The sequence below is a fragment of the Salmo salar genome, chromosome 14 (genome assembly GCF_965601325.2).
Source record: "Salmo salar chromosome 14, fSalSal1, whole genome shotgun sequence".
Lineage (NCBI taxonomy): Eukaryota > Metazoa > Chordata > Actinopteri > Salmoniformes > Salmonidae > Salmo > Salmo salar.
The window spans coordinates 86,486,734-86,608,629 of record NC_138304.1 but is presented as its reverse complement, the minus strand read 5'-3'; the positions used below and the strand labels follow the sequence as shown (position 1 = coordinate 86,608,629).

Sequence of the window (121,896 nt, the reverse complement as noted above, 5' to 3'; positions counted from 1 at the left end):
GCAAGGAGTCATCATGCCAGGTAGTCCTGAGGCATGGTCCTAGGGCTCAGGTCCTCCAAGAGAGAGAAAGAAAGAAAGAGAGAAAGAGAGAGAGAATTAGAGAGAGCATACTTAAATTCACACAGGACACCGGATAAGACAGGAGAAATACTCCAGATATAACAGACTGACCCTAGCCCCTGACACATAAACTACTGCAGCATAAATACTGGAGGCTGAGACAGGAGGGGTCAGGAGACACTGTGGCCCCATCCGATGATACCCCCGGACAGGGCCAAACAGGCAGGATATAACCCCACCCACTTTGCCAAAGCACAGCCCACACACCACAAGAGGGATATCTTCAACCACCAACTTACCATCCTGAGACAAGGCCGAGTATAGCCCACAAAGATCTCCGCCATGGCACAACCCAAGGGGGGCGCCAACCCACACAGGAAGACCACGTCAGTGACTCAACCCACTCAAGTGACGCACCCCTCCTAGGGACGGCATGGAAGAACACCAAGTAAGCCAGTGACTCAGCCCCTGTAATAGGGTTAGAGGCAGAGAATCCCAGTGGAGAGAGGGGAACCGGCCAGGCAGAGACAGCAAGGGAAGTTCGTTGCTCCAGAGCCTTTCCGTTCACCTTCACACTCCTGGGCCAGACTACACTCAATCATAGGACCTACTGAAGAGATGAGTCTTCAGTAAAGACTTAAAGGTTGAGACCGAGTCTGCGTCTCTCACATGGGTAGGCAGACCATTCCATAAAAATGGAGCTCTATAGGAGAAAGCCCTGCCTCCAGCTGTTTGCTTAGAAATTCTAGGGACAATTAGGAGGCCTGCGTCTTGTGACCGTAGCGTACGTGTAGGTATGTACGGCAGGACCAAATCGGAAAGATAGGTATGGGCAAGCCCGTGTAATGCTTTGTAGGTTAGCAGTAAAACCTTGAAATCAGCCCTTGCCTTCACAGGATTCCAGTGTAGGGAGGCTAGCACTGGAGTAATATGATCAAATTTTTTAGTTCTAGTCAGGATTCTAGCAGCCGTATTTAACACTAACTGAAGTTTATTTAGTGCTTTATCCGGGTAGCCGGAAGGTAGAGCATTGCAGTAGTCCAACCTAGAAGTAACAAAAGCATGGATTAATTTTTCTGCATAATTTTTGGACAGAAGGTTTCTGATTTTTGCAATGTTACGTAGATGGAAAAAAGCTGTCCTTGAAACAGTCTTGATATGTTCTTCAAAAGAGAGATCAGGGTCCAGAGTAACACCGAGGTCCTTCACAGTTTTATTTGAGACGACTGTACAACCATCAAGATTAATTGTCAGATTCAACAGAAGATCTCTTTGTTTCTTGGGACCTAGAACAAGCATCTCTGTTTTGTCCGAGTTTAAAAGTAGAAAGTTTGCAGCCATCCACTTCCTTATGTCTGAAACACAGGCTTCTAGCGAGGGCAATTTTGGGGCTTCACCATGTTTCATTGAAATGTACAGCTGTGTGTCACAGCAGTGAAATTTAACATTATATTTTCGAATGACATCCCCAAGAGGTAAAATATATAGTGAAAACAATAGTGGTCCTAAAACGGAACCTTGAGGAACACCGAAATTTACAGTTGATTTGTCAGAGGACAAAACATTCACAGAGACAAACTGATATCTTTCCAACAGATAAGATCTAAACCAGGCCAGAACTTGTCCGTGTAGACCAATTTAGGTTTCCAATCTCTCCAAAAGAATGTGGTGATCGATGGTATCAAAAGCAGCACTAAGATCTAGGAGCACGAGGTCAGATGCAGAGCCTCGGTCTGATGCCATTAAAAGGTAATTTACCACCTTCACAAGTGCAGTCTCAGTGCTATGATGGGGTCTAAAACCAGACTGAAGCGTTTCGTATACATTGTTTGTCTAGGAAGGCAGTGAGTTGCTGCGCAACAGCTTTTTCAATTTTTTTTGAGAGGAATGGAAGATTCGATATAGGCCGATAGTTTTTTATATTTTCTGGGTCACGATTTGGCTTTTTCAAGAGAGGCTTTATTAGTGCCACTTTTAGTGAGTTTGGTACACATCCGGTGGATACAGAGCCGTTTATTATGTTCAACATAGGAGGGCCAAGCACAGGAAGCAGCTCTTTCAGTAGTTTAGTTGGAATAGGGTCCAGTATGCAGCTTGAAGGTTTAGAGGCCATGATTATTTTCATCATTGTGTCAAGAGATATAGTACTAACACTTTAGTGTCTCCCTTGATCCTAGGTCCTGGCAGAGTTGTGCAGACTCAGGACAATGGAGCTTTGGAGGAATACGCAGGAAGAATACTGTGCTTAGTTAAACAGTAATCCTAATGGTATGAACTGTTGTCTTTACTGTCGTTGGGTTGGGGCAGGGCAGGGCAGACAGATAACAGATAAGGATGACGCGGGGTGACCGGGATAAACAGACAGGAGCCAGGACTGCATTGGGGGACACAACACTACACCTTCCTGCACTGTCCTCATTATGCATCACTGGACTAACTGCTTTGGAGGAATACGCAGGAAGAATACTGTGCTTAGTTAAACAGTAATCCTAATGGTATGAACTGTTGTCTTTACTGTCGTTGGGGCAGGGGCAGGGCAGACAGATAACAGATAAGGATGACGTGGGGTGACCGGGATAAACAGACAGGAGCCAGGACTGCATTGGGGGACACAACACTACACCTTCCTGCACTGTCCTCATTATGCATCACTGGACTAACTGCTACTTAACATTCCTCTGAGGAACTCAGCAGTGCAGAGACTGCAGTGGTAGACAAGGGAGTTGCAGTTGGTTTGGCAGAATCATATAAAGTGTTATGCTTTTTCATTCCTTTAGGCTTCACACTGCCTTCTCCTATCTGGGAAAGAGGTGAAAGATACCTAAATGAAAAATCACAAATGTGAACATGAATAAAATAGAGAGAGAGAGACATTGTGTGTGTGTGTGTGTGTGTGTGTGGTGTGTGTGTGTGTGTGTGTGTGTGTGTGTGTGTGTGTGTGTGTGTGTGTGTGTGTGTGTGTGTGTGTGTGTGTGTGTATATGTCGGGGGGCTGGGGGTGGGTGGAAGGCCAAAGCTTTCCTACGCAGCTCACATTGGGTGCCCGCTGCAGCTGATGGGATCTCCCACACAGAGCCTCTGTTTCCTGGTGTCTTCCTCTTTGCCTTTCATTGGGTTCATCCAGCCTTCAATGTGGTTGGTATAGTAGTCTGTCTGTTTGGTATGGCCGTGGCCGCCCAGTTGTTATCAGGGTTGGGTAGGTTGCTTTCTATATGTAATCTGTTACAGTTACTAGTTGCCTGTCCAAAACTGTAATCAGTAACATAACTTTTGGATTACCCAAACTCAGTAACATAACCTGATTACTTTCATTTACTTTTGGATTGCTTTCCTGTTAAGAGGCATTAGAAGAAGACTAAATGGATCCATAAAACGCATTTGGTTTGTCATCTTAGACGTCTCTGACTTGTGGTTGGACTCGCTCAGGTGGAACAAACTTAAACTTGCGCCTTTCTTCCAATGCTGAATTGAATGTCATTGAGAAAATATGTATTATTTTCTGAAAACATCCTTTCTGAATTTAAAAGTAATCCAAGAAGTAATCATCAAGTTTTTCAAAAGTATCTGTAATCTGATTACAATATTTTTGCTGGTAACATAACTGATTCCGTGGCGTCCACATCACCAACAAACTAACATGGTCCAAGCACAGGTCGTGAAGAGGGCATGGCAAAACCTATTCCCCTCAGGAGACTGAAAAGATTTGGCATGGGTCCTCAGATCCTCAAAAGGTTTTACAGCTGCACCATTGAAAGCATCCTGACGGGTTGCATCAGTGCCTGGTATGGCAACTGCTCGGCCTCCAACCGCAAGGCACTACAGAGGGTAGTTGGTGCGGCCCAGTACATCACCGGGGCCAAGCTTCCTGACCTCTATACCAGGCGGTGTCAGAGGAAGGCCCGAAAAATTGTCAAAGACTCCAGCCACCCTAGTCATAGACTGTTCTCTCTGTTACCGCACGGCAAGCGGTACCGGAGCGCCAAGTCTAGGTCCAAGAGGCTTCTAAACAGCTTCTACCCCCAAGCCATAAAACTCCTGAACAGCTAATCAAATGTCTATCCAGACTATTTGCATTGCCCCCCACCCCTACACTGCTTCTATTCTCTGTTATTATCTATGCATAGCCACTTAAATAACTCTACCTACATGTACATAATTACCTCAATTACCTCGACACCGGTGCCCCTGCACATTGACACATTGACTCTGTACCGGTACCCCCTGTATATAGCCCCGCTATTGTTATTTACAGCTGCTCTTTAACTATTCATTATTCTCTTACTTTTTGTATTTTCTTAAAACAGCATTGTTGGTTAAGAGCTTGAAAGTAAGCATTTCACTGTTGTATTCGGCGCATGTGACAAATAACACTTGATTTGATTTGAAATGAAAAACAAAAGTGTTATGTACTGGGAATGGTGGTGACCACTGCTCGAACCTGCTGGTGGTAGAGGCGGATGATATTTATAGTATACCAGAGCCATTATGCATCGATAGAAGTTCAAGTAATGGTACTGTAGTGTAATGCTGCTGTAGTGATTGAGGGAGAGGAGTGGGACCAGGGCTGCTTGCCCTGGAACAGTTTAGTTTAAGCACACTTGCCAATAGCTATATCACCAGTATCTTTGTGTAGACCTATCCTATTCTTTCTGTGCCATATAGGTCCAGACCTCTTGGTAGATGTCAAGCAAGCATACAGGGATGCTACTGCGGGTTACTACTGTATGGGTCTCTGACATACATCCAGTGTCTCATTCCTGCCATTGAACAATAAATAGCTAGCTGGGTTAGCACACTAATTAGCTAACATTGTAGCTGGCATGAACAAGATAGCAAAGTGAGTTTCAGTAACGATGATGCCATGCATTTCTATCACAAGTTGCTGGGCTGACAGTTTGCATGAAATTACAAATGACATCTTTACTATGGCAGGGTGGGTATAATTTGTGGAACGTTCCAACAGGAATCTGGTCCAAAAACTTTGTAAATAACAAGGTTGCCAACAAACAACACATACAAAGTTGTATAGCGGCAGAATAAGATAGGGAGTGGGCTATTTAATTACGTTTTTCACTCACCACGTTTATTCTGAAAAATGTCTGCCCTCACTCTGGTAGCCTATGGACAAACATTAAGAATAAGCTATGTGTTGAGTTGATGCCTATTCGGCAGCTAGTTAGCTAGGTGAATTGATCATGCTACTTTGAATGCATTGTTCGTTGGCAACCTTCAGTGGTGGAAAAAGTACTCAATTGTCGTACTTGATCAAAAGTAAAGACACCTTAATAGAAAATGACTCGAGTAAAAGTCACCCAGTAAAATACTACTTGAGTAAAAGTCTAGAAGTATTTGGTTTTAAATGTACAGTCGTGGCCAAAAGTTTTGAGAATGACACAAATATTAATTTTCACAAAGTCTGCTGCCTCAGTTTGTATAATGGCAATTTGCATATACTCCAGAATGTTATGAAGAGTGATCAGATGAATTGCAATTAATTGCAAAGTCCCTCTTTGCCATGCAAATGAATTGAATCCCAAAAAAACATTTCCACTGCATTTCAGCCCTGCCACAAAAGGACCAGCTGACATCATGTCAGTGATTCTCTCGTTAACACAGGTGTGAATGTTGACGAGAACAAGGCTGGAGATCACTCTGTCATGCTGATTGAGTTCGAATAACAGACTGGGAGCTTCAAAAGGAGGGTGGTGCTTGGAATCATTCTTCTTCCTCTGTCAACCATGGTAACCTGCAAGGAAACGCGTGCCGTCATCATTGCTTTGCACAAAAAGGGCTTCACAGGCAAGGATATTGCTGCCAGTAAGATTGCACCTAAATCAACCATTTATCGGATCATCAAGAACTTCAAGGAGAGCGGTTCAATTGTTGTGAAGAAGGCTTCAGGGCGCCCAAGAAAGTCCAGCAAGCGCCAGGACCGTCTCCTAAAGTTGATTCAGCTGTGGGATCGGTGCACCACCAGTACAGAGCTTGCTCAGGAATGGCAAAAGGCACTGTTTCCCTCCCTAGTGTAATTGGGATGGACGGGGAAGACCACATTACAACCCTTAAAGAACTACGGTAGTATGATGGCCTGGATGAAGAGGAAAATATTCTCCTTAAGGAACCATTCATGTTCCAGTTACAGAGAGATTATGTGATGTTCTATGTGGAGGCAGTTGACAACAAGAAAAGTCTTTGCCTCTTTTGAGGAGCAGGAGTGAAGCCGTTTTTGAGGAGTGGTCAAACCTGGTTTTTGTCTGCTGTGTTAATTATTTCAGTTGTTAATTGTGTTGTTTAGTGAAGATGACGTAGAAGTCACCCGAGTCTCTGATCTCTTTACTGGAGCTGGTATAACTTAATGTACAAAGGACATTCAGCTTGTCAGTATGTCTATATGGTGTATTCTGCCTCTATTATCATCAGGAAAGTAAATAGCATTATAAATCAGGATAGGTAGTAACTGTATATATATGCTCAATGAAATAATATAATAACGTTATAACATTTATCAACACAATTTTAACAGTACATGACATGTTCACTGCAACAATATCAGTAGCTTGTCTCAAATATAGCATGAAGCAAAAAGTGTTAACACATCTGCTGGTACCACTTTATATAATATTTCTTATGATCTTCAAAAATGAAATACGTTTGTATTCAACATGTGCCTTGCGCAAACGTGTGTTGGTATTCAGTGTATGGGACAAAAAAGTGGATGGGGTCAAACGTTTGACTCCGCCCACATTGAGCCCAGCCCCGAATTGCACACTGCAGTCAGGGGTATTTGGTCCTGTGTGCATTTACAGGTGATTTGAACCTATGTGCAATTACAGGTGATTTTAACACTTGTTATGATCATTTTTCACTTGCTTTATTCAAGTGTCAAACATAATTTTTTGTACACGTGATTTTTTTTGCCTGTCCAGTGTGCATTTACAGGGGATGAGAACACTTGTAATGGTAACTTTTACACGTGTTCATTACACCTGTCCAGTGTGCATTTATAGGTGATGTTAACGCTCTAACCCAGAGACTCTGTCTAGAGTTTCGCTCCAGTTACTGGGAGGGCCGACCTCTGGGGACAGGGGCTGACACCTTAAAGGGGCGGCGACCCCCCCACCGCTCGCCAAGGCCACTAGGGGGCGCAACTACAGCGAGCCAGCTCACTTCCCCATTGATATGGAAGAGAAGGCCAGAGAGGGCTGAGGCTGACCCAGGGAGGGGGGCCCGACCCCCTGAAAAGGGGTGCCTAACCCCACCCATGGCCACCAGGGGGCGCCAATATATCCACCCAGCTCCCTTCACCAGGAAGGTTGCCTGACCCCCGCCAGCGGCCACCAGGGGGCACCACTACATCCAGCCATCTCCCTGCCCCAGGGATATCTGGGGTGAGGGCCAGAGAGAGCTGAGGCCAACCCAGGGAGGGGGGCCGACCCACACCCAGGGCCACTGGGGGCGCCACTACATCCACCTAGCTTCCTGCACTAGGGAGATCGGGAGAGGGGGCCATCACCGGGAGTTAGATATTAAACTATTGTTTCTTTGACGTGGTCTGCAACTGGGTCTTACCTTCATACCTGAAACATTTAGCTATTTGATTTAGAATTTTAAGACCCCTTAAGTTTCAAAAAATATATAAAGAGTTATTGGATGATACATAACATTTGGCATTAACTGCTATTAGCCAATAGAAATGCATTGAATAACAGATTCACTACGTGGAACAACAGATAGTCCCCCCAAAAAAATCTAAAGGAAGTTGGTTCTGAAGTGTCTGTCCTATATCTGAGAGATATAAGAATGATCAGGCAACTATTATTATTTATTTTTGTACATGTATTTATCCCCTTATTTTAGGCACAAAACTATTTCCATATATACTTCCATTCATTTTTTAAACTGAAACCCGGGACCTTCAGATGAGTCATGTGAGGCTTGTGGGCATTCTAGGGCAAAACGGAGAACATCGGGTTTGTGAGAGTCTCGGCTTTCCACAGAGGAGTCATATTAATGTGTAGCACAAACTGTTCAGACGCTACAGACAGAAGTTGGCAGAAGAGGCTGTACCAGCTTCAGACAAGTCTTGGGAACATCCTACAGTGGGTATAATAGTTTGTTTGCGCAAACCGTTCGGATGCTACAGACATTTTCGTGAGAAGACCGAATTTCAGGATTCCTCATGGTCTGACAAACACCGCTCTAGCTCTGCCAGTGTGATATCGACGGATGTGGTGGATTGAGATGCAGCCCATGCAAAAAACACATACAATTGAAGTCGGAAGTTTACATACACTTTGGTTGGAGTCATTAAAACTCGTTTTTCAACCACTCCACACATTTCTTGTTAACAAACTACAGCTTTGTGCATGACACAAGTAATTTTTCCAACAATTTTACACAGACAGATTATTTCACTTATAATTCACCGTATCACAATTCCAGTGGGTCAGAAGCTTACATACACTAAGTTGACTGTGCCTTTAAACAGCTTGGGAAATTCCAGAAAATGATGTCATGGCTTTAGAAGATTTTGATAGGCTAATTGACATAATTTGAGTCAATTGGAGGTGTGCCTATGGATTTATTTCAAGGCCTACCTTCAAACTCAGTGCCTCTTTGCTTGACATCATGGGAAAATCAAAAAGAAATCAGCCAAGACCTCATAAAATAATGTGTAGACCTCCACAAGTCTGGTTCATCCTTGGGAGCAATTTCCAAACGCCTGAAGGTACCACGTTCATCTATACAAACAATCGTATGCAAATATAAACACCATGAAACCATGCAGCCGTCATAATGCTCAAGAAGGAGATGCGTTCTGTGTCCTAAAGATTAACGTATTTTAGTGTGAAATGTGCAAATCAATCCCAGAACAACAGCCAAGGACCTTGTGAAGATGCTGGAGGAAACAGGTACAAAATGATCTATATCCACAGTAAAACGAGTCCTATATCGACATAACCTTGAAAGGCTGCTCAGCAAGGAAGAAGCCACTGCTCCAAAACTTCCATAAAAAGCCTGACTACGGTTTGCAACTGCACATGGGGACGAAGATTGTACTTTTTGGAGAAATGTCCTCTGAATAGAACTGTTTGGCCATAATGAACATGGTTATGTTTGGAGGACAAAGGGGGAGGCTTGCAAGCCGAAGAACTCCATCCCAACCCTGAAGCATGGGGTGGCAGCATCATGCTGTGGGGGTGCTTTGCTGCAGGAGGGACTGGTACACTTCACAAAATAGATGGCATCATGAGGAAAGAAAATGATGTGGATATATTGAAGCAACATCTCAAGACATCAGTCAGGAAGTTAAAGCTTGGTCGCAAATGGGTCTTCCAAATGGACAATGACCCCAAGCATACTTCCAAAGTTGTGGCAAAATGGCTTAAGGACAACAAAGTCAAGGTATTGGAGTGGTCATCACAAAGCCCTGACCTAAATCCTGTAGAAAATTTGTGGGCAGAACTGAAAAAGAGTGTGCGAGCAAGGAGGCCTACAAACCTGACTCAGTTACACCAGCTCTGTCAGGAGGAATGAGCCAAAATTCACCCACCTTATTGTGGGAAGCTTGTGGAAGGGTACCCGAAAATGTTTGACCTAATTTAAAGGCAATGCTACCAAATTCTTATTGAGTGTATGTAAACTTCTGACCCACTGGAAATGTGATGAAAGAAATAAAAGCTGAAATTAATCATTCTCTACTATTATTCTGACATTTCACATTTTTAAAATAAAGTGGTGATCCTAACTGACCTTCGACAGGGACTTTTTACTAGGATTAAATGTCAGGAATTGTGAAAAACTGAGTTTAAATGTACTTGGCTAAGGTGTATGTAAACTTCCGACTTCAACTGTATCTCTAGCCGAAACAGACGGATTTTGATGGGGATTTTTTTCTTATGTTAATTAGATTTCTGCGGTGCACGACCATTGTAGGCCAAGGGTTAATTGGGATTGATGTGTCTTTCTGTCGACACGTGTCTCTGTCAAATAAATTATGAATATTTAAATATTTTATTTGGATGGGCAAGGAGGTGTGGTAGGTCCCCTAAGGCCCGCCCATAACGCCGGACTTGCATTGCCATGGTTATGAAGTGTACTACACAAATGGAACTTAAATCACAGAAAATAGATGTTCTGGTGGAAGCTCCAGAGAAGTACTTGGGGTTACAAGATTTTACTGCAGAAGAGTAGCAATTCTTCCATCTTTTTGTATCACAAATTGTAATGGACTCACACTCCACTCCAGTTGGTGGCGGTAAACCACATTTTTGGTTGCCAACCACAGAAGTAGAAAATAACCGAATTGGGCTGGTTGTATGAAACATTGAGGTGTGATTACAGCCAATGTAACCCAAATAGAGGGATGAGGCACAAACGGGAGTTGATATTCCGCCTGATACATAACAGCTGCGCCTTTCACATTAGTGAACACTTCAACGCTTGACTACACTGCGCAAACATTTAAAGAGGAATACAATCATCATCAACGCCGGCGTTAACTCTCATTCATCAGGGAGCTTTTTACAGGTGTTTTTTTACATTTACCCGTGATATTCTATGCATGATGTCCGTACATTCACTGCGTAAAAGTGCAAGCTCCATCTGCAGTAACATGGCACCAGCATCACTTCCCGTTACATCTTCATTTCTGCCTGCATCTCCGACGCATTGATGGAGGATGACGATTTGGAGTAGCTAGCGGGATAAATCATTAACATATTTGAAATGCCGGCATTCTCTTGTGCCTTTCCGGGCTGTCGCAGGGATCTCCTGGTAATAGTTTTGGTTGTGTTCGTGGGCATTGGATTACCTATTGAAGCCTCTGCCCCTGCATATCAATCGCATGGGACTGAAGGCTCACATTTAACTAATATAACAAATACTAAAAAGGCATTTCCTGTACTTGCTGTAAATTACGAACACGTACGAAAGCCTTTTGAGATCGCGCTATGGATCCTCCTCGCCTTATTGATGAAACTTGGTGAGTATCTGCCTTTGCTTTTGTCACGATTGGGAATGCCCCTTACTGCATTAATTGATATGGATTAATATGACACAGTATAAACCCCTCAACGTCACATTGCGTCATCCATCATGACACTGCAGCTGTCTGCTCAGGGGGTATGATAACTTGATTGAAAGCTTCAGACCCGTTCAGACAGGGACATTATTGCAATACTCTACAACTCGTCAATTCAGACAGGAATGTAATGTTATAAACATACTACAGTTCCTGCCAAGAAGTTTGGACACAGGAGTTAGTAGACCTGCCCGCTCTGTTCCTAATCGCTAAATTGGTGGCAGAAGTGGGATGATACCATAAACGTACTATGGGCACAACGTTCTCTGGTTCTTTATGGCACAGGATTGGGCTTGGAAGCCATACTATTACTATATTATAAGTAAAAGTTGCTGCAGCCATACCCATTGTTCCAGCCCTACGTTTGATCATGAGACACTGCATCTTACCATGGACTTTATAAGCAATTGTCCCTCTCACCAGTCACCACTAGAAATAGATGTACAAGTTCCATAAGATTAGTGTAATGGAAGACTTGAGGATTAAACACTGCACAACTTGGCAAACATTTGAGTTGGAAATTCTGAGAGTGATGAGTGCAGTTGTTATCATGACCTGCCAGAGTTAGAGGGATGTAGGGGGTAGCTAGGGGTGTAGCTAGTTTTTCCTGTGACTGTCCATTCACTTTTAAAATAGGCTATTGTTCATCTCAGAAAAAGACATACAATATGAAATATTTGTGTAGTGTGTATTTCGTATGCACATAACTCTGTGTCCCAAATGGCACCATATTCTCTATATAAGGAATAGGATGCCATTTGGGACACACCCTTTTAAGGGATCTTCCGTGTACATGTTGTCATTTCGGAGTCAGCTTGGCCGTGGGGCTTTCCCCTCCCTGTCTATCATTGGCCCAGCCGAATGTGAAGCTGATTTGGACTTATCTGCTGCAGCAGCAGCAGCTCTCTCCTCAAGGCCAGCCTGCTCTTCTGTACTCTGTGATAACAGAAAGAGGAAAAGAGCTGATGGGGGCTGATGCATACAGTGGCACATACAGCAGTATACCAATTTCAAACAGTGTCCTAGTCCTGAAATATTTATACTGTAGTCATTGAGACTGACTGTCTCCCAATAGCCTTATCCTTCAGTTATTGTTATAATGAATGGTGTGTCTCTTGGGGGATACATACTGTTGATGAGTTTCAAGTTTTAATGTCACACGCACAAGTACAGTGAAATACCTTTCTTGCAAGAACTTCTTGTGAGTTATGTAGGGTTTTTGTGCTTCACGCCCTTGGCCCATCCCAGATGTAATAAATTATAACATTCCAGGACTCAGACATACATTAGGGGGAGACCCTTGAGGTACTGGAGTGGTACTAGGGTTTGCCTGTTTGTATCCACTTGCCCTAAGAAATGTATATCTGGGTTTCAGTTATCTGCAGTTGCAGCACCAGCATGGTTGACCTATGTCTAGCAACTTGTGCAGTAGCATCCTGTGTGTTGCCTGAAATAGAGGTCTAAAAAAAGGCCTTTTTAATTTTTTATGAGAGCTTAGAATGTCAGACAGTGATGCACAACTAACTGATTAGAGCATTTCATTCATCCAATAATTTAGTGGTTATATGTGTACAAGGGCACAACTTTGGTTTTAGAAGTGGGGGGGACGTAAATGTATTTATATATATTACACACACTCATATTTTATCCAGTCGGGTAAACACTACAAACAGCCTACCCAACCGCTAGAGGGTGCAATTTCAGAATGTGGGGGGGAGTTAAGTTGCACCCCTGTATGTGTATACTGTAAACCTAAAATAACTATATCCACTTCTACAGGCACAGTTTGTTTTATACAATGTATTGCACATCTGAAGACAATTGCAACAGAGGCTATATCAACATAGGGAGGAAATTGCACACATTCTTGCCTGGATATAGCAATGTCATAGTAATGAACCCACTGCCTTCTACTGACCTAGACCTGTATTCATAAAGAAAAAGCTAAAAGATCTAGGATCAGCTTTGCCTTTTAGATCATAATGAATAGGATTACATAAACAGGGGGGACCTGACCCTAGATAAGCACTCCTACTCTGACACTTTATGAATACGGTCCCTGGTGTACGGCAGACAGATATGTCTCTATAATAACATTAACTACCTCATCTCCCCATTTAGGTTTCCATCTGATCCCGCGTCTGTCTGGCGTGGTCCCAGAGAGCTGCCTGCTGATCGTGGTGGGGCTGCTAGTGGGGGGGCTCATCAAGGTGATCGGAGAAGAGCCCCCAGTACTGGACTCCCAGCTCTTCTTCCTGTGCCTCCTCCCTCCCATCATCCTTGATGCTGGCTACTTCCTGCCGATCCGGCCCTTCACAGAGAATGTGGGCACCATCTTGGTGTTTGCGGTGATAGGTAACTAAGCACTGACTGCTAAGCACTTTATCCCTCCAGTGCAATTTGTATACCGATGTATTTGCTATTATCATATTTATAGCATATAGTTAAACTGCCACAAACACATTTCCTAGCCTGGTCCCAGATCTGTTTGTGCTATAATGTCAAACTCCATGTCATGCCATGGTTAGTGAACTACTACTACTACCCTAGTGAAAATTGTAATTTGTATAAAATAATTTAGTCTTTGCTGGTATTGATACCATGTAATGTCGCCTTATTGAAATAAACCATTGTCCGTGTCCGAAATCTAGCTTGCCTACTACTTACTTAAACTGCATTCTGTGTATACTAATCGTACTACATACTGTTTAGAAAGTACTGTTTAAAAACGAATGCAGTCAGCAATAAATATCAGCATACTAGGCTCCTCCTACTGAGAATGCCTCATCTGATGCGCAATTGCGTTGATTCCCGCCATTCATTGATTTTGGTACGGCGCGTCCCCTCAGCTGATTATCAGCTGTTGTCAAACACACGTGGGTCTCGAAAGACCATTCTCTTCCTCAATATTGTGCAGCGAATTCTACTAGATGAAAAGCCGAAATGAGCTGGCATTTAAAGTATACTAAATGTTCAAAATTTCACATACTATAAAAGTATGTTTTTCCTTCATACCCAAAATGCCTGCTATTTAGAACACAAGTACAGGTATTAGGACACAGCCATTCTTTCTATCTCTTTCTAGGTACCCTGTGGAACACCTTCTTTATGGGGGGCTTGCTGTACGCCTTGTGCCAGATCGAGAGCGTCGGTCTGAGCAGAGTTGACCTGCTGGCCTGCCTGCTTTTCGGCTCCATCGTGTCGGCCGTGGACCCCGTGGCCGTGCTGGCTGTGTTTGAGGAGATCCATATCAACGAGTTGGTTCACATCCTGGTGTTTGGAGAGTCCCTTCTCAATGATGCTGTCACAGTGGTGAGTGTTAAAGGCTTTCCAACCAAAGTGCATGAATTGAGTAGCAAACTGTGCTTCCAAGAGGAAATTCGGCAACTATTTATGGGCAGTGGATCGATAAAACCAGCGTGCTTAGGCCCTTCGCCTTCATCAGGGTCATTTGTCACAGTGGGGACGAATCAAACCAGAGGCCAAATTTGATTTGGGGTGATACTGTTAGTTCACTCAGTTGCTGCATTTCTCTTTCTGTGTACAATGTTGGCTTGTTTCCATCAACTCAAGTTAACATGACGGGAGCTGTTTTGTTACTTTATTCCAATGCCAGCTGTGTAAATGTAGTGTTCATTTCCAGACCCGTGGCTTACGCCACCAGCCACCCCACTTAACAGGCAGCCAGTGTTCTCACAGCTGAGGAGAATGAGCATAATCCATTTTCTATTAACCATGACGGAGCACTTTCCTGTCTGCTAGCGGCTAACTGTAAGGTACACTATATATACAAAAGTATGTGGACACCCCTTCAAATTTTGGGATTCGGCTATTTCAGCCACACCCGTTGTTGACAGGTATATAATATCGAGCACACCGCCATGCAATCTCCATAGTAAAACATTGGCAGTAGAATGATCTTACTGGTGAGCTCAGTGACTTTCAACGTGGCACCATCATACGATGCTACCTTTCCAACAAGTCAGTTCGTCAAATTTCTGCCCTGCTAGAGCTTCCCTGGTCAATTTTAAGTGCTGTTATTGTGAAGTGAAAACGTCTAGGAGCAACAACGGCTCAGCCGCAAAGTGGTAGACCACACAAGCTCACAGAATGGGAACGGCGAGTGCTGAAGCGCGTAGCGCATAAAAATCATCTGTCCTCGGTTGCTACACTCGCTACGAGTTCCAAACTGCCTCTGGAAACAATGTCAGCACAAGAACTGTTCATCGGCAGCTTCATGAAATGGGTTTCCATGGCCGAGCAGCTGCACACTAAGATCACCATGTGCAATGCCAAGCATCGGCTGGAGGGGTGTAAAGCTCGACGCCATTGGACTCTGGAGCAGTGGAAACACGTTCTCTGGAGTGATGAATCATGCTTCACCATCTGGCAGTCCGACGAACGAATCTGGGTTTGGTGGATGCCAGGAGAACGCTATCTGCCCAAATGCATAGTGCTAACTGTAAAGTGCTTCCAACTTTGTGGCAACAGTTTGGGGAAGGCCCTTTCCTGTTTCAGCATGACAATGCCCCCATGCACAAAGCGAGGTCCACACAGAAAATGGTTTGTTGAGATTGTTGTGGAAGAACTGGCCTGCACAGAGCCCTGACCTCAACCCCATCAAACACCTTTGGGATGAATTAGAACACCAACTGCGAGCCAGGCCTAATCGCCCAACCTCACTAATGCTCTTGTAGCTGAATGGAAGCAAGTCCTCGCAGAAATGTTCCAACATCTAGTGGAAAGCCTTCCCAGAAGAGTGGAGGCTGTTATAGCAGCAAAGTGGGGGGACCAACTCCATATTAATGTCAATGATTTTGGAATGAGATGTTCGACAAGCAGGTGTCCACATACTTTTGGTCATATAGTGTAGATGGCATTTGACTGTGGCTCACTCACCGGCTCACTGTATGCGTAAACATCTATTAATAGCAGTTTAGGTGCTTTTGGCAGGTGTAGATATTACTCAGCCAAATAGCTCTGACTATGCCAACCCGGACCACTGATTCAGCTATCACCCAAACAGGGGATGTTGGTTTAATGGAGCAGTAAAGCAATGGGAGGGTATTTACTGCCTGGCGGGGATAATGGCCTCAGTGTTCCAAAAGACTGAAGAGCTGAGAGGGGCTGATGCCAGCTAGGGTGCATGCCAAATGGCACCCTATTCCCTACATAGTGCAACCACTACTGGTCAAAAGTAGTTCACTATATACTACGAATAGGGTACCATTTGGGACTCGACCCTAGTATCTTGTGCTTGTCTGAAGGATACCATTTAGATAGTCCACATGTTGTTTACATACCATGTATAATCATGTTACCATTCAACCAATAGGTCAAGTGAAGCAAATGGATAATGTGTCTCAGCATATAACACGGGTGTTGGGATATAGTGGTTAGAGGACCCTTGGCTTGAAATCAAGTCTGATCAAGGATAACGTGAAGCAGAATCAAATCGACAGCTATAGCTAAATCTAGTTGATTGAATATTGCTATTTCCTGGACATATAGACTGTGTCCCAAATGGCACGCTATCCCCAATGTAGGGTGCCATTTGGGACTCACACACAGATCTCTGCGAATTTCCACTGACCCCTCCTTCGTCCCTGCATGCAGGTTCTGTACAACTTGTTTGAGGAGTTCTCCAAAGTGGGGACGGTCACCGTATTGGATGTGTTCCTAGGCGTGGTGTGTTTCTTCGTGGTGTCCCTAGGAGGGGTCCTGGTGGGTGCCATCTACGGCTTCTTGGCAGCCTTCACCTCTCGTTTCACCTCTCACACCCGCGTCATCGAACCCCTTTTCGTCTTCCTATACAGCTACATGGCCTACCTTTCCTCCGAGATGTTCCATCTCTCTGGTATCATGGCGTAAGTAGCTATTTGACAGAGAACAGATGTGTATTGATAAGGAGATGGCTTCAGTATGTTACCTGGAGCATTATGGTTACTGTAGTACATCATGCTACAAGTTGAACTGACAAATGAACATGAAGTTACAATGAAAATCGTCTTGTACTACCTTCCGTAGTTTGATAGCATGTGGGGTTGTGATGCGGCCCTATGTGGAGGCCAACATATCCCACAAGTCCTACACCACCATCAAGTACTTCCTGAAGATGTGGAGCAGCGTGAGCGAGACGCTCATCTTCATCTTCCTGGGCGTGTCCACGGTGGCAGGGCCGCATGCCTGGAACTGGACCTTCGTCATCACCACCGTCATCCTCTGTCTGGTGTCACGAGTACTGGGTCAGTATTATGCAAATTCTTTAAAGATTTCCATAAAAGTTACAGTAAAACAGATGCAATAAAAATGTGGAATAAAATGTTCAAAACCAAAATGTAAATACACTAACATTAAAGTATAACCTTTTTCATCTGTTCATTTATACTTGGGGAAAAACATATTTATTTTATCTGTCTGTGTATTACAGGTGTGATTGGCCTTACATTCATCATAAACAAATTCCGTATTGTCAAGTTGACCAAAAAGGACCAATTCATTGTGGCCTACGGTGGCCTGCGAGGGGCCATAGCTTTCTCCCTGGGATACCTGCTGTCAAATAGTCACCAAATGAGGCACTTGTTCCTGACAGCAATCATCACTGTCATTTTCTTTACTGTGTTTGTGCAGGTGAGGCAGACAATCTGAATGATGCTCTAAAGCAGTGCTTCCCAACACCTCCAGTAACCCCAACAGTACACTTTTTTGTGAAAGTCACCCAGTAAAATACTACTTGAGTAAAAGTCTAAAAGTATTTGGGTCTAAATGTACTTATGTATGGAAGGTACATGTAATTTCTAAAATATACTTAAGTATCAAAAGTATGTGTAAATAATATACAATTCCTTATATTAAGCAAACCAGACGGCACAATTTTCTCCCATTTTTATTTATTTATGGATAGCCAGGGGCATACGCCAAAGCATTTGTGTTTAGTGAGTCTGCCAGATCAGAGGCAGCAAGTATGACCAGGGATGATCTCCAGATAAGTGTGTGAATTGGGCAATTTTCCTGTCCTGCTAAGCATTTCAAATTGTAACGAGTACTTTTGGGTGTCAGGGAAAACATATGGAGTAAAAAGTACATTATTTTCTTTAGGAATGTAATGAAGTAAAAGTTTTCAAAAATAGAAATTGTGAAGTACAGATACCCCCAAAAATGACTTTAGTAGTACTTTTCCTTAGGTACTTTACACCACTGCTGTTGGAGGTACTGGAGTTGGGAAACACTGCCCTAAAGCATAGGTGTCAAACTCATTCCATGTGGAGTCGAGCATCTGGAGGTTTTTGACCATCCATTGTTCTTGATTGAGCAATTAAGGTTACTGATAAGTTAGGAACTTCCCACACCTGGTTGTCTGGGTGTTGAAATTCAAGGAAATAACAAAAATCAACAATGTTTGCCCCTCCATGGAATGAGTTTTGACACCCCTGCTCTAAAGTTCAAACATTCCTTGACTCTGCTCCAAAATGTTACTGTAAATCTCTGAAAAAGTGAAACGGAACACTTTGACCTGCTTGTAAAGACAAGGTTCACTTTACAACTACTGCTTTTCTGGGTGTTTTCAGGGTATGACAATCAGGCCCTTGGTTGAGCTACTTGCTGTGAAGAAGAAGAAGGAGAGCAAGCCTTCCATCAACGAGGAGATTCACACAGAGGTAATCTCAGAAACCCAGAACCAAAATCTTGCGTAACAGCATCACCTGTTTATGTTACGTACAGTTGAAGTCGGAAGTTTACATACACCTTTGCCAAATACATTTAAACTCAGTTTTAAAAAAAATCCTAACATTTAATTATTGTAAAAATTCCCTGTCTTAGGTCAGTTAGGATCACCACTTTATTTTAGAATGTGAAATGTCAAAATAACAGAATTATTTCTTTCAGCTTTTATTTCTTTCATCACATTCCCAGTGGGTCAGAAGTTTACATACACTCAATTAGTTTTGGGTAGCATTGACTTTAAATTGTTTAACTTGGGTCAAATGTTTCGGGTAGCCTTCCACAAGCTTCCCACAATAAGTTGGGTGAATTTTGGTCCATTCCTCCTGACAGAGCTGGTGTAACTGAGTCAGGTTTGTAGGCCTCCTTGCTCGCACACACTATTTCAGTTCTGCCCACATATTTTCTATAGGATTGAGGTCAGGGCTTTGTGATAGCCACTCCAATACCTTGACTTTGTTGTCCTTAAGCCATTTTGCCACAACTTTGGAAGTATGCTTGGGGTCATTGTCCAGTTGGAAGACCCATTTGCGACCAAGCTTTAACTTCCTGACTGATGTCTTGAGATGTTGCTTCAATATATCCACATAATTTTCTTTCCTCATGATGCCATCTATTTTGTGAAGTGCACCAGTCCCTCCTGCAGCAAAGCACCCCCACAACATGATGCTGCCACCCCCATGCTTCAGGGTTGGGATGGAGTTCTTAGGCTTGCAAGCCTCCCCCACTTTCCTCCAAACATAACGATGTTCATTATGGCCAAACAGTTCTATTTTTGTTTCATCAGACCAGAGGATATTTCTCCAAAAAGTACAATCTTTGTCCGCATGTGCAGTTGCAAACCATAGTCTGGCTTTGTAGAAAAAGCCCATGTAGTTGGTGGAATAATCCTTTAATTCATTGCCACTTACTCAGCTGGGCCAGGGGCGCTTTAATTAGGTCAGGTGGAAATGTCCGACAGATCTCCACTCCATAAAAGGAGGAAATCACCATCACCTGATCGCGCTGCTTTCTCTTCCTTCACTCTGTCAAATGCAGAAGTTCTGTGCGTCCATGAATCCACGTAAGTCCACCGACTCTGTTACCTTTCATGTTACCTTTCATCTGAACTATCTGTTGCGATCGGGAGAGTGGGCCATCAGTTGTTTGAAGTTATTATCGCGTGGCTTGGAGCGCACGCTTCAAACATTTAGTCTAATGTGAATGGTCAATGATTCCGGCCCTACGGATCATAATAGGACAATTATGCAATTGGTATAGTTAATATGTAATGAAATTCCGTGTACACATGAAGACACTTGAAAGGGTGAAATAAGAAAGTAATTGTTTGTTGAACTGATCGGCTCTGATATCCAACTAATGGCGATTATAGATTGAATAACCGATCACTGTTTGTATTATTCTTTCATGATTTATGATAAATAGTTACGAGCCTAAATTACTCACCGATGATTCCTATTGACTTATTAATTAACTGGTTTGTTGAATTCCCTAAATGATGTTAACAATGAATGATTGTTATGATTAGATCTTTGTGATGATGGATTTGATTGGATACACGTTATTCTGTTTCCTTTGTTATGCAGCACAGACTACTCAGTAAATATACCACTTTATGGTTAAAGGAATTCCTGCCTCAGTCTCATCCATTCCTCTGTCACCTGACCCGTGACCACCTGTTCACCCTCACTGTCAGTCATCCTACCTGTCCAGCTACCCACACAGATTCCACTAATCTTTCAGGCTTTTTTATGGTGGTTTTGGTGCAGTGGCTTCTTCCTTGCTGAGCAGCCTTTCAGGTTATGTCGATATAGGACTCATTTTACTGTGGATATAGATACTTTTGTACCTGTTTCCTCCAGCATCTTCACGGGGTCTTTGGCTGTTGTTCTGGGATTGATTTGCATTTCTCGCACCAAAGTACATTCATCTCTAGGAGACAGAACGCGTCTCCTTCCTGTGAGGTGTGATGGCTGCGTGGTCCCATGGTGTTTATATTTGCGTACTATTGTTTGTACAGATGAACGTGGTACTGTCAGGCGTTTGGAAATTGCTCCCAAGGATGAACCAGATTTGTGCAGGTCTACAAATTTTTTCTGAGGTCTTGGCTGATTTTTTTTGTTGTTGTTGATTTTCCCACGACGTCAAGCAAAAAGGCTCTGAGTTTGAAGGTAGGCCTTGAAATATATCCACAGGTACACCTCCAATTGACTCAAATGATGTCAATTAGCCTATCAGAAGCTTCTAAAGCCATGACATCTTTTTCTGGAATTTTCCAAGCTGTTTAAAGGCACAGTCAACTTAGTGTATGTAAACTTCTGACCCACTGGAATTGAGATACTGTGAAATAATCTGTCTGTAAACAATTGTTGGAAAAATTACTTGACATGCACAAAGTAGATGTCCTAACCGACTTGCCAAAACTATAGTTTGTTAACAAGAAATTTGTGGAGTGGATGAAAAATGAGTTTTAATGACTCCAACCTAAGTGGATGTAAACTTCCGACTTCAACTGTACATCTGTCCACTAGATATTACACAGGGGTGACAAGCAGTATTATTATACTGTAATATGGGTCCTTACATAGTACACTAAAGTTACTGCATGGTTAATCAGACTTTGTAAACACTCCTCATTTTCTCTCTTAGTTCCTGGACCATCTCCTCACAGGCGTTGAGGGTGTCTGTGGCCATTATGGGCATTATCACTGGAAGGAGAAGTATGGATCCCATGCAATTGTGAAATAAACATATTAAAAGGATTGATATCGTTTTGGGGGCTGGAATAAAGCAGCCATTTTATTCTTCACACATCATGAACTCTTTCTCCATATTTCTGTCTCTCAAATCAAATTTTATTTGTCACATACACATGGTTAGCAGATGTTAATGCGAGTGTAGTGAAATACTTGTGCTTCTAGTTCCGACAATGCAGTAACCAACGAGTAATCTAACCTCTCTCTCTCCATCCATCTCCCATTCTTTGTGTTTTTCCCTCTTTCCATTCCTCTACTCTCCTCATATCAGGCTTAACCGCTTCAACAAGACCTACGTGAAGAGGTGGCTTATAGCGGGCGAGAACTTTAAGGAGCCTGAGTTGATCGCCTTCTACCGCAAGATGGAGCTGAAGCAGGCTATTATGATGGTGGAGAGTGGCCAGCTGCCCTCAGCTCTGCCCTCCACCGTCTCCATGCAGTAAGTATTGCCTCCTATTTCTGTTTAAGATATACTTATTTTTTTCCCCTGGAGTGCAACCTGTCCTTAGTACTTATCATCCGTGCAGTAAGAGTAAGGGCCTATTACTGTCCACATCCACTCATCTCCACCAGAGGCCACTGTTGGCTTAAGCTTAAATCATAGTCCACAGATGCTAGGACGCGATAGTCCGGCGTCCCATTGTGACATAGCTACGCAGCTTTCAGACCATCATCTGCGGTGGACGCACAGCCTGAATGCGCACCTCCCCACAATTCCCAACCAACGTGTCTCTGGTACACATCCTCTATTCATTTGTGTTGACAGTTGAAGAAATAGCTTGAGCTGCACTGAGAATTTGAAAAGTATTAAAGCCAACAGTCCAATGTTCTAGAACACTGCTGTGTGTGTACACGTACACATGTGGTACTCTGTTAGACCCTTAACCTAGTCCCAGATCTGTCATGCGGTGTGACAATGACCAGGAGTTGGCAAGACCATACAAACCGACCTGGAACTAGGCTATACTAACAAGTGGCCTGTCTGTTCCTGACGGTGGTGTGATGGCAATTTTGGTCATATCTTTAATCTGTGTCTCCGAAGGAACATCCAGCCCAGAGTGATTCCACGGGTCTCTAAGAAACGGGAGGAAGAGATCAGAAGGATCCTGAGGTCCAACCTGCAGAACAACAAGCAAAAAGTATGTTACAATGAATGAATTTGGTTGAAATTGAATGTCTGAAGGGAAATTAGGTTTGCCAACTGAGGAAAACAGAATATGCACACAGGCATACCCTCTGTGCCTCCTACACTGAGTTACATTTTTTTAGTGTAAAGTATGATGTCTCTGAGATATTTCTCTGAGATATTATCCCCGGGCACCAAGCAACACCATTTTCACATCCAGTTCCTTGTTTCCCCAGATGCGCAGCAGATCCTACAGCAGACACACTCTGTTTGACGCCGATGAGGAAGACAACGTGAGCGAGGTGCGCCTACGGAAGACTAAGATGGAGATGGAGAGGAGGGTCAGTGTGATGGAGAGGAGGGTAAGTGTGATGTAGAGGGAGGGGTCAGTGTGATGGAGAGGGAGGGGTCAGTGTGATGGAGAGGGAGGGGTCAGTGTGATGGAGAGGGAGGGGTCAGTGTGATGGAGAGGGAGGGTCAGTGTTCGGAATAGACCCCAGTCCAGTGTTCTTTCTTGACCACGGCTATGTCTCCAACCTTGCAGAGATTTTGCCTCATTGCAATACTGAAGCATATTTGTGACGTTGTAACAATACTGTTTCTGCAGATGAGCCACTACCTCACTGTTCCAGCCAACCGGGAGTCACCTAGGCCTGGAATCAGGCGAGTCAGGTTTGAATCAGGTCTGTCAGTCTAACACACCTGGGTCGTATTCATCAGGGCACACCGCAGCACAATATTGTAGAATGAAAACAAGCATTTCTTATTGGACTGAGTTCAGATAGTACCTCCCTGTTTCGGACCATTTTCTTCTGTTTTGTGCCTTGTTGCTTCTGTCCATCACTGAAACGGTTATAATTCCAAAAAAATGTGCCCCTGTATATATTCAATATGAATATAAATATGCAGTAAAAAGAGTTCAAATTTGTCACGTAAGTGTTGATAACAGACCTGGGATAACTAGTTGTAACTATGCTGTGTGGAAAGTAACTATTTTTTTGAGGGAAACAAATAGTTACTTCAAATATACAGATCCCCAAAAATGACTACTTTTCTAAATGTACTTTAATACAGATCTGAGAAAGCAACTACTTTTTTGAAACTATAGAGCACACACAATCTCACCAGATGGCAATTTTGGGATATTTGTTTCCTTTGACACTGAATAGCCATATTTTGTTACTGTTAGTGTAACCGATGTGAAATGGCTGGTTAGTTAGCGGTGGTGCGCGCTAACAGCGTCTCAATCAGTGACGTCACTCGCTCTGAGACCTGAAGTAGGGTTTCCCCTTGCGTTGCAAGGGCCGCGGCTTTTGTGGCGCGACGGGTAACGATGCTTCGTGGGTGTCAGTTGTTGATGTGTGCAAGGGTCCCTGGTTCGAGCCCAGGTTGGGGCGAAGGGAGGGACGGAACCTACACTGTTACATTAGCATTCTCAGTAACATTTAACATTAAACTGTTCTTGTGTAATAAAACTGTAATTACTTTTGTAGCAACATGTATTACCATGTTACATAATACTTTGGCAATTGCATTTTATTTGCATGGCAATGAGCTGAGTTTTTGTAACTACTGTACACAAGGAATACTGATTTACTTATTCCACTTATGTAATAACTCCATTATTGTGCAATTATAAAGCAATTTCCAACGTTCTATGTATCAACAATGTTGCTATTGTAATAATCAAAGTTACTACACATGTATAAGAAGTTGATGTCAAGTGTTACTCTACCTTATGTCTCACTCATTATGAACATATATTTGTTCATTTTGAAGCTGAAAAATTGGTCTACTGTAATGTTGAGATGATTCGATGTCCCTCGTATTTAACTCTAGGCTATAGGCAATATTAAGATTCATATTTAAGAGCCATCCAAACCATGTGTTATTGATCATATATTTAGACTATTTCAACTAACTGTTGTAGTTTTTTGGTTCTTAATCAAATATTTGGAAGCCACCTAATAATAAAGATTTTTAAATAATGTGCATATATTCAAATACCTTTTTATTATTTGGTTTTCTGAGATGTATTCAAAATACTTTCAGATATTATTTGTTTTTCTGAAACCTGTATTTGAATATCAAAGAAACTAGTTGCCTTTTAGTTGACTATATTCGACTACCTTGAGTATTTGAAAAGTAGTTTTAAAACATTTTAAATACAACTATTTTCTGCCCAGCTCCGGTTGATAATACTTTCTTTCTTCAAGACAACCAGGTTTTCAGTGCTGACAGTGTCCCTACTGTCCACTTTGAGCAGCCTTCCCCTCCCAGCACACCTGACGCTGTCAGCCTAGAGGAGGAGGTACCCAAGAGGCCGAGCCTGAAAGCAGACATGGAAGGACCCAGGGGTAATGCGTCAGACAACCACCAGGGCGAGCTGGACTACCAGAGACTAGCACGCTGTCTAAGCGACCCCGGTCCCAATAAAGACAAGGAGGAGGACGATCCATTCATGTCCTGTTAAAGAACATCTTTTAAACTATAGCGCTTCAAATGAGGAGAATAATAGGATTCCACTATTTCAGAAGCTCCTTAATTCTCATTTACATTACATTTAAGTCATTTAGCAGACGCTCTTATCCAGAGCGACTTACGACTTATTACGACTTATTCTCCTCTGGCACGAGATGGAGATTTTTCTATGGCAACATCTCAAAGTATCTCATGTATTGAAGGACATTTCTAATTTATCTCAGTGCCGTTATTGTTGTATTTCTCATGTTTGGGTCCTTGTTCTTTGGTATTTTTGATGTAAGATAATGTGAATAATTTGCCAAAGGTTCACGTGCCAATTTTTCAATATCATGAAATCATGTGTAAAGATTTGTTTGGTTTTCAGAGATTTTTAAAATGTTTTTTGTTATGTAAAATCACAGCTTCCTTTTAGAGAGGAATGTAGGTTTTTGTCAGCACTTCTGTCTTAATGGTTTTCACATGATAGTGCTTCTCATTCACTTTGTTTGCATGAATAATAAATATGTTTTATCAGGGACTGCATCACATGGTAGCTGGCCAACTACCCTTAGCAGCCAGAAAACACACTCCTGGTAACTATATAAATACAAATGCAATTTCCAGTATGTCTTTTGACTGGATAAAAGCCTTTTCATTGGAAGCAAGTAGCAAAATAGATTCCATATCCCACGAAGTAATCCCACTCATGCCTTGTCTCCACTGTATTTGGGTCTGAAGCTGTCAAAATCAATTTAGACTTGAAAGTGATTGTTTAAAAAAAGGAAGTTGCCAAGTTGAATAATTTTTATAAGAATGACAATGCAGGCCTATTTGAAATGGGTTGAATTGTTAGCAGTTTGTACTGAGAGGGAAAATAAGCTTTACAGATAATATGCATCAGAAATTAAGATGACTTTCATGACTGAGTTTAACAATAAAGTGCTTATAAAATAAAAATATTTTGTTGGACATTTTAATAGTGAGATTTGTGGTAAAATAATTAAGATATACTGCCATCAGGGGTCAGTATGTAGCCGAAGCCTGAAATTGATGAGAGAGAGGAGCGGGTGAGAGAGAAAGGGCCAGTTGCCAGGACCACAAATACAAATTCCATCTAGACACCGTTGCCCTAGAGCACACAAAAAACTATACCTCGGCCTAAACATCAGCGCCACAAGTAACTTCCACAAAGCTGTGAACATGTGCCATCAAAAAGAACATACAATTTGACATATCAATTAGGATCTGGCTAAAAATACTTGGATCAGTTATAGAACTCATTGCCCTTCATGGTTCGGCAGTCTGGGGTCTCACCAACCAAGAATTCACAAAATGGGACAAACACCAAATTGAGACTAAAATATCCTGTGTGTACAACGTAAAACACCAAATAAATGCATGCAGAGCAGGCTGATACCCGCTAATTATCAAAATCCAGAAAATAACCTTTAAATTCTACAACCACCTAAAAGGAAGCGATTCCCAATCCTTCCACAACAAAGCCATCACCTACAGAGAGATGAACCTGGAGAAGAGCCCCCTAAGCAAGATGGACCTGGGGCTCCGTTCACAAACACAAACACACCCCACAGAGCCCCAGGACAGCAACACAATTAGACCCAACCAAATCATGAGAAAACAAAAAGATAATTACTTGACACATTGGAAAGAATTGACCAAAAAACAGAGCAAACTAGAATGTTATTTGGCCCTAAACAGAGAGTACACAGTGGCAGAATACCTGACCACTGTGACTGACCCAAAATTAAGGAAAGCTTTGCCTATGTACAGATTCAGTGAGCATAGCCTTGCTGTTGAGAAAGGCTGCCATAGGCAGACCTGGCTCTCAAGAGAAGACAGGCTATGTGCACACTGCCCACAAAATGAGGTGGAAACTGAGCTGCACTTCCTAACCTCCTGCCAAATATATGACCATACTAGACACATATTTCCCTCATAAAAAAATAAAAAAAGACTACACATAGCCACAAAGAATTTGAAAACAAACCCAATTTTGATAAACTCCCATATCTATTGGGTGAAATAACACAGTGTGCCATCACAGCAGCAAGATATGTGACCTGTTGCCAGAAGAAAAGGGCAACCAGTGAAGAACAAACACCATTGTAAATACAACCCATGTTTATGTTTATTGATTTTCCCTTTTGTACTTTAGCTATTTGCACATATGACATTTGAAATGTCTTTATTCTTATGGAACTTTGGTGAGTGTAATGTTTATTGTTTATTTCACTTTTGTTTATTATCTACTTCACTTGCTTTGGCAATGTTAACATATGTTTCCCATGCCAATAAAGACCTTAAATTGAAGTGAAATTAAGAGTGGGTTAGTGAGAGAAAGACAGAGACTGAGTGACATTTTATTGGAGGGCCCCACCCTCCCACCTTGCTAGCAAAACATTTGTGCAGCCCTCCTCTTGACAGCAGAGAGAAGTTTAAGAGTTCATTTCCTGTAATTCTACATATTTTCCCATAGGCATTAGAGAAAATGTTGCAGTTTTAAAGCAAGTTTGCTGCAATTCTACACTTTTTGCCATCGGGCAAAGAAGATTTTGCAAATGTATTACTATACTGAACAAAAATATAAATGCACCATGCAAAATTAATTGATTTTACTGAGTTACAATTCATATGAGGAAATCAGTCAATTGAAATAAATTCATTAGGCCCTAATCTATTGACTTCCCATGATTGGGAATACAGATATGCATCTGTTGGTCACAGATACCTTAAAAAAATGGGTCTCACAATGGGACCTCAGGATCTCGTCACGTTTTTTTTTTGTGCATTCAAATTGCCATTGCTAAAATGCAATTGTGTTCATTGTCCATAGCTTATGCCTGCCATTACCATATCCCCACTGTCACCATGGGGGCACTCTGTTCACAAAGTTGATGTCAGCAAACTGCTCACCCATATGACGCCATACATGTGGTCTGCGGTTGTGAGGCCAGTTGGACGTACTGCCAATTTCTCCAAAACTATGTTGGAGGCGGCTTATGGTAGAGAAATTAACATTACATTCTCTGGCAACAGCTCTGGTGGACATTCCTGCAGTCAGCATGCCAATTGCACGCTTCCTCAAAACTTGAAACATCTGTGGCATTGTGTTGTATGACAAAACTGCACATTTTAGAGTGACCTTTTATTGTCCCCAGCACAAGCTGCACCTGTGTAATGATCATGCTTTTTAATCAGGTCCTTGATATGCCACACCTGTCAGCTGGATGGATCATCTTGGCAAAGGAGAAATGCTCACTAAAAGAAATGTAAACAAATTTGTGCACAAAATGTGAGAGAAATAAGCTTTTTGTGCATACAGAACATTTCTGGGATCTTTTATTTCAACTCATGAAACATGGGACCAACTCTTCACATGTGTTTATATTGTTGTTCACTGTAACTTAATGCAATTCTACTCGTTTTGCCATGGGGTGGAGAGAAAGACTCATAGCTGTCATCGCTGCTAAAGGTGCTAGTACAAAGTATTGACTTAGGGGTGTGAATACTTATGTAAATGAGATATTTCTCTATTTCATTTTCAATACATTTGCAAAAATGTCAAAAACATGTTTTCACTTTGTCATTATGGGGTAGTGTGTGTAGATGTGTGAGAAAAATCTATATATTTGAATTCAGGCTGTAACAACAAAATGTGGAATAAGTCAAGGGGTTTGAATACTTTATGAACGCACTGTATGCCCCCAATGCAATTATGCACTCTAATACAACCACAGTGGGATTTGAACTGTTTTTATACTGTTTCTCAAATTAATTGTGTATATTTTAAAGTTATATAACAACATTCCATTGTTATTTAGCATTCTCTAGTCCTAATATGGAGCCCAGCTGGGCTCCCTGCTTGTGCCATCAAATCCCTGCAACTTATCCAGAACGCTGCAGCCACCCTGGTCTTCAACCTTCCCAAGTTCTCCAATGTCAGCCCGCTCCCCTGCACACTCCACTGGCTTCCAGTCGAAGCTTGCTTCCACTACAAGACCTTGGTGCTTGAGAGTCCCTGCCCATCTTCTCAAAGCACGTGAAACCCTACCTCTTTAGAGTATCTTAAATCCCCCCCCCCCCCCATCTAGCTCAGACTTTGCTGATAGCTACTTTATTGACAAGTTTACTTACTATGCCCGTGATATGTGCTTGTCCCACCTAGTTATCCTAAGATGAATGCACTAACTTTAAGTCGCTCTGGATAAGAGCGTCTGCTAACTAAAATGTAAAATTATTACACTATTCGTATCCGTTCATCAGTTTCAATTGGGGACTTTCATTTTGAAGCCGAACCGCAAATTCCAGTATTGTGGCCCATCCTTATTGTGGCTAGCTTCACACAGGTACTGTACAGTATCAGAATTCTGAACATGCTTGAGTGAACGAGACCTGATTAAGAATGCTCGTGCGTTCATAAAATCGCTATGACAGACGAGTGGATATCGCCATACTCTGGGAAGATTTAACGTTGGAATTCTACTCAAACTAAATAAGTTCAATTATTTTCTTTATGTTGTAACGGCCACGAGGGAAAATGTAAGGACACAACAATTGACTTTATCAACAATGTAGCTGTTGTATTGGCAAACTGAGACGAGATGATTTTCAAAACGCTCGCAGGTAAAACTTCATTCGTGGGGCATCGTTTACCGCAGACATTTCTATTCTTACTGTTTCTCGGAAGTCTGGGATTTGGAGCTTTGTTCTTTTTGCCTGAAACATCTCGTTTGAAACGTATTTTTCAACATAATTCGGACAACTCGGCGGTTATCACCGACTCTATGAATGGACAAAGTGCACAGCCCAGCTCACCCATTGGAGCCGCTCAGTTCGATATTGGAGTGCTACGTATACAATCACAACTCTCATCTTCAAATGGAAAACAGACAAATAATAACAAGGAAAGTAGTCAAGGAACAGTTTCAATGGAACATACGTCTGAAGGTGACGCTGCAGACAACAAGGTGCATACAAGGGGCGTGGTGGTATCAAGTCGCGCGCGCTCACCTGTGAGAGTGAAGTTGAGGAATTGTATGCTGAAACCGCCATATGGGGCAAATTATGGGAAACCTAGTGATCCTGAATCTCTGCAGCGTCGGGAGAAAGTCAAAGAGGTAAGTGGTGGTGATAGGCCTATGCATTGCCATATGGTATCATAATAGGATAGGATAACGCGTTGCTACAGACAGGTTTATGTGGAGAAGGCAGGAGGACAATAATAGCTTGAGCAATCAATGTCCTTGAGCAAATAACTGTTAATGGCAACAACATGCTTGAGGCTGTAGGTCTACTCAATGATTAACACTTTTAAATTAATTAGGATTTATTGTGAATTTTATACTAAATAGCCTGGATTCAGGCACAGCCCCAGACTGAAAGATAAGGTTTCTCCTCACTGTTGCCCATGAGGGAATGCAGTTGGCATCTTTTTAAAAGCCAGACAAATTCATCAGCAGGCTGCATATCTCCAGGTCAATAATGGAGCTGCATGGTAAGTGTGTGGGTTGGCAGAGGTGGGGTGCAGGGGTCATAAAGCCTACTGTACAGATCTCTTGAGGTAATGCTGTTTGATTGGCAGGGCTGCTCCAGTCGTCCAGACACTGGGTTTCTGTCCCAAATGGTAACCTGTTCCCTACATAGTTCACTACTTTTGACCAGAGCCCTATGAGTAGTAGTGCACTATATAGGGGATAGGGTGCGATTTAGGACGCACAGTGCACCTCATTGTTCTGGGGCACAGGCTCCTGACTGTCGAACATGATGATTCTCCTGACTCCCAACAGTCATATCCGCTATTCACCTTTACCTGACACTACTTATTACAAACGTCTCCAAAGCCACACACACACACACACACACACACACACACACACACACAGCAACTAGGGGGGTGAATATTCCCACACACAACGTACAGTAGCTTCTTTCATTCAAACAGAGAATAGAGATATATTATTTACCAGGCAAGCTATTTGCAAAGCCCATGACTGTAGAGCAGCTGTAGACTGTGAGTGATCTATGTTGCTATTCAGCCACGATTCTCCAGAATGAAACAGAAGCTTTTATTCTTTTGATCTGTTTTTCATAACTGGGCTACTTACAGTCAAACAGAAGCTTTCTTTCATAGAAATAGAGGCTCAAAACTTCAGAAAGCTATTACAGTATCATATCAGTTAAGAATTGTACTGCCAGAGATTGGTCTAACTTGGGTTCTTGTTCATTTCTTGGCAAGGAGAATGTGACTTATCTTTGGCCTCATTTGGATATTCATTGTGCGGAAGTATAAAATGACATTGACACGGCTGCAACAAAGCCAAGCAAGCTTGAATGTCAAACTAAAACCCCTTCAATTTTTATACAAGATCTTTCTTTCTTCCTAAAGTTCTGATCAATGGACGCTCCGTGTCATTTCAAAACCTCTGGAGGGGAAATAGGGCCATCTGATACTTTATTGAAGGCAGATGATTCAGAGGTGCCAAAGATCCCATCCAGAATAGGTCATCTTGATTACAATGGTCAACCCCAAGGCTTTTCCTGGTGAAAGACCATGAATAGGCCTACCTGTCTTCCTCACTGGTACTGCTGTTTTGATGAATAAAGCAACACATAATCTCCAAAGTTCATCTCTCCCTGTTCTCTCCACCTGTCTCACACATTGCACTGGCTCTGTCCTATCACCACAAAAGCCAGAGCCAGTGCAACAGAACTACAGCCTTTTTCTTTTTTTTGTTCTCTTTTTCTTTCCCTAACACAGTTACCGACAGTTACCTCAAGATAACTGCTAATCTATGCCAAGAGGTAATAAGAAACAAACTGATATACAGTTACTGCTTATTGCGACTCACTGTTGGTAGATTGTTGACAAGGACTGCAGGCAGAGGAGTTGTTTAATGGAGTAGGTTATTAGCTCTTGAGATATAAACAGACCCCATGGTGAGAGAAGTTAATTTGGCAAAATTAGATGCATATTACGATAATATAACGTGTAAGCCATTATATGCATTAGCCTAAGCCATGTGAATAAGTAGGCTGAGGAGATGAATGGATGTTGGTTGTTACTAATGTTACTGGTGGTTCCAGAGGGAGCCCTTGGATCACAGAAATGTGATGCTTGAATGACCTCATCCTATTGCAATGATATCATTTCATGGAGATTATGAAACGACTGCAATGAGCTGTTCAATTTTGATATTAAAACTAATTAAAGGTTTTCATCTGTTTGTCTATCACTAAAACTAGTATACTTATTTCACTGAGATTCTACCACATGTATTTTTATTTCAGATGATGAAGTTTGCTTGGGACAACTATAAGCGCTACGCATGGGGGGAGAATGAGCTGCGACCACTCTCCAGGAATGGCAATGATGGCAGGACATTTGGTGAGTAAATGGCTCCCTGGACGTACTATATGGCATACCAGTACCCTGCTTCTGAACATACTCTATCTACATGGAAGTTTATAAACTAATGTCTGCAGTTAATGGCTCTGCAGTGCAGTCCATAGCAGTTAATGTTTCTAGTCTGCAGTACAGTCCATTGTGTGTTGGTGTGTTGGTGTCACAGGTGGGTTAAGAGGTGCCTCTATCGTGGACTCTCTGGATACCCTCTACATTATGGGGCTTGGTGAAGAGTACCAGGAGGCCAAGGAGTGGGTGGAGAACAATCTGAACCTCAATGTAGTAAGTGGGTCATTTTTCCCTTATTACAAATAATTCATGCTGTCAGTGGGGCTATACATAGGCCACTTTAAATCTAATCCAGAACAGCGTGCAGACAGGTTAGAGTTGGATAGGGACGTCACTCTGAGAATGGTGGACCTGCATATCAATCATGGTTCAGGCAGGGAGATTATGCCCGCTGTGAAAAAAAATGAAAAACATCCTTAAATAACCCTGGAGCCAAACCTCCGACAGCTCGTCAGACACAATAGAAAGTATCCCTCGTCTGTAATGAAAAGCAATCTCGCTCTCTCTCTCTCTCTCTCTCTCTCTCTCTCTCTCTCTCTCTCTCTCTCTCTCTCTCTCTCTCTCTCTCTCTCTCTCTCTCCTCTCTCTCTCTCTCTCTCTCTCTCTCTCTCTCTCTCTCTCTCTCCACACAGGGTGGAGAGGCCTCTCTGTTTGAAGTGAATATCCGCTACGTGGGTGGCCTGCTGTCTGCCTACTACCTAACAGGAGAGGAGGTGAGATCCATCATAGTTTATTCCTCACATTTCTACATTGCTTAACAGCGGTATTACTCAGGTATAATGTCTCCCACCGTTATATGAGGCCTAAAGATATCTGTCTTCCGGAAAACAGCTCTACATCCTCTTGCCTGATAATGCGGCCGTTCAAATGAATGACCTAGAATCAAAGAGAACCACCATCACATCCTTGGTTGTTGTGTGCAGTTGTCAAAACTTATATATCCTATAATTCATCGATCACGGACAGATTAGAGAATTCCATTAATACCACACACACTGAAATGATGTAGGTTGATTGAGTTCTGGAATTTATCCACAATCAAGGCATTCTTTTTCGGAACTAAGCAGGCTCTGTCGTAGAATGATTCCATTGCAGTTGATCCATTGTGGGGATGGTCAGTTATCACAGCTGGGAACAGGATCAAGGACCAGACTATGAAGTAATTGTCACGTCCTGACCAGTATAGGGGTTATTTGTATTTGTAGGTTGGTCAGGACGTGGCAGAGGGTATTTGTTTTATGTGGTTTGGGTTGTGTGTGTTGTATTTAAAGGGGGTTTGATTTGTTAGTTCCGGGTTTTTGGGCACTGTTCTATGTTAGTGTATTTCTATGTTCTGTCTAGTCTTTTGTATTTCTATGTTTTGTTTATTGGTGTTGGACTCTCAATTGGAGGCAGGTGTTTTCTAGTTGCCTCTGAGAGTCCTATATATAGGTATGTGTTTTGTTTTGTAGTTTGTGGGAGATTGTTCTGTGTATAGCCTTGCGCCTTACCAGCCTGTATATAGTCGTTGTGTTTCCTTTGTGTACGTGTTTATTTTGGTTCTCCTTCTTCACCAAATAAAAGAAGATGAGTGCACATATTCCTGCTGCGTTTTGGTCCACTTTATCCGACGACAACTGTTACAGTAATTAAGAATACCGTTTTAGGGCTCAGTTGTGCCTTGTCTAATTAAACAGTCTTAAAATCTGGGGCTGTATGTATCAAGTGTCTCAGAGTAGGAGTGCTGATTTAGGATCAGTTTAGCCTTTTAGATCACAATGATTACGATAACATGGACGGGAGGAACCAGATCCTAGATCAGCACTCCTGCTCTGAGACATTTAACACATACAGCTCCAGGTATGAGAGTTGGGAGGACATTCGGCACCATGGACAGCTCCCAACAGCCTGTTTTTCTCCTTGTATGGTGATCAATTACACTGGGTGAGATTACAGTATATTTTCAGATTACCATGGCAACATGACTACCAGTATTACCTTCCTCTGCCAGAGCACATTTCTTCACAAGGTTGTGCTCTCAGTTCTTGATGTGATTACAGGCTGTGCAATTTCAAGGACACTTGTTCAAGCCTTAAATAATTGTAAAGAGAAAGCTGGATTATTATCTTGATACAGTCGTTTCAGAAATGAAAGAAAACATAACATACTCATCACAGTACCAGTTTCATTATATCCTGCAGAGTGTTTTCTCAGACTTTTATATTGAGGGTTAACCAAGACTGCTTGTTTGTGGTTGCTGGCTGCTTTGTTCACAAACAGAGGCAGTAATTGGTTTTAAACGAATGCAGCATTTCAGATAGACAGAACACTGCTACAGGCACAATGTGTCCCAAGCTCTTCTTTGACTCCAACTTTGGCTTTACTTTGGTGAAATTCTTTCTTTTAGCTGCATGTCATACTTTGTAAGTTTGTCAAGCTGTGCCTGTGGATTTATACAGGTTGTGTATCATTAGATAATACTTATGTGGTCCACCTGGATACTAGGGCTGGGATGATACCAGTATTGAGATATTTGTTAGTATTGTGGTATGGAAACAAAACACGAAGAGGGATTTAATGTTAAAAACAAACATCATTATGTTGTCATCCAGAGTCACTTGTATTTATTTTCTAAGCTATAGAACACAACATTTTACATAAAGCAGGTTTTAAAGGACCAAAGACTTTGGTCTTCTTTGTGTTTTTATTTTTGCTATGGAAAAAATAGTGTAATACTGGTATTGTCACAGCCCTACTGGATACAAGGAGAGTCATTAGGCACATTTCCTTTGGGGACATGCAGGACAGGAAACAATAAATGGGACACCAACTTTGCCACAGCTGTTATTAACACTCCCTGAAAAGTGATACACTGACAATGTGATTTCAGCATAGAAGTGCTTGAACTAGATGCAGTCTACAAAAGGTGAACTACAACGAAGACTACAACACTCCTCCCCTTTCCTTGTCCCTTGCCAAACCCCACCCGCCACCAGACAGACACTGAGGAGAGGGATAGAAGAGGGCACGAAGCCCTGAGCTGTCCCATAAAGTCACACATCTACTACTTTAGATGAACTGAGCTGTCTCAACTGAGCTGTCTCAACTGAGCTGTCTCAACTGAGCTGTCTCAACTGAGCTGTCTCAACTGAGCTGTCTCCACCGAACTGAACTGACTTAACTGAACTGACTTAACTGAACTGACTTAACTGGACTGATTTAACTGGACTGAACTGAACAGCTATCTTGTCTCTCCAGGTGTTTAAAAGGAAAGTGGTGGAGCTGGGGAGAAATCTGTTACCTGCCTTCAACACTCCCACAGGCATACCACATGGAGTTGTCATCCTGGCCGGGTGGGTAGCATTTCCTAGTTGGGTGTTTAATACCTCTTCTGCTGGAGCAGGGTAGTCTTCACTGAAACAATGTACGTAAACTGACACATTGTAGCTATGCTGTTGTAGGTAGCGTAATTCTTGGACTGTAAATAGATTGCAGGACTATATATCGTGATCTAATTAGTTGCAGCGTGTCATCATGCGTTACACTTGATGAACTCTGGATTTATCTAATCCCGGTAATACTATTAAAACCACAGTGGAAAAGACATTTGGAGAGAGAGAGGGAATCCATCCTGTTCATTTTTACTCAAAATGCATTTTCACTGCAGAAGTGAGAGTCATTATATTCAGTTTTGCCTGAAGGCCCAGCTCTCCTTCCTAGTCCCTAGGGAAAGTAAGTGTGAAGTGAATGAGAAGTGTGAAGCAATCTGCCATGGCCATTAGAGGGAGGGTAAACTAAGCTGGTGCTCCTGGCAGCCTGTCAGCTTCCCTCTCCCCAGCTGTCAATCAATGGCTTATCTGGGATCGATGTGTCAGGTGTCTGGGAATGACAGAGGCTCAGAGTGGGGGAAGATCAACATCCCCCTCCTCCATATCTAAATATAGAATATTATGGAAGTGAATGAGGAACAGGTCTGGGTAGAAGAGAAAGACTAACAGGTCAGGATCTGCTCATAATCTATAGCAGAATAGACTCTTGTCATCAGGATTATTCTCCAGGTTCTTTTATCAGAAAGACAAAATAATATTTCAGACATGAACCGTGCTGTCTGCTGACAACTGGACAAAAAGAAGGATATCCAAGACACAACTATAGATTGTCTCAGCCTATAATGGTAATTTTATCCAATCAATGCTTTTCTGTCACATCAAGTACTTATCCGCCTAGCCAATCAAGGCTTGTCACAGTTAGGAATGATTATTCTGTGTGATCAAAGCTGGTTAGAGCTTACCGCATATCCATCTGTCTGACTACAGCTATCTCCAATAACACTGTGAAATAATAAGCCTGTGAAATTACTCATTTTAGGGCAACACACTGATATTTCCGCCATGTGCATTAGAGAGCATGACAGCCAGCACCTTTGCAGAAGAGCAGAGGAAATGATACATTACTACATAAATATTACATAGCCAATTTGAGTTGAATGTAAGTTATTCAGCTAACCATGGTGCGAATTACGGGGGAGTCGGGGGCTCAGCTCCCCTGAATGAGACGTTAACTCCCCTAAATGCAACAAAAGTCCAACTTTGGGGAGGGTCTTGAAATAATGTCAATTTAACACGTTTCCTATTTGTTTAGAATGCAGTGGTAAATATGTTTTACATTGGAATATTTTATTTTCATATTTACCAATGAAACGAATACCCCCCACCGATCTGTCATGGTTTAAAAAATGTATTTCTATGTGGCGGTGCTGTCCATCCAGTAGTGCTGAATTTCGGCCTCAGCTGACCTCCTTTATGTGTAGATGTTCCTTTGTACTTCCTCATTTTCGGCATTTGTTTGCCATGCGACTTTCTTAAAAATAGCCTTTATTCCAATGCATTTGATTTATCCGTTGATTTATCATTGTTTGCGTTTGTCGGTCAGCTGTTTGGAGCTCTCGTTGTTTTGTTTTTCAGATGCGCGAGGGTACTGGTGATCTCTGCATCAGAAGTAACAGACCATTTTATTTAGCTTCATTATATTCTATCAATATTTGTTTTCATTCCTCGATTAGATGATGATGATGGTCAACAATATCACATAGGCTTACATTATTTTGGATTTGTGTGCTCATGAGAACTGTTTTCACAGCGAAACATCATGAAATGTTACGTAGGCGTAGTTACACTTACAGTGCATTTTCAGAGATCTCCAAGATCAATGATTCGTACAGGTTTTAGGTTCAATGTTCTAATTCAATTGTTAAATGCTTAACAATGATAAATAACACTGTTATAAATGTCATTAATGTAAGGAAAGAAAGGTAGTGTTTTATGTCACATAATCTTTGAAGTCTCCCAAGCATTAACTCATGAATTATGGACAACTCATGAACTATGGTGTAAAACATGTTTAGATTCAAGTAACTTATTATTATGAATGTAGGCTATTCTGCGTGTGTTGATGTCTTTAAAATTGCCTTGGCTGAGAGGGTAGGCTATCTGCATTGGTGTAGGCCTCCTAGTGGAGAGTAAATGCCGTTTACCCACCTTTAAAAAAAAAAATAATAATAATGCATTGAAAGTTTAGGGAGAGTTACTTTTTTTTTTTACCGCGACCAGCAATCAGAGTTTACCCACCAATTTTATTTTTTACCGCTACATCACTGGCTACCAGTAGGCCTACATATATTTGAGGTTCATGGTAATACACATTGTAGCCTAGTCTAGTAAAAGTTGACAGTGTGTGTTAAGGTGACCATCCTGTTTTTCCCAGGACAGTTTCAGCCCCATTTCAGGTGTCCCAACTACAAAAAAATATAAATTTGTCAGCAAGACGCATCAATTAATGTAGGCCTAATCAATGGCCATCACTGAATGACATTAGACACACTTTTTGGTGTTTTGTAACAGATGTCTATTTCCATTCATCAAATGCCATGCAGTTTGAATGCTGTAATTATTTTGGAGTGGACGAACATGCCTACCTTTTTGAAGTGATTTGTTTGACAATCAGATTAAAATATCATGACAGGTTGTGTTCATGCCACATTAAAAGGAAATTCATTTTTACCGTTTAAATGACCTCTTTATTATTAGGCCTATATTTAATTTTAAAAATACAGAGACCCTGGGATGTCATGGTGTAATTCAGCTAACCGAACAGTATTAGCAACTTAACCCTCACATTTGAACAAATGTAGAATTTGCAAATTGGGAGGATCATTGTGTTCATAAAATTCTGAATGTGCCCAATGCATAATGTATGTGTTATTGCTGGTACAACTTCTACAGTACAGCAGGCAGGTTTCAAATGTTACATTTCTCTTGCCTGGCTACCCAGACTCCTTGCACCGGCCAAACGCTACGCCGCGCCCACGGACTTTTCCGGAATGGTTCTGGATCTGAGTACCTCCCCGACCCTTCACCGAATGTGAACAAGTTCGGGGTCTGATTGGTCCAGAAACAGAATGGGTTGGGCTAGAGCCAGAACACACGGGGGCGGTTTGAATAATCGTAATTGGTTTTGATATTCTGATTGGTTAGAGGCGATCCAATCGCTCCTCGTCACCACAAATGACTTCAATGATGGCTGTCTCAGACTAAAGTATGTAGCAAACGACAAAGCAGCGGAAGAATTTAGTGTGAGTCATCAGGCTAGCATTTCTCTCTCATGTCTGTTCCTGTGTTAGTGATTCCAGGAGGTCGTCCGGAGGGGATTTAGGGAGGAGCAGTGTTCTAGCAGAGTTTGGAACCCTGCATCTGGAGTTTGTTCATCTGTCAGAACTCACCAATGATCCCATTTATACCGAGAAGGTGAGTGCTGTAACTCCACAAGCTTCACATATAATGCTTTTGTTTTCAAGTCTTTAAAATCAGATGTAATGTGAAAATAACACGTGCTTAGAAAGAATAACCCATATTGAGCTCAACTGTTAAATAAATGAACTTGTTTTTTGTCTCTCTCGCTCTCTTACTTCTCTACACCCTCAGGTTATGAATATTAGGAAACACCTGAACCAACTGGACAAGCCACGTGGCCTCTACCCAAACGCTCTCAACCCAGTCAGTGGGAATTGGGAACAGCGTAAGTCACCATCTGACTATTGAGTAATTGCAGTCCTTCATTAAACTAAGAGGGATTACATTGTTCTTTGATGTTATTGTCCTGTCTGAAAACAGCCACTTGTGTTATATGGCATGGCAGATCATGCGTTATTGCTTATCTTTTTCAGATTATGTCTCCATTGGGGCCCTTGGTGACAGCTTCTACGAGTATCTAATAAAATCCTACCTGATGTCAGACAGGACAGATGAAGTTGCTAAAAGAATGTACTATGCTGCACTGGAGGTACACATACAGTCTATGGTTGCATGCTATAACCACATTATGCTATAACAGCAGAATAGCAATAGGTGAAGCGTGAGAACAAGAACAGAACCATAGAACAGAGCACGAAAAGGGAAAGAGAGATTGCGAAAAGAGGCAAAGACATTTGATGAAAAATATATATATATTTTTTTTTATTAATATCAATTTACCAACATTTCTGAAAATGGACATATCGCGTTTTGGAATGAAACTCTTCACATGTTGTTTACTAATGATACCCATCTACTGTACCCTGCTTTAGGCCATAGAGAATAACCTAGTCCAGAGGTCTCCTGGGGGGCTGATCTACGTGGCTGAGTGGAGAGGGGGTATCCTGGACCACAGGATGAGTCACCTGGCCTGCTTCTCTGGAGGGATGATCGGGATCGGGGCTGAACACGGCAGTCCAGAGACCAGGCAGCACCAACTGGACCTGGCTGCTAACATCACCCATACCTGCCACGAGTCCTACAGACGTACACGTAGGAACACACACACATATATATATATATATATATATATCTGATTGGGCTTTGAACTGGGTTTTGAGTATGTGTGTGTATAGATAGATAGATAGATAGATAGATAGATAGTGTAACGATCGTCGTCGGGTGACGAGGAAGCGGACCAAAACGCAGCTGGGAGCGAACACATGTTTATTCTTTACACTTGAAATAAACACGTACACAAAATCAAGAAAATGCCGATACGTTAACTGCTCAAACCAAGAGACATCACCCCACAAACAGCGTGGGGAAAAAAGGAACTTAAATGTGATCCCAATCAGAGACAACTAGCGACAGCTGTCTCTGATTGGGAATCGACAGAACCCAACATAGAAATAAACCCCATAGAGCTAACACAAGGCTCTAACGCAAACATAGAAAACCAACCAAGGAAAAATACCCAACATGACACACCCTGACCCAAAATACCCGAGTTCACCTGGTCAGGGCGTGACAGATAGATAGATACTCAAAGCCCAATCAGATGCCTTACAGGGTGTGTAATTGACATGCTGTCATGGCATATTCACAATTCATTAATTAAAGTCTGAACCATTTTTACTCTAGGGCCCCATAAAGAGGATGGATTCAAAATGAATCGCCATTAGTTAATGCTTTTTTAATCAAGGTGTTTTTATTTGGCTTTTCAGTATTTTACAGGCGAAGGGCGAAAACAAACAACGAATCCTCTACCACTCTCAATCCTATGCTCCAACAAAGCCCCACCCCCAACCAGATATGGCATTACATCATTAGTTATTGCTTGACAGGTTTAATAGTTAGTCACCTGTAAAGGTGTTAACAGTAAAAATCCACTAAAAGGATGGACTAATGATGAATTACCATTAGTTAATACTTAACAAGCTTTCCTAAATAGCATGATCAATAACAAAACAATAACAATGTCACATCTCTTACATAACATTAACTAGCATTACACATTTTATTCAATTTCATTGCCTTAGATATTTACATGACACAATTAAGTAATATGGGAACTTATGTACAAAGTTAGAGATTTGAGAAAATGTTTGAGGGACATTCATATTGCCATTGTATGTGAAAAGGTGTCACCCTGATCTCTCTGAAGGCCTGTGTAGTTGTCACCCTGATCTCTCTGAAGGCCTGTGTAGTTGTCACCCTGATTTCTCTGAAGGCCTGTGTAGTTGTCACCCTGATTTCTCTGAAGGCCTGTGTAGTTGTCACCCTGATTTCTCTGAAGGCCTGTGTAGTTGTCACCCTGTATGTCATCATACTCATCAGGGTCTGCGAAGATGTTGTCAAGGGTTTCATAAATATAGGCTCTGGTCCTCACACTCACATCTGACAGCACTTTCTCCTCTGACATCACGTCCTATTCTATCACTTCCTTCTCTGACATCACTTCCTGCTTCTCCTCTTCAGTGTACAGTAGATGAGACCTGAAGCTTTAGCAGCCAGGGCAACGCCCACCGAAGCCAGTACAGAAAGCAAAACAGACACTGCGAAGACACACCTATGTTAAGGTCCAAGAGGGTAGAGTTCTGAGCTCCTATCTTGTTCTCAGCCATACAGTAGTACTGGATCATGTCTCCCAGACTGACACTTATGTACTGTTCTCTTCCTTCTCCTGTGTGGTCGACTCTCACTTCAGTCCCATTGCTCATGTACCACGTTTAAGACGTCACTGGTGGGTTGGCATCACTGCTGCAGCTCAGAGTCACGGACTGCCCTCCTCTATTTCACCACTGACTGACACTGAAGTGTTCTTGGGGCCATATTTCACAATAAGTGTACCTCCAATGGGAGATTCTCAAGGCCTCTTACAATAGAGAAGTAGCTGCCTGAACGCCCTTTTCTGACTGCCTGTAGAAACATGACCTTGGACTTGGACTAATGGTATCCCAGCAGTTACCAAGGAGACATGCAGGAGAGTGAAGATCCTCACATCCTTTTACAGCACAGGAGTAACTGCCTGCTTCCTCACTGCGGACTGGGTCTTGGTACAGGTTGATGTTCAGGGTTTGGTAAATGTTGCCCATTCTTGTACCAGATGTAGCCCCAAATGTCATGAAGCCACTCAAAACGTCTGTAATACCCTTTCGTCATCTGTGAAGTCTTCGGGAATGGTCTTGTCCTTCCATTTCTTATTGTTGCCATAGTTAAACCTGACTAAGTCACCTGTCCGCAAAAAGTCAGCATCAGGGAAATTGTAGTTCATGTTCACTGACGAACCCTCTTAAGGCACAAACTTTCTTCTCATTGCAAATCACTGCAACTACATTCGACAGACTGGCTATAAAGAGGAACAGTCCTGCAAACATGCTTCTTGCCAAAGTGACGGGCATCAGTTAGAATGTGAAAGGGAGATCCTCCAATACCTACCAACTTACTGGCAGTGCAGTTGAAACAAAGTGTTAGTTTGAGAATGTGTCTTAATACCTAATGGAAGCCAAGCTTCAGTTTCTGATACAGATCTGATTTCCTTTTAAAGTGTGTTTATCAAGATGCATAACTCACAGGGTGGACATTGAGGCTATAATGAGTTATATATTCATAGGTCCACATAAAAATCAATGTACAGTGCATTCAAATCAAATCAAACTTTATTTGCCACATGCGCCGAATACAACAAGTGTAGAATTTACCGTGAAATGCTAACTTACAAGCTCTTAACCAACAGCGCAGTTCAAGAAGAAGAAGAAATATTTACCAAGTAGACTAAAATAAATAGTAATAATAAAAAGAAACACAATAAGAATAACGGCACGAGTCAGTGTGCAGGGGTACAGGCTAGTTGAGGGGGGGGTCAGTGTAAATTGTCCTGTGGTGATTTTTATGAATTGTTCAACATTCTAATGGCTTGGGGGTAGAAGCTGTTGAGGAGCCTTTTGGTCCAAGCGCTCTGGTACCGGAGGTGACTGGAGTCTCTGACAATTTTATGGGCTTTCCTCTGACACCGCCTATTATATAGGTCCTGGATGGCAAGAAGTTTGGCCCCAGTAATGTACTGGGCCATTCGCACTACCCTCTGTAGCGCCTTATGGTCAGATGCCGAGCAGTTGCCATTCCAGGCTTTGATCAGGATGCTCTCGATGGTGCAGCTGTAGAAACTTTTGAGGATCTGGGGGCCCATGCCAAATCTTTTCAGGCTCTTGAGGGGGAAAAGGTTTTGTTGTGCCCTCTTTACGACTGTCTTGGTATGTTTGGACCATGATAGATCGTTGGTGATGTGGACACCAAGGAACTTGAAACTCGACCCGCTCCACTACAGCCTTGTCGATGTTAATGGGGGCCTGTTCGGCCTACCTTTTCCTGTAGTCCACGATCAGCTCCTTTGTCTTGCTCACATTGAGGGAGAGGTTGTTGTCCTGGCACCACACTGCCAGTTTTCTGACCTCTTCCCTATTGGTCTTCTCATCATTGTCGGTGATCAGGCCTACCACTGTTGTGTCGTCAGCAAACTTAATGATGGTGTTGGAGTCGTGTTCGGCCACGCAGTCGTGGGTGAACAGGGAATACAGGAGGGGACTAAGTACACACCCCAAAGGGGCCCCGGTATTAGCCTGTTATGGACAGGAGTTCCGTGAGCGGAACCCCTAGCCAACAGCCAATGTAATAGCAGGGCGCGAAATACAAAACAGCAAAAATCTCATAATTCAATTTTCTCAAACATACAACTATTATACACCATTTTAAAGATAAGAGTGTCCTTAATCTAACCACAGTGTCCGATTTCAAAAAGGCTTTACGGCAAAAGCAAAACATTAGATTATGTTAGGACATCTTCACAAGAAAAACCACACAGCCATTTTCCAAGCAAGGAGAGGCATCACAAAAACCAGAAATACAGCTAAAATTAATCACTAACCTTTGACAATCTTCATCAGATGACACTCCCAGGACTCAATGTTAGACGATACATGTATGTTTTGTTAGATAAAGTTCATATTTATATTAAAAAAAAAACATTTTACATTGGCGCGTGATGTTCAGAAAATGTATTGCCACCCAAAACTTCCATTGAATGAGCACATCAATTTACCAAAATACTTATCATAAACGTTGATAAACTTTAAAACAGTTATTGAAAGAATTATAGATACACTTCTCCTTAATGCAACCGCTGTGTCAGATTTTAAAATAGCTTTACGGCGAAAGCACATTTTTCAATATTCTGAGTACAGAGCTCAGCCATCAAAGCAAGCTATACAGTTACCCGCCAAGTTCTGGCTTCCCTTACCTTTGCTGATCTTCGTCGGAATGGACTCCCACTTCCACAAGAAATTGTATTTTGGTTCGAAATACTCCATATTTATGTCCAAATACCTCCTTTTGTTCGCGCATTCAGATCACTATCCAAAGGCATAACGCGTGAGGGTAAAACAAGAGACAAAAAGTCAAATAGTTCCATTACCATTCTTAGAAACATGTCAAACGATGTTTACAATCAATCCTTAGGGTCTTTTTAACATAAAACGTATTCCAACCGGACAATAGCGTATTCATTACAGAAGAAAAAGAAGGAGCGGCGCGCCAAATGTGCCAGCGCAGTACACAACTCACTGGTCCCAGGCAGTCCACTGATAGACTGAGTTCCTATTCTCTGCCCAGTAACAGTAGACGGATGAAACAAGTTTCTAAAGGCTGTTGACAGCCAATGGAAGCCTTAGGAAGTGCAATGTGACCCCACAGACCCTGTAGTTTCGATAGGGATTAGAAAGAAAACTACAATCGTCAGATTTCCCACTTCCTGGTTGGATTTTTCTCAGGTTTTTGCCTGCCATATGAGTTCTGTTATACTCACAGACATCATTCAAACAGTTTTAGAAACTTCTGAGTGTTTTCTATCCAAATCTACTAATAAAATGCAAATATTTGACTCTGGGCCCGAGTAGCAGGCAGTTTACTCTGGGCATGCTTTTCATCCGAACGTGAAAATACTGCCCCCTATCCCTAACAGGTTTTAAGGATCAGTGTGGCAGATGTGGTGTTGCCTACTCTTACCACCTGGGTGCGACCTGTTAGGAAGTCCAGGATCCAGTTGCAGAGGGAGGTGTTTAGTCCCAGAGTCTTTAGCTTAGTGATGAGCTTCATGGGCACTATGGTGTGAATGCTGAGCTGTACTCAATGAACAGCATTCTCACATAGGTGTTCCTTTTGTCAAGGTGAGAAAGGGCGGTGTGGAGTGCGATTGAGATTGCGTCACCTATGGATCTGTTGGGGCAGTTTGCGAGTTGGAGTGGGTCTAGGGTGTCTGGGAGGATGCTGTTGATGTGAGCCATGACCAGCCTTTCAAAGCACTTCATGGCTACCGACGTGAGTGCCACGGTGCGATAATCATTTAGGCAGTTTACCTTTGCTTCCTTGGGCACAGGGACTATGGTGGTCTGCTTGAAACATGTAGGTATTACAGACTCGGTCAGGGAGAGTTTGAAAATGTCAGTGCAGACACTTGATAGTTGGTCTGCGCATGCTTTGAGTACACGTCCTGGTAATCTGTCTGGCCCAGCGGCTTTGTGAATGTTCACCTGTTTAAAGGTTTTGTTCACATCGGCTACCGAGAGCGTTATCACACAGTCATCCAGAACAGCTAGTGCTCTCGTGCATGCTTCAGTGTTGCTTGCCTCGAAGCGAGCATAAAAGGCATTTAGCTCGTCTGGTAGGCTTGCGTCACTGGGCAGCTCGCGTCTGGGCTTCCCTTTGTAGTCCGTAATAGTTTTCAAGCCCTGCCACATCCGACGAGCGTCAGAGCCAGTGTAGTAGGATTCAATCTTAATCATGTATTGACGTTTTGCTTGTTTGATAATTCGTCTGAGGGCATAACGGGATTTCTTATAAGCGTCCAGATTAGTCTCCCTTTCCTTGAAAGCGACAGCTCTAGCCTTTAGCTCGATGCGGATGTTGCCTGTAATCCATGGCTTCTGGTTGGGATAGTCACTGTTGGGACGACATCATCGATGCACTTATTGATGAAGCCGATGACTGAGGTGGTGTATTCCTCAATGCCATTGGATGAATCCCGGAACATATTCCAGTCGGTGCTAGCAAAACAGTCATGTAGTGTTGCATCCGCGTCATCTGACCACTTCCGTATTGAGTGAGTCAATGGTACTTCCTGCTTTAGTTTTTGCTTGTAAGCAGGAATCAGGAGGATAGAATTGTGGTTAGATTTGCCAAATGAAGCGAGGGGAAGAGCTTTGTATGCATCTCTGTGTGTTGAGTAAAGGAGGGCCAGGATTTTTTCCCCCTGGTTACACATGTGACATGCTGGTAAAAATGTGGTAAAGCTGATTTTAAGTTTGCCTGCATTAAAGTCCCCGGCCACTAAGAGCGCCACTTCTGGGTGAGCATTTTCTTCTTTGCTTATGGCCTGATAGAGTTGGTTGAGAGCTGTCTTAGTGGCGGCTTCGCTTTGTGGTGGTAAATAGACAGCTACGAATAATACAGATGAGAACTCTCTTGGTAGATAGTGTGGTAAGGTACTCTTCCTCAGGCAAGCAATACCTCGAGACTTCTTTAATATTAGACATCGCGCACCAGCTGTTATTGACTAAAAGACGCACACCCCCACCCCTCGTCTTACGAGAGGTAGCGTCTCTGTTTTGCCGGTGCATGGAAAATCCCGCCAGCTCTATATTGTCTGTTTCTTTGTTCAATTACGTCTCGGTGAAACATAAGATGTTACAGTTTTTAATGTCCTCTTGGTAGGATAATCTTAATAGTAGGTCATCAATTTTATTTTCCAATGATTGCATGTTAGCAAGGAGATTGGAAGGCATTGGGAGTTTACTCGCTCGCCTCCGGCTTCTCAGAAAGATCCCCGATCTGCGTCCCCTTTTCCGGCGTCTTTTCTTCACGCAAAAGGCGTGGATCTGGGCCTGTTCGAGTGAAAGCAGGATATCCTTCTCGTCGGACTCGTTAAAGGAAAAAGTTTCTTCCAGTCCGTGGTGAGTAATCGCTTTTCTGATGTCCAGAAGTTATTTTCGGTCATAAGAGACGGTAGCAGCAATATTATGTACACAATAAGTAAAAAAAAATAAGTTACACAAAAGGCAAACAAAATAACAAAATTGCACAATTGGTTGGGAGAACGTAAAACGTCAGCCATGTTCTTCGGCGCCATCTTCGGAAAGTATTCAGACCATTGGCTTTTTCCACATTTTGTTACGTTACAGCCTTATTCTGAAATGGATTAAATAGTTTTTCCCCCTCATAAATCTATACAATACCCTATAATGACAAAGAAAAAACTGTTTTTTCTAAATTTCTGCTAATTTATATAAATAAAAAAAACTGAAGTATCACATTTACATAAGTATTCAGACCCTTTACTCAGTACTTTGTTGAAGCACCTTTGGCAGTGATTACAGCCTCGAGTCTTCTTGGGTATGACTCTAAAAGCTTGGCACACCAGTGTTTGGGGATTTTCTCCCATACTTCTCTGCAAATCCTCTCAAGCTCTTTCAGGTTGGATGGGGAGTGTCACTGCACAGCTATTTTCAGGTCTCTCCGGAGATGTTAGATCAGGTTCGAGTCCGGGCTCTGGCTGGGCCACTTAAGGACATTGAGACTTGTCCCGAAGCCACTCCAGCGTTGTCTTGGCTGTGTGCTTAGGGTTGTTGTCCTGTTGGAAGGTGAACCTTTGCCCAAGTCTGATGTCCTGAGCCCTCTGGAGCAGGTTTTCATCAAGGATCTCTCAGTACTTTGCTCTGTTCATCTTTCCCTCGGTCCTGACTAGTCTCCCAGTCCCTGCCGCTGAAAAACATCCCCACAGCTTGATGCTGCCACCACCATGCTTCACCGTAGGGATGGTATTGGCCAGGTGATGAGCGGTGCCTGATTTCCTCCAGACGTGACGCTTGGCATTCAGGCCAAGAGTTCAATCTTGGTTTCATCGGACCAGAGAATCTTGTTTCTCATGGTCTGTGTCCTTTAGGTGCCTTTTGGCAAACTCCAAGTAGGCTGTCATGTGCCGCTTGGTGGTTCCAAACTTCTTCCAACTTCTTCCATTTAAGAATGATGGAGGCCACTCTGTTCTTGGGGACCTTCAATGCTGCAGACATTTTTTTGGTACCCTTCCCCAGATCTGTGCCTCGACACAATCCTGTCTCGGAGCTTTACGGATAATTCCTTCGTTTTTGCTCTGACATGCGATGTCAACTGTAGGACCTTATATAGACAGGTTTGTGCCTTTCCAAATCATGTCCAATCAATTGATTTTACCACAGGTGGACTCCAATCAAGTTGTAGAAACATCTCAAGGATGATTAATATAAATAGGATGCACCTGAGCTCAATTTCAAGTCTTACAGCAAAGTTGTTTTGTTTTTTTTATCTGAAAAAAGAAATCTAAAACCCTGTTTTCACTTTGTCGTTATGGGGTATTTTGTGTAGATTGATGGGGATTTGAAATGTTTTAAATCCATTTTAGAATATAGATGTACCGTAACAAAATGTGGAAAAGTCAAGGGGTCTAAATACTTTCCGAATGCACTGTATACAGTACCAGTCAAAAGTTTGGACACACCTACTCATTCCAGGGTTTTTCTTTATTTTCCTATTTTCTACATTGTAGAATAATAGTGAAGACATCAAAACTATAAAATAACACATATGGAATCATGTAGTAATTAAAAAGTGTTAAATCCAAATATATTTTATATTTGAGATTCTTCAAAGTAGCTACCCTTTGCCTTGATGACAGTTTTGCACACTCTTGGCATTCTTTCAACCAGCTTCATGAGGTAGTCACCTGGAATGCATTTCAATTAACAGGTGTGCCTTGTTAAAAGATAATTTGTGGAATTGCTTTCCTTCTTAATGCGTTTCAGCCAATCAGTTGTGTTGTGACAAGGTAGGGGTGGTATACAGAAGATAGCCCTATTTGGTAAAAGACCAAGTCCATATTATGGCCAGAACAGTTTAAGTAAGCAAAGAGAAATGACAGTCCATCATTACTTTGTCAATCCGGAAAATGTCAAGAACTTTGAAAGTTTCTTCAAGTGCAGTCGCAAAAACCATCAAGCGCTATGATGAAACTGGATCGCATGAGAACCGCCACAGGAAAAGAAGACCCAGAGTTACCTCTGCTGCAGAGGATAAGTTCATTAGAGTTAACTGCACCTCAGATTGAAGCCCATATAAATGCTTCACAGAGTTCAAGTAACAGACCCATCACAATATCAACTGTTCAGAGGAGACTGCGTGAATCAGGCCTTCATGGTCAAATTTCTGCAAAGAAACCACAACTAAAGGACACCAATAAGAAGAAGAGACTTGCTTGGACCAAGAAACACGAGCAATGGACATTAGACTGGTGAAAATCTGTCCTTTGTTCTGATGAGTCGAAGTGTGAGATTTTTGGTTCCAGCCGCCGTATCTTTGTGAGACGCAGAGTAGGTGAACGGATGATCTCCGCATTTGTGGTTTCCACCGTGAAGCATGGATGAGGAGGTGTGATGGTGTGGGGGTGCTTTGCTGGTGACACTCAGTGATTTATTTAGAATTCAAGGCACACTTAGCCAGCATGGCAACCACAGCATTCTTCAGCGATACGCCATCCCATATGGTTTGCGCTTAGTTCAACTATCATTTGTTTTTCAATGGGACAATGACCCAAAACACACCTCCAGGCTGTGTAAGGGCTATTTGACCAAGGAGAGTGATGGAGTGCTGCATCAGATGACCTGGCCTCCACAATCACCTGAACTCAACCCAATTGTGATGGTTTGGGATGAGTTGGATGAAAAAGCAGCCAACAAGTGCTCAACATATGTGGGAACTCCTTCAAGGCTGTTGGAAAAGCATTCCAAGTGAAGATGGATGAGAGAATGCCAACGGTGTGCAAAGCTGACATCAAGGCAAAGGGTGGATACTTTGAAGAATATACAATATATTTTGATTTGTTTAACACCTTTTTGGTTACTACATGATTCCATATATGTTATTTCATAGCTTTGATGTCTTCTATTATTCTACAATGTAGAAAATAGTCCAAATAAAGAAAAACCCTTTGAGTAGGTGTGTCCAAACTTTTGACTGGTACTGTGTTTACAGATAAGCATATGGGTAGCCTGTAGACATCTAGAGTAGAAGTATATTTATATAAGTATAAAGTATTATAAGAGCATCTGAAAGTAGTTGCAGGGAATAAAGTTAACCTGTAAGATTGTAGGACCTGAGTAGGGTGTGATCTAGCTGTAACGCTCCCTTCTCTAGGTACATACTGCCCAGGGATTGAACCCCGGTCTCAATCCCTGAGTGTAGCACCTTGGCAGAAACAATTGTAATCATACAGCTTTCTCTCTAATATGACTATTCTCCAGCATATTACATAATTATGCACAATAATATCCAGTGCATATCCAGTGTTTTTTTAATCAGGTGCTGGAGATCAAACAATATGTTTAGCATAGTGCATTGTCATTTCTAATCCAACCTAAAATCCAACAGCCACTAAACTGGGCCCAGAGGTGTTCCGGTTTGATGATGGAGCGGAGGCCTCAGCACCCAGAGTAAACGAAAGGCATTACATCCTGAGGCCAGAGGTCGTGGAGAGCTACATGTACATGTGGAGACTGACCCATGACCCCAAGTACAGAGAGTGGGGCTGGGAGGCTCTGGAGGTGAGGCCATATATTTACAGTGCCTTCGGAACGTATTCGGACCCCTTGACTTTTTCCACATTTTGTTACATTCCAGCCTCATTCTAAAATTGATGAAATTGTTTTTTTCCCCTCATCAATCTACACACACTAACCCATAATGACAATGCAATAAACAGTTTTTTTAGAATATTTTGCTAATTTATTAAAAGTAAAAAAAATATATATATTACATTTTACATACACTCCCGTTCAAAAGTTTGGCGTCACTTAGAAATGTCCTTGTTTTTGAAAGAAAAGCAAACAAAATTGTCCATTTAAAAGAACATCAAATTGATCAGAAATACAGTGAAGACATTGTTACTGTTGTACATGACTATTGTAGCTGGAAAAGGCGGAATTTTTATGGAATATCTACATAGGCGTATAGAGGCCCTTTATCAGCATCCATCACTCTTGTGTTCCAACGGCACGTTGTGTTAGCTAATCCAAGTATACCATTTTAAAAGGCTAATTGATCATTAGAAAACCCTTTTGCAATTATGTTAGCACAGCTGAAAACTGTTGTCCTGATTAAAGAAACAATAAAACTGACCTTCTTTAGACAAGTTGAGTATCTGTAGCATCAACATTTGTGGGTTCGATTACAGGCTCAGAATGGCCAGAAACAAAGAACTTTCTTCTGAAACTCGTCAGTTTATTCTTGTTCTGAGAAATGAAGGCTATTCCATGCGAGAAATGGCCAAGAAACGGAATATCTCGTACAACGCTGTGTACTACTGCCTTCACAGAACAGCGCAAACTGGCTCTAACCAGAATAGAAAGAGGAGTGGGAGGCCCCGGTGCACAACTGAGCAAGTGGAACAAGTACGTTAGAGTGTCTAGTTTGAGAAAGACGCCTCACAAGTTCTCAACTGGCAGCTTCATTAAATAGTACCCGCAAAACACCAGTCTCAACGTCAACAGTGTAGAGGCAACTCTGGGATGCTGGCCTTCTGGGCAGAGTTGCAAAGAACAAGCCATATCTCAGACTGGCCAATAAAAATAAAAGATTAAGATTGGCAAAAGAACACAGACACTGGACAGAGATATGGCTTTTTCTTGTTTTGCTACCCTTCTCCAGATCTGTGCCTCGACACAATCCTGTCTCGGCACTCTACAGAGAATTCCTACGACGTCATGGCTTGGTTTTTGCTCTGACATACACTGTCAACTGTGGGACCTTATATAGACAGGTGTGTGCCTTTCCAAATCATGTCCAATCAATTGAATTTCCCACAGGTGGACTCCAATGAAGTTGTAGAAGCATCTCAAGGATAATCAATGGAAACAGGATGCACCTGAGCTCAATTTCGAGTCTCATGGCAAAGGGTCTGAATAGTTATGTAAATAAGGTATTTCTGTTGTTTATTTGTAATACATTTGCAAAAAAAAACAAAAAAACTGTTTTTGCTTTGTCATTATGGGATATTGTGTGTAGATTGTTGAGGGAATTGTATTTTTTATCCATCTTAGAATAAGGCTGTAACATAACAAAATATGGGAAAAGTCAAAGGGTCTGAATACTTTCCGAAGGCACTGTATATCAATGATAAATACATTACAATAAATTGACCTATGATCCTGTGGTACATTACCTATCAGCCCATTTTGATACTGTAGTCCTATGTGTGATTACCCTAAAATAACTTAACCATAAAACCAACTACATGTAAAATGGAAATGTTGGTCTGATTATTGCGGTTAGTTAAAGATGGGATTGTACTTTTATTTTACAGGCTCTGGAGCGACACTGTCGACTTGCCACAGGGTACTCTGGTATCATTGATGTCTACGGCCATATAATTCAACACGACAACCTACAGCAGAGTTTCTTTCTGGCAGAAACACTCAAGTGAGTGAAGGAAAAGATACAAGCATCGTGTGTGTTATCTTTGTCATTTCTCTGTGTTTTTCATTAGCAATAACCATAACATTATTTTACAGAGTTTGTCATCTCTGTCCGTTTTGACTTTGTCTCTGTCTATATATCTCATCTTAATTGTGTTTTCCTGTCCTCCCTTCTCTATCTTCATATTTTCTCTGCGCTTTACACTAGCAATAACCATAAGATAACGCTATTGTACATTTATTGTGTAAAGTTTGTAATATATGTCAGTGTTTGCTTCCTTTTGTACCTAATTTTAATAGTGTTTTCCTCTCCTCCTCTCCGTCCTCTCTCTCTCTGGTGTGTTACAGGTATCTGTACCTGCTGTTCTCTGACGACGATCTCCTGCCTCTGAAGGACTGGGTGTTTAACACAGAAGCACACCCTCTACCTGTCATCCCCAGGAACTGCTCTCAGGAGAGAGGACACAGACCCAATTGGACTCATTGACAGGCTTATAGGGCTCTTTTTGAAATGGACCATATATGGTGTATGTTCATTGTCAGGCTTAGCTCCAGTGTTTAGCCCAAACATTTTGCCTTTAAGTTTCCATCTCTGAGGCCTGGCCCCAAAAAAAGCCCTAAGAAATGATTGGGGGCCCCCTTTCTGGCCCTAGTCACTTTGATTAAACTGCAGGAGATGGATGGTCAGTGAGACACATATCTCTGTGGATACTGTTGAACTGATTTTGTCTCACTGAAAGCTGTTGTTGTTTCTGTGAATCATCAGAAACCAACAATGATTATATATATCTACTTCTTTGCCTCTGTGAGGGAAATTCCCATATCACAGGGAATAAGCTGAACATCAGCTGTCTGAGTGTCAATATTTATTTGTGATACATCCATTGTGCATTAAATCTGTCTGCTATGATAAAAAAAATATAGTTTTTTCAGTGTAGGATTTTCTGTCCATGCCAGTTATTTTTATTATCAGATAATTTCACTAATTGTAAGTCGCTTTGGATAAGAGTGTCTGGTTAAGGACTAAGATATAAATGTAAATATTTCTGATGGATTTCAGCACTTCTCTGACTCACGATGCAAAACACTCCTCATCGATCAATTTTTATCCTGAACGCGATCCATGGCTTGGAAAATGATTTATAGAAAGCTGTAGTCCCAGGAGAAAGAGGGAAATTATTCATAAGGTCCAAAAAGTGAACAGAGAGCTTAGTGAAAATGATTACATGCTCACAACTACCACCTCCCTCTTACTTTCTCTACATGTGCACTATACATTAGCTTACCCTACATTACTTAAAATGACTTGGAAAAAGTAATATTTGATTTCTTCCCTGATGGCTCAGTTGATTACAAATCTGAGACTTTCATAATCAATAGTCATTTATTAATTTCTGTAATATTAAGATAGGCTACTGATTTTTAAATAGTATGTTATATGCTTTATTTGATAGATGGGAAACAGGGAGATATATTAAAGGAAGACAAAATGTGTAGATTCAGGAATTGAACCCTGGTGTCACTGCATATCTGCAAATAGCCATGAATGTTTCCACTCAACTACAGGGGCTGTGTATTTTTAGTAGGACTTTGGATGTTGCATTAAGTAAATATTGCCTGATGAACACAGGGCAATGAGGGCATGGCCCTCCCACAGGTCACTGTGGCATGAGGAAATACCTGAATAACAGGGAGGCAAAATCCCTAACATGGCAACGACCAGTGTGTGTGTGGGGGGAAGGGGGGGGGGGGGGGTGCTTTCTTAATAAAGACACTTGTCACAACCTTTGGACTTATCATTCATTTGCCTTTAGTTTGAACAACTGCCTGCTGCTAATCCCAATACTGAGCTGGACATGGCATTTAATGGAAAATGGAAAATCCACAGTCAGGAGAACCATGAAGAGTTTCTTAAAGCAATGGGTGAGAACTCACATACATTTCTTACAACAATCTCAGAGTGTGTTCAATGGCAGTATTGTGTTCTAGAACTTTGTCAATAATGGTTATGTTTTATGTCGCAATTATGTTCTTCAGCTGTCCCTGAGATGTTGATCAAAATGATCAAGGGTGTCAAGCCAACGACAATAATTGAGCAGAAGGGTGACGACTTCACCATCAGAGTTGAGACTCCCCTCCGTACTGTCACCAACTCATTCACTATAGGGAAGGAGGCAGAAATCACTGCCATGGATGGGAGAAAGTTTAAGGTCATTTATCAATCATGAAATTGTATGTGACGTGCATGGAACTATGGCCATGAGAGTGTGAAGAGCATCACAAAGCTTTGTTTATTTGCATGGTGCTATGTGTCCATCTCCTTTGCTCTAGTTTGATATACACTACCGTTCAAAAGTTTGGGGACACGTAGAAATGTCCTTGATTTTGAAAGAAAAGCAACCATCACTCCTGTGTTCCAATGGCACGTTGTGTTTGCTAATCCAAGTTTATCATTTTAAAAGGCTAATTGATCATTAGAAACAAAACTGGCCTTCTTTAGACTAGTTGAGTATCTGGAGCATCAGCATTTGTGGGTTGGATTACAGGCTCAAAATGGCCAGAAACAAATAACTTTCTTCTGAAACTCGTCAGTCTATTCTTGTTCTGAGAAATGAAGGCTATTCCATGCGAGAAATTGCCAAGAAACTGAAGATCTCGTACAGCGCTGTGTACTACTCCCTTGTACTTGCTGTGTCCCTCGCTGCGTACTACACCGCAAACTGGCTCTAACCAGAATAGAAAGAGGAGTGGGAGGCCCCGGTGCACAACTGAGAAAGAGGAAAAGTACATTAGTGTCTAGTTTGAGAAACAGACACAAGTCTTCAACTGGAAGCTTTATTAAATAGTAGCCTCAAAACACCAGTCTCAACGTCAACAGTGAAGAGGCGACTCCGGGATGCTGGCCTTCTAGGCAGAGTTGCAAAGAACAAGCCACGTCTCACACCGGCCAAAAAAAATTAATGATTACGATGGGCCAAAGAATATAGACACTGGACAGAGGAAGATTGGGAAAAAGTGTTATTGACAGATAAATCTAAGTTTGAGGTGTTTGGATCACAAAGAAGAATATTTGTGAGACACAGAAAAAATGTAAAGATGCAGGAGGAGTGCTTGATGCCATCTGTCAAGCATGGTGGAGGCAATGTGATGGTCTGGGGGTTCTTGGGTGGTGGGAGATTTGTACAGGGTAAAAGGGATCTTGAAGAAGGAAGGCTATCCCTCCATTTTACAACGCCGTGCTATACCCTGTGGATGGTGCTTAATTGGAGCCAATTTCCTCCTACAACAGGACAATGACCCAAAGCACACCTCCAAACTATGCAAGAACTATTTAGGGAAGAAGCAGTCAACTGGTATTCTGTCTATAATGGAGTGGCCAGCACAGTCACCGGATCTCAACCCTATTGAGCTGTTGTAGGAGCAGCTTGACCGTATGGTACGTAAGAAGTGCCCATCAAGCCAATCCAATTTGTGGGAGGTGTTTCAGGAAGCATGGGGTGAAATCTCTTCAGATTGACAACTAGAATGCCAAAGGTCTGCAAGGCTATAATTGCTGCAAATGGAGGATTCTTTGACGAAAGCAAAGTTTGAAGTACACAATTATTATTTCAATTAAAAATCATTATTTATAACCTTGTCAACGTCTTGACTATATTTCCTATTCATTTTGCAACTCATTTCATGTACGTTTTCATGGAAAACAAGGACATTTCTAAGTGACCCCAAACTTTTGAACGGTAGTGTAGACATAGGTGCAGCTGCAGCAGGGTGTGTGAGTGTTTTGTGTTTACTCTCTGACCCATAGTGTACTGCCAGACTGGAGGATGGGAAGCTCATCTGCGATACAGAGAAGTTCTCCCACATCCGAGAAATCCAAGGGGAGAACATGGTTGAGGTAAAGGGCATCCCTCCACTTTTATATTTTAATGCAGTAAAATACACTTAATTGGATGCACTTTGTCCTAATGTCCTAACAGTTGGTCTCCAATTACAGTAGCACTGCCCCTCAAAAAAGAAATTACAATGAATTGCCAGCCTGATTCAATCTGTGGTTGTTCATTCATGTTGTTCTGTGTTAGTGACTGTCCTCTTTCCCATTTTTTTCAGACTATCACTGCGGCCTCTACAACCCTCACCAGGATAAGCAAGAGAGTCTGATCTCTAAAGCCACAGAGACAAGGATTACATTTTCAATTAATTAATTTAAATGACCTTTTATCTCAGGTAATATAATAGCTATAAAATATTACATTAAAATTATAAAAGACTCAACATTGCATCTGCTCATTTTATGTCTAATTTAGACACATGAATTTTAAAAGCCCCAAAGCAAATGTACTTCCCTAACAAAACCAATACAAAACAGATAGCTTTTCCTGCCAGCTTGTGGTTATTGAATAATCTGCAATCATTGTAGTACTCAGAAACAAATGTAAACTTGTGGGATCATATTTTTACTTCATCATTAACTAGCAAATGTAGACAACAATGACCAGTTCAAAATCTCTTGTGTTCATTTCATATTTTGTCTGGATTTTATAATTTAAAAAAAAGAAATAAAATAAAATTCCTCAACAATTTCAAGGAATCCCAATGGGGGAAAGCAAAAACTCATGGTCACATCGTCATCTTCATCCTGTAAAGCAAGAACACAGACAAGAACAATTTAGAGGAGAGGCATTTTACATTATACCAATCAACATTTGTGACTGAATTCACACTAACTGCCTAGCTCAGTGCTTTCTGTGGTGGAGGGGAAGCCAGCGGAAAATACAGAGTGCAGGCTTTGGTAATCTTCTCTAGTTGCGCCGTGATAGGCTCAGTGTTCTGTCACTCATGGGGACACTACGCCGCAGCAAAATATACAGGGCGAGCTAGAAAGTTCGAGCCCCCTTGGGTGCTGCCATACATTTACATTAGAAGTGCCCATCCAAGAAGTCAACGTCATTCGCCACAGATAAGATCACGTCAAATCACGTTATATCTACCATAGCTTTTTTTGGACAGATCATGTCAACATCATACTTTCAAAATCTTAGCTATCTACCTAGACAAGCCGTTATCATCATGAATCACATTGACAATCTACTGGAAAATCCTTGTCATATGAAAATAATTTATAGATAAAACGTATCGGTGCTCATCGGCCATTGGATTTAAACATTACACAACAAGTTGGAAATCAGTGGCCAACTGATTGGGTTTTGGTCACCAAAGCCCCATATACTACCCACCACTGCGACCTGTATGCTCTCGTTGGTGGGACCTCGCTTCATATTCGTCGCCAAACCCACTGGCTCCAGGTCATCTATAAGTCTTTGCTAGGTAAAGCCCCACCTTATCTCAGCTCACTGCTCACCATAGCAGCACCCACCCGTAGCACGCGCTCCAGCAGGTATATTTCACTGGTCACCTCCAAAGCCAATTCCTCCTTTGGCTGCCTTTCCTTCCAGTTCTCTGCTGCCAATGACTGGAACGAATTGCAAAAATCACTTAAGCTGGAGACCCATATCTCCCTCACTAACTTTAAGTGACCAGCTGTCAGAGCAGCTCACAGATCACTGCACCTCTACATAGCCCATCTGTAAATAGCCCATCCAAATACCTCATCCCCATACTGTTATTTATTTTTTTGCTCCTTTGCACCCCAGTATCTCTACTTGCACATTCATCTTCTGCACATCTATCACTCCAGTGTTTAATTGCTAATTGTAATTATTTCACAACTATGGCCTATGTATTGCCTTACCTCCCTTAACTTACCTCATTTGCACACACTGTACATAGACATTTTTTTCTCTATTGTGTTATTGACTGTATGTTTGTTTATTCCAAGTGTAACTCTGTGTTGTTGTTTGTGTCGCACTGCTTTGCTTTATCTTCGCCAGGTCGCAGTTGTAACTGAACTTTTTCTTAACTAGCCTACCTGGTTAAATAAAGGTGAAATAAAAAAGAAAGAAAGAAAAAACTGCAAGCGTTGCAAAGCAATCACTGTTTTTCTTCCCCTGCCTGTTATTCGGTGGCGAGGGTGTGTGGTCCAAGTCTGTGTTTAAGGGCCATGCTTAAAAGGATAAGCATTCACACACAACACCATGGGCCAGAAAAGGTTGAGTACATTGGGCATGCTGTCAATCCAGCATGACTTCTGCCACGTTTAAAACAACTGGGAACTCCAACTCGGAAAATAGGTTTTGAACAGTCATCCAACTTGGAATTCCAAGTCGGGAACTCGGGCGTCTTTCTAGAGCTCCGACCTGAAGCTCACTGATGTCATGATTCAAGTTTTATTTTCCCGTGTTCCCAGTTGTCTTGAAAGCACCATCAATCCAGAGAATGCCAGACTTTGATGACTAAATGTCATGACAAAATAATGCACTAATGGAGAAAAAAATAACAATGGTCAAATGCAACCAGTTCATGTTTCTAGATGTTCAGATCATTTTCAAAGGTTATGTCCAAACTACATGGAGTTTACATCATAATGATAGGTAGCCTATGTAATAGTCGGATTGGTAACAAAACCACCAATTTGTGTTTTGCCTGAGAGTTCCGTTCTTTATACGTCATGCTTCCTCTGCATGGTGTGATAACGCACCATAACAGTAGATGGCGCTACATTTATTTTCGTGCTTTCACGAATCCGCGAAGTAAAGTATGCGCCTGCGCATTCGGTTTTCCACGTAGCTGCATTGCTAGAAATACTTTTCTCTTAAACCCAAAACAGAGAGCGAAAATATTTGATGTAAAGCTGCATTCTTGCTTTATATTTTTAGCATGGCCAGATATTTGAGACCTCCAAATACATCTCTTTTCATCAGAAACATTTCCGATGAATCCAGGTGAGTCCATATTTGAACATATGCCCGGCCCCAGTTCCTTGCAGTCAAATAAGGTCAGAATTCTACACCCCAAGCTTACGTCATTAGGCCAACGCTAGTCTGCTAGCCACGCGCTTCTGCCTGATCAAAGACGATTGTGGCTTGACCTTAGTCGTGCAAGGTAGACCCACAGATGGCTAAACTCAAGTCATAAACCAAGAAAAAAATACTAACCAGCAACATTTGGACAAACTTCTGTTTCAATCGTCCTAATAAGCTAGCTAACGTTAGCTGTAGCTCCCGGTCCACACTTACGTTTAAAAACAGTTGTGAACGTTACCCTACTACATAGTTTAAGAAAATTATAATATAAATGGCAAAAAAAATATGACTAGTATAGGGGGGGATGTTAGTTGGCCTATCCGTAAGGTATTTTGTTTGCAAAGAGAACACTATATAGGCCTACACACGTTGATTGTTCTATTAACGTTATCCATTCATGGATGTAAGGTACATTTCAGAGTGTGTAAGTTATGCATAGACTCAAAGTTTAAATTGTGTCAGTTTTCATGCAAAGAAGTGGCATCATATTGCCCAACAGAAGCCACCAGTCTGTCAATGGCTCCTTTGGTGGTGCTACTTTTCCTCCTGGTCATTGAAGTGACATTTCTATCCTCTACGGTATTCAGGCCTGAGGATTTGCGCCGTGAGTTTGGTCGTTATGGGCCAGTAGTAGACGTCTACATTCCACTTGACTTCTATTCACGCCGACCAAGAGGATTTGCATATATTCAATATCCTTTCCCTTCTAAAGTGAGAATTATGAAATCTGTCTTTTCTCTTATCATTTGCATAATTTTGAATGTTGTAAAATGATAACATGTTTTCTCTCAGAAATTGCTGTGACTTTGCATTCTGTATGTACACACTGAAGTACTTTTTAATATCTAACTTACATTTCTCTGTTGCCCCAGAAAATGTAAAGGCATCCAGTTGTTGTGGAGCCTGGAGAAAGAGTAAGAATGTCCGGTGTAGAGTAGATCTAAAGACAAGCAGCAAAAGACCGCCAGGATGCAAGAAACAGAGAGAGGGAAAGATTGAAAAAGAAAGAGAATTTAAAGCTTGAAGAGGAAAAAGAGGGGACGGAGTCGAGGCTTGGATATGTCGTCAAAAGAAAGAGGAAAAGGGAAGAGGTTAAAGGGCAAAGACAAGCAGGAAACCCAAGTTCTTCTGGGAGGCGATTAAAGAGCATAAAGATCAAGATGAAAGTCAAAGTCAAGCATGTTTAAGGTAACAAACCTGAATTATTTTGTATCCTCCCCAAAAAAATGAATCAACAAATATTACATAAATCAATCAATAAATAGCCAATGTGAAAATTTGATTCTTAATTGAACTAAGAAATTGTTACTCTTATTTTGCATTCGATAATATAATTTGAAACTGAAGCGGTATTGATTCCTCAGTGCCAGCCATCAAATAAGAGACATATTATTGAAACATGTTTGCTCATCTTCAATCTTGAGAAGAACCCAACATTCTCATAACAAATGTGTTCCAGAACCTAAGCTTTGCTTTATGCTGTCAGCCAATATGGCTTCCATTTCGATTAAGTGGCAGAGGATACATTGTATTACAACAGTATTGCTGAAAAGAATGTAGCCACATAAGACCATGGGTAAGAACCTTAACAGCTCAGCAAGTTTGAAGATGTGCGCGATGCTGAAGATGCTCTTCACAACCTGGACAGGAAGTGGGTGTGTGGCCGACAGATTGAAATCCAGTTTGCGCAGGGAGACCGAAAGAGTAAGGCAGTTTCACAAATGTCCTGTGTTTCATGAAGTAACACTGTACAGTATCAAGCAGAATTTCTTGTTCGCGATTTACTGATGTTACTTTCAGCTGTAAATTCAAATACATGTTTTATATCTCACGTGGTACAACTGCAATACCTTTCAAGGAAAGCTAAACCACTACGTACTTTGTTTGCTTGGTGGGTTTCTCTCTTCTCCCAAACCCCCTTTTTTCCATCACAGCACCCAATCAGATGAAAGGAAAGGAGGGGGGATCTTCGCGCAGCTCTTCGCGGCATGATGATCGGGATTATGATCGGGACAGCCGTCGTAGGCGCTCTCGCAGCCGTAGCTACCAAAGACGCAGGTCACGCAGCCCATCCTACGATCGCCGGCCCAGACGCTCTGAGAGTCCCAGAGAGTAAGGGCCTTTCCAGTGTTCTCCAGCTAGCATGCTTCAAATAAGATTGTTACATTTTGTATAAGCTTTGCAGTCTATTGATTACATTCTGATTGACGTTTTGTTACCCAGCTCTCGTGGAAGGATGTACGGCGGTACAGGAAGAAGCAGGAGTCCGGAAAACGACAGGTAGGTTCTTGATACTCTGAGATTATGGCAATGAAGCCATTTATCTACTTCCCCAGAGTCAGATGAACTCAAAGATACAATTTTTATATCTCTGCGTCCAGTATGAAGGAAGTAAGAGGTAGTCTCGCTAGCCAATGTTAACGAGTGTTAGCGCAACGACTGGAAGTCTATAGGAACAGTTAGCATGCTAGCTCTTCCTGTAGACTTCGTCAATTACACTAATGCTAGTTAGCAACTTCCTTCAAACTGCATGCAGAGACATACAAATGGTATCCACAAGTTCATCTGACTCTGAGGAAGTAGATGAAGGGCTTCATTGCCAAAATCCTTAAGTGTCCCATTAACAGCTGAACCCCTGACAATGAAACACATTCTGGGCACTTTCTATACTTACTAATCATTGGATGGCTGTAATCTTCTGTTACTTTTGCTGTCCTCCATCAGTGGAAGGGATTATACACTGGACAAAAATCTAAACGCAACATGTAAAGTGTTAGGTCCCGTGTTACATGTGCTGAAATAAAAGATCCCAGAAGTTTTCCATATGCACAAATTTGTTTACATCCTTGTTAGTGAGCATTTCTCAATTGCCAAGATAATCCATCCACTTGACAGGTGTGGCATATCAAGAAACTGATTAAACAGCATGATCATTACACAGGTGCACCTTGTGCTGGGGACAATAAAAGGCCACTCTAAAATGTGCAGTTTTGTCACACAGCATAATGCAACAGATGTCTCAAGTTTTGAGGAAGCGTGCAATTACCATGCTGACTGCAGGAATGTCCACCGGAGCTGAATCTTAATTTCTCTACCATAAGCCGCCCCAATGTCGTTTTAGAGAATTGGCAGTGGTTCCAACCGGCCTCACAACCGCAGACCACGTGTAACCACGCCAGTCCAGGACCTTCGCATCCGGCTTCTTCACCTGCGGGATCGTCTGAGACCAGCTTCCCAGAGCTGATGAAACTGGGTTTGCACAACCCAAGAATTTCTTTACAAACTGTCAGAAACCGTCTCAGGGAAGCTCATCTGCTCGCTCGTCGTCCTCACCAGGGTCTTGGCCTGACTGCAGTTCGGCGTCGTAACAGACTTCGGTGGGCAAACTCTCAACTTCAATAGCCACTGGCACACTGGTGAAGTGTGCTGTTCACTGATGAACACCAGTTTCAACTGTACTGGGCAGATGGCAGACAGCGTGTATGGCGTCGTGTGGGCGTGCGGTTTGCTGATGTCAATGTTGTGAACGGAGTGAGGTTATGGTATGGGCAGGCATAAGCTAAGGACAATGAACACAATTGCATTTTATCAATGTAATTTTACATAGATACTGTGACTAGATCCTGAGACCCGTTGTTGTACCGTTCATCCGCTGCCATCGCCTCATAATGCACAACCCCATGTGGCAAGGATCTGTATACAATTCCTGAATGTCCCAGTTCTTCCATGGCCTGCATATGTCACCCGTTGAGCATGTTTGGGATGCTCTGGATTGACTTGTATGAACGGGTGTAGAACTTTTCTTAAATGAATTTAAGCAAAATTCCTTGGCTTAACCTGTTGAGGACAGACGTTCCGCTAGCGGAACCCCGTTCCGCCTGCGAAACCCCTAGCCAACAGCCAATGGCATCGCACGGCGCGAAATACAAAACCAACTAAAATACCACAATTCAATTTTCTCAAACAATCAACTATTTTACACCATTTTAAAGATAAGAATCTCGTTAATCTAACCACATTGTCCGATTTCAAAAATGCTTTACAGCGAAAGCAAAACATTAGATTATGTTAGGAGAGTACATAGACACAAATAATCACACAGCCATTTTCCAAGCAAGCATATATGTCACATAAACCCAACCACAGCTAAATGCAGCACTAACCTTTGATGAACTTCATCAGATGACACTCCTAGGACATTATGTTATACAATACATGCATGTTTTGTTCAATCAAGTTCATATTTATATCAAAAAACAGCTTTTTACATTAGCATGTGATGTTCAGAACTAGCATACCCACCGAAAACTTCCGGTGAATTTACTAAATTACTCATGATAAACGTTCACAAAAAAACATAACAATTATAGATATAGAACTCCTTTATGCAAACGCTATGTCAGATTTTAAAATAGCTTTTTGGCGAAAGCACATTTTGCAATATTCTGAGTACATAGCTCGGCCATCACAGGCTAGCTAATTTGACACCCACCAAGTTTGGGGCTCACTAAACTCAGAATTACTATTAGAAAAATTGGATTACCTTTGCTGTTCTTCGTCAGAATGCACTCCCAGGACTTCTACTTCAACAAAAATGTTGTTTTGGTTCCAAATAATCCATAGTTATATCCAAATACCTCCGCTTTGTTTGTGCGTTCAGGTCACTATCCGAAGGGTAACACGCGAGCGCATTTCGTGACAACAAATTTCAAAATATTCCATTACCGTACTTAGAAGCATGTCAAATGCTGTTTTAAAATCTATTTTTATGCTATTTTTCTCGTAGAATAGCGATAATATTCCAACCGGGCAATGTTGTATTCATTCAAAGGCTGAAAGAAAAAAATTAAGTCTCGTGACCGCGCATCTCAGTCTCACTGTCCCCAGGCTGACCACTTACAAACTCTGCTGCTGTACTTTGCCCAGAGACAGCAGACACACCATTCCACTTTCTGGCGGCTTTAGAGAGCCAATGGAAGCCTTAGAAAGTGTCATGTTACAGCACAGATGCTGTAATGTCGATAGAGATGCAACAGAAGGACAACAAATTGTCAGACAGGGCACTTCCTGTATGGAATCTTCTCAGGTTTTGGCCTGCCATATGAGTTCTGTTATACTCACAGACACCATTCAAACAGTTTTAGAAACTTTAGTGTTTTCTATCCAAATCTACTAATTATATGCATATTCTTGTTTCTGGGCAAGAGTAGTAACCAGTTTAAATCGGGTACGTTTTTTATCCGGCCGTGAAAATACTGCCCCCTATCCCAAAGAAGTTAACTTCCCATGGAAAATGTACGTAAATTTACCGGAAAGTTTGACCCTTTGCACCAACAGAATAATATCTGTATTCCCAGTCATGTGAAGTTCATAGATTAGGGCCTAATGAATTACTTTCAATTGTCTGATTTCCTTATATGAACTGTAACTCAGTAAAACCTTAGTTTTATATTTTTGTTCAGTGTAATAATCCAATGGTTTGTTCTTCATACAGGCACCGACCCCACCGACGACCCCCCCCTGGGCATTCCCCTCACAGCCAATCCCGCTCCCCTTCTCACTCCAGATCCAGGGCCCAGAGGGAGTCCAGAGGAAGGTCTCGTTCCCGCTCTAAGTCCCTGAGCCCACGAGATAGCGACTTCCACCCAGCACCCGGTGGCTATGAGCCGCAGGACGTTGCGTCGTCTCGTATGCGCTCCCCATCCCGCTCGCATTCTCGCTCCCTCTCACGGTCCCGTTCTCGCTCCAGGTCCTGGACTGGGCGCAAGTCAGGGGGACACTAAAACATATTTGTTGGATCCTTTTGACTGTAGTTGTGTCCAAAATGGCTTGCTGGATAATTGAATGTTCATGGAACGGTTGTTGGTTGGTTTGGGGAAATGATCTTCCTTTGTAGTTTTTAGCTTTAAAAAAAAAAAATTGAATGGATGACAAAAGAGAAACACGATATCCTGTTTAAATCAGTCCCAGAAATGTCACCTTTTTTATATTTACACACCCTCCATTTCTAGTCATTATATCCAATTCCCTGAGTGTACGAAACATTAGGAATTGCTTCCTAATATTGAATTACACCCCCCTTTTTACCCTCAGAACAGCCTCAATTCATCGGGGCATGGACTTTACAAAGTGTTGCTAGCCCATGTTGACTCCAATGCTTGGAGTTGTCTGGATGTCCTTCGGATGGTGGACCATTCTTGAAACAGTTGTGTGAAAAACCCAGCAACATTGCAGTTCTTGATACATTCAAACCGGTGCGCCTGGCACCTACTACCATACCCCATTCAAAGGCACTTAAATCTTCATCCCTTGAATGGCACACATACTCAATCCATGTCTCAATTATCTTGAGGCTTAAAAATCCTTCTTTAACCTGTCTCCTCCCCTTCATCTACACTGATTTGAAGTGGATTTAACAAGTGACATCAATAAGGGATCATAGCTTTCACCTGGTCAGTCTCGTGGAAAGAGCTGGTATTCCTAATGTTTTGTGCAGTCAGTGTATAAGTGTTATGCCTTTCAGAAGACAGGGCTAGAAGTACTGTATAGGCCAAGATCAAGTCCCGTGATTCAATCCAATCATTGTTTACCGTGAATGCGGGAACATTGCCTTGAAAAGCGGTAATCGGATTGAATCCCTGCCGTTGTCGCTAAAATCCTTACCTTCACTTTCTTGTCAAGTACATTAGGCCCCAGCTTTCAGTTGGTATGCTTGAAGTGTAAGTTACCTGGGGTGTAATCATTAGTCCAAAAAGTTTACTCCAAACGGAAAACGTTTTGCAACGAAAACTTTACTTTGGTTCTGTTTGTTTCCTAGTGAAACGTAGCCCCGGCCTGTGAAAGAGCCACAAGCCACTACGGTAGCACAGTTCATTTTCTACCAACATTTGTTTACGATTTGTTCAGCGATAGACAGGCCCATGTTACATTGGCTTGTCCTATTTGATTTGATAAATTCTGGTAGTTCATAATTCATGTCAGTAGCCTCATATCAACTCTGAAGATTTCTAAATTTGATCAAGTTGGCGATGGTTTGTACATGGCCTTCTGTATGTTTGACATTTCAGGACCTTGATCCTTCACTTTGTTAATACTCCATACTTTGCTAAACGGTTCCCATGATGGCTTGTGATGGCTTCTATTATTCTATATGCTTGTTCTTTCCTAAAACAACTCAAGTGTAGTCTTCCTTCCAAATATGTCAGTTATGCTCTACTGTATATGCAACTGTATTTTCTTGAGTAATAAATGCTTGAAGTCATATTCCAGTCACCTTTTAAGCTCATTTATCACCTGATTTACTAGTTTGTTCATTGTTGCGCCTCTATTGCTGCACTGTTGGCGCTAGGAACATAAGCATTTAGCTACACCCATGATAACATCTGCAAAATGTGTGTACGTGACCAATCATATTTTATTTGATGTTCCCTCCTTGACATTTGCAGTTGTTACTAAAAAAAAATATTTAGCTCAATGTCATTTTTTTTTTTTTTTACCCTTTAGTGTGTGTACTTTACTGTTTATACTTCAGATATCATTTTTCAACAGTATAAGTTTAAAAAAATCACTGGAGGACCTATTTAGAATGAATGGTGTCTAGTGTGGTGGGCATTCAATCAGACATTGTTTCACTAAGTGCTGGCATGTTTGCATGTGGGGATAATGTTTAAAATTCTATACAATGTGCAACCATACACAGACATTCTTAATGAATCAAAGACATTGCAAGACAGGGGGCCACTATACTATGCTTTTAGTTTGTGCCTCAAATCAACATTTTATTTAATTTGAGGCGCATTCTAAAAGCATAGTGGCCACCTTGTCTTGCAAGGGGGCTACTATACACAATACCAATAGAATACTAATACCATTCACACTTGATTAGGGAGGTCATACTAAAGCTTATTTTAGCTTCTCCATTTTAATCAAACAAATTCAATCAAAATCAACACTGAAATTAGATGGGTAAAATGAGAAAGAATAAGAACATTTTTGGTGTGAACCGCAAACTTTGAACTGAGTTGGCACAACTGGAAAACTGAAACAACATGCATCACATTCTCCACTCAATAGCTTACATGTTCCATTTCATTCCAGTTTTTGTACATTTAAATACTCGTAAAAATAAACATTTCACAAAATGAAATGTATAAGGTTAGGTCACCATATCAACTGCAAGTGTGGGTGTTAAAAGTCGTTTAACAATTTTTTGTTCACGTTCTCAAATAGTTCTGACGTTTGAGATCAGATGTTCTATTAAGCGCCAAAACTTGGTATGTGCATTATTCCATAGAACAACAATCAGTAACAATATAGCCTGGGTGTCAATCGGTTTCAGCTCTCTTGTCCACTCATGCCAAACAATGCCAGTGGAGTAGGCAAGAGCACAAATGGATCTGGGACTGAGCTAGTAAGCATATAAGAGGTCAGGGCAGCATGGTCTGCAGACTTGCATCACAACAACAACAAAAAATCACACTTTTGCCACAAGGCTGCAGCTTCATTCGACATTCCAGTTCTGCTCTGACTCCCCAAAAACACAGAAGTATAACCTAGCCTGCTGTGATGTACAGTGGCTTGCGAAAGTATTCACCTCCCTTGGCATTTTTCCTATTTTGTTGCCTTACAACCTGGAATGAAAATTGATTTTTGTGGGGGTTTGTATCATTTGATTCATTTGTGAAGATGTTAAATATTTTTTATTGAGAAACAAACAAGAAATAAGACAAAAAAACTAAAAACTTGAGCGTGCATAACTATTCACCCCCCCTAGGTCGATACTTTGTAGAGCCACATTTTGCAGCAATTACAGCTGCAAGTCTCTTGGGGTATGTCTCTAAAAGCTTGGCACATCTAGCCACTGGGATTTTTGCCCATTCTTCAAGGCAAAACTGCTCCAGCTCCTTCAAGTTGGATGAGTTCTGCTGGTGTAAAGCAATCTTTAAGTCTTTCCACAGATTCTCAATTGGATTGAGGTCTGGGCTTTGACTAGGCCATTCAAAGACATTTAAATGTTTCCCCTTAAACCACTCGAGTGTTGCTTTAGCAGTATGCTTAGGGTCATTGTCCTGCTGGAAGGTGAACCTCTGTCCCAGTCTCAAATCTCTGGAAGACTGAAACAGGTTTCCCTCAAGGATTTCCCAGTATTTAGTACCATCCATCATTCCTTCAATTCTGACCAGTTTTCCAGTCCCTGCCGATGAAAAACATCCCCACAGCATGATGCTGCCACCACCATGCTTCACTGTGGGAATGGTATTCTCAGGGTGATGAGTGGTGTTGGGTTTGCGCCAGACATTTTCCCTGACGGCCAAAAAGCTCAATTTTAGTCTCATCTGACCAGAGTACCTTGTTCCATATGTTTGGGGAGTCTCCCACAATGTGTTTGCTTATTTGTTTCTTTAAGCAATGGCTTTTTTCTGGCCACTCTTCCGTAAAGCCCAGCTCTGTGGAGTGTACGGCTTAAAGTGGTCCTATGGACAGATAGTCCAATCTCCACTGTGGAGCTTTGCAGCTCCTTCAGGGTTATCTTTGGTCTCTTTGTTGCCTCTCTAATTAATTCCCTCCATGCCTGGTCCGTGAGTTTTGGTGGGCGGCCCTCTCTTGGCAGGTTTGTTGTGGTGCCATATTCTTATCATTTTTTAATGATGGATTTAATGGTGCTCCGTAGGATATTCAAAGTTTTGGATATTTTTTTTTTAACCCAACCCTGATCTGTACTTCTCCACAACTTTGTCCCTGACCTGTTTGGAGAGCTCCTTGGTCTTCATGGTGCCACTTGCTTGGTAGTACCCCTTACTTAGTGGTGTTGCAGACTCTGGGACCTTTCAGAACAGGTGACTGTATACTGAGATCATGTGACACTTAGATTGCACACAGGTGGACTTCATTTAACTGATTATGTGACTACTGAAGGTAATTGGTTGCACCAGATCTTATTTAGGGGCTTCATAGTAAAGGGGGTGAATACATATGCACGCACCACTTTTCCGTTTGGAATTGTTTTGAATTTTTTGAAACAAGTCATTTTTTTAATTTCACTTCACCAATTTGGATTATTTTGTGTATGTCTATTACATGAAATCCAAATAAAAATCAGTTTAAATTACAGGTTGTAATGCAACAAAATCGGAAAAATGCAAAGGGGGATGAATACTTTTGCAAGGCACTGTATACACACACACACACACATTGTTACATTACAGCCTTATTCTAAAATGGATTACACTTTCTTTTTAAATACTCATGAGTCTACACACAATACCCCATAATGACGAATAATTTTTTTTACAAATAAATGGAAATATCTAATTTACATAAGTATTCAGACCCTTTACTGAGGACTTTGTTGAAGCACCTTTGGGAGCGATTACAGCCTCAAGTCTTTTTGGTTGTGACGCTACAAGCCTGGCATACCTGTATTTGGGGAGTTTCTCCCATCTTCTCTACAGATCCTCTCAAGCTCTGTCAGGCTGGATGGGGAGCGTTGCTGCACAGCTATTTTCACGTCTCCAGAGATGTTCGATTGGGTTCAAGTCCGAGCTCTGGCTGGGCCACTCAAAGACATTAAGAGACTTGTCCCAAAACCACTCCTGTGTTGTTTTGGCTGTGTGCTTAGGGTCGTCCTGTTGGAAGGTGAACCGTCGCCCCAGTCTGAGATCCTGAGCGCTCTGGACCAGGTTTTCATCAAGGATCTCTCTGTACTTTGCTCTGTTCATCTTTCCCTCGATCCTGACTAATCTCCCAGTCCCTGCCACTGAAAAACATCCCCACAGCATGATGCTGCCACCATCATGCTTCACCGTAGGGAGGTTTCCTCCAGACGTGACGCTTGGCATTCAGGCCAAAGAGTTCAATCTTGGTTTCGTCAGACCAGAGAATTTGTTTTTCATGGTCTGAGAGTCTTTGGTGCCTTTTGGCAAAATCCAAGCGGGCTGTCATGTGCCTTTTACTGAGGAGTGGCTTCCGTCTGGCCACTCTACCATAAAGGACTGATTGGTGGAGTGCTGCAGAGATGGTTGTCCTTCTAGAAGTTTTCCCCATCTCCACAGAGGAACTCTGGAGCTCTGTCAGAGTGACCATCGGATTCTTGGTCACGTCCCTGACCAAGGCCCTTCTCCCCCAATTGCTCAGTTTGGCCAGGAGGCCAGCTATAGGAAAGTCATGGTGGTTCCAAAATGTTCTGCAGGAATGTCCACCATCGTTTAAGAATGATGGAGGCCAGTATGTTCTTGGGGACCTTCAATGCTGCAGAAATGTTTTGGTACCCTTCCCTAGATCTGTGCCTCGACACAATCCTGTCTCGGAGCTCTACAGACAATTTCTTCCACCTCATGGCTTCGTTTTTGCTCTGACATGCACTGTCAACTGTGGGATCTTATATAGACAGGTGTGTGCCTTTTCAAATCATGTCCAATCAATTGAATTTACATCAGGTGGACTCCAATCAAGTTGTAGAAACATCTCAAGGATGATCAATGGAAACAGGATGCACCTGAGCTCAATTTCAAGTCTCATGGCAAAGGGTCTGAATATTTATGTAAATAAGGTATTTCTGTTTTTTGTTTTTAATAAATTACCAGAAAAATCCCCCCCCAAAAAATTGCTTTGTCATTAGGGGGTATTGTGTGTAGACTGATAAGGAAAAATAATAAGGCTGTAAGGTAACATGTGGGAAAAGATCTAGATCAGCACTCCTACTCTGAGATGCACTCCACTCACTTTCCATCCACTTCTAAGTGCACTGAACAAAAATAGAAATGCAACATGTAAAGTGTTGGTCTCATGAGCTGAAATAAAAGATCCAAGAAATGTTCCGTACGCACAAAAAGCTTAATTCTTGCACATTTTTTGAACACATTTCTATACATCCCTGTTAGTGAGCATTTCTCCTTTGCCAAGATAATCCATCCACCTGACAGGTGTGGTGTAGCAAGAATCTGATTAAACAGCATGATCATTACACAGGTGCACCTTGTCCTGGGGACAATAATAGGCCACTCTAAAATGTGCAGTTTTGTCACACAACACAATGCCACAGATGTCTCAAGTTTTGAGGGAGCGTGCAATTGGCATGCTGACTACAGAAATGTCCACCAGAGCTGTTGCCAGAGAATTAAATGTTAATTTCTCTACCATAAATCGCCTCCAACGTTGTTTTAGAGAATTTGGCAGCACGTCCAACCGGCCTCAGAACCGCAGACCACGTGTATGGCGTCGTGTGGGCGAGTGGTTAGCTGATGTCAACATTGTGAACAGAGTGCCCCATGGTGGCGGTGGGGTTATGGTATGGGCAGGCATAAGCTGCAGACAACGAACACAATTGCATTTTATCAATGGAAATTTGAATGCAGAGATACCGTGACGAGATCCTGAGGCCATTGTGCCATTCATCTGCCGCCATCACCTCATGTTTCAGCATGATAATGCTCAAGGATCTGTACACAATTCCTGGAAGCTGAAAATGGCCCAGTTCTTCCATGGCCTGCATACTCACCAGACATGTCACTCATAAATCACATTTGGGATGATCTGTATCGATGTGTACGACAGCATGTTCCAGTTCCCGCCAATATACAGCAACTTCGCACAGCCATTAAAGAGGAGTGGGTCAACATTCCACAGGCCACAATCAACAGCATAATCAACTCTATGCGAATGAGATGTGTCGCGATGCATGACGCAAATGGGGATCCCACCAGATACTGACTGGTTTTCTGATTCACGCCCCTACTTTAAAAAAAAAGGTATCTGTGACCAACAGATGCATATCTGTATTCCCAGTCATGTGAAATCTGTACATTAGGGCCTAATGAATTTATTCCAATTGAATGATTGCCTTATATGAACTGTAACTCTGTAAAATCTTTGAAATATACTGCTCAAAAAAATAAAGGGAACACTAAAATAACACATCCTAGATCTGAATGAATGAAATAATCTTATTAAATACTTTTTTCTTTACATAGTTGAATGTGCTGACAACAAAATCACACAAAAATAATCAATGGAAATCCAATTTATCAACCCATGGAGGTCTGGATTTGGAGTCACACTCAAAATTAAAGTGGAAAACCACACTACAGGCTGATCCAACTTTGATGTAATGTCCTTAAAACAAGTCAAAATGAGGCTCAGTAGTGTGTGTGGCCTCCACGTGCCTGTATGACCTCCCTACAACGCCTGGGCATGCTCCTGATGAGGTGGCGGATGGTCTCCTGAGGGATCTCCTCCCAGACCTGGACTAAAGCATCCGCCAACTCCTGGACAGTCTGTGGTGCAACGTGGCGTTGGTGGATGGAGCGAGACATGATGTCCCAGATGTGCTCAATTGGATTCAGGTCTGGGGAACGGGCGGGCCAGTCCATAGCATCAATGCCTTCCTCTTGCAGGAACTGCTGACACACTCCAGCCACATGAGGTCTAGCATTGTCTTGCATTAGGAGGAACCCAGGGCCAACCGCACCAGCATATGGTCTCACAAGGGGTCTGAGGATCTCATCTCGGAACCTAATGGCAGTCAGGCTACTTCTGGCGAGCACATGGAGGGCTGTGCGGCCCCCCAAAGAAATGCCACCCCACACCATGACTGACCCACCGCCAAACCGGTCATGCTGGAGGATGTTGCAGGCAGCAGAACGTTCTCCACGGCATCTCCAGACTCTGTCACGTCTGTCACGTGCTCAGTGTGAACCTGCTTCATCTGTGAAGAGCACAGGGCGCCAGTGGCGAATTTGACAATCTTGGTGTTCTCTGGCAAATGCCAAACGTCCTGCACGGTGTTGGGCTGTAAGCACAACCCCCACCTGTGGACGTCGGGCCCTCATACCACCCTCATGGAGTCTGTTTCAGACCGTTTGAGCAGACACATGCACATTTGTGGCCTGCTGGAGGTCATTTTGCAGGGCTCTGGCAGTGCTTCTCCTGCTCCTCCTTGCACAAAGGCGGAGGTAGCGGTCCTGCTGCTGGGTTGTTGCCCTCCTACGGCCTCCTCCACGTCTCCTGATGTACTGGCCTGTCTCCTGGTAGCGCCTCCATGCTCTGGACACTACGCTGACAGACACAGCAAACCTTCTTGCCACAGCTCGCATTGATGTGCCATCCTGGATGAGCTGCACTACCTGAGCCAGTTGTGTGGGTTGTAGACTCTGTCTCATGCTACCACTAGAGTGAAAGCACCGCCAGCATTCAAAAGTGACCAAAACATCAGCCAGGAAGCATAGGAACTGAGAAGTGGTCTGTGGTCACCACTGCAGAACCACTCCTTTATTGGGGGTGTCTTGCTAATTGCCTATAATTTCCACCTGTTGTCTATTCCATTTGCACAACAGCATGTGAAATTTATTGTCAATCAGTGTTGCTTCCTAAGTGGACAGTTTGATTTCACAGAAGTGTGATTGACTTGGAGTTACATTGTGTTGTTTAAGTGTTCCCTTTATTTTTTTGAGCAGTGTATATATTTTTATATTTTTGTTCAGTATAACTGATGTGGCGCTTTAGAAAATGATACAGCATATAGATTCTATGAAAGGTTTGTACTGTATGTGCCACACCCATCCTCTTCCTACCAGAAAATAATTAACCATTCATCAATATAGGCATATTGGCAATTTACCTGATTATTCAAATGAGATATACTTTCAGACATCTTGCCAGTTTACTTCCATTGCCAATGTGTTCAGTTGTGAGTCGGTCAACTGAATGTTATAAGTGCATCAACTGAATGTTATAATATTGGTTATAAATAAGTGCATCTCCAGACCAGAATGAATAAAAATGCAAGACTCAATAAGTAGGCTTAATCATCACTGAACCTTAAGCTGAGTTGTATTCACTAGGAACCAAACAGGGAGGAACTACCTGAACTCACCAATAAAAACTGTTTACATTTTCTGTTGCAAAACTTTTTGCTACGATGTTCACTAATGAATACAACCCTGATATCTCAGACTAGGGCTGGACCTTGAGGAGGCTCTTAAGCTGGCATGCAATTGTTTCATGGTGGTCACCAGTGGCCACAGGGTGTGACACCAAGTGACTGGGTGGCTGTGGTAGAACACTAGGATCGGGCGGCTCACTGAACTTGGGTCTTGCATAGTTCTGGTGGCTCTGGGAAGCCAGCAGTGTGTTGAAGTCAGAAGAAACAACACCACAATCACAGTTCTGGACATACAGGAGAAAATAGATATTGTTCTTGGTCTCTGCTTGTGCCATCTTGTTGTGAGCAGAGTTAGGATGATCCCCCATTAACTGACACACTGCTCCTTGATGCTGCATTTCCATTTTGATAACAGACTGGTTCCGTACCCCATTGACATGGTCCTCTGAACATGGTAATAGAACGTTGCTCCTTCCCCCACCTACCATGCTGACTTTACTTTGTCACCTGGTATGAGATTCAAAATATGACAAATAAAAATCATGCTTTGTTACAAATGCATCACTAATAACTAACTAGTTCAGAGCCATATTTTGAAGATACTGGCCTAAATATACTCAACCAGCTGAGTGACCCCCGGTTATGACACATGGCATTGCATTGTAGCTACCTACAACAGTTTGTCGTGCCTTTAATTCTCTAGAAAATAAAGTGCCTTTATTTCTCTAGAAAGTGGTTCCCAAACTTTTTATAGCCCTGTACCCCTTCAAACATTCAACCTCCAGCTGCGTAGCACCAGGGTAGGCACTCTCAAAGGTTGTTTTTTTGCCATCATTGTAAGCCTGCCACACACACACTATGCAATACATTTATTAAACATAACAATGAGTGTGAGTTTTTGTCACAACCCGGCTCGTGGGAAGTGACAAAGAGCTCTTATAGGATAATAATATAATAATAATCAATAATTTTGCTCTTTATTTAACCGTCTTACGGTTAAATAAAGAGCAGGTAACCTAGTGGTTAGAGCATTGGACTAGTAACCGAAAGGTTGCAAGATTGAATCCCCGAGCTGACAAGGTAAAAATCTATCGTTCTGCCCCTGAACAAGGCAGTTAACCCACTGTTCCTAGGCCGTCTTTGAAAAAAAAAAAGTGTTCTTAACTGACTAAATAATAAATAAATAAATAACTGACTAAATAAAGGTTAAAAAAGACTCTTCTCAACCCAGTTCAGTAGGTGGCGGTAAAGGCAAGTAAAGGTGTGACATCGTACATTAAACTCGAGGGAAGAAGACGCCACTTGAACGTTTTTATTTAGCCGAAGCCTGTATTAGCGAATAAGTGATTTCCCAGACACCGGCAAGATATAAGAAAGCACAAGACGGACAAACTGATAACCTTCATTTACTCGTTATTAGCAGCGATCCAGAATTTTTGCCGACCAAAAAACATTGTTTTCTGGACTAAGTTAGCTAGCATGGCGTGCGGAGCTACTTTGAAGCGTTCAATTGAGTTTGAGGCCCTTCACAGCCCTCAATCTCCAAAACGGCGAAGGTGCAACCCTCTGCCAGGGACCCCAGTCACCCCCTCACCAAAGCGGTGTAACCTGCTTTCTGCTACCGGTGACAGTTCGATGTCTCCCCAATCAACTTGTGGAGGAGAACATAGACTTACCCCAGGTTACTTGTTTGCCTAAAGAATGTAAAAACAATTAGCGAACGTTAGATGGTGGCCATTGTAGCTAGCTAGCGCCAGTTCAGTGGCTGAAAGTAGCGAATAGTAAAATATGGGATCATACATTATCATTCAGCAGGCTATCTAGCTAACGTTATCTATCTAATAATGAACCCGATTTACAGGTTTTAGTTAGTAGGCCAAACATTGAAGCAAGACTAACATGTTCTAGTTAGGCATATAGCTAACTAACGTTACTCACTTTCTAGTTGGCCAGAATGAACCCGGTCCTGATTGTAACTAACATGGTTATCCTGTATAACAGTGTAGCTTCAAGTTGATGATAATACCTGGCTAGGAAATCATTCATGCATCCATCCAGGTACCAAGTTGAACATGTGTTTGATAGCCATGCACCCAATCAACCTATGTGACCATGTTTCATGCTTCGTCGCACCCAATATAGATGTGAGGCCTGGGCTGTTACCTGAGGAAACACCCTTTCCAGGGTAAGCCAACCATGTTAAGCTGACTTTAGTTGTTTTTCCATCCACAGAGCAGATCGTCCAGAATCTTAGGCAAGAATATAGCCGTTACCAGCGACGGTGCCAACTTGAGGAGGCCTTCAACCAGAGTGAGTCCCAGACTCCAAGTGATGGCCCAGGACAAAGCTCTGGTTTCATGGCACCAAGCTCCCCATCAGGTCTGTTTTCAAGCAGTTAGCCCTCACCAAGCTGAAGATGCTGTCAGCATCTGATTACAAATACACTTACTATAAGGGTGAATAACAGTCAACTCACTGTGCTGTCTCTTGTTTGTGGTGTTGTGAAGAAGAGCCACAAAATAAAATTCTTTAGAAAAGATGACTCACACTCACCTTTGCATTTGTTGTTTATTCTCAATGTCTCAACACTTGCAGAAGTAAACCAAACCTAATAGGGCTTCTCTTTTTAACCAGATTGTGTATGCAGTTGTCAGACTAAAGCTCATTCCTTGTCATGTTATGGTTTCCCCAGGAGTGTCTATGAAGAGGGACCAGCCCTGCTTCACATTGCGCCAGGTAGGCTCCCTGTGTGAACGAATCCTCAAGGACCACGAGGAGACCATCTGTGAAGAGTATGAACAGATCCTGAACACTAAGCTGGCAGGTATGCTGACTCTGACTTCCTTATTACAGATATGGGCCCGTATTCATAAAGCATCTCAGAGTAGGAGCGCCACGGATCTAGGATCTGTTTTGCCTATTAGATCATAATGAATAATATTACATGGGCATGGGTGACCTGATCCTAGATCGGCACTCCTACTCTGAGACACTTTATGAATACGGGCCATTTCATGGTATGACGACTCATAGATCATTTTATCTTTTTGGTTCCTTCCCAGAACAATATGAATCGTTTGTGAAGTTCACACATGACCAGATCATGCGACAATATAGCGCTAGACCCTCCAGCTGTGAGTTCCAACAATAATCGAAACACGCACACTAACTTTTATCCTCGGTTCCCCCAGTGCCTGTTTTAATCAACATTTTGTTTCTATTTTTCAGATGTCTCATGAACTCTTAATAGTAAGCTACCTGCGCTCACCTCAAGACTGCTGCTTTCAATCTCCCAAGTTTTTCTTCACTACTTCAGTGACATGATTTTCTTTTCCTTTTAAAACGCTCAATATTCTGAGTCTGAGTTGTACTGTACTTGTGTGGATGTGCTCTTTGGGAGATGGATAGTGGACTTGCCTTTTCAAGGTTTGTGGAAAGCTGGGCTGACGTGACTGTTCAATTTAACCTGCCAAAACTCACTGCTGCAGCATTTGACCCTACATGCCTTTTTTTTTTTTTTTTTTTTTTTCACAAAACATACTTGAAAAGGTGTTTTTTTAATTTTATTTTAGAAATGAAAGTTATTTGCGCTTTACGTAAATGGTATTTGATATTATACAGTGGAACTTTGGTGTACTACAGTCAATTGCAGTTTTGCTTTTCTTTATACATCTTTTGTACAGAGTTGTTTTGTGTGATTCCCTTGTTTTACATATTTTAGGGTTCTTGTTAGACATTCTACCAGATTATGCTGCAATTGAGGAGATGCCAACACAGCGTGTGTGTCGGTATACTAAGCTCTTTGTAAAATATGCATGCTATTACTCCCAAGAAAACCAAACATGGATGGAAGGGCTCAATTGTTTACTGGTTATGATCCTTCTTACAGGGATAGACTGGATGAGGGTTTTTGTTATGGGCCAGCAAAAAATGGAGGCTGAAATGTGTGAAACTGCACAGTCACCTCTTGGTTTGGAATAAAACATCTGTATAGACTTGATTCTGTTATTGACATTGTAGCGACCTTAACCCAACACTTAGCAACCTCGTCAAAAGGTTTGGCTCTCTTGGTGTAATGGCTACCCCTCCCCCTGAATTGGCTACAATATACCTGGGCCCTTGATGTTTGTAATGGAACTCCACTCATTGTAGAGGCATGCTCAATGTTTTTATTCTGTAGCTGGCCCTATGTACTCTTTTTGTATATTTGATTTATTGAATGATTACATGTGATTTATATCAACTGAGTGTACTGTCTGATAATTTTATTAAATTACCATTTTTTTGGAGAGTTTAGTTAGGTGACCCTGTAGTACAGGTGGTGTGTTCTGTGATTTGGTGAGGAGGGATTACGTAGTGTTACACATCACACCACTGAATACAGGGAATGTACGCCTTAATGGATGGGTTGAAGTCAAAAGAACAGATTTTCACCATTCAAATGTGAACTAATGTGTGTCTGCATAACCTGCATACATACAATGGCACGCCTATCATTAAGACATGCCATTAGATTTTTTTTTAAATTCTCCAGTTGTGTTGTGGTTTGAGTTGCTCTCTGCTGTAGAAGAAGCTCTTGATATCACCTTTTTACCAAAAAAATACCCTGAACCTTTACAAAAATATTTGTCCTAACTACTGTGTTTTAAGGTCAGTTTTGTTGAACACAATTATAACATTGAATAAATACTTGATTTGAAAGGAATCATTTTTAATGTAATTCTTGTGAGAGTAAATGAAGTAAGCCTTAGGGGTCATGTCACATAGGTGTTACATTGTAGCAAATGGAGCACCAGGGGGCCACACTGACCATTCTGAGTGGTATAAAGCACCTTGTTCATAGTTATGGAGAATATCAGACCATGAAACACAACCATAAATACTTGAAAGATGGATTATATCAAAAGCGTGGAATACATTCAATATACTGTCCAAGTACACAGTTCTGATTGCTAAAAACTTGGTATGAGGGAGAGAAAATTCCTAGTTTTATTCAGGCTAGTTTTCTTTACAATTTACACAACAGCAACAGGAAACTCCAGTCTACCAATCACAATGACATTTGAGCTATGCGCTTATCAATTTCTGTTTTAGACCACTCCAAAGCCGCAATAGTAATGGTGTCTTTTTGTAGGCGCTAACTCTGCCATGACTCATTGGCCAAACCCTATGGGGATATATGTTTCTGTATGGTTTTTGGATTGACACTGAAAAGGTATGTTGTAAACACAAGCTTAGGAGACCTTATTTTCAGCTTTTATCCCAAAACCCCATTCATTTACCCAACAGGAATGGCCAATGAAATGGGTAGAAAATGCTAACTCATTTCTGTTTTTTAGGACTACAAGCTGCGAGCTCTATAAGAGAATGACAATAGTAGAGTAAGCTAAAACAGAGACGGCAACATCCAGGCAGACTTCATGTACAGTAACTTCAAATGTTCATATGGCTTTACCATATTTCAGTAGCAAATTGAGGCAGCCTTTTTTCACACACATAAATTACATAACAGGGTGTTCTTACCTCATTAAAACTCAAAAAGGGCCTGGATTGGCTGGTTCACATAGTATTAGTAGGCCACCGGGCAGTCAACAAAATCAAACCTGCCAACAAGCCATACCCATTAATTTCCTATAAATAGAATAAAAAACATGCAATAGCTGGGGTGACCATCTTAATTTGATTCACAGAGTCATCCATGTATGAAATCGGACATAACATATTGATCCTCAGGATGGAGAAAATGCATTGATCCAAAAGTGTAGTGTGCCATTGAGGAAACACTGTCATATAGTATGACACGCATTCACTTGGACTTGTATATGTGAAGAGCAACTAAGAGACAAAATATAGGCCCCGGACCTGAATCCCTTGAATTGTGAAGTGAACAAAGGGTGACAGTGAGGTTGCAGCAAGAGGTTGTGACAAGCCAGAATTATCTTAGTTTTTATACTGTACATATTAGAATCAGTCTTTTATAGTACATTTGTGATGAAATGCTATTTATAATATATGTATACACTAATAAAGTTGTGTACATCACATATGCATGTTTCCTTTATAATTCCCCACATTTCATCCAATATCCAAGCACTTTAAAAAAAATAAAAAACACAATATTGGTGTGGGATTCAAGTTTTAGTTTCAAGTTTTGATGTCACCTGCACTACAGTGAAATGCCTTTCTTGCCAGCTCTAAACCCAACAATGCAGTAATCAATAACAATCTAATACTAAAAATAACATAATGTAGAATAAAAACACAAGAAATAAAAATAAAAAATACTAATGGGGTCAGTACAGGTGTAGCTTATATTCCTTAAAAGCCAGTGGAATAAATGACTGGGATAGAATACCATTTTGAGGATCAACTATGACTAGAAATATCACTTTAATTGGAGGTGGAAGATAGATAGCCAGCTGCTTGTAAACATATTTAGCAATATTTCACCTTGCAGAACAAGGAACAAGGTAAGATAAATTATATTTGGACAGTTTTGTTAAACAAAATACAATCAATTACAGCCCGTCTTTATGGCAGGTTTGAAACCTGTAGCATTGATATCTCCATGATTAATCGCCAGTATTGTGTTAAATTGTGTTTGGGAAATGTACAAAAAAAAATTGTATACTTTACTGTATGGTTGTAAGTTTCAGCGGTTCATTCCGAAGCTCATTGATTGATGGTGTGTGGTTATCATTGCCTGTGGCAACAAACTGAGAAAATGGTTGACAGGTATTGTGCAATACAGCTACCCCATGGATGAATGAAAGAAAATGAGCTTTCCTGTTCAGTCTGTCTTTTTTACACATTCTGCAATTCTGTTACCAACACAGTAGTTTGTTGAGATTTGAGTTTGACCGAACTATCATTCTCCAAATTGAGTAATTCTGCAACAAAATCCTGACTAATCAACTACTAGATTTGAAATACATTAATTAAGAAGAGTGCACATTCGGGGAGGAGATATTCAAAATACTTTGAATTGAGGATGGGGTTGTTTCTAATTGTTTTCTACTTGTTCCCAAAGTAGGCATCACTTTTAGTAACCACCGGCAGGCTAATTAATCCAATTCAGACACAGTATATTTGACTTTGTAGATGTTTTATGTAACTACAGGAACCCATCTGCCATGCACTCAGAGCTACTGGGGGCAGTGCTCTGGCTCAGTGTCGGTGTACCATACACACCACATCATATTCCACAGGCATCACCGGGCAGAGCGCCACCGAGGGTCACCATGGGTTCGAGGTCCTCTAGGAGCAGCCTCAAATAGAAAAACGATTGAATATTTTTGACCGTCCCCCCCGTCGCCCGATGACGCAGAGGGCTCCCCACCACCCACAGTCCGTGCATACTGCTGCAAGGTAAACGACAACAAATAGTACAATTGATTTATCTTGGCAGCTCATATAGTTCTCACCAACTAAAGCCACAGGCTGGTTTTATTTTGTTTTCATTTCATCAGGGTCCGGCATTGTAGCCCATCGTTAATGAGGGCATATGCATTTTTTCTGATAAATATAAAGAGATTGACAATGAGCACGGGACTGTATCGAACGTACGAATATTTTGGTAAAACGTTTCTGTTTATGTACATTTTATTTCCCAAATGAAAGGTACGTTTATTTATGTTATTTTAGATTGATTTTTAACACATTAATGAATACTATATTTTTTAAAACTCTCAAAGAGAACTACATTTTGGTGATTGTCATTTGCATATATTTTTTTCGGAAGAATTGTTTTTCTCTGTAAATGATGCAATTAACTGGACTGCAAATAGGCTACTTAATATGAACGATGTAACAGCTTAATGTTATTGATGATCATTTTATTAGATATTGTGTTAACTAATTATTATATTATCATTATAATTAGGACAAATGATCATCATGTTTCCATTAACTTGTCCAGTGATTTCTTTTGTCGACATTTAGAAAGTTCGCATAGAAAATCGATGCGGCAATTGCCTGCTAGGGTGTGTTGCCATTTAACTATTGTGTCGACGAAAACAGATGGACGTAATGACGTCATAGTGTTTCCATAGAAGTGTTTCCATCAGCCATTTAGGCAAATTGAGCATTAATAAATTGTCGACAGCCTATCTGTTTCATGTCTCAGCTAGCACGGGAAAGCATGGATAGAATGCAAAAATGTACTTATATTTGCCATATTCTAATAATTTTTGCCCTGTCCCTTTCTCTGCGATTGTCATTCTAATGGAATCCAGAAACAACAAAACCCGGTCCTCAAACATTTACATCAAAAGGTGCAAAATTATGGGCAGACACAAAACATTCACATCAAATTAAATATTTTTTCTTGATCAAATAACATGGAAAACAACCACTTTTTGAGCAGTATTAATTTACCATCCTTACAAACCAATTAATATAAATAGGCTGTTCATCTAGGTTTGTACCTGTAGACTTTCCCTGAGCATGAAGAAAAACAAGTTGTTTTTGATGTGTTGTGGCTCAGTTGGTAGAGCAGAGTACTTGCAATGCTAGGGTTGTGGGTTCAATTCCCATTGGTGACCAGCATGAACATGTATGCACTAACTACTGTAAGTTGCTCTGGATAAGAGCAGTTACTAAAATGGAAAAGGGATGAATAGACCATTTCAGTTTCCACATAGAAATAATTTGCAAAGTAATTCAATAAACTGTAAAACATCTTAATCAAGTAATTTTATATTCCACAAGTATTATCAGATACATTGTTTTGTACAGATAATTATCAGACTCAAGTTACAAATGCTGGTAAACACTCAAATGCATTTAGTTGTAAAAAAAAAATCATCACAAAAGTAATGTCTTCAGCGCAGGCACCCCCACCCCCAAACTACTTCCCGCTGCTATCGTCTCCTATATCCATTACACATGTCCCAATTTTTTTGGGGTCCAATAAACCTGGATCAATGGTAGACTAATTATTAATATTGTATATTTTTTCTCCAATTACCAATCATTGAAATGATCGTCATCATCATCAATACTAATTCATAATCAAATGAAGCCTGGAATTCTTTGAGCATTGTTTACACATTGTGCCATGTATTATTATTGACCTCCCCATACACTTAACTTTGACATTCTATTTCCATATTGTCTCTGCTTTTTAAGTAACAAAGACCTTTTCCCGTCAATAAGCAAAACCCGTATGAAGATGGGAGATTGGAACTTCCTGGGTGGGATCTTGGAAGAAGTGCATATCCACTCTACCATGGTGGGAAAGACCTGGCTGACCATCCTCTTCATCTTCCGGATGCTAGCACTTGGCGTTGCTGCAGAAGGCGTGTGGAACGACGAGCAGGCCGACTTCATCTGCAACACAGAACAGCCAGGGAGCCGCAATGTATACTACGACCGAGCCTTCCCCATCTCTCTCATCCGCTACTGGGTTCTCCAGGTCATCTTCGTCTCCTCGCCCTCTCTGGTTTACATGGGCCACGCCATCTACCAGCTGCGAGCTCTGGAGAAGATGCGTCACACTAAAAAGGCGGCTCTGCGTCAGGAGCTGGAGGCAGTGGACGTGGAGCTGATCGAGGTGCGGAGACGTATCGAAAGGGAGATGAGACAACTGGATCTGGGGAAGCTCAACAAGGCCCCGCTGAGGGGGTCCCTGCTACAGACCTACGTGGCCCACATCATCACTCGGTCTGTGGTGGAGGTGGGCTTCATGCTGTGCCAGTACCTCCATTATGGCCACCATCTGGACCCTTTATTTAAGTGCAAGAGGGAGCCCTGCCCAAATGTGGTGGACTGCTTTGTCTCCAGGCCCACGGAAAAAAACATCTTCATGATATTCATGCAAGGCATCGCCGCCGTGTCCCTCTTCCTCAGCCTCTTGGAGATCATGCACCTGAGCTACAAGAAGCTCAAGAAGGGCATCCTGGCCTACCAACCACATCTCAAGGATGACCTGGATGACTACTATGTTAGCAAGTCCAAAAGAAACTCTGTTGTGCAACAGGTTAACATGGGGGGCACCTCTGTGGGCCGCAAGCCTACTATCCCCACAGCACCGAGTGGGTACACATTCCTGCTGGAGAAGCAGGGTAATGGACCCACGTATCCCCTCATCAATGCCTCCTCTGCCTTTGTTCCCATTCAGGGGGACCCTGGACTCAAGCCAGGTACTGACAGCTACAGACAGTAAGGAGGGAGTGTTGCCAAGTCCTACTGAGCACAACAGCAACTCAAACACCAGCAGTGAGACGACACGGTCTCCCTCTGTGGATGAGCCAGAGGACCTTGTCGTGCACCCTCTACCCTACCACATGGATCCTCTACCCTGCCACCTAGATCCTCTCGCCCATCTCCCCCACCATGTGAGCTTCGATTCACGGGGCTCTGAGTACCCCGGGGTAGATGCCTCCTCATGTCCGACCCTTTCGGTCATTGTGAGGAAACCACGACGGGTCAGTGCCCCATGGAACTGTTCCACAGTGGTGGAAGGGAATGGCTCAAATAGTGGGGACTCCTACCCTGAGACAATAAGAATGAAGCCACGCTGCAGCTTTGCAGCCAGCCGAGCCAGGGCCTTCTCTAAGCCGGACCTCAAGAGAATGAGCAGACCTCATAGCTCGGACTCAATAGGAGAGCTGAGGTCTGCGTCCCGGCACAGCCACGATGGCAACAGTCCTCCTGTCTGCTCTCCCAAACTCCGAATGTCATTAGCAAGTAACGCCACAAGCAGACGAGCTCCAGGCGACCTGCAGATCTAAGAGTTAGGCTATTAAACTCATGTCACAAGAAACTGTTACAGTGTTAGGCTATGCTCACATTCCCCCATCACTCCCATTGATTGTTAGCTTTTGGTGCCTAAAATTATTTGAGGTTTGTAATGGCTGTTTAAAGAATTACAGTTTCTCTTGACCCATAGACTACTTTCAGGGTGAAGAACTACCTAACATCAAGTTGTAAAATAGTGAACTACTCCTTGAAGCAGGACAAAAGGGTAAAACTATGTTTGAGAGAAAAAGTATAGCAACGCCAGTGTCATGTTTACAGCATTGTTTTTTTGTCTTATATACTGTACCATAACAAAAGGGTGCATTTTGTAGTAATGAACAAAGAGCAATGGAAAGCAGAATCATTTACATTTACATTTAAGTCATTTAGCAGACGCTCTTATCCAGAGCGACTTACAAATTGGTGCATTCACCTTATGATATCCAGTGGAACAACCACTTTACAATAGTGCATCTAAATCTTTTAAGGGGGGGGGGGGGGGGGGTTAGAAGGATTACTTTATCCTATCCTAGGTATTCCTTAAAGAGGTGGGGTTTCAGGTGTCTCCGGAAGGTGGTGATTGACTCCGCCGTCCTGGCGTCGTGAGGGAGCTTGTTCCACCATTGGGGTGCCAGAGCAGCGAACAGTTTTGACTGGGCTGAGCGGGAACTGTGCTTCCTCAGAGGTAGGGGGGCCAGCAGTCCAGAGGTGGATGAACGCAGTGCCCTTGTTTGGGTGTAGGGCCTGATCAGAGCCTGAAGGTATGGAGGTGCCGTTCCCTTCACAGCTCTGTAGGCAATCACCATGGTCTTGTAGCGGATGCGAGCTTCAACTGGAAGCCAGTGGAGAGAGCGGAGGAGCGGGGTGACGTGAGAGAATTTGGGAAGGTTGAACACCAGACGGGCTGCGGCGTTCTGGATGAGTTGTAGGGGTTTAATGGCACAGGCAGGGAGCCCAGCCAACAGCGAGTTGCAGTAATCCAGACGGGAGATGACAAGTGCCTGGATTAGGACCTGCGCCGCTTCCTGTGTGAGGCAGGGTCGTACTCTGCGAATGTTGTAGAGCATGAACCTACAGGATCGGGTCACCGCCTTGATGTTAGTGGAGAACGACAGGGTGTTGTCCAGGATCACGCCAAGGTTCTTAGCACTCTGGGAGGAGGACACAAGGGAGTTGTCAACCGTGATGGCGAGATCATGGAACGGGCAGTCCTTCCCCGGGAGGAAGAGCAGCTCCGTCTTGCCGAGGTTCAGCTTGAGGTGGTGATCCGTCATCCACACTGATATGTCTGACAGACATGCAGAGATGCGATTCGCCGCCTGGTTATCAGAAGGGGGAAAGGAGAAGATTAATTGTGTGTCGTCTGCATAGCAATGATAGGAGAGACCATGTGAGGATATGACAGAGCCAAGTGACTTGGTGTATAGCGAGAATAGGAGAGGGCCTAGAACAGAGCCCTGGGGGACACCAGTGGTGAGAGCGCATGGTGCGGAGACAGATTCTCGCCACGCCACCTGGTAGGAGCGACCTGTCAGGTAGGACACAATCCAAGCGTGGGCCGCGCCGGAGATGCCCAACTCGGAGAGGGTGGAGAGGAGGATCTGATGGTTCACAGTATCAAAGGCAGCAGATAGGTCTAGAAGGATGAGAGCAGAGGAGAGAGAGTTAGCTTTAGCAGTGCGGAGAGCCTCCGTGACACAGAGAAGAGCAGTCTCAGTTGAATGCCCAGTCTTGAAACCTGACTGATTAGGATCAAGAAGGTCATTCTGAGAGCGATAGCAGGAGAGCTGGCCAAGGACGGCACGTTCAAGAGTTTTGGAGAGAAAAGAAAGAAGGGATACTGGTCTGTAGTTGTTGACATCGGAGGGATCGAGTGTAGGTTTTTTCAGAAGGGGTGCAACTCTCGCTCTCTTGAAGATGGAAGGGACGTAGCCAGCGGTCAAGGATGAGTTGATGAGCGAGGTGAGGAAGGGGAGAAGGTCTCCGGAAATGGTCTGGAGAAGAGAGGAGGGGATAGGGTCAAGGGGGCAGGTTGTTGGGCGGCCGGCCGTCACAAGACGCGAGATTTCATCTGGAGAGAGAGGGGAGAAAGAGGTCAAAGCACAGGGTAGGGCAGTGTGAGCAGGACCAGCGGTGTCGTTTGACTTAGCAAACGAGGATCGGATATCGTCAACCTTCTTTTCAAAAAGAAAAAAAAAAAAAAAATAATGTATGAAATGTATGCATTCACTACTGTAAGTCGCTCTGGATAAGAGCGTCTGCTAAATGACTAAAATTTAAAAATGTAAATGTAAAATGGTTGACGAAGTCATCCGCAGAGAGGGAGGAGGAGGGGGGACGGGGAGGAGGATTCAGGAGGGAGGAGAAGGTAGCAAAGAGCTTCCTAGGGTTAGAGGCAGATGCTTGGAATTTAGAGTGGTAGAAAGTGGCTTTAGCAGCAGAGACAGAAGAGGAGAATGTAGAGAGGAGGGAGTGAAAGGATGCCAGGTCCGCAGGGAGGCGAGTTTTCCTCCATTTCCGCTCGGCTGCCCGGAGCCCTGTTCTGTGAGCTCGTAGTGAGTCGTCGAGCCACGGAGCAGGAGGGGAGGACCGAGCCGGCCTGGAGGATAGGGGACAGAGAAAATCAAAGGATGCAGAAAGGGAGGAGAGGAGGGTTGAGGAGGCAGAATCAGGAGATAGGTTGGAGAAGGTTTGAGCAGAGGGAAGAGATGATAGGATGGAAGAGGAGAGAGTAGCGGGAGAGAGAGAGCGAAGGTTGGGACGGCGCAATACCATCCGAGTAGGGGCAGAGAGAATCAGATAATCTATATCCTTTAGGCAGTAATTGCAATTACGTAATCCAAAACTGAATCAATGATATTCATTGGATAAAGCCAGTATTTGTTAACATGGAAAATAAGAGACCTGTTTAAGCAAGATTTCCTCATTTCAGTCTGTGGTATTGCACTTTAAATTCAGTTCAGAATTTGACTTTCCCCAGTTGAAATTGGTGGCTGGAGTTCACTAGCTACCAAACTAAATCAGAGGATATTTTGTCAGTGACATTACGATCCATTTTAGTATCAGTCCAATTAATCGTTTCTTTGCTCATGATGTACTGGTCAAATGTATTCAATACTATCCACTATAATAACAAAATACAGTTAGAGTTCAACTGGAATTGAAAACCCACTACTACAAGGACTTTGGCTAAGGAGTAATAAACCAGTTGCATAATACTCAACTAGTTTTTTTCCTCCCAGGTCGGATTACTGCAGATGTCCTCCGTCCTCAAATAGCCTTGATATAGTGGCCCAAAGCCCACTGATCAATTGACAATGTAAATTATACATATTTATGGTGCTGTGGTAGGGGATTATATGAACTGTATTTTTACTGAACATTGATTTGTTTTCACAATTGTATAATTTTCTTTATAAAATAAAGTACAAATATTCTTGAATTTATTAAATGAATTTAATAATTTCCCTAAGATATGGGTTAAAATATCAATCCAAACAGAAACAGGCAAGAAACATTGACTAAGTAACACATTTTTAAACCCCACCACAGGTTAGAAGCAGTATTGTCTACAATGGCCCTGTTTTTTTAGCATTTAAATAAGGTGCAAGTATCAGTTGTTGGGAATGCCATCTAAACTGAACAAAAATATAAAACGCAACATGTAGTGTTGGTCCCATGTTTCATGAGCTGAATTTTTTTTTTTAAATCCCAGAAATTTTCCAAAACGCACAAAAAGCTTATTTCGCTCAAATGTTGAACATAAATTGGTTTACATCCCTGTTAGTGAGCATGATCATTACACCAGTTCACCTTGTGCTGGGGACAAAAATGCCACAGATGTCTCAAGTGCAATTGGCATGCTGACTGCAGGAATGTCCACCAGAGCTGTTGCCAGTGAATTTAATGTTCATTTCTCTACCATAAGCAGCTTATGTCTACCACAAGCAGCTCCGTCATTTTAGAGAATTTGGCAGTACACCCAACTGGCCTCACAACCGCAGACCACATGCAACTACGCCAGCCCAGGACCTCTGCATCTGGCTTAGTCACCTGCGGGATCGTCTGAGAGGGGTGGTGATGAGTATGTCTGTCTGTAATAAAGCCCTTTTGTGGGGAAAAACTCATTCTGATTGGAGCGCAGCCATGTGTGGGCACAGGCCCACACATGGCTGCGCCCCTTCAGAGTCAAGTGAAATCCATAGATTAGGGCCTAATGAATTTCAATTGACTGATTTCCTTATATGAACTGTAACTAAGTAAAATCATTACATTTATATTTTTGTTCTGTATAGATACTGTAAAATGTAAATCAACGAAAAGAAATTCCATGAGAAATATTTCCTGCAAGAGTATTTATTGACTTATTGGAGGTAATGGTAACAAAGGAAGTGCCTGTACACAAAAGCCACATTTACTACTTAAACAAAATTACATTGCCATATATATATATATATATATATTATAAAGAAATTATGGCTTCACATTAAGCGCCCCTTCCAAACAGTGAAAAAAATAGAACAATTCAACCAACTACATTACTCCGCTGCTCCATCCTCAGGTGTTGGTTCATACTGCAGAAGCTGTAAAACAAGGTAGAGCAAATTCAGCTATTTGCAAGGTACCGAGATTTGACATTTTCAGGCATTTGGGATGGCTTCCCTGACAAAAATAAGCGTAGGACTGGACTTAAAAGCAGGGACAATAAATAAAAAAATGTTTTAAACTCGATTGAAAGTGCTTTCTAGTCCAAGCCTAGGCTAAATCAGTGTCCTGGAAACCACCCCTTGCAATTTAGGAAAAATATTTCATTATCCAGCCATGCTGCTGACCCTCTTTCTGAGTTCTTTGTTTTCCTCCATGAGCAGATCACACTTCTGCTGTAGCTCAGACAGCCCCAAACGGAGGGCCTCGGCATCTGCTGTCTCCACACCAGCCACACCTAGGTGATGCTTTAGAAAGCTGTGTTTAGGTGAAGGCTATTCTAACTCTTTCTTGTTGTTAGATACAGTGAATAAGTTATTGAGATGAGATAGAGCTGATGGTGCATAGAATGGAATGTGAGTTCTCTTCCAGAGGCAATGTGTGGTCTAGGGGCAGCAGCACTACCAGTAGACCAGCCACATCCTAAACTTCACCTTTTAACCAGGTAGGCCAGTTGAGAACAAGTTCTCGTTTACAACTGTGACCTGGCCAAGATAAAGCAAAGCGACAAAAACAACAGTTAAACGTAGTCAATAACACAATAGAAAAATGTATGTACAGTGTGTGCAAATGTAGAAGAGTAGGGAGGTAGGCTATAAAAAGGCCATAGAGGCAAAATAATTACAATTGAGCAATTAAACACTGGAGTGATAGCTGTGCAGATGATGTGCAAGTAGAGATACTGGGGTGCAAAAGAACAAGAGGGTAAGTAATAATATGGGGATGAGATAATTTGGTGTGCTATTTACAGATTGGCTGTGTACATGGCTGTGTACAGGTACAGTGATCGGTAAGCTGATCTGACAGCTGATGCTTAAAGTTAGAGGGAGATATATGACTCCAGCTTCAGTGATTTTTGCAATTTGTTCCATTCATTGGCAGCAGAGAACTGGAAAGAAAGGCGGCCAAAGGGGTGTTGGCTTTGGGGATGAACAGTGAAATATACCTGCTGGAGCACGTACTACGGGTGGGTGTTATGGTGACCAGTGAGCTGAGAAGGCGGGGCTTTACCTAGCAAATAATTATAGATGACCTGGAGCCAGTGGGTTTGGCGATGAATATGTAGTGAGGGCCAGCCAACGACAGTATACAGGTTGCAGTGGTGGGTAGTATATGGGGCTTTGGTGACAAAACGGATGGCACTGTGATAGACTGCATCCAATTTGCTGAGTAGAGTGTTGGAGGCTATTTTGTAAATGCCATCGGTAAGATAGTCAGTTTAACGAGGGTGTTATGCAGCATGAGTGAAGAAGGCTTTGTTGCGAAATAGGAAGCCGATTCTAGATTTAATTTTGGATTGGAGATGTTTAATGTGAGTCTGGAAGGAGAGTTTACAGTCTAGCATTTAAAAGCAATTGGAGGCCACGGAAGGAGTGTTGTATGGCGTTGAAGCTCGTTTGGAGGTTTGTTAGCACAGTGTTCATAGAAGGGTCAGATGTATACAGAATGGTGTCGTCTGCATAGAAATGGATCAGAGAATCACCAGCAGCAAGAGCGACATCATTGATATATACAGAGAAAAGAGTCGGCCCGAGAATTGAACCCTGTGGCACCCCCATAGACTGCCAGAGGTCCAGACAACAGGCCCTCCAATTTGACACACTGAACTCTGTCTGAGAAGTAGTTGGTGAAATTGGCAAGGCAGTCATTTGAGAAGCCAAGGCTATGGAGTCTGCTGATAACAATGCGGTGATTGACAGAGTCGAAAGCCTTGGCCAGGTCGATGAAGACGGCTGCACCGTACTGTCGTCTTTTATCGATGGCGGTTACGATATCGTTTAGGACCTTGAGAGTGGCTGAGGTGCACCCATGACTAGCTTGGAAACCAAATTGCATAGTGGAGAAGGTACGGTGGGATTTGAAATGGAAAAGATTTTAGAAAGGCAGGGCAGGATGGATAAAGGTCTATAACAGTTTGGGTTTAGAGTGTCTCCCCCTTTGAAGAGGGGGATGACCGCGGCAGCTTTCCAATCTTTGGGGATCTCAGACGATACGAAAGAGGTTGAATAGGCTAATAATAGGGGTTGCAACAATTTCAGTGGATCATTTTAGAAAGAGAGGGTCCAGATTGTCTAGCCCAGCTGATTTGTAGGGATCCAGATTTTTCCACTCTTTCAGAACATCAGCTGTCTGGAATTTGGTGAAGGAGAAGCAGGGGTGGCTTGGGCAAGTTGCTGCAGGGGGTGCTGAGGTGTTGGCCGGGGTAGGGGTAGCTAGGTGGAAAGCATGGCCATTTTTGGGAACAGACCTGGATATTATGACAGAACTCTGCAGGCTAACTACGCCCCCTTTGGCAGTTCTATCTTGTCAGAAAATGTTATAGTTAGGGATGGAGATTTTAAAGACATCACATGCACAACCACAATTGTAGATGCAGATTTTGTGATGTAGACAAACTCTACCCTTGACCGAGTTGCCGTGGGACTGTAGTCACCAGATTTTGGGCACGTTAATTTCCCTGCCCAATGACTGACTAGGCCTACATGGGCCATGTTCAGTACGAAAACATTCTTGACCAGTGCAGATAGAAATACCACAAATAGAGCCTGTCAGAGATGCATGTTTGTTCTACATACATATCTCATCACAAATTCAATAAAAAAATGACAGGAACCATCAATAAGATCAGTTAGTTTAAGACGCTTCTTTTATCATATCAATTTGGAGTATTACCAAACCAAGACAAAAGGATACTCCAAAGCATTATTAGGTTTCTCTGTCTCTTCGTATAGGGCCACCAACACTGCAAACAGCAGGACTGTGGTTATGGACATTGGTGGTGATGTGTATAGACCTCAAAGATACTACGTTTACACTGTAGCCTATGCAAGTGGTTACGGTTAAAAGAAATATGAAACAAAGTTTCTCACACATACAATGGCTATATGCATACATAGTTTATGTATTGTGGCAGTAATGTCCTTGCATTTCTGAAAGACCTACCATTGGTGAGAGTGTCAAGAACACCCGCTTTTTCGAGATACCTTCGAAATTGTTCCCTCTTAGATTCAGAACCCTGAAAGAAACAAAGAAAATACATAAAGAAGGCTGTAACAAAACAAACGTTGTCCATTTGCAGCAACTAGCTTACTACTTCAGTTACTTGACTGTTTCCGGGCAGTAAGCAAGCAGAATACAAATGTCTGGTTGACCATGAAGTTTGAAAACGAACTACTAAACAAGCTAGCCAATACAGCCATGCTGCTGATTATGTGTAGCCGCTGAGTGAAAGTTAAAGTAATAAATTAATGCATTTAGCGAGGTAGCTAAAACTACGCTACAAAGTAACAAGTGAAAACGCAGGATATGAAAGCGATATCTTCAAACCAATTGTATGAAGTTAATTGAAGAAAAGTTTCGTATACTTACTCTGTAATAGGACATTATGCCTGGCCACCAAATATGTTGCGTTATGAAGATAAGTAAACTATCTACAGCTGGAGATTTATCAAGCAACTACGCCTGTGTTGTATTCATTACGCAGATTCTGTTGCAAAATGTCGCGTCTGTTGCATTACGTTTTACAACTGAAATAGTTTAGTCCAAAGGGAAAACGTTTACCAACAAAAACGAGAGTTTCTATTGGACAAATTCTGGTAGGTCCCTCCCCGTTTTGTTCCGTTTCTCTGTTTGCTTCCGTTTGGTTCTTAAACGGTAAACGGTTTCCGTTGCGAGACGTAATGAATACACCCCTGACTGCTCACTTCCACGGTGGTAACGTTACAATTGCTATAACTATGATTAATTTATTTTATTTTATTTATTCATACCACTTAATTATTCCACAAGATAGAGTCCCAACACAAATCTATGGTTGTTGCCCAAGCCGGCTGGTCATTTTGTCATTTTTTATAAATTATTATTATTATGAACAAAACAAATACAAAAGCAGAAATATACAAACAAGAGTACATAAACAGACAGGGGTATTACATATCGAGATACATTTTCAATTTGTCAAAAAGTGTACATATTGCTTTTTTGTTTTTACACTTACTGATCATTTCTAAATAATATTTCAATTCTATCTCAAACAATGTGAAGATAGGTTTGTTCTCCGCCCACTTCATTTTATGGATAAAGAATCTGGTATGAAAAATAAAATTAACAATGAAAGTTAAATCAGGGTCCATATAATTTGGATAAAAATAAAACATAATATCAGAGTCTTGCAAATTAATAGCAATAGTAGTTTCTTTTAAAATAAAATATTTTAACGCACTACAAAATATTCTGACATAAGAACAGTCCCAAAAGAGTTTCTGGGTCACAACCACAAAATACACATTTGTTATCAATAGCTGTTTTGAATCTGTGTATAATAAAGGTCTTTACAGGGTAGATTATATGAATGAGTTTGTATAATACTTTTTTCACCTTATTAGATATACAATATTTGCCAGACAACAGTGAGACTTTGTTCCAGTTCACTTGTCCTAGGGCTGCATTTCAGTATACTTTAGCAGAGGGGATAGTAACATCTTGACATAGTTTTCTTATATACATGTTACTACATTAATAGTTTAAAATGTCGATTCCTTCTAGCTGTATTGAGGCTACAAAATCCTCAACAGTTGAACTTGGATTACTGTTATATTTTCCTGAAAGAAGAATGGCACCTTTAGGGGCAGCTATAACAACTATTTGAAAATCCTCAGGAGTGAATGTAACATTGTGTGTTTTCATGTATTCAAGATAACCATACATTTGTCCATCATTATTCAACAAGTGTTTAACCCACATAATGCTGTTGTAAAACCAGTTCTGGAAAAACAAAGACTTGTTTTGTATTTTATGTCTTTATTATTCCAGATTGTATATCTATGTGGGCGGAAATTATGTTTTTACATGAGGTTCCAAGTTAGAAGTTATGAAAGTTAGCAAGCTTAATTGGGATCTTACCCACATCAAAGTTGCATTTCAATAAGAATTCTAGACCACCAATCCGTTGGAATATTAAATTAGGGATTGTATTTCAAATGCAATCCTTATTTCTTAAATAGTTTTGTATCCATTTGATCTTAAAGATTATATTAGAGGTTTTAAAATCTAGAGCATTCAACCCTTCCCCACTTTGGGTGCTACATATTACTGCTTCTCTTAAATAATGAGGTTTATTCCTCCACATGAAGTTAAATAATTTAGTATCAACCATTTTAGTGACTGACAGAGGAACATCCAAGGCAAGGGAGGTATAAACTAATCTGGACAGACCTTCAGATTTTGACAAAAGTACACATCCAGATAAAGAAAAATCTCATAATAACCATGAGTTAAATCTCTTTCCAATTTTATCTACAATAGGAGAGAAATTTAAGTTGGCCCTTTCTTTCGGATCTTTGCTAATTTTAATACCAAGATATGTGATCACATCTTTTAAAGGGATATTACATACTGAGTTTAAGTCACATCTTTTCAACACAAATAATTCACATTCCCTAATATTCAGAGATAAACCAGATACATGTGAGAAGGCATTAATACACTCAATAGCTTTCCTGGGTTCATTATGATCTTTTTAAAAACTGGTGGTGTCATCAGACAATAATGAACATTTTAACTCTTTAACTTGTATCTGAATACCCCTACAACTATCCTTATAGATATGAAGTGTGACCAATAAAAATAAGGAAGGAGAAATTGGGCATCCTTGTTTAATTCCGTTTCTAATGTCGAATCTCTGTGAAGTTCGATGGGATAATTCATGTGTTGGATAATTTAACAGAGCATTACTATTATTGTGAAGTGTCGTAATTACACTTTGAAAATATTGACCAAAACCAAAAAATCGAAGTCTCAAAAATAAAATAATGTTCTACTGTATCAAAGCCTTGTAAAAGTCTACAAATAAAATAAAGCTATCTTCCATAATGTGCTCATTGTAGTCAATCAAGTCCAATACTAGTCGAATATTATTACATATATGTCTCCCCTTCATAAAACCAGACTGGGTATCATCAATGATTTCGTCAAGACCTTTTATAAGTCTTTCTACAAAGATGCATGCAAGTAGCTTTCCATTATTGTTAATTAATGTGATTGGTCTCCAATTTTGTAACATCATAGGATCTTTGTTTGATTTGGGGATTACAGAAATGAGGCTTTGTGTCGCAGAAACCGGCAGGACCCCTACATCAATTGCCTCCTTAAAAACATAAAATATAAATTCACCAATATCCTCCTGAAAATATTTATAGAATTCACAAAAAAGGCCATCATTCCCTGGAGATTTGTTCTCTTTTATCTTGCTGATACTTTTTTTTTTTTTCATTAATATAAATTCATTAATCACAAGACTTTTGGAAGTCTTTACACCAGGCATTACTGGTGTAAAGATTACCATAGCATTCTGAAACATATTTTGAAATATCTTTGGGGTTTTAATTTTCTTTACCATCTATATTAAGCTCATTAATAGAGGTAAATTCAGATTTTCTCACTAAATTGTAAAAGTATTTTGTGTATTTTTACCTTCCTCCAACAATCTCCTTCTTGATCTTACAAATGCCACTTTTGCTCTCTCGTCATACATTCGGTCCATTTCTAGTTGTAAAGAAAATAACAGACCCTTTCCTTCTTCATCAAGGTCCTCCATAGAGATTAGAATAAGTATTTCCTTAAATTTATTTTACCTCAATCTTTTAAATTCAGTAATTTCTTTACCTCACTTCATGGCTGTTTGTCTTATTTCATACTTCATTAATTCCCAATATTTCCCATAAGACTTAAATAGTTGGGCTTTCCTCAAATTTTGTTGTATAATATTTTAGGCAACGATCTTGAAATTAGCATCTTCCAACAGTCTACTATTGAGTTTCCAATAACTCCGATAGTTCTAATTGTTGGATTGCCATACTGGCTGGCAACGTTCTTATCCCTTGCTTGCAAACTAGCCAACTACGGCTAATTCACAGTCACGTCAAACATTGCAGACTGAATAACAACAGTAGCAGCATTTGCATTTGTTTAAGCTGTTTTCTAGTGACATTTATTTGGATTCGTCCATAACAATGGGCCAATGAAGCGCCATTTCGCCTGGCATAGAACATTTGCGCTCTCGTCAGGACACTGTTGTTCAGAGGAGCTAGCCAGCTAACACAATAACTTCAACCTGAAGCTGGAAAGACTGCAAGCTAGCTGCACTTCGTTTCGTTCTACCTTTTTTCAATTGACATTTATTTTCTTTCTTTCAATTTTCCATTAAAAAATGATGCCAGTTGATTCATGATTTCGAGTGGCTGAGAAACGCTGCCTGTCTGTCAAGTCCCGACTCCCGAACCCTGCACGTTCATTACTATTGGACAGCTGGAGATCAAATTTGAATATTGAAACAATTTTGCAAATGTTGGAGAGACAGACAGCAAGGTTTTATACAAATCTCCTCTGTTGAAAACGAAATGTTAGTCTAAAAGAAATGTGAGATAATATGCTTTTATTGTGGCGATCAAGGCAGGTAGCCTAGTGGTTAGAGCTTTGGTTGCTGGATCGAATCCCCTAGCTGACAAGGTAAAAATCTGTCATTCTGCCTCTGAACAAGGCAGTTAACCCACTGTTCCCTGATAGGCAATCATTGTAAATAAGAATTTGTTCTTAATAACTGACTTGCCTAGTTAAATAAAAAAATTAATAGCTGGGCTGATGAGACAGTGGATTGAGCAGTCAGTGGAGTAAATAGGCATTTTAATGTCATAGATTTAGCTGGTGGTAATTTGTGAAATAGACACCGGCTGGAATTGCCTTTTAACCAATCAGCATTCAGGATTAGACCCACCCCTTGTATAAGCAAAATGATTGGAGACAGCCGTGGTATATCAGACCACATACCACGGGTATGACAAAACATTCATTTGTACTGCTCTAATTACGTTGGTAACCCATTTATAATAGTAATAAGGTACCTCTGGTGTTTGTGGTATATGGCCAATATACCACGGCTAAAGGCTGTATCCAGGCACTCAGCGTTGCTTCGTGAAAAGAGCAGCCCTTAACACACAAAATTCCCAACCAACGCGTGTCCAGGTACGTGTGCTCTATTCATCTGAATGTGTTGACGGTTGGAGAAATTGCTTGAGCTGCGCTGAAAATTCGAGAAGTAGAAAAGACAACGGGCCAATGTTCTATAACACTGCTGTGCGTAGATGTACACGTTTTGGGCTTTGATTAAAGCTTTAGGCGGGAGAACCAATGAGATTAAGGGGGCGGGAAAATACAGGTTATGGCGGAAGTGAGACAAAATTGGCTAGTTGATAAGCTAAAACCGGGAGTGTTGGGTAGCGGAAGTATAGTATACAATAATGTTGTTTGGTACTACAATACTGGTATTTAGTTCGTAGTGAATACACCCTATAAAAGCACTACCTATCGTCTACTTTCAAATCACGACTAGGTTGTGAACAACCAAGCAAAACCAGTAGCTAGCAAGCTATCTGAGTAGTTAGCTAGGCTAGTTAGTGCTAACGCTATCTCCAAACAGGGTTGGAATTGACCAGTAGATTTAGCAATCGCTAACGTTGATTTGTTTGGTAGAGTTGAGGCAAAATGTCGATTCAGTACGAGGAGCCGACATTGGCTCGGAGTTATGGTGTTGTGGACTCTTTCCCAAAGGATTTTGGCTACGGAGTGGAGGAACCAGATATCGAGGAGGAGAGCACGACGTCAGGTGACAGTAAACCAAGGATCCTGCTGATGGGATTGCGGAGAAGTGGAAAGTCATCTATTCAAAAGGTGTGTTGCTATACTTCTGTTAGTTTAGTTCTCCAATAAGTTGCTGCTGGCCCGTTCTTCTGTGCATCACTACAATGTTTATAATGTGTATGCACCATAGTGCATAATACACTACTCAAGTTGTTGATTACCTAGCTAGTTAGTCAAGTAGTCATTTACACTGATTGTATTTGGCCAATTTAAACATCTATTGTGCTATATCCAGGTTGTATTCCACAAGATGTCGCCCAACGAGACACTGTTCTTGGAAAGCACCAACAAAATCTATAAGGATGACATCTCCAGCAGCTCTTTCGTCAATTTTCAAATCTGGGACTTCCCTGGTCAGGTGGACTTCTTTGATCCTACCTTTGACTATGAGATGATCTTCAGGGGCACGGGGGCTTTGATATTCGTCATTGATGCTCAGGTGAGAATACTAGAGGAATGTTAGACATTGTACTAGGGCAATTCCAAGGTAACACACTTTAATTATGCTTTAAAATGTATGCCAAACAAAAACCATTGATTTCAAAGATTAACAAACCATACAACTCTAATGACTACTTAGAAAAACTGCAGATGCACAGTTTGGTAACAGAATAATGGTCAAATCTGTTACTGAACTTTGTATCTGCACAGTTCTTCCTGTTAATGTTTTTTTGTAAAATGTTCAGTGGAAATTGTTAAAAGTAGTCCTTGTGCATAGAGATGTATGGTTTGTTTAACTCTAAAATCAATCGTTTTTTGTTAGGTATACATTTGAAAGTGAAAAAATGAGTCTCAGCATAATTCTGTTACCATGGAATTACCCACTACCCATGGCAAACATTGAGAAGGCTCTTCTTTTCTACAGCAGTCCTGGGAGACTGACTATACAGCCTACAGTTCCACTGATCTTTATTTATAAAAAATAAAATAAAAATAGGCTGCTGCATTGTCTGCTCTACTTATGCCTTTGTTTTCTATTGGTTTCATCAGGATGATTATGTTGAAGCCTTGGGGAGGCTACATCTCACAGTGTCCCGAGCCTACAGGGTTAACCCAGAGATCAACTTTGAGGTGTTTATCCATAAGGTTGATGGCCTGTCAGACGACCACAAGATAGAAACCCAAAGAGATGTCCACCAGAGAGCCAACGATGACCTGGCAGATGCCAGCCTGGAGAAGCTTCATCTCAGGTTAAGGGCCCTACACACTTCACTCAAACTATGCAAACACAGCAACGAGGCATCGTTTTCACATGTAGTTCTATGTACTTTTGTGAGGCTCAAATTTTGGAACGGACAGTATACAGCGCTCCGTCGTTCTGTTTGCATGACGTGTGTAACGGACTTTAGTATAAAGGACAAGACACACCATAATGAATGTCGGCCGTGCGCAGTAGATCACCTGCTGGGTCTGGACCAACTGTGGCTATTCAACATGAAGAATCTTAGGGAAATGAACAGTAGTAAATGTCAGCTGATATTCTGTGGTCAGAGGAGATATGAAAGCCACACACTTGCTTTTAACCATTTGTCGGCGCGGCCTGTTTTGTCCTTAACTGGTGGTAAGTTAGGTATGTGGCTGAATGTTACTCAAAGGGATCAGCTTGTTTTTGACCTAACATGTTGGGAGAGGAACTGTTAGAAACACAGGAAATATAACTGGGATCTCAATTCTTTCTCCTCTCTCTCTCTTTCTATGTTTCAGCTTTTATTTGACCAGCATCTATGACCACTCTATATTTGAAGCTTTCAGTAAAGTTGTCCAGAAGCTCATTCCTCAGCTACCAACATTGGAAAACCTTGTGAACATTTTCATATCAGTATGTATTATTTTGACCAATAAGCTGATTTGAACTGATGCTTGTTTTTCTACACAAATCACAACAGATTTTCTGCAATGTTTTAGTCCTTTCGATAATGTTTCTTATGTCAAAACATTGCCCCTGTGTTTTTATTTTTGGACAGAACTCTGGGATTGAGAAAGCCTTCCTGTTTGACGTGGTCAGTAAGATTTACATCGCAACCGACAGCTCCCCTGTGGACATGCAGTCATACGAGCTTTGTTGTGACATGATCGACGTTGTCATTGACGTCTCTTGTATCTATGGGTGAGAGAAAATCATATGCCAGGGTTCCCCAACTGGCAGGCCGAATTTGTCCTGCAGGTGGTTTTATTTGGCCTCCCAAGTTTTATAAGCAAAAGAACCCCCCAAAATAAATACAAATAATAATAAATCATTGTTGGACATAAGACTACAAAAACACCACAAAATCAGCTCCAAGTGATTTTAATTTTGGAAATCTGTTCCCAAGTATTCCCACACATAATAGAGACATGATCGTAAACAAGGTTTGAAATTATTATGTTTTAGTCAACTATTATGTGTTTGGGCTTCTTGTCGTCAATTTGCAGTCTACAAATGATTTGTAATTATGTTCCGGGCCCCCGACCATCTGCTCAAGAAAACAATCACCCCTCGTCTGAATCTAGTTGATGATCCCTGTCATGCCATTTAAAAATGTGTGTATTGACCATCCTATTTAACTGTCTCTTCAATCAATTACATTGTACATGCTTGGGATTTATGTGAAAATCAATTGAAATTAACAATGCAGTGAATACGCATCACTGTGGCACAGTATTCGGTTGAAGCATGTGGTAAGGATGCTTTTGTGATTGCAAAGGTTGACAAGGAATCGTAGATTGCTGTGATTGTGAAAAGCTGTTGTGGAGAGCTTTGAGTTTATTTTGCAATTGTAAAAAGTGAATAGCTTTGTGCTCTTCCATTGCAGCCTGAGGGAAGATGGAAATGGCAGTGCCTATGATAAGGAGTCTTTGGCCATCATTAAGCTCAACAATACCACCATACTATACCTGAAAGAGGTCACCAAGTTCCTAGCCCTGGTTTGCATCCTTAGAGAGGAGAGCTTTGAAAAGAAAGGTAAGACAAAAGTCTGGCACCATTTATAGGATTTAACCATTTATGTTACCTGTTGTTGATTTGACCGACATGCATATAGCCTTTAGAAGAAGTTTAACACGCTGCACTACCATGCTTATCTCATTTGTAGTGCTGGAAGTTACTGGCCCAATTTGTTTTGAAATAAATTCATATAGCGTGATTTATTTTCTGATGTTTTCTTTCAGGTTTAATAGACTATAACTTCCATTGTTTCCGCAAAGCCATCCAGGAGGTGTTTGAAGTGGGGTCCTTGACACAGAGGACAGGCAGACTACAGCCAAGCTCGTCCAACAACAGCTTGTCCAGCGTAAAACGTGGTGTATTAAACGGAAGTGCTGTTTAGAGGAATGTAAGAAAAGCAAAGAGGTTTGCAATGCCTTAGCCACTGAGAATGGACAAGTAGTAATTGGGTATTTTACTTGGAAGGCTATGGACCATCAAAGGTGACACAGGGAAAAAGCAGGAAAAACCTTGAAAAATAACACTTGGGATAGGGGGGATGCTATTCTGTGCAAGGATTGGAAAGGGTAAAAAACGCTGCAATGGACTAAACACTGAACAGAGTTGAAGCCAGCAAGCACATCTATTTTAAGTACCTCAATGTTTTTGGGTTGCGGCTAATCACATTTGACGATAATGATTATTTTTGCTACAAACAGTTTTACGAGTATAGAGATGATAACGTCGTCATTGTGGTCTTCCTCAGCACAAGTCATTTAAACAGGGCACTATCTGTGTTTTTACTCTTATTTCAGGCAAGGTTCAACAGGAAGCAATGTTGGAAAACAAGTTAATTAGGAAGCCTGCATTGAAACAGTAAATATCACTACCGTTCAAAAGTTTGGGGTCACTTAGAAATTGAAATGTCCTTGTTTTTGAAAGAGAACCACTTTTTTTTGGTCCATTAAAATAACATAACGTTTATCAGAAATGCAGCATTTACAACATTGTTAATGTTGTAAATGACTATTGTAGCTGGAAACGGCTTTTAAAAAAATATAAAAAAATGTATGGAATATCTAGGCGTAACCATCATCAGCAACCATCACTCCTGTGTTTCAATGGCACGTTGTGCTAGCTAAGGAACTCCTTATTTTACCTTTATTTAACTAAGCAAGTCAGTTAAGAACAAATTCTTATTTTCAATCATGGCCTAGTGGGTTAACTGCTTTGTTCAGGGGCAGACCGACATATTTGTACCTTGTCAGCTCGGGGATTCGAACTTGCAACCTTTTGATTACTAGCCCAACACTCTAACCACTAGTCTACCCTGCCACCCCAAAACTCTGCCTAGAAGGCCAGCATCCTGGAGTCGCCTCTTCACTGTTGAGATTGGTGTTTTGTGGGTACTATTTAATGAAGCTGCCAGTTGAGGACTTGTGAGGTGTCTGTTTCTCAAACTAGACACTCTAATGTACTTGTCCTCTTGCTCAGTTGTGAACCGGGGCCTCCCACTCCTCTTTCTATTCTGGTTAGAGCCAGTTGTGTTCTGTGAAGGGAGTAGTACATAGCGTTGTATGAGATCTTCAGTTTCTTGGCGATTTCTCACATGGAATAGCCTTCATTTCTCAGAACGAGAATAGACTGACGAGTTTCAGAAGAAAGTTCTTTGTTTCTGGACATTTTGAGCCTGTAATCGAACCCAAAATGCTGATGCTCCAGGTACTCAACTAGTCTAAAGAAGGCCAGTTTTATTGCATCTTTAACCAGAACAACAGTTTTCAGCTGTGCTAACATAATTGCAAAAGGGTTTTGTAATGATCAATTAGCCTTTTAAAATGGTATACTTGGATTAGCTAACACAACGTGCCCTTGGAACACAAGGGTGATGGTTGCTGATAATGGGCCTCTGTACGCCTATGTAGATAATCCATTAAAGAATCAGCCGTTTCCAGCTACAATAGTCATTTACAACATTAACAATGTCTACACTGGATTTCTGATCTATGTTATTTTAATGGACAAAAAAAATGTTTTTCTTTCAAAAACAAGGACATTTCTTAGTGACCCCAAACTTTTGATCGGTGGTGTATATGTTAGTGTTATCGCACAGGACATGGGTTACTATGGTGCAAAGGGGTCTATTTGTAAGCATACAACTATAGATCTCGGACTATTGCTATATGTATTTCAACTTAGTTGATTTGATTGTTTTGGAGCCATGCTAAAAACTAGGCCTTGTTCCTCAAAGATAACATTCCCCCCCATCTGGGAAGAAAACCATCTCGAAAAGTACTTGTGGTTATCAACTATGATACTGTACCTACTACTCTCATGCAGTTGTCAGTTTGAACCTGTAGCCAAATTCACTATTAAATGAGTTTACTTTTGGGCCAATCAGTGCCCTGTGCTGCATAAAAACATATGTTGAACTATACTAATGACAAAATGTGTGAATGTTTGCTGAAAGGTCTCTGTGTTACAAATACCTGGGTCCAACATTTTTTTTTACAATGTATTAATTAATTTAATCTTTCACTTACACAATTATGATGTTTGTGTGTGTGACGGTATTTATCTATCTGACATGGAAAGCTATCTGAAAGGTCAGTACAGTACTTACAGTATGTTTTTAGTAGTGAGTACCAACAACTCTTGTGGTATGTAGAGGTAATCATTCAGACTGCATCCCTACATAGTACAATACTTTTGTAGTCTGACTACCCATCCTCATCACTCTGGCCATATGCCACACCCACTAGAATTTCTTGTATGGAGTGATTGATAGAGCAGCGGAATTCAATTCAGGATGAGTCGTCAGGCAACTACTTTTGACCAGAGCCCTATGGGTTTCCCTATGGGCTCTGGTCTAAAGTACTGGACTATAAATGGAATGCTTGAGGTCTCCCTAGACCCCAACTGTGCAAGTTATAATAACTTAATAAATTACCAGCGTTTCAAATGGAGTAGTACAGGATGTTAGTCTTATTGGTTCCAGGGTGCTGTAGTGACTGACTGTTAGTATGTGTCCAAATTGGCACACTATTCCCTATATAGTGTACTTTCTTTTTTTACCAGGGCCCGGTCAAAAGTAGTGCACTATAAAGGATAGGGTGCCATTCGGGACATATCCTTCATGATTAAACTGTTTGTTACTCATCTGACAACCAATTGGGATGATTCCATTGTGAGATAATATTTGCATTGGTCTTTGCATTTACATTTACATTTAAGTCATTTAGCAGACGCTCTTATCCAGAGCGACTTACAAATTGGTGGATTCAACTTATGATATCCAGTTGTTCTGCTTTTGGGTGCAAAGGGAGGTGAATCATATCGAATATGTTGTCAGATGCCATAAGGTTATAAATGTTTATTTTTATTGAGTATAATTAAGCATTTAAAGCACTTGTATTAGAAGGGAAATTTGAGTGTCTCCCACTATTTGATCTGAGATTGTGTGAAGCATTAAAGATATTTTTTCATTTGAACATTGTCACTCATAACTGTACTGTTCTGAACATCCAGTCTACCTACCATTTTCGATCCTATACAGTAAATGTATTGTCTTGAACAAAACAAACAATGCTTCTGAGGTTGAAACAAGTAACTTGCCTAAATCGAGGCTAGACGTGTGTTTCTTGGCTAGAGTTGCAAAATTCCAGGAACCTTAAATACACTGCTCAAAAAAATAAAGGGAACACTTAAACAACACATCCTAGATCTGAATGAAAGAAATAAGTTGAATGTGCTGACAACAAAACCACACAAAAATAATCAATGGAAATCCAATTTATCAACCCATGGAGGTCTGGATTTGGAGTCACACTCAAAATTAAAGTGGAAAACCACACTACAGGCTGATCCAACTTTGATGTAATGTCCTTAAAACAAGTCAAAATGAGGCTCCGTAGTGTGTGTGGTCTCCACGTGCCTGTATGACCTCCCTACAACGCCTGGGCATGCTCCTGATGAGGTGGCGGATGGTCTCCTCCCAGACCTGGACTAAAGCATCCGCCAACTCCTGGACAGTCTGTGGTGCAATGTGGCGTTGGTGGATGGAGCGAGACATGATGTCCCAGACGTGCTCAATTGGATTCAGGTCTGGGGAACGGGCGGGCCAGTCCATAGCATCAATGCATTCCTCTTGCAGGAACTGCTGACACACTCCAGCCACATGAGGTCTAGCATTGTCTTGCATTAGGAGGAACCCAGGGCCAACCGCACCAGCATATGGTCTCACAAGGGGTCTGAGGATCTCATCTCGGTACCTAATGGCAGTCAGGCTACCTCTGGCGAGCACATGGAGGGCTGTGCGGCTCCCCAAAGAAATGCCACCCCACACCATGACTGACCCACCGCCAAACCGGTCATGCTGGAGGATGTTGCAGGCCGCAGAACGTTCTCCACGGCGTCTCCAGACTCTGTCACGTCTGTCACGTGCTCAGTGTGAACCTGCTTTCATCTGTGAAGCGCACAGGGCGCCAGTGGCGAATTTGCCAATCTTGGTGTTCTCTGGCAAATGCCAAACGTCCTGCACGGTGTTGGGCTGGAAGCACAACCCCCACCTGTGGACGTCGGGCCCTCATACCACCCTCATGGAGTCTGTTTCTGACCGTTTGAGCAGACACATGCACATTTTTGGCCTGCTGGAGGTCATTTTGCAGGGCTCTGGCAGTGCTCCTCCTGCTCCTCCTTGCACAAAGGCGGAGGTAGCGGTCCTTCTGCTGGGTTGTTGCCCTCCTACGGCCTCCTCCACGTCTCCTGATGTACTGGCCTGTCTCCTGGTAGCGCATCTATGCTCTGGACACTACGCTGACAGACACAGCAAACCTTCTTGCCACAGCTGATGTGCCATCCTGGATGAGCTGCACTACCTGAGCCACTTGTGTGGGTTGTAGACTCCGTCTCATGCTACCACTAGAGTGAAAGCACCGCCAGCATTCAAAAGTGACCAAAACATCAGCCAGGAAGCATAGGAACTGAGAAGTGGTCTGTGGTATCCACCTGCAGAACCACTCCTTTATTGGGGGTGTCTTGCTTATTGCCTATAATTTCCACCTGTTGTCTATCCATTTGCACAACAGCATGTGAAATTTATTGTCAATCAGTGTTGCTTCCTAAGTGGACAGTTTGATTTCACAGAAGTGTGATTAACTTGGAGTTACATTGTGTTGTTTAAGTGTTCCCTTTATTTTTTTGAGCAGTATACATTCCCTGGTTTTCCAGAAATCCTGGTGTGAGCTTTCCTGCTTATTCCCTCCTCATTCTGGAAAAAACAGGGAATTTATTGCCAGTTCCCGGAATTTTGCAACCCTAGTCTTGGCTCATCATGGCACTGCTGCTGTATTATAGTGGGCAGTAGATGGCACTATTGATCTACTAAGGAAAATAATCAGAAAAGCGGAGTATGATGACTCTGTGACTGCGTTAATACAATTGTAATATCAGAGGTTCAAGACCACCAACCTAACCACAAATGTAATGTAACGCACACCTTGATTGCTGTATGGTATTTATTATTATATGAAATACCTGGAGTCAGTGTTACTCTACTTTGGTACCAGTGGCTGTCTCTACATTGGTGACCTGACTTGAACTGTGTATACATGTCTGTGTATGGTCTATGCATTGTAGTCTTTAAGGTAGACCCACTGCATGCTGTTGGGATTGATCAGCTCAGGTGGTTGCTATCACCCAAAAAGAATGTTCCATTATTCCATTGCATAATTGACCCCCCCATGTTGTACATAATTGAAACATAGGACCTCTCATAAGCCTTTTAACAGTACAGGGTGAACAACACTAACAAGATAAATAGGTTGAAATAGTTAAGTCAGTTACATGTGAGATGAAACTTTGTTCATACTACGCATGTGCTCATACATTTTCATGCCTAATGGGTAGTGGCAGGATGGAGCCACAACGTAACTCTTTAATCAACCCCAGACCTCCAGTTTAGACTGGTGGAAAACGGAGGTAAAAAAAAAAAGGAAAATAATATCTTGCTTGCCAGGGCTTTTTTCAGGAAGCCAGCAGTTTCTCCTGACCGCAAAGTATTTACTCTGCTGAGTGAGTTGGTAAGGAACCTTAATCAAGTCTGAATGAATGACAACACAAAAGTGAAGCCTTATGGTAGTTAATTGCTTAAGTTTTTACCCCCATCAGCCTCTTATCAACCAATGTTAGTGACAGTGTTTGGGAAGCTACTCTGAAAATATAGTTTACCAAGCTACCAATTTCTTTTCACTGAAAATGGATAAGCTTAAAAAAAAATGCGTATGGCAATCTGAAATGTCATAGACTATAATTGCAAGAACAGATCATTTTGGGGTCATATGTTAACATTTGACGCCAAAGTCATATTTAGCCTATTAAACACAGGTCTGATGCTGAAAAAGAAAGCATATTTTTCAGCCATATTTTATTTTATTTTTGCAAAAAGAGTAGTAGAGTGTACTTCCAGTAGTTATCTACACCACTACATGGCAAAAAAGTAATTTACTAGTGAAAAAACTACCTAGATTTGAATTTAGTTCAACTACCACCAAGCTAATGCAAAATGTAGTTAAACTACTAGTTGAACTATTTGTAGTTCACTACTTCTTTACACTGGTTAGTGAGATACACCACCTGGTCCCAGATCTGCTTGTGCTCTTGTCAACTCCCTTTGTAATTGTCAAGCCAAACACGGCATGGCAATAATAGGTGACAAGCAGGGGCGGAAATCCCGGGGGGGACGGGGGGGACACGACCCCCCCATCCTGGGAAAAATATGATTTGTCCCCCCCCCCAATATATCACTGAAACATAACTATAACTACTGAAACATAACTAATAATTTAAATAATATTAATAATACGCAATGAAAGCAATTGTGCTGATTATAGACACTTAATAGCGCGTTTTTAAGTTTCAAAAGATTGCGACCCCCCCCCCACCCTTTGCCTCACAATGGTTTGATCCACTGTCAGTTCCTTAGTTGGCAAGGTAACAGAGGGGTCGTATCCATTGTCTGAAAGGCACTCAATGAACGTAACTGACGTGAAGTTAATCCAGTCAATCGCGCACACACACTAGCTGAATATGCAGAGCTAGCGCGCAAATATTAGCTATTAAGCTAGCTAGTACCTATTCCATTTATGTGGCCTCGTCAAAGATGGAATCTTTGCTATCGTCAATTTATTCCAAGATCAGCATGCAGATGATGTAAGTTAGTGCTTCAAAGTCCCTGTGATAAGGTTAGCGATAAACTGGAGTCCAAACTGAACAGAACTACACTCTCTTCTACCATTGTCTTAAATATATTTAATGGTCTCGTTGCAAAAGCTAAATTGTCGCAAGGGAACTTTTATTTATTTATTTGTTTTATTTCACCTTTATTTAACCCGGGTAGCAAAGATTATAGCAAACACCACTGACACAGAATTGGTGCTCGCTAGCTTTGCAAATTCAGCTATTGTTGGAAGCCAGCCAATATGAAACAAACTATTAAAATTACAAAAGGTTGCCGCATATGTTGTGTAAATGGTGAACTCATACAGCTGTCAACTCTTGTCATTTTAATCCGTTTCACATTTGCTAGCGCCCTTTTAGATCGAAGCCCAAATAGAATGATAAAAGATAAGATGATAGAAGCCCATCTCCTACTGTAAATAACCTACACACTGTGTGTGTGTGTAGCCAGCCAGCCAGCCAGGTAGAAAAATGGCAGAAAAATAAAAGACGGACATCAGAGTATTTTTCAGTACACCAAAACGCAAAGTAAGAACCCTAGTAGCCTAATATCTCAAAGACTAGTTGATAAAATGTTCATAAGAAAGAAATGAAATTCTAATGGAAATGTTTTACAATGATGTCATTAGGCAGAGCAGGCAACAGATGGCACACAGACAGCAGAGTTGGGGACAGATATGCAGGGACAGACTGGCAGAGACAGGGAGTCTCAGGTAAGTTTGTTGAGTCTTTGTTTGGCAACATTATGAAAGGTTCTCAATTTTTTTTACTTGTAAAAGAGGAACATAATTGAAAAATGCCATGGATACCCCCACTCTCAACTTAAACTGGTGACTGAACTAAGATTTGTTAAAGGCAATGGTATTGCTGTTGTGATTAGTTGTGTAGTTTTGGGTACCGGTAGTTAGGAGTACGGCAAACACCTTATTTCTTTGGTTCCTCAATATACATTTACCATATTACAATGTAGGCTATGTGTTACAGCACTACTTTTGGTGTCCCCCTCAGGAATTGCTCTTGAGAAAATGTCATGTAATTGTCCCCTCCAAATTTGATATCAGATTATCTCCCCTGGTGACAAGGAGTTAACATGATAGTACAGACTGGCACTAACATAGCACAGGGATGAAGAACAAACAGATACAGGTTGCAGTCATCTGTGATCCAGAAGGTACAGTAGGGAGCAGTCTATGGACTTCTGTTCATGTTTGACTTTTACATTCAAGTCAAAAACACAGCTTTAACAATGACAACATAGAGATTTTGTCTAAACAAAAAATGTTGGGGTCTGTGCCACTTGAAATTACCTGTGCGGCTGTGCCTCGGCAGTAAAGCGAGAAGCGACATTTCTGTAGGGCGTGATTTTACGCGCTTGCCTGATGCTGTTGCGCACGGGAGGTAGTAGGCTACACGATGCATTTCACATTCGTTGAAGTTGAGAAGGGTTCAGCACTGCGTCGGATCTTGACTTATCAATATTTGGAGTCAATTTTGCTGCCAGAGAAAAGCTGCAAGCTACAGGTTGGTGACTGAAACAAATAAACTACATTTGACAAAGTTCCCTGACACGCAAGGAGCTGTAAATGTGTGGTATGATATTTTACAATAATTTGTATGAGTTTTATAACAAATAATAACAAAATTATGAGAGCCGATATGATCAATATTGGTTTGAAAACGAGATTAAGTGAATAGTCTTGTTTAATCTTACTTTTACTTGTCTACATTTTAGTCAATGAAGCACCTGGATAATACAGTTGGCGATGCGAATAGAGTCACCTGGCGAATCGTCAGTTATTAGACTCTTCTGTTCTAGCCTACTGACTATTTTATCTGACAAAATATGTGTTATATGTTAACTATTGTCATAAATTCAGAAAGGTATTTATTCGTATGTTTTATCAAGAGAACAGAAATTCGCGTGACGTTTTAGGTCAAGATATCTGGACACTCGACGTCCACTAGACAGATCTCAGCTCGAGAGATCTTTCACACAACTCAAACTGTGTGTCTCAGACAGTACAGTATTCGAGCTGAGAAACTCTGTGATACGTCTATCATACACACACGATTCGACAAGAAGCAGATGCACAAACACAATGCTCCTTAGATGGAACATTTATTGTTGTTTTTTGTTGTTGACACAAATCACGGGCAGAGAATGGAATTTGTCTTTTCTTTCTCTCATGCTCTCTCATGCTCTCTCTCGGTTATTTGTCCTCTTTATCTCTCTTTAAACTTTATACATCCTGTTGCACAGATTCTTAGCATCTGTCCCTTCTCTCCCAAGGAACTGGACTGACAGGATATATCGTAGGATGTAGCCTAATTTTACTTTACTGAGAGATGTTGGGGTTAGTTGCCTTGGACAGAGGCACACAAGTTTATAATTGATACCTAAGACCACACCACAACAAGACCTGCAGACCATTTTGAACAGGTATGATTTATAGAGAGGAGAACAGGGAGTCTTTGGAAGAGACGGCCCCTCTGTATCAGTTTCCCCCAAGTCAATCTCAGTTTGAATTACATGGATTCTGACACATTAATGTTGAACAATAACACACATAACATATTGTTTGCTCACACATTCAAACTAAGAGCTTGATTAACAGTGTCCTGAAATGGTGGGGGGAGACATTGTATAACAGTAAGAAGACAGTTTAATATACACTGTTGTTTTCAACTGTTTTACTTTTGTGTGATTTTCTGGCCTTATCAGCATCGCAATAAAAACTGTTGGGACAAATGCTGTGTAGGTCACCTATGCAGCCATCTCAATTAGCCAACATCCTTAAGAGTAATGTCATGTCTTATACTTGAGATTGCAAGTATTATTTTCCCAGACACTCGCCGTCGTTGGCACCAAATGGAATAGTTTATGCATGTATTCAGCAAACTCTATATCCATGTCATCATGTGAGTTCGACGCACTTTGGGTGTAATTAACATAGCTCTTTGATTACTTCAACAATTGGCTTTTTATGAGGAGTCTTTCCCTGTGAGTAACCAGCAGAAATGTGGTGGCAACCAGAAAGAACTGCTTCATTATTTTTAGAAAAGGAGGAATTTGCCGTTTTTAGAACAGAGGGAAGATGGAAGAAAAATGCATTTGCTGTTTTTTTTCAATCCCAACATTGGACCCACCACATGATTCTGCCACGTTCTGACCACAGTCTCATTCCTCTGATATTCTTATCATTGGGGAAGGTTGGGTCTGTGTACAATCATTGGAGCAGAGCCAAATGGTTTCCAGGACTTCTGGAGATGGACAAGTCTTTCCCAGGCTGGGAATACATCGTTAATAGCAACTTATTCCCCATATAGTGCACTACATTTGGAATAGTGCCATTTGGGACATAACCTGGTACGGGCTCAGGCCATAATTAGGGACATTGACCCATAGGTTGTAAATTATTCATTATCATTATCACACTGTTTCCATTTCCTCCTTGCCTGGCTGGTTCTAGAGTGTCACTTTTCCCACCATGAACAGCAGCAATGGAAGATTTTAAAGGAGTTGGGATGTGAGCTCAGAGTTATGCCCTTCTTTCTCTTTCTTTCTTTCTCTCTCTTTCTCTCTCTCTCTCTCTCTCTCTCTCTCTTCTCTTTCTCGTTTTCTTTCTCTTTGTAATGGATTTGGTCCCATTAATTCATTGTCTCCAGAAACATGTGCATTCCACTCCATCTCATACTTTCTCAAACTCCCTCTCTCCCAACAAAATTCTGTTTGGGGTCTAGAACCATTTGTCTCAACAGTCCTAAAGTGCTTACACATGTAGATGTTACTCAAAAACAAAGACAAATAAATCTTACAGCATCCATGAAACAAAGGCAACAGGCTGTAGGGTCGCCAGGGGCTCTGGGAAAATAAACGCAGTTGATACTATTAACACCCGGGGCCTGGGGTTGGATGGATGCTCGCTCTACTGGCAACCAGCATCTGATGCTGGGAAAATATGTTTACATGCATATTTGTTTTGGATAATGACTGACTGCTGATTGTGCACATCAAGCTAACTTTATTTATTTATTCTTTGGACGAATTCCCACTGCAAAATAATCCAAATGAAACATAGCCTGTTGCCAAAAGCAACTTTGCTTCAGAAGAGGATGCTAGTGACGTTTCCTGACTTCTTATCTCCATGTCTACCTTTTCATAGACATAGGAGATTATATCTATTCCCCTTTTCAATTGATTTTCATCAGTTTATCTTCTAATTTGAAGCACATATTTTTTGTTATCTTTACTAGACTGACTTCTACACCATGTCATACTCAGGCCTTTCCTTTTCTATGTTCATGAAGATAGCATAGGTCTACCACACAGAGCGAAGAAGGCCTTGGCACGGTGACGTCTTTTCATTTGTTGTCAGATTTGGCCTTTTGTTTTAGTACACACCAGAGGTGGTGCGGGAGGGGCGGAGTTCTAAGAAGGCTTTCAGCTGCAGCTTGCTATTCTCTACGGGGCATAAACGGCCAGCTGGGGGCCCAAAGCTAAACACAGCCAAGCACGTACCCTCTCATTAATTTTGCTTTTATTGTTCCTCAAAGGGCAGGTGAAAGATTACAGGCTCAGTTTTTCTGTGTTAATGTCAGCAAGGGATTTTTTAATTACTACCCTACGAGCAGGTGGAGTGTGTGTTTGTCATTAAATTCCGATAAGAATGATAAGGTAAAGTCTTCACTTGTCTTGAGTTGATAGTATCATCATCGCCCAGTCTGTGTTTCCCAGTGCAATTTTATCTCTTTTCAACACATTGATTGAAGTGATCTCCCAAGGACATTGGTAAAAGAATGTTGGACTTGGTCGATGTTCAAGTATCCAAAACGAGATGTTTTGCAAACTGTGTCTCAAAACATCCCGTTTGGAATGTTGAAACAGACAGAAATTGCATATAAACTTGATGAGAGCTACCTCTGTTCATTTTGGTTTGTGTGTGCGTGCAGGCAGCTAACAGTGCTTTCTGATCCGGCAGGAAGTCAGTCACTTCACATTGGGTCTCTTTGTACTGGGATAAAAGAGAGAGGGAGCAGTCATCCGACCGATGGCTGTAAGGGACAAGCCTTTCCTTTTTTTCTGGCAGAATTTACAGCCCCAACCATGAACATTTTACTATAGCTACAGGAGCTTTTAATGTGTTTATAACAACTTTAATAGGCCATCAATATCATTCTCTGTGAGAGCTGTGTTGTGTGACCCCAAAAAGTCTGACAAAATGTGAACTGTTCTGGGCAGGAACATTATTAAACATAGGCTAATCCAGTTTCATGATAAATAAATATTAAAGTAAAGTGGGGTAACTATTAAATGACAGCTGACAGTATGATCACGCTCTCTGTAGCCCATGTGAGTAAGACCTTTAAACAGGTTAACATTCATTTGGCCGCAGGACCAGACGGCTTACCAGGACGCGTACTCAGAGCATGCACTGACCAGCTGGCAAGTGTCTTCACTGACATTTTCAAGCTTTCCCTTACCCAGTCTGTAATACCTACATGTTTCAAGAAGACCAACGTAGTCCCTGTGCCCAGGAAAGCCAAGGTAAATTATTATCGCCCCTTAACATTCACTTCTGTAGCCATGAAATGCTTTGAAAGGATGGTCATGGCTCACATCAACACCATCATCCCAGACACCCTGTACCCACTCCAATTCGCATACCGCCCCAACAGATCCACATATTACGCTATCTCTTGTACTCCACACTGCCCTCTCCCACCTGGACAAGAGGAACACTTGTGTGAGAATGCTGTTCATTGAATACAGCTCAGCGTTCAACACCATAATGCCTTCCAAGCTCATCACTAAGCTAAGGACCCTGAGACTGAACACCTCCTTCTGCAACTGGATCCTGGACTTCCTTGACGGGCCGCCCCCAGGTGGTGAGAGTAGGCAACAACACATCCGCCATGCTGACCCTCAACACAGGGGCACCTCAGGGGTACGTGCTTAGTCCCCTCCTGTACTCCCTGTTCACCCACGACTGCGTGGCCCCGCACAACTCCAACGCCATCATTAAGTTTGCTGACGACATGACGGTGGTAGGCCTGATCATCGCCGACAACGATATAGGGAGGGGGTCAGAGACCTGGTAGTGTGGGGCCAGGACAACAACCTCTCCCTCAACATCAGTAAGACAAAGGAGCTCATCATGGACTATGGGAAACGGAGGGCCGAGCACGCCCCCATTCACATTGACGGGGCTGTAGTGGAGCGGGTCGAGAGCTTCAAGTACCTTGGTGTCCACATCACTAAGGATCTATCATGGTCCACACACACCAACACAGTCGTAAAGAGGGCACAACAACGCTTCTTCCCTCTCAAAAGGCTGAAAAGATTTGGCATGGGCCCTCAGATCCTCAAAAAGTTCTACAGCTGCACCATTGAGAGCGTCTTGACTGGCTGCATCACCGCTTGTTATGGCTACTGCTTGGCATCCGTACGCAAAGGCGCTACAGAGGGTAATGCGTACGACCCAGTTCATCACTGGGTCCAAGCTCCCTGCCATCCATGTGGTGTCAGAGGAAGGCCCTATGAATGGTCAAAGACTCCAACCACCCAAGTCATAGACTCTTCTCTCTGCTACCGCATGGCAAGCGGTACCAATTCACCAAGTCTGGAACCAACAGGACCCTGAACAGCTTCTAACACCAAGTCATAAGACTTCTAAATAATTAAACAAATAGCTACGCAGACTATCTACATTGACCTGTTTTCCACAAACTTTTTTTGACTCATCACATACAGTACAGTCAAATGTTTGGATACCTACTCATTCCAGGGTTTTTATTTATCTTTACTATTTTTCTACATTGTAGAATAATAGTGAAGACTTCAAAACTATGAAATATCACATATGCAGTAACCAAAAAAGTGATAAACAAATCAAAATATATTTGACATTCTTCAAAGTAGGCACCCTTTGCCTTGATGACAGCTTTGCACACTCTTGGCATTCTCTCAACCAGCTTAATGAGGAATGCTTTTCCAACAGTCTTGAAGGAGTTCCCACATATGCTGAGCACTTGTTGGCTGCTTTTCCTTCACTCTGCGGTCCGACTCATCCCAAACCATCTCCATTGGGTTGAGGTTGGGTGATACCTTAAAAGAAAATTATTCAAGTAAAAGTGAAAGTCACCCAGTAAAATACTACTTGAGTAAAAGTCTAAAAGTATTTGGTTATAAATATACATAAGCATCAAAAGTAAATGTAATCGCTAAAATATACTTAAGTATCAAAAGGAAAAGGAAAAGTATAAATCATTTCAAATTCCTTATTTTATGCAACCCAGACGGCATGATTTTCTTGTTTTTTAAATTTACGGATGGCCAGGGGCCTACTTCAACAGTCAGACATATTTTAAAAACAAAGCATTTGTATATAGTGAGTCTGCCAGATCAGAGGTAGTGGGGATAACCAGGGATGTTCTCTTGATAAGTGCGTGAATTAGACCATTTTTGTGTCCTGCATTCACAATATAACGAGTACTTTTGGGTGTCAGGGAACATGTAATGAGTAAAAAGTACATTATTTTATTTAGGAATGTGGTGGAGTAAAAGTAAAAGTTGTCAAAAATATAAATAGTAAAGTACAGATACCCACAAAAACTACTTAAGTATTACTTTAAAGTATTTTTATTTAAGTACTGTACACCACTGATTGCTCGTGTTTCTTGGCCCAAGCAAGTCTTCTTCTTATTGGTGTCCTTTAGTAGTGTTTTTGTTGTTGTTGCAGCAATTCGACCATGAAGGCCTGATTCACATAGTGTCCTCTGACCAGTTGATGTTGAGATGTGTCTGTGTCACGACTTCCGCCGAAGTCGGTCCCTCTCCTTGTTCGGGCGGCGTTCGGCGGTCGACGTCACCGGCCTTCTAGCCATCGCCGATCCACTTTTCATTTTCCATTTGTTTTGTCTTTGTCTTACACACCTGGTTTCAATTCCACAATTACTTGTTCATTATTTAACCCTCTGTTCCCCCATGTTTGTTTGTGAGTAATTGTTTATTGTATTGCGGTCCGTATTTGTGGCCTTGTATTTATACTACGTGTATTGTTATATTATTGAGTAAAATTGCTTTCATTACTCATATCTGCTCTCCTGGGCCTGACTCATCTCACCAGCTACACCAGATGCATTACAGTCTATTACTTGAACTCTGTGAAGCATTTATTTGGGCTGCAATTTCTGAGGCTGGTAACTATAATTAACTTATCCTCTGCAGCAGAGGTAACTGGGTCTTCCTTTACTGTGGCGGTCCTCATGATAGCGCCTGATGGTTTTTGTGACTGCACTTGAAGAAACTTTCTTTATTTCTTGGTCAATTTTTTGGGGAAGCCTGGCTTCCCCTTGGCATCCATGAATACATGCAACTGGTATAGAGGGAGTGATCAGAACACAACTGAGTGAGCGAGACACAGAGGTGAAAGGGAGTTTAATAATAAGTCATGTTTGATGCATGGCTTGGTTTCCTTATTGTTTTACCCCACAAATACACCTGTACAAATGGAACACTAAAGTCAAAGCAAATGAATGTTGTCTTCAAGACAAAAATGATACCAAATAGTCTTACAGTATTTGAAAAAATATATATATCTGGTTAAAGATCAAGTTTTGACGTCCGTTCGAGTGCTCAAGTACTCGATACTCATGCCCATCCCTATAAAATAATATTGTTCCTTGAGTTTTGTTGAGTTTAGAGTGACGAAAAATAGCTAGCTAACAGCTAACTGCTAACTGCTCTCTCAAGTCTCGTCATTGAGACCAGCAACAGAATGGATGCAGTGCTAAAAGCGCAGGGCGCGAGGGACAGACAGAGACGAGCAGCTAATGGATACTAACAAAGAAAGTTATTTCTGATTTCGGGCAGAGCCTTAAATTTGGCAAAAGCAATCTGGCCTGTGTAGGTTTGGGCCTTAACGTTGCATGCATGTGTAGGACTCAGGCATAAAATTCATGCTTGTGCAGGGCTCTAATTTGAATGTCAGTGGAAAACGTAATACATCACCCAGCACATGTCAACAAGCACAACCAGCTGATGAGTCTTTCTTTTTTTGAATCCTAGGAAGAAACTGGTAATGTTATCATACGCTACCTACACACTACTGTAGGATTGTTCCATTTCATACAAAGACTCCTTTCTCTTTTCTCTTGCGCCTAGGTGTCATGGGGTTTCATCATGGAATATTCTGGTTTGTAAAGCATAGGGCACACTAGACTCCTCTGCTGGGAAAATAAACACACAGGTTGCATCCCAAATGGAACCCTATTCCCTTTATAGTACACTACTTTTGACCAGAGCCCCAGTGGTCCTGCAGTGGAACTCACATGGCTCATGCAGTTACAACTGGCTCCGCACTCTGAAGAAAATGTCAGGTTAGAAAGAAAACAACTTCAGAGAACCTTGAAGGGACAGAGAGTGGCCTGGTCTGTTGTTGGGCCATGTGGGAGACGAAGAGAGAGAGTATGTTTTGCTGTCTGGCTGACAGTACAAAGCCTTCAGAGTTGATGACTCCGATTAATCTTTCACCAACGTGGACAATATATCACTGAAGAATATCCATGTGTCCGCTGTGGCTGGAGGTGCGAAATGCAGAGTTATAACAGAAGTGTGCTAGGAGAGAACAACACGTCTCCCACTGATGGATTTCTGTTTGACTTAACCACTCACTGGGAGCAGGACGCAGAGACACAGATACATTTATATATACTGAACACAAATATAAACGCAACATGCAACAATTTCTAAGATTTTACTGAGTTACAGTTCATATAAGGAAATCAGTACATTTAAATAAAGTCATTAGGTCACAATCTATGCATTTCAACTGGCTGGGCAGGGTTGCAGCCATGGATGGGCCTGGGAGGGCATAGGCCCACCCACTTGGCAGCCAGGCCCACTAACTAATAGGGATGTAAACAAATTTGTGCACAAAATATGAGAGAAATAAGCTTTTTGTGGATACACGATATGTGTACGTGTATTTGTATGTGCCCATCTTGCTGTTCATTCTTTTACTCCTTGCTCTATTTTTGAGGCATTCCCTCTAAATCGTTTCTATACCCGGGTCACGTTCTGTGTAACACGACCATCAGTCATAAGGATGAGGAACCACAGAGGGAGTGTATCCATGTCGACGTGGCTCATTCAGGGTCAGTCATCTCCTCTACAGCTGGGAAGGACATGCTGTTTGGGAATAGCTCTTTGTAGTTCAGTAGCTCTTACTATAACAGAACGGTCTGGACATTGCATAAATGAGCCGAAATTGAGTTTAAACAAAGCTATAAATATTATCTGTTGTTGGGTAGACGCAATAGATAAAAATGATCCGACAGAAAGGGCGTGGTTTGTATTTTGATTTTGGTCAGACATATACATTTTTATGGTTAACATTTTTATCACTTTCAAAAGATAGAAAGGAATGTCATAATGCTTATACTTGTCGACACAACAGATGGAGTACAAATAACGTATTTGCAGATGTCATGCTGTGTGGGGACTATGCCCGGAAGGAAGGCCATTGTTGTATCAGTGCAGTGGTTTTAGGGATGGATGAACTAGAATAGCTAGAAGCCTAACCTCTTGAGAGACATTAGCAGGGGAAGTCAAGCTGATTTCCACCGCTCTCACAATAAACGGACATGAAACAGATATGGAGTTTGATGGACTTGTCTGTTTTGTGTTCCGTCCAAGTGTCTTTGACCTTGTAAAGCCTCAAACCTCTTTAGGCTGATGCAGCCTAGCTGATGGAGGAGGAGGATATGGATGAATGTTCCCATTACAAATGCTCTGCTGCTCTGACATTTTGTGGAGATTAGCCAAGTTTTCAGTTGCTTGATTATAAACAAAAGAGACAAATAGGGTGGATAAAACAGAAGTTGTTCTTTCGCCAGGTCTTCTGTCTTGTGTGCTTGCCATCGTGTATAAATGGTGGCAATAATGGTAAATAAAGTCTGAGGCTAGTCATTTGAATGGCACGTACACCCCACTGCTGAGCCGACTCCTTAATTGACCAGACGCAAATAACTTGTGGGTTCTAGTACATTTAACTCAATACCTGTAAAAAAAAAACTACCGCAACTGTGGGATGGAATTCCTTTCATGAGCAATGGTTGATTCCCCCCTGTTTTATATCAAGCCAACCCTGTGTGTGCAAAATGCATTTCCAAGAAATGAGGTCTGCTTCATTAGGAACTCCATGTCTGTGTGCCAAATGGGACCCAATTCCCTATAAAGTGCACTACTTTTGGCCAGAGCCCTTTGGGTCCTGGTCAAAAGTAGTGCATTATACAGGTATAGGGAATAGGGTGCCATTTGGGATACAGTCAAGTTTTTGGGTTCAATCACCACTAGGACATGGAGCTTGTGAGGCTGTGACTTCAGCTCTGTCTGCTGAGTGGGAGCTGCTAAACCCTTCACCCCAGAGCTTTCCCTTCCATTCACTCCCCCTTTAAAACCTACCGCCTGAATCTCCGCTGCACATCATTGAACCCACAACCCTTCTCCGCGCTCCTTGCTTTTTGACATTCTGAAAGCATTTCAAGGGTGTTCTTTTCCTTGAAAAGAGGGAAAATATAATAAACAAAATGTCTTCCAAGAGAAACATTTGTGTCTGCCTTTAGAGTCTCTGTCAATGCCATGTTCCTGACAATGTTTTCTTGAGCCTGTGTTACCTGAACTCTTGAGACTTTTCTCCACTCATGTAATTCCAACCTTTATCCCCCCACTTTTGCTATTCTACACTATGTTTGCTTCCCAAATGGCACCCTATTCCCTATATAGTGCACTACTTTTGATCAGAGCCCATATGGTTCTGGTCAAAGTAGTGTACTATGTAGGAAATAGGGTGCCATTTGAGACACAACCTATATGTACCCTGTTGGACCCTATTTGCCCTTCCCGTTCCATAGGAAAGCTACTGGGGTACATGTATCTGACCTCGTGTCACATACTCTAGCAGCTCCCTACAGTTTTAAGAAGTAGCCGGAGGGTGTTATGATTGTCTCAGTATAGTAGAGCTGTCAGGCGTATTTCCACCCCGTCCTTCCTATTCACCATATGAGATGTCAATCACCTGATTAGAACATGTAATCAGGAATGTTTCCCAGGGTGAATCAGGGGCCTTGGCAGCCTGGGTGCCAGATCTTTTTATGTTCTCTTGCCAACTTCTTATGGAATTGTAATGCAAAACCTTGTTTGGCTTGACAATAAAAATGGAGTGTCAAAATCACAGATCTGGGACCAGGCTAGGACCTTGGAGGTCCATGGTGTCTAAACAGCAATAAGTTAAGCTGATCTGTTAGTATGCCGCTGACAGAATGTGTAAGGGCAGTGTGAGCAATATGTATTATGTATTTGGTTGTACGAGACGTGTACAACATGTATGACATGGGTAACGTGCAATGTATGTACTACAGTGCATTCGGAAAGTTTTCAGACCTCTTGACTTTTTCCACATTTTGTTACATTACAGCCTTATTCTGTAATTGATTAAAGGGTTTTTCCCCCATCATAAATCTACACACAATACACCATAATGACGAAGCAAAAACAGTATTTTAGAAAATGTTGCACATTTGTAAAAAAACAAACAACTGAAATATTACAAAAGTATTCAGACCCTTTACTCAGCACTTAGTTGAAGCACCTTTGGCAGTGATTGTAGCCTCAAGTCTTCTTGGGTATGACACAACAAGCTTGGCACACCTGAATTTGGGGAGTTTCTCCCATTCTTCTCTGCAGATTCTCTCAAGCTCTGTCAGGTTGGATAGGGAGCGTCGCTGCACAGCTATTTTCAG

At 41.8% G+C, this 121,896-nt stretch overlaps 8 protein-coding genes and 1 pseudogene across 12 annotated transcripts in view; 8 read left to right on the top strand and 1 right to left on the bottom strand.

The window, feature by feature from the left end:
* Positions 1–10,348: 10,348 nt before the first annotated feature.
* slc9a1b (solute carrier family 9 member A1b) lies at positions 10,349–26,186 on the top strand. 3 transcript variants are annotated; one of them, XM_014142632.3, is made up of 13 exons: positions 10,349–11,043; positions 13,264–13,497; positions 14,228–14,454; positions 16,759–17,009; positions 17,170–17,387; positions 17,573–17,772; positions 18,711–18,800; positions 21,514–21,584; positions 21,892–22,059; positions 22,663–22,759; positions 22,983–23,108; positions 23,354–23,409; positions 24,971–26,186. In XM_014142632.3, exons 1-13 carry the CDS (start codon positions 10,788–10,790, stop codon positions 25,047–25,049), a joined length of 2,073 nt encoding a protein of 690 aa, XP_013998107.1. In that variant the 5' UTR covers positions 10,349–10,787; the 3' UTR covers positions 25,050–26,186. The 3 variants fall into 3 exon arrangements, with proteins under 3 accessions (XP_013998107.1, XP_013998109.1, XP_013998105.2); XM_014142634.3 differs by having other exon boundaries at positions 23,354–23,429; XM_014142630.3 differs by having other exon boundaries at positions 10,351–11,043; positions 23,354–23,429; positions 24,963–26,186.
* A 3,372-nt stretch (positions 26,187–29,558) lies between these two features.
* LOC106570376 (mannosyl-oligosaccharide 1,2-alpha-mannosidase IA) lies at positions 29,559–54,751 on the top strand. The gene is made up of 12 exons (XM_014142627.3): positions 29,559–30,347; positions 32,518–32,614; positions 32,799–32,914; positions 33,334–33,414; positions 35,939–36,033; positions 39,360–39,483; positions 39,661–39,754; positions 39,903–40,018; positions 40,302–40,521; positions 50,980–51,152; positions 52,910–53,025; positions 53,370–54,751. The coding sequence occupies exons 1-12, from the start codon at positions 29,832–29,834 to the stop codon at positions 53,506–53,508; spliced, it is 1,887 nt and encodes a 628-aa protein (XP_013998102.3). The 5' UTR covers positions 29,559–29,831; the 3' UTR covers positions 53,509–54,751.
* A 43-nt stretch (positions 54,752–54,794) lies between these two features.
* On the top strand, positions 54,795–57,293 carry LOC106570395 (fatty acid-binding protein, liver). The gene is made up of 4 exons (XM_014142657.3): positions 54,795–54,944; positions 55,059–55,231; positions 56,827–56,916; positions 57,129–57,293. Exons 1-4 carry the CDS (start codon positions 54,878–54,880, stop codon positions 57,177–57,179), a joined length of 381 nt encoding a protein of 126 aa, XP_013998132.1. The 5' UTR covers positions 54,795–54,877; the 3' UTR covers positions 57,180–57,293.
* A 2,402-nt stretch (positions 57,294–59,695) lies between these two features.
* On the top strand, positions 59,696–67,202 carry LOC106570375 (uncharacterized). 2 transcript variants are annotated; one of them, XM_082961234.1, is made up of 6 exons: positions 59,696–59,860; positions 60,529–60,652; positions 61,543–61,645; positions 61,876–62,053; positions 62,165–62,221; positions 65,436–67,202. In XM_082961234.1, exons 1-6 carry the CDS (start codon positions 59,796–59,798, stop codon positions 65,722–65,724), a joined length of 816 nt encoding a protein of 271 aa, XP_082817360.1. In that variant the 5' UTR covers positions 59,696–59,795; the 3' UTR covers positions 65,725–67,202. The 2 variants fall into 2 exon arrangements, with proteins under 2 accessions (XP_082817360.1, XP_013998101.2); XM_014142626.3 differs by lacking the exons at positions 59,696–59,860; positions 60,529–60,652 and adding an exon at positions 61,019–61,150.
* Positions 67,203–76,293: 9,091 nt separating this feature from the next.
* LOC100379107 (akirin 1(2b)) lies at positions 76,294–78,081 on the top strand. The gene is given in 5 exon segments (NM_001172490.1): positions 76,294–76,500; positions 77,052–77,198; positions 77,512–77,643; positions 77,882–77,953; positions 78,048–78,081. Coding segments are annotated over 5 exon segments (564 nt in total). The 5' UTR covers positions 76,294–76,298; the 3' UTR covers positions 78,059–78,081.
* A 5,910-nt stretch (positions 78,082–83,991) lies between these two features.
* Positions 83,992–85,611, top strand: LOC106570394 (gap junction alpha-9 protein-like; annotated as a pseudogene).
* Positions 85,612–89,899: 4,288 nt separating this feature from the next.
* On the bottom strand, positions 89,900–93,790 carry LOC106570393 (c-Myc-binding protein). The gene is made up of 5 exons (XM_014142656.3): positions 93,633–93,790; positions 93,207–93,279; positions 92,958–93,006; positions 90,392–90,521; positions 89,900–90,142 (listed from the first exon to the last, which is right to left on the bottom strand). Exons 1-5 carry the CDS (start codon positions 93,645–93,647, stop codon positions 90,098–90,100), a joined length of 312 nt encoding a protein of 103 aa, XP_013998131.1. The 5' UTR covers positions 93,648–93,790; the 3' UTR covers positions 89,900–90,097.
* A 4,277-nt stretch (positions 93,791–98,067) lies between these two features.
* On the top strand, positions 98,068–105,350 carry LOC106570373 (ras-related GTP-binding protein C). 2 transcript variants are annotated; one of them, XM_014142623.3, is made up of 8 exons: positions 98,068–98,282; positions 98,868–98,987; positions 99,193–99,396; positions 99,948–100,147; positions 100,662–100,776; positions 100,922–101,064; positions 101,750–101,898; positions 102,105–105,350. In XM_014142623.3, the coding sequence occupies exons 2-8, from the start codon at positions 98,949–98,951 to the stop codon at positions 102,260–102,262; spliced, it is 1,008 nt and encodes a 335-aa protein (XP_013998098.3). In that variant the 5' UTR covers positions 98,068–98,282; positions 98,868–98,948; the 3' UTR covers positions 102,263–105,350. The 2 variants fall into 2 exon arrangements, with proteins under 2 accessions (XP_013998098.3, XP_013998097.3); XM_014142622.3 differs by lacking the exon at positions 98,068–98,282 and having other exon boundaries at positions 98,465–98,987.
* A 5,164-nt stretch (positions 105,351–110,514) lies between these two features.
* The window catches only part of fhl3 (four and a half LIM domains 3), a 24,406-nt gene continuing 13,024 nt past the window's right edge, over positions 110,515–121,896 (top strand). Inside the window, 1 exon segment of the mRNA NM_001173851.1 lies at positions 110,515–110,616. The gene's annotated coding sequence lies outside the window, so the exon portion shown is untranslated.

What these genes read in the sequence shown, in the direction of transcription:
- slc9a1b (XM_014142630.3), top strand. Translation starts at nt 10,788, where the DNA reads ATGCCGGCATTCTCTTGTGCCTTTCCGGGCTGTCGCAGGGATCTCCTG. An exon ending in CATCTCTCTGGTATCATGGC is followed by an intron (nt 17,010 to 17,169) that starts GTAAGTAGCTAT and finishes TACCTTCCGTAG; the next exon opens with TTTGATAGCATGTGGGGTTG. An exon ending in GCGAGTCAGGTTTGAATCAG is followed by an intron (nt 23,430 to 24,962) that starts GTCTGTCAGTCT and finishes TCTTTCTTCAAG; the next exon opens with ACAACCAGGTTTTCAGTGCT.
- LOC106570376 (XM_014142627.3), top strand. Translation starts at nt 29,832, where the DNA reads ATGATTTTCAAAACGCTCGCAGGTAAAACTTCATTCGTGGGGCATCGT. An exon ending in GGAGTTGTCATCCTGGCCGG is followed by an intron (nt 36,034 to 39,359) that starts GTGGGTAGCATT and finishes TTCCTGTGTTAG; the next exon opens with TGATTCCAGGAGGTCGTCCG. An exon ending in CAGTGGGAATTGGGAACAGC is followed by an intron (nt 39,755 to 39,902) that starts GTAAGTCACCAT and finishes TATCTTTTTCAG; the next exon opens with ATTATGTCTCCATTGGGGCC.
- LOC106570395 (XM_014142657.3), top strand. Translation starts at nt 54,878, where the DNA reads ATGGCATTTAATGGAAAATGGAAAATCCACAGTCAGGAGAACCATGAA. An exon ending in AGAGTTTCTTAAAGCAATGG is followed by an intron (nt 54,945 to 55,058) that starts GTGAGAACTCAC and finishes TATGTTCTTCAG; the next exon opens with CTGTCCCTGAGATGTTGATC. An exon ending in TGGATGGGAGAAAGTTTAAG is followed by an intron (nt 55,232 to 56,826) that starts GTCATTTATCAA and finishes TCTGACCCATAG; the next exon opens with TGTACTGCCAGACTGGAGGA.
- LOC106570375 (XM_082961234.1), top strand. Translation starts at nt 59,796, where the DNA reads ATGGCCAGATATTTGAGACCTCCAAATACATCTCTTTTCATCAGAAAC. An exon ending in TGCGCAGGGAGACCGAAAGA is followed by an intron (nt 61,646 to 61,875) that starts GTAAGGCAGTTT and finishes TTTCCATCACAG; the next exon opens with CACCCAATCAGATGAAAGGA. An exon ending in AGGAGTCCGGAAAACGACAG is followed by an intron (nt 62,222 to 65,435) that starts GTAGGTTCTTGA and finishes TTCTTCATACAG; the next exon opens with GCACCGACCCCACCGACGAC.
- LOC106570393 (XM_014142656.3), bottom strand. An exon ending in AAACCTAATAATGCTTTGGA is followed by an intron (nt 90,522 to 92,957) that starts GTATCCTTTTGT and finishes ACCTAAACACAG; the next exon opens with CTTTCTAAAGCATCACCTAG. An exon ending in ACAAAGAACTCAGAAAGAGG is followed by an intron (nt 90,143 to 90,391) that starts GTCAGCAGCATG and finishes CTTGTTTTACAG; the next exon opens with CTTCTGCAGTATGAACCAAC.
- LOC106570373 (XM_014142622.3), top strand. Translation starts at nt 98,802, where the DNA reads ATGTCGATTCAGTACGAGGAGCCGACATTGGCTCGGAGTTATGGTGTT. An exon ending in TTGTGAACATTTTCATATCA is followed by an intron (nt 100,777 to 100,921) that starts GTATGTATTATT and finishes ATTTTTGGACAG; the next exon opens with AACTCTGGGATTGAGAAAGC. An exon ending in GACGTCTCTTGTATCTATGG is followed by an intron (nt 101,065 to 101,749) that starts GTGAGAGAAAAT and finishes CTTCCATTGCAG; the next exon opens with CCTGAGGGAAGATGGAAATG.